A 139,075-nucleotide genomic window follows, 5' to 3' on the forward strand; every position below is an offset into this window, starting at 1 on the left:
CTGTTTCCCAGGTGTGGGTAGTGAAGACTCGTGCCACCATTTCTAGCCCCAACTCTCTTTAAAAATTAAAGAGGGGCCTGGGAAGATGGCTCATTGGTCAGGATTCCCTCTTCTTCTAAGGGCACCCCACATCTTACACAGAGACACACACAAAGTGAGACCCAGTTTCAATCAATAACACACACAAAAACCAAAACACCAAAAACCAATTCCAGCCCTTAGTGGGCTGAAGAAGTCCATTGCTTTTAATATATATATTAAAAGAGGGCTAGGCTAGCAAGATGGTTCAGTGAGTAAAAGCCCTCGTGACCAAGCCTAGCGACCCACGTTGCGGACAATTATTATCATCGCAGGTGATCTTTTGGGGACTTTGATGGTGGAGGGAACTGTAAGTTGTCCTCTGACCTCCACATGCAGGCAATGCTCTGAGAGCTCTCCCTCCCCAAAACACAGATGCACCCGAGCACAGATAATAAAATGTTTAAAAAATAGTTCAATGTTACTGCTCATTACTCTCAAAACTTCAAAAGTGGGAGACAGGGTGGTATGTAAGGGTTGTCGGGGAGTGGGGAGAATGGGGCCGATCTTAGTCAATTAGGACGGTTGCATCCAATCACCATGGACTGGGGGCGGGGCTCTAAAGGATGGACATAGATTGCTCTGGAAGCCGGAAGGCTGAGTCTGAGGGGCTGTCTCGGCCAGTTCTGATGATGGCGGGCTCCTGAGACAGACCTCTGTCTTTCACTGTTTAACCTCACATGTAGGGAGACAATAAGAGGTCTCTCTAGTGCCCTGATTTAGTCAGGGTTTTTATTGCTGCGATAAAGCACCATGACCCAAAGCAACCTGAAAATAAAAAGGATGGTTTCATCTTACAGTTTAAAGCCCATGATGCCAGGAAGTCAGGGCAGGAACCTGGAGGCAGGAGCTGATGCAGAGGCCATGGAGGGGTGCTGCTTGCTGGCTTGCTCCCCATGGCTTGCTCAGCCTGCTTTCTTAGAGAGCCCAGGACGGCCCATCTAGGGAAGGCCCCGCCCACAATGGGCGGGGCGGGACCCACCCCATCAATTTCTAAGAAAATGCCCTACAGGCTTGTCCACAGGACACTGATGGGAACAACTCAGCTGAGGTTCCATCTTCCGAGATGATTATAGTTTGTATCAAGTTAAGATAAAATTATCCAGCACAGGCACCCTTAAAAAAAAAAGAAAGAAAGAAACATGAAATCGGGTTGGAGAGATGGTTCAGCGGTTAAGAGCACTCACTGACTGCTCTTCCAGAGGTCCTGAGTTCAATTCCCAGCAACCACATGGTGGCTCACAACCATCTGTAATGGGATCTGGTGCCCTCTTCTGGTGTGTCTGAAGACAGCTACAATATACTTGTATATATAAATTTTAAAAACAGGCTAGGCATGGTAGCATCAGTGGAGACAGAGGCAGGAGAATCTCTCTGAGTTTTAGCCCAGCCTGGTCTCCAGAGTCCAGGACAGACAGGAGTACACTGAGAAACCCTGTCTCAAATAAATAAAATAAAAATCTATTACTCCTAGCAGTGTGTGTCTGTGTGTGTGTGTGTGTGTGTACATGATGGTGTATGCATGCCACGGCATGTCTGTAGAGACAGAGAACAACAGAATTGGCTCTCTCTCTCCAGCTTTACATAGGTCCTGGGGATCAAACTCAGGTTTTCTAACAAGCACCTTTGTCCTCTGAGCTACCACACCAGCCCTGAAGTCTCCCATTTTGTCAACGTTATTTTGTGTATATGGCTCTTCCTGCACACCCATCTGTGCATTGTCTGTGTGCCTGACCCCTGTGCAGGCTGGAGAGGATATCGGACTCTCTGGAATCGAAGTTATAGATGATCATGAACTGCCATGTGGGACCTGAACCTGGGCCCTCTGCAACAGAGTTCTTAAGCATTAACAGAGTCTCATGCCTCACTGACGACTCTTTGAGACAGGGTTTCTCTGTGTAGCCCTGGCTTTTCTGGAACTCACTGTGTAGACCAGGCTGGCTGGGAACTCTCGGAGATCTGCTTGCCTCTGCCTCCTGGGTGCTGGGATTAAAGGTGTGTGTCACTAACACCCGGACACTGAGGTCTTCTCCTCAGGGTACTCTTATTTTACTGTGGTAGGCTTGAGAACTAATTATTCTAAGACATGATCTCCTCACAGGATCAAACTGGGTGTTCAGATGTTAATACGCGAGTTCAGTCCACTGTGTTCGAACACTGACAGTGGATGGTGCAGACACTGTGAAAAAAGTTTGGCCTGGCTGAAAAAGTTAAACACAGAATTACTTTAAGTCAATAATTCCATCCCCTAAAAGGACTGACAACAGGGACTCAGACAAGGTTCACCAGTGTTCACAGGACTATCCCCAACAGCCAGTCCTTTCCAGATGACTGGATGAAGAAACTGTTGCAGCCGGCAGTGGTGGCTCACCCCTTTAATCCCAGCACTTGAGAGGCAAAGGCGGGTGGGTCTCTGAGTTCGAGGCCAGCCTGGTCTATAGAGTGAGTTCCAGGACAGCCAGGGCTACACAGAGAAACCCTGGGGTTGGGGGAGGGGGAGAAAGAAAGAAACTGTCACAATTAAACAATAGTGGCGGAACTCGCCTTTGATCCCAACACTCAGGAGGCAGAGGCGGGCAGAACTCTGGGAGTTTGTGGCATCTACATAGCAAGTCCCAGGACAGCCAGGGCTACATAAGAGAGCCATCACATAAGATTTATATGAAATGTCCAAAGAAGCAAATCGGAAATTGGATCCATGGTTGCCAGGGATTGACCAGAGTGGAAACACTGAGTGATTGCTTCCTGTATATGGGATGATAAAAATGTTTTGAAACTAGGAAGGTGTCTGCTTAATTCCCCAAATGCACCACATGCCATTCATTCGGTGGACATGTCACCTTCACACAGAACAGTCCTGATAAAGTTTGCTGTTGGTGCTCACTCAGGCTAAGTGACACTGAGACCAGACGAGAAGAGACAGAGTTGCCTCTGCTTTTTTTATTTTCATTTTTTTGGCGTGTGTCGAGGTACACGTTGTAATACATGTATGTGCGCATGTGCCTGTGCACACATGTAGAGGCCAGAGCAGGACGTCCGGGACCCTCCTCTATCTCTCTCTGCCTCATTGCCTTGAGCAAGGTCTCACTGAACTGAAAGCTCATTGTTTTGACTAGTCTAGTAGACCTGCCTGTTTCTACTCCAAATGCTGGGCACAGGCATACAAGCCATCATGTGGTTGCTGGGAATTGAACTCAGGACCTCCAGAGGAGCAGGTGGTACTCTTAACCGCTGAGCCATCTCTCCAGCCCCCCCCCCCCGCCCCATTCCTAGCTTTCCACGTGAGTGCTATGGTTTGAATTCAGGTCTTCACGTTTGCAGGCTAAGAACTTTCCCACCGAGACATCTACAGCCCCTGCTTTATTTTTGTTGCAAGACAGGATCTTGCTATGTAGCTCAGGCTAGCCTGTAACTCTTGATCCTCCAACTTGCTCCTCCCGGGTACCAGGATTACCAGCATGTGCCAACATGAAGGGCCCTGTTGCTTCTACTTTTTGGAGGTCAGCTGCCATTCTCTGGATGGCCTCAGCCCCATGGAGAAGTTACATGAAGGAACACGGAGGTCAAACTGTCCCAACATAGAAGCCCAGCCCTCAGGACAGCTATCCACATGAATGGAGCCATTCTGGCCAGACCAATGCCCTGCTGAGACACCGATGCAGATCTACCCTGGATGAAGGAGAAGCAGAGGTTAAGTCACAAGTTTCAGGGTGACTTATTCTGCAGGAACATGTCACCGGTGCAAGCTTTAAAACAAAGTTTCTGTGAGCAGGGCATGGTGGCATATGCCTTTGATGTCAGCAGAGACAGGTGGATCTTTATTAGTTCTGGGTCAGCCTGGGGTACCCTGTCTCAGAATACACCTACCACAATGGCTGGCTCAGAGAAGACTCCCTAGGATGGGAGCTACACTAATTTAGGCTTAGTAATTGGCACCCAGCACATAGTAGGTGCTCACCCAATGCCTTAAGATTGAAAAACCTTAGGAAAGCAACCACTAGTGGCTGGAGAGATGGCTCAGCAGTTAAGAGCTCTGGCTGCTCTTCCAGAGGTCCTGAGTTCAGTTCCCAGCAACCACATGGTGGCTCACAACCATCTGTAATGGGATCTGATGCCCTCTTCTGGCATGTGGGTGCACATGCAAATAGAGCACTCAATTATAAACAAATCTTAAAACTAAAAAATAATATCCATCAAAAGAAAACAGGCATCATAACGGCGTGGAAGGCTCAACTTGTCTGGCCATAACCAGTCTGGGAGGTGGTATTGTGTTCACTATTTTAATTATTACTTGGTATAGAGGGGCTAGGATCTTGATATAGCCCAGGTTAGCTTTAAACTCCACAATCCTCCTGCCTTAGATTCCCATGTGCTGGGATTATAGGCATCCGTTACCACATCCAGTTTATTGTGCCCATTTTATAGGCCAGGGAATTGAGGCCCAAGAACATGCAAGACGCAGGACATGGAGGCTGGCTGTAGACCAGGTAGGCCGAGTTCTCAGCCCTTTACCCACCAACCTCATTCTATGTCTCTAAAGCAGAGTCTACCTTACTTATTATCCTGGCCTCTGCCTGATCACGTGACTTCCACCATGTGACTCTCTCTTGCTCCTAGTCACTGTCTTGCTGCTTGAGAACAGCAGGAGGCTGTGGTAAAGGGCACTTCAGGTCACTCCACCCGACCAGGTCTTGGCCACTGTCTGGCTGATGCTAGTAACTGACCAACCAGTTCAGGCCGAGGAACCCCTCTGAAGCCTGGACTGTCACAGACAGATTACCACATGTAGACCACTGAACTATTCTCCACACCTCGTATGTACCACGCTAGGGGCGGGGTCTAGCCTCTGCCTATTCCCAGCCCCCAAAGGCCCCGAGGGAGGCTGAGGCAGCCACCCCCAGATGTCTATTCCTGTCTTTGGCCTAGCGCCGGCTGGGGAAGTAACAGCTATTTTGAGACCCTTCTCCCTCCGAGCGTGAGCGGTGGGAAGGTGCTGGGAACATCCCGAACTAGGAGGCTGTCCATCACAGACTTGCCCCGGATGTTGGCCACCCCAGGCTTCTGTAGCTCTGCCTCTCTCTCCAGCTGAGGTGATGGACCCCGCTATGAACACAGCCATCACACTGGGATAACCAGAGAGGACAGATCCCAGGGAACTTTTGCTGGAGGCCCTGGAGCGCAGTGTGACCGGCACTAGCTCTTTGGAGAACAAGAACGGGAGTAGCCAGCCCAGACCTGCAGGCCTCAGAGTCTGCTCTGAGCTTACACTCAGGAAAGATGCGACGACTTGAGCCAGGCGCACCCTCTCAGGACTGACAGAAGCAGCTTGGTCATCTCCAAGAAGAAACGGAGACTCGGGGAAGGGGCCAGCATCATGTGCTGGCTCACCTATAATTCCAGCATTTCTTTTGCTGAAACAGCTACTCTGCTTTATCCCCTCAGCTGAGGTGAACATTAGTAACCATATACTTTGGGAGACTGGGTCCAGGAACCTCTTTAAATTATGAAGCTAACCTATACGTGCACGTGTCCAGTCGTCTGTTCAGAGTGTCATAACAAAACTCTGCTGTGTGATTTAAACAAAGAGCATTTTTTTGTTCACAATCTGGCAAAGCTCACAGTTGGTGTCTGATTAGGGCCCGCTTCCTGGTTTATATACAGCTGTCTTCTTGGGGAGTCCCTCACAAGGCAGGAAGGGTAAGAGAGATTTCTGGGGTCCCTCCCATAGGGACACTTTCCATTCATGATCATCGCAAGCTAATTATTTCCAAGTCACCTTCAAAGTGCCCCCTCTCCTTACATCATGGTGAGTTTAGAATTTTAACATAGGAATGGGGGTGGGGGTGGGGGACACACACCCTGCAGTGCCTAACATCAAGAGAAACTGGCACAGACAGCCACACAGGAGCTGAGCATAAAGGCTCTTTTCTGTAACTCCAGGGAGAAGTGGGCGTGATCACCCCAAGTCTGAGGTATTCCAGACCAGCCGGGTTTTCGCCATGAATATTAAAACAAGAGTTGTAGGCTAGCCTGAGCTACTCCCCGTGAGACCCTGTTTCCAGCTAAGGGGGAGTTGTGGGTGGCAGAGAGGGATGTGGAGTTCCAGACTAGTGTGCAGGACGCCTGGGTTTAATCCCCAGCACCACATAAAACAAAGTTCAGCGCTGTACACTGTGATCCCTACACTCAGGTAAAGGCAGGATAGTCAGGGCTCAACACCATCCTGGCTGCACAGAAAATTCAAGGACAGCCTGGGCTACGGGAGACTGTCTTTAAAAAAAAAGTCACAGGATAAAAAGTGAATCTCTCTTCCTACTTAACACTTCTAATCTCTCTCCCCAGAGGCAGCCACCATCAACAGCTTTCTTGTGTCACCTTCTGGAAATTTCCCATGCAAATAAAGACAAGAAAGCTGTGTGGATTGTAGCCGAATATACTCTCTGTAGCTGGGTGTGTCTGTATAGGCCTTTGATCCCAGGACAGGGGAAACTGAGGCAGGCAGGTCTCAGTGAGGTTGAGACCACCCAGGACCTTGACCCAACTGCTCCCTTTAAAACAACAACAACCTCCACCAGACTGTCTGGCTGAACCCTTGCCTGTGTGCCGCTGGGCAAGCAAATATTTGTAAAACAGGGTAAATAGCATTAATTACACACCTTATAAGGCGGCTGTGATGGTTAAGTGCACATGTACACACACACACACACAAAACACATGGAGTCTTTTGAAGAGACACTGAGGTGCCTTTTGCCAGGTCAAATAAAGGTCATCTTCATTCACCTTGTCCTTGGAGAAAGGATTGTAATTAACAATCACCATATGGGGGTTGGAGAGACGGCTCAGCAGTTAAGAACCAGCTGCTTGTCTCAAGGACCCTGGTTCTGTGCCCAGCACCCACACGGAGGCTGACAACCATCGGTAATTCCAAATGCACGAGAATGCGCGCCCTCTTCTGGCTTCCACAGGTACTGCATGCATGCAGTACACCTGTATACACCAGGGTAAAACACACACACACATACACACACAACCCAACAAAAAAGCCCTCTCTCTGTGGCTTATATAAAGTCCAGGTGGAGAAGGAACAGTGTAGCAAAGACTTCTGCACTTGGGACTTCATATTTATTTGAGGAGTGAATGATCCCCCAAAGCCAGTGACCAGGAAAGATGTCCACTAGGCAGCAAGATGCAGCGTTCCATCTGCGGTTCAGAGAGAGTATGTGCTCCACCTCCATACAGTGGTCCCCCAGGTCCCTGGCCAAGCAAACAGAAACTTCAACTTGACTTAAATCGTCTCCGTACCCATATTTTTATTCTCTTTAAAACAGCGAGGGGGCTAAAAATGGCTCAGCGGTTCAGAGCACTGGCTGCTCTTCCGGGAGGACACGGGTTAAATCCCAGCGTTCACATGGCGGCTCACAACTGTCTGCAACTCCAGTCCTACGGGATCTGACAGTCACAAAGACACACATGGAGAAAGAACACCAATGTAAATAAAAATTGTTAAAAAATTAAAAACAAAACAAAAAAGAAAAAAGAAGAAAACTAGTAAATGGGCTTAAGGGCAGACTTAGAGGCACAGGACAGTGGTTGTTGAGGAAACGGCCAAGCAGGTTCGAGTGTCCTGGGCCAGCATCCTGCGTGGCTGCAGCATCTAGACTCTAAAAGAGACTCCCTGAATGCCAGCGCGCCTGAGAAAGCATCAGGGCTGGGGGTGTACCTTGGCAGCAGAGCCCTTGCCTAAGCACCCACAACACATTCCCCAGCACCTCAAAATAAAAGCACCCAGAAGCTGGGCCTAGTAGTTCATGCTTTTCAGTCCAGCCCTCAGGAGGCAGAGATGGGTGGGCCTCTGTGGGTTTAAGGATCACAGGATCTACATAACGCTGCCCAGGCCAGCCAGGGAGCTAACTCCTCCTCGGGGAAAGCACACACCTTTGTAGCTGCCTCCTGCCGCCTCGACGCAATTAAATTTATTCAGGAGGAGGCACGCGCGCACACACGTGGGGGTCAGTGGACAACTTTCCAGGACTTCCGTTATGCTAGTCCCTGAGGTCCAGCTCAGATCTTCAGGCCTGACAGCAAGCTCCCTTCCCCACCGTCTCACCTGAGCCCCCAACCCCCACCCCCACCCCATTTATCGTTTTAGCAACTATTCCAACCTCTTCCTAGGGAGCTTTCCAAACTTGTAGTCTGATAACGGTTACATGAGTTGTTTCAAAGTAAGGTTTTTTAGAAGGCGTTGCCGGAGTTACCCTTTTGGGTCTGTGGTTGATCCAAAGGGCCAGCAGCGTAGGAGTGGAGGCCCGCAAACTCAAAGAGGAGGGACCCCAAGCTCCACTCACCCTGATCCGACCCACGCGCATGTGACCATCTGACCTGGGCTGGGCCGGGTCTTTCCAGAACCGCGGTAATAATAGTAAGCGAAACCACCCCCAGCATTCGAGCGGTGGGTGACGAATGGGCGCACAGGTTTGGGCTCAGCGGGGATTAGGCTCCATCCCCGCGTGAGTCATGCCTGCGTGCGTCCGCCTCTCTAAGCCTCAGCCCCTTCCTCCGCCTGACGCCGGCCCACGACTCCCGCCCCCGCGCGGCGGGGACCCGGGTGATTGCAAACAGCCTCCGGCCTCATTAGGAGACGTGTAATTAGCGGCTGGCGGAGCCGAGGGCGGGGGCTAATTACCACCGGGAGAGGCTGCGCTGCCGCCGGCCCACCGGGAGGCGTCTGGCCCAGATCAGGGTGCTTCCTCCGGGTGACAGCCACTGGCCGCCGTTTGTTTACTAGGCACTCACCGCGCCGGCCCGTGCCAAGGCAATCCCACCTACACCTGCATCCTAATAACTCCTAATAATCGGAACTAGAAGGGGAAGCTGAGCTCTAGAGACGTGGCGTCGTCCCTGACAGCACCGGGCCAGAGTACGAAGACTGGGGATCCGAACCCACCCCTGTGGGCAGTGAGCATCAGAGTGGACCCCAGCTGGGACTCTGGAGACGAATGCTTTCAAGGTTAAATTCTGGGCCTGTCCCGAATTAGGTACGTGACTCCCTCCAGCCTGGGCCTGGACCGCATCTATAAAATGGGCGCAGGGTTAGGATCCAGAGGCTGATGCTATTTTTAGGGAGGCGGGAGCGTGGCGAGCTCCGACACACCGTGGGCCTCTGGCACCCCCTACCGGCCTAGGAGGACGCTGGTGGTGGGTAATGTTTGCAGCTTGATTGCAATAGTGAATACAGCCCGCGAAGGGAGATCTGTGGTCCCTTAATGCAGTGGGCTAGAAGAAGACTGAGAACTCATCTCCGATCTTGCAAATAGTCGGCTGTGAAATAAGCCTTGCTTTATGTTACCACACCTGACCAGGTGATGCCATGACAGCTGGACAAACAACGGAGGTTATAAAGAGGTGAGCGCATTGGCTGCCAAGTGTGACCTGGTACCGGAGTTCGATCCCCGGATCCACATAGCAGAAGGAGAGAACCAACGGCCCAAAGTTGTCCTCTGATCTCCACCTTCCAGCCGTGGCAAGTACACACCCTCACATTTCTACAACAAATAAATAAATCTAATTTTAAAAAAATGACCCTTCTCCATACAAAGCCAGGCACCAAGAAACCTAGGATAACAAGAAAATCTGTAGACATCCCAGGTAGACATGTAGATGGGCATGAGGTCCATCAAGGGAATGCTGACCGCCTTAGTGGTTGGTGCATTTAAACAACGCAATACAGAGCTCACGAGGAATGTCTGTAGCAGCACCGGCGACAGGAAAATGTCCTGAAGCAGCAGACTTGCAGGCATGTTGCATGGCGCAGGTATGCTGTAAAATATTATGTCCAGGCCAAGGCCTGGCAAAACCTATCTCTACAGAAATGGGAATGATGGCTCCTCACTGAAGACTTTGACAAGGGCCTGGGAATTTAGGGGAGCACTGAATCTTATCTAACTATCTTAATATTGCGCTGGTCACACAAATCCATCCCACTCAGTCTCACCATTAAGAATATGCACTTAATGTACAAGATAAATGAAGTGTACCAGGTAGAGTAGCACAGGCCTGTAGTCCCAATCCTTGGGAGGCTGAGGCAGGATTGCTTCGGGCTCCATGCCAGCCTGAGGTAGAGTGAGATCCTGTTTGAAAAAAAAAAAAAAATGCTGGGTAGTGGTGGCGTACGCCTTTAATCCCAAGCACTTGGGAAGCAGAGGCAGGCAGATCTCCAGGCTAGCCTGGTCTACAGAGCTAGTCCTAGGACAGCCAGGGTTACAGAAAGAAACCCTGTATCAAAAACCCAATAACAACAGTAATAATTACTTATTATTTATTAATCACACAGAGATATTCAAGCGAAGGGGTTAGAAAAATGCATTAAGAAACATAACCCTTGCCGGGCGGTGGTGGCGCACGCCTTTAATCCCAGCACTTGGGAGGCAGAGGCAGGAGAATTTCTGAGTTCCGAGGCCAGCCTGGTCTACAGAGTGAATTCCAGGACAGCCAGGGCTACACAGAGAAACCCTAGCTCGAAAAACCAAAAAAAAAAAAAAAAAAAAAAAAAAAAATTCCCGCGACACTCTCGGACTTTAAGTGCAGGGCTGGCCTCAAACGTTCCCGTGTGGACCCAGTGCACTCGGAACTTGAACACAAAATCCCCAACGCCTGCTCGAGGCGGACGCATGCGCTCTTACGCTGGCCGCGGGAGGCGGAGCGTGGAGATTGACAGGGCACTCTGCCTGCCGGAGCCTAGTCCCGCCTCCCTCCGGCATCCGGCGCGGAGGCCATGGTGCGGTTCAAGCACAGGTAAGCAGCCCCGTCCCCGCGCCGTCCCCGCGTGCCGGGCCGCGCTCACCCCGCTGTCCGCCGCAGGTACCTTCTGTGTGAGCTGGTGTCCGAGGACACGCGCTGCCGCCTGAGCCTGGACGACCGCGTGCTGGGCGGGCTCGTCCGCGACACGATCGCCCGGGTGCACGGGGCCTTCGGCGCCGCCGCCTGCTCCGTGGGCTTTGCAGGTACGAGGGCACCGCAGATGGGGTGCGGGGCGCGCTTTGCGGGGAGGCCTGGCTCGTGTGCCGCGTTTTGTACGATAGTGGAGAGGGTTCTCGAAAAGCCGGAATGCGGCGAGTCCAAAACCGAGCAAATGTGCCGATCGCGCAATGCGACAAGGCAAAATGTTCAATACCCAGCCCCGGGTGTGTGTGCCGGGGAGATTCTGCTTACTGCCGGTATTAGTGGAGGATGGGTGTTGAATTTACTAGGCTAAATGAAGGTAGCCATGTAGAAATCTTCGTAAGAGCTATGATTTGACGGGTCACGTTAGCACGTTTTAAAATGTCAAAATTATAAACCGCCTCTGACGGCAGACTACATAGTAATTCTCACTGGAAACGCGGGATGAAAGCCTTGTTTTTCTCCGAATGTCACTTTTTAGCTTAGCTCCTATTATGCAGAATCAAACATACATAAAACCACAAAGCTTTCTTGCTGTGTTGTTATGACAGGTGTTTCCCAGGCAAGGGCTCTTTTTTCCCCTGCAGCGTTAATAGTGGTGGCGCTGCTCTCTCTCCAGTCATTGACCTAAGTGGTGAGCGACTACTTGACAGTGGAAGGTTTCCCCTAACATTTCAAGCTGGGCACTGTGGCCCATGCTTTTATCTTATCATCCCCAGGGAGCAGAGGGCAGGTTCCAGGCCAGCCAGGATGCCATAACTGGACTGTCTAGAAGTAGACAAAACACCACTTTCAAGGGTGTTAAGTGGAGCTGGACAGAGGTCTGAGCGGTTAAGAGCACCTGCTGCCGATCCTTCCTTCGAGAAGAGATCGACCCAGGATTTCTATCTGAAATGGCCCACAACTCCAGTTCCAGTACACCAGGCACTCGTGTGCCGTTTGCCTATGATGGGGTTTTTCTGTGTATTTTTTTTTAACCCTGTGAATGGGGCTTTTCCCTTTCCTCCTTAGTTCGATACCTCAACGCCTACACTGGAGTAGTGCTTCTTCGATGCCGAAAGGACTTCTACCAGCTCGTGTGGTCAGCTCTTCCTTTCATCACGTATTTGGAGAACAAAGGACACCGCTATCCATGCTTCTTCAACACATTACATGTGGGAGGTACGAGTGGTGTGTTTGGTGTGTTTGTCATGGAGTAACAGGTTCAGAGCAGTTGCCAGGTGGGTGGGTCTTCCTGCTATCCACTGAGAACAAGATGTTCCTCCCACCACCCGCCTCCCAGAAGGGAGTAACTGTTTGGCAGGCAAGCTGTTGTCCACAAAAGCTCTTCCACGTGCCAGGTACCATTAGAACCTGTCAGAAGTTCCTGATCCGGTACAACAGGAGACAGCTGTTGGTCTTGTTGCAGAACTGCACTGATGAAGGTAAGCAATGCCGGGCCAGTGTAAGCCAAGACCGAGGCTCGGCCGGTGAGAGGATGCCCAAGGCCGTCTTCCTTTCCTGTAGGGGAACGGGAAGCCATCAAGAAGTCTGTCTCCAGAAGCTGTCTGCTGGACAGAGAGTCGGTCGAAGAGCTTTCCGACAGTGCCGGGGAAGAGGTTATGGAAGCCATGGAGTGACTGTTTCCAGCCGCCCACGTGTGGAACAGGCCATCCCTGGCGGTGACAGCAGCACCCACAGTTCTCCAGTGGAGTGAGGGCTGGCTACCCTGCTTTCCATCCATGGTGAAGGCTCTGTGCAGGCCTTTTGCGTGTAAGTGCTTAGCTTGTGGAATAAACAAACATTCAACAGTTGACAGAGGGCCAGGTCTCTGTCCTCTATAGCACTTGCCTTGACTGTGCCCCGTGTGGTACTGGGTGAGTTTTGACTATTCCTAGACCCTTAGCATAAGAACTCATGTAGAGCCGGGCAGTGGTGGCTCACGCCTTTAATCCCAGCACTTGGGAGGCAGAAACAGGTGGATTTCTGAGTTCCAGGCCAGCCTGGTCTACAGAGTGAGTTCCAGGACAGCCAGGGCTACACAGAGAAACCCTGTCTCAAAAAACCAAAAAAAAAAAAAAAAAAAAGATCTGGCTTGCTGGCACACCTCTTTAACCCCAACGCCAGGGAGGCAGTCTGGTCTAACAGCCAGGATTCCACAGAGAAAGTGTTGGGGGGTGAGGTGGGCTCAAGTAAATAATCACCAAGTACACTTAAATAATCTAGGATCAGTTCAGCACCGTCCAAGGACTGAGAATAGCAGGGCCCCCAGTTTACCATGGCTCTCTTATTTACATGATTCAGCTGGCTCCAGGGAGGCATGAATGCAGTCCTGGTCTTGGGAGGGAGGCGTGCTCCCACTGTCTAAATACTTTGGTCCCCAGTTGGAAGGACTGGGAGGCACAGCCTTGTTGAAGGAGACATGTTACTTTGTGTGTGTGGGGTGGAGAGGCTTTGCCCATCCCATTCCCGTTAGCACGCTCTGTCTCCTGCTTGTGGGTCAGTGCAAGCCGCCAGCTATGTCTCGAGCTCCAGGCCTGCCTGTCTGCTGTCAAGCTGCACATGATGGCTGCAGATTCACTCTAGGCCTCCTTGAAACCACTGGCACTTAAAACAAGCTGGCTCTAGGAGAGACGGCTCAGAGACTGAGCACTGGCTGAGGATGTGGGTTCAGCTTACAGCTCCCACATGGAGACTCCAGTTGTAGGATAGACAGACAGACAGACAGGCAGGCAGGCAGATAGATACCCATAGACCTTTCAGAAGCCTTTAAAAAAACCTGTTGGGGGGGGGTAGGATAGACAGGCAGGCAGACAGACAGATACCCATAGACCTTTCAGAAGCCTTTAAAAAACCTGTGTGTGTGTGGGGGGGGGGGGGTGTGCATGGCTGTCAAAAGGCCAGACCTCTCTTGGTAAGAAGAACCGACAGGCACAACCTCCCCTCACGTACCCGAGTGCCTGGCCTAGCACAGGCGCTTACCAGGAGAAACACTGCAACAGAGCACTGGTCTGGGCTGTTCCAAAGAACACAGAAGGTATCACTCAAGCTCACTTTGGGTTGAAAAAGTTAACATCTCAATCAAAAGGGCTAACCTCCAAATGAACTAAGCTTGTCAGCTTGTCATGTGAGTGTCAATACTTTATTTTGGTGTAAAGAGGGGAAGCTGGAAAATACACTGTATTTAAAATTTTCTTGGTTCCCCCTCACTTTGTGGAAAGCCCCTCCCCCCGCCCCAAGCTAATCAATCTGTTCAAACTCAAATACTTAAAAATTACAGCAGCAAAACAAAAGCACAGAGAAGAAACCCGATGGAGAAGGCGCCTGGGCAGGTAGTGTCACTTGGTGTGGACGACCGAGGTGCTGAACAGCAGCTTCTGCTTCTGCCTCTTCCTCTTCTTCCCGCCTCTGTCTTCTGAGGGGAGACAGCGAGAGTGCGCTAAGCTTACCCCGACAACCATGACCCTGACAAGAGTGGGCACTGAGGTGAACAGGCTAGAGAGATGGCCCAGTGGTTAAGAGCACTTGTTCTTACACTCGAGGAAATCCCTTCTGAGCTCTGACAGCATCAACACGCACATGGTACACACTCATACACGCAGGCAAAACACTCGTACGCAGAATAAAGTAAAGGAGTTCTCAGAATCCCACTTCTGGACCTTAAAAATTAACCTGGGGTGAAAAGTAAGTCCCATCTGACAGTTACTACCTGCCACCAACCCAGGCAGGAACAGCAGCGCAGGTGGCTAAGCCCGAGCTCTGAGCTGAGAGTTCCCTGCCCTTACCAGAGAGGGGGTCTGAAGTAGCTGGTGTGTCCAATTTCATGAAGGCTGCTTCGATAGCTTGGCTGAAGGAATTTTGGAAACTGGGCACAGGAACACGGTCAGAATTATCACTCTCCCCATCGCTGTCCACAGGGGCAGGAGGAACCAGGCTGTTGTCATCTAGAAAACGGGAGTGTTTCGATTGTAGGGAGCTCATTGACAGGGTGTCCAGACCCGCCCTCTGCTGCCCGATCTCACCTTTCTTTGGAGCACTTCTGGACCACCCGTCTGCTTTTGCTTTGCCAACCCTCAGCATCTGCCAAGTGGGACAGAAGGAAGAATGTCTACGTCTGACCAAATGTAAGTCACAGCCCTTCACAGGACAGTCAGCCTCTGTACAGTCTGTCATGTCTGCACCCTGACTGATGGCAGCAGTGCACCCAGGATGTCACACTTTGGGAAGCTGTGAGGAAGGACACTGAGGGCAGTGGGAGGTCCTCAGTCAGGAGTGAGTTAGAACACTTGCTCTGATGGCCCTCCCTGCCCTTCATGAGGCACCTAAGTACATCAACCAATAACCACAAAATTTGGGAGGCTAAGGCAGCAGGAGGATTACCTACAATTCAAAACCAGTCAGGACAATATGAGTTTTAGGATAATATGGGGCATAGAGACCTTATCTCAAAACATAAAAAATAATTAAAGACAAAATGTAGAATAAGCATATACAGTGCCTTCCAGGGTTTTGTTTTTGTTTGACTGACTGATTTTTTTTTAACCCTCTGGGGTGGGGGGACTAGAGCTCTCTGTATAGCTCTGGCTGTCCAGGAACTCACTCTGTAGAACAGACTGGCCTCAAACTCCCAGAAATCTGCCTGGTTCTACCTCCTAAGTGTTGGGATTAAAGGTGTTTGCTACCACAGGCAACATACCTTCCAGTTTAAAAAAGCTATGTGTATCCCGAGCCTCCTGCTCTGAGAAGACCTACCGTGCTTTTTGCACCCACCTCCCCCTCAGGTATTGCCTTTCAGGTGCAGCCATAAGCCATGGCCCAGTTGTTTTCTGTACATATGGTAAATCAGAATAATCCCTCTGCCCTTAGAGAACTGCCTTCATTTCACATGATCAAAGCAAGTTCTACTGTACGTTTCATCTGCTAGATATGCCACACAACTCAACTCCTATCAGGACTTGTTCTCCTGTTTTTGTGGCCTGGGTAGGTAGGCATGGGCAACCACACTAAACAAAGTACATATGACCTCCCCACCCCACTCAGCACAGAATTCAAGCAAGCCTGCCTGACCCTGATGCCTGTGTCCCAAAGTGAGACACATTGTTCAAGATCAACTGTATGTATCCTGGCTAGGCTTGAACTTCTCACCCTCCAGATGTCAGGCCTACACTTAGATCACCTTTATCATCTTTCACTCTGGTCGTCTTCCTAGAGTTTCATTATTTTAAAATCTGAGTGGTATGACATGGTGCTGGGATTCAAATTCATCACCAATATTTATTCTCCAAGAAATATTTTAGGTGTATAATCTGAAACTAGTCATGAGGAGACTTCAAGGTCCTAGAACCAGTTGAAATTAACAGATACACCGGGTGGTGGTGGTGGCACACGCCTTTAATCCCAGCACTTGGGAGGCAGAGGCAGGCGGATTTCTGAGTTCGAGGCCAGCCTGGTCTACAAAGTGAGTTCCAGGACAGCCGGGCCTACACAGAGAAACCCTGTCTCGAAAAAACGAAACAAAAAGAAATTAACAGATACAGCCCTTACCTAGAACACTGTCTATTTTATAAAAAACTTAATTTTAAATAATTAAAACTTGAATTTTCAACTACTTCCATGAGCTCTGCTCAAGACACTCTCTCAGCACCGTGCATGCATATAATGCAGCTAGCCCTGGCTGCCTGCCCTCTCCCTCTCCTGCAGGTACCCAGCTCTCACGCAGAGGCTGACTCTCTGTCCTGCACTAGGTTGAGAGGCACCAATCCCTGGAAGAGGGTCCCAGACAAGCAGCAGGGCTCATATGAGCTGCTTCTCAAGTGAAAGATTTACCTGGGCAAAAGAAAGGAAAGGAGAGTCTTCTTCCAGACTCCCAACGCAGAAGGAGGGACTGCCCTGACTGGCAGTGGGTGACAGAGGGGTCAGCAGAAAGTCTGGAAGGAAATCAGAGACCTGGTTACATGAGTCAGGTTCTAAAAAATCAAGTATCCTTTTACTGAGAAATAACCACGAGAGGCAGGCAAGCTGGCACCTGCCTGTGACCACTCTGGGACAGTGAGTTCCAGACCAGCCTGGCTTTGTGAATGAGCCTTTGCCTCTGAGAGGGAGGGAGAAGAGATGGGAAGGTGAACGGAAGGAGTCAGGTCTGGATGACTGCTATAACTTCCCCGTAAGAGAAAACGCACACCTAGGTTCAAATGTGACTCTTGCCACGCTCTTATACGAGGGCACGAGGCACCGCTGACACAGGGAACACAGAGGAGGCTTCTCAAAGCTCCTCTAACACTGGTGTGCAGCACAACCAGACAGCCCTTTCCTTAGGAAATGCTACACCTCCCACAAAGGCTGGCTCTCAAGGTAGGGTGGCTCACGACTGTAATCTTAGTACTTGGGAGGCTGAGGCAGGTACACCAGTGAGTTCGCAGTCAGTCGGACTGATATAGCAAAACTGTCTAAAAAATAAAAACAAAAAGGCTAACTAGCTCTCAAAGACAAGATGTTTGATATGGACTGGTTTTATGTGGATGGACAACTTCAAAAGAAACATCCAGAGTTATGGCCACTCTGCCCCAGAGTCAGGACGGAAGACATACACCAAGTCAGTCTTTGAGAGTCCTGGGCAGCAGTCCATCCTTTCTCACCTACAGCTGAAAGCATCAGTCTGCTGCTGTAGGCACTGCTAGGCCGTGGGTGCCGAGCAGCGGGTGGGCGCCTTGTCTCTTTCCTTTCACAGCCATCTGACCTACCTGACACTTTCACTCCGAGAACGAAACTATTCTTACCTTAGAAATTCACACTTGCCAAACAAACAAAACTAAACTTAGCCAATGAGGACTCTCTGCCCATAGTGTGCCCAGTGCCCTGCAGTGTTCTCTCATGCACAGAACACCATCATGGTTACACACAGTCTGTAAGAGCCAAGTTCTAGCCCCAGCTTCTGCCACCAAAGTACTGTATGTTATCAGTCTCAGGACCTGTGCCGGCTAGTTTTTTAATGTCAACTTTACATAAACTAAGGTCATCCAATTCCATTGAGAGAAGGCCTTCATACGATTGGCCTGCCTGTAGGCAAATCTGCAGGGCTATTTTTTACTGATGACTGATGTCAAAGGCCCAGCATACCTTAGCAGATGGTCCATGCCCAACCTGTAAATACAGTTTTAACTAAGCTATTTCCCTACTGTGTACTCGGTAAGTCTGACTTTTTCCCTTACAAATTACGATCACTATCACATAAGGACAATTATAAACATTAAACACAGAAATAAGAAAAAGAGAAAACAAAACAGATGGGTCAGAAACACGATGCAGGTTTTACGAAACTGCAAAGTCTAAGAAGCCAGAATAGCCAATGGGAAAGGGTAACCAAACATAAGAATTGAATGCGGCCTAGGACTAAAAGTTCTTCCTTTAAATACTGCAATGTGCCAGGTTGCTCAGTGTTGTGAATTCAGACACTAGACCTGCTTAAGGTCAAGGCCCGTGGCTAAGAGGGCGCACGCCTCCTGCAGACTGACTTTGGCTTGGTTCTAGCATCCACTTACTCCAATTCCAGGAGTTTGGACACCCTTTTCTGACCTCTAAGAGGACCAGGCATGTATGTGGTACACATATATACACACAGGCAAAAAACTCTTACACATAAACTTTAAAGATTAAATCAAATTAGAGCTCTAGCTAATAGCAGAATTCATCACACATCAACTACTTACCTGCATGGGAGCCTGGACTTCTGCTCAGAGGAGACAGGGATAGGGCCCCATGGCCCTCAGTGCTGGTGGAACCCAAAGCAGAATCAGAGGAACAGGTGTAGGAGTTGAAGGCAGGAAACTGCTGAAGGTTCTCGAGAGGAATGTGGACCTCAGGATCTGCAAGCAGAGGCAATGACAGGCCCGCTTACACAGCTGTGCATACTGTCTCTGAGCCTCCGGAGTCTGGAGGGCCCGGAAGACAAGTGAAGATCAGCCTGTCTCAGCTTTACTAGCCAGTCATCCAGCTAGCAGGAGGCTCAAGCAGTAAGAATAGCCTAGGCTATGATCGTCAGAATCCCCCGCTCCAAAACACTGGATGTTGTGCAAACCTATGTCACTTCACCACCAGGGAGGCAGACAGTTCAAGGTCAGCCAGGCCTAACAGTGAGCTACTGTCTTACAAACTGTTCTTGAGACATTTGTTTTCTCAAAGTTCCGGTGTGTCAGCCATCAAGTTCTAGAAGCCGAAGCACATCCTCACTGCACCTTCCCCAGTGCAAGCTGTGTCTGTCTACCATTCTAGACGGAAGCAGACAGCCAGGTCCGTCCCAGCATGCACTCACATCCTCACTGTCTTCTCACTTCCTCCACGTGGGTCTCCTCAGGCAGCCCGTGGTGTGGGTCTGAGCTCGCTGGGAGTCTGGCATGGCCTTGAACTCAAGGCCACTGATTCTAAGTTTCAGTCCCAGTCGCCAGGCCCAGCTCCAGTTCTAGTTTTCTAGTGGATGCCCAGGCTTTGAGTCACACCAATCCCCTGGATTTAGCAACTGATTCTGGAGTCAAATCAGAAACTGCTCCCAGCTCAGCAGAGCACGCTCACACACATATTCATATTCATTCAGATATTCATTCATATTCATTCTCTCTCTCTCTCTCTCTCTCTCTCTCTCTCTCTCTCTCTCTCTCTCTCTCTCTCAATTCTCTATGTGACCCACACACCCTGCATCCTGTGAGCTGGTCAGGTCTAAGACAGTCAGCATTAGAGAATTCCCCACCACAGAACTTCCATGACCACCTTTGATCCTGACTCCAGGGAAGAATGAAGGAAAACAACCGGCAGGCGTAGGCAAGGGGCCACACAGACTCACACAAGGCAAAGCAAGCACACACGAGCTCTGAACTTACACCTGCCCTGCCTCTTGTTCTCCTCCATTTCAATCCTGCGCTCTCTGCGACGCTCCTCGCGGGCCTTCTTTTGACGCTGACGCTTCCTTTTCTCAATGTCATCTGTGGGTTGGTCAAGTTGTAAGAAAGACAGACCGGCTGCCATTAACTCTTCCTAGGTGACTACAGCTAAGCCGGTGGGACAGTGGACCAGGGATGCATCAAGTGTCTCAGGACACAGCTCAAGCCCCGCCTCCCACGCTGGGTTCTGAGTAGAGAAGGAAAGTGGGCTTTCTCACCTGAGAACACCTCTAGGGTTTCCTTAGAGACCACAGGAGGTTGCAGAGCCAGTTCACAGATGCTGAACTCACAGGTGAGTGGCAAGTGAGAGAGATACCTGTGACGCTGCCGAACATCCTACAAACAGAACCAACGCTCAACCACCCCTGAGCGCAGAGGAGCCCGACGCTCAGCACACACACGCAGCACCCGGACTAAGTGGACAGCTCTGCTCTGGGGAAAGGCGGGCCCTACGCAGAGCCCACACCTAAGACATCCACCGAACTCAGCGCTCACAGACTAAGGCACAGGGAGGAGCCAGCCTGATAATGGAAGGACTTCAGCTGACCACTATCTCCACCTGTCTAGATGCACACTCGGAGAGAGAACAGGGGGGGACTACTTAACAGAGCCAACAACAGTGTTAGAGACCCGCCTACTGAAACAATCTGGCCTGCAACACTGGAAACCAAAGCCTGCTAACTTAAAAGTTTCTATTCTTTTTGTGTATTTATTTCATGCAATAAATATAATTTTGTATCAATACAGGCATATTTACTGTATGGCAAAATTTCAGATATGTAAATCATCACCCCATTAATTCAAAAGTTATTTCCAAACTAAAAGCCTATCTTATACCCGTGTACCCTAGCTTAAATTTCACATAAGTAAGTCATCACCTCATAATTCAAAGTTATTTCCAAACTAAAAGCCTATTCCATACCTGTGTAACCTAGCTTAAAGCTTAAAGGATTTGGGGGTTTGAACATTCCTTTCAGGAAGTAAAAAGGAAGACAAAGCAGGGTGTGGTGGCGCGCACCTTTAACCTGAGTCAGCCAGCCTAATCTAGTTAGTTCTAGGGGAGCCAGGGCTTTATATTGTGATCCTGTCTCAAGAAATCAAATAAATAAAAATAAATATAAAGGGTGTGTGTGTAGGGGTATGAGACACGAACAAACTTCATTTGTAATGAAAAATAAAGACATCAGTACCCCAAACTGTGGCACTGCCCATGAGACACGGGGCAGTATAAATTGTCGCACAGACCGTGAGACGCGGGGCAGTATAAAGTGCCCAGCGCACTCAGAGAGGCGTGTGGAGCTACAGGATTACACTACCTTCTAAAACGACAGAAACAAACCTAAGCAGTTCTTTCTGAGGTGGAGATAGGAAGATGAGAAGTTCAGGCATCTGGGCGCTGTAGCCCAGGCTGTATAAGAGAGGCCGCATCTCAAAGGCCAAGAAATAATCAAAAGGAGTGGTGCCATCTCTGAGTTTGAGGCTAGCCTGCTCTATAGAACAAGATCCAGGACAGCCAGGGCTACATAAGAGAGACCCCGACTCAAAAACAAATAAAGAAATGAACCCCAAGAAATGACCACGTCAAGGGCCTAAAAGCCTTGCAGCCTTCCTGCGGTGAGGCCTACCCCAAACAGTTCACATCACATGCTGTTCTCCACAGTCTCACCTCAGACATGGAATACCCAGCAATCTCTACCACGGTTGCAGAGATCTTCTCCGGGCTCTGCTCCAGGCTGCCGTACTCCCGCACCAGGCAGCGCACATTGACGGGGTGCAGGAACATGTGCTGTCCATCTTCCGCTAAAGACAAGAGAAGAGCCGTGTCACACAGCCTTGGCCAGCCTTCAGCATGGACCTCTCCCGGCTAGGCCCACCATTCCCGCTTGTTGAGAAGCTGTGAGCCAACCCCCAGGACCTAGCACAGACCCCCTGGTCTGTTCAGAGTGCCAGGCCAACATCCATCTCCCTCAAATCCCTGAGGCAGCCCCGCCCTCTCCTCAGGAGCTCACCTTGGTAGAAGTAGTAACAAGGAGAGCTGCTCAGCTGTGTGAAGCCTGGCTTTGTGGGGGGCTCCTCCTGGCTCAACTCAGTACCAACAGTGCCCTCTCCAAGACTGTCATCGGCTACTTCTGAGTCCTCACAGGCTTCTGGCTCAGACATTGCGTCCTCTTCTTCTACCAAAGGGAGCGCGAGAGGACCAGGGGGGTCCAGAGAACAAGCTTGCTCAGCTTCTTCATCAAAAGCAGACAGATACTCCAGCACGTCCTGTTGGAACAAACGCTGGTCGACACACGTCCCATGCCTGCTTCATGAAGTAAGGTGGCAGAGAGCGCCTATGTTCCCCAGGTGCTGACCTGAGCTCCCCTGTTCACTACCTCCCCTGGAAAAGGTGACAGATCTAGTCATGAGAACACAGCCAAGCCACCATCACTTCTTCACAGCAGTGTCACCATCTGAAGAACAAGTCACTTCATTGTGACAGGCACACTAACCTTCCTGTGTTGGAAAGCAGACTCCGTGGCCAGGGGAGCCATCAGCACCAGCTGTTCTAGAGCAGCCACGACACCAGTGACCTCCCCTTTGCCTGCAGCCACTCCCGACAGAGCTTCTTCCCGAATCTAAGGACACCAGAAAAAAACAGACGGACAGACTCACTCTGAAGGACAAGCAGTGATTCTCACGGCTCACACTTGAGTCCCTGATGCAGACTCACAGGACCTACTGGATTTCCTCCTGGGTTAGTTCTACTCACTCCATCATCCTCAGTGAGTGGTGCTAAGGCCTGATGGGCAAACCCAATACTCTCCCCACAAAATCTCCACAACACCTTGAAAACTAAACACAAGTATTTTCCTAGACAAGTAAAAAAAAAAACTACCTTGCTTAATTAACTAAGAATACAGCTCAACTAGAAACCCCATTGTTACAGTGAATCAAGAAAATCATTACCTCCACGACATCCTCACACAGATGGCCTTTCAGACCCTCCCTAGAGCTAAGGGAAGTCGGTCTGCAGTCCCCACGTACTCACCTTGACCTCCTGGATAGCAGCCTCAATGAAGCAGGACTCAGGAGTGTGCTTCTCCTCTGCAAGCTGCTGCTCTAGCGCTACTCTCTCCTCCAGAACCACCCGGCGCAGCACCTGCTCCTTAGAGGCCAGCAGCAGCTTGGAGTACTGGCTGTGCTGCTCATCTGAAGGAAAGCCGTGATCAGACACACACGCGCACGCACACTCACACACAAAACACACACATACGTGCACGCACGCGCGCGTACACACACCTCTCTCACATATGCCTTTCCAGCCCTAGGCAAAAAATTGGACTAACAGTACAACCTCCTTGGAACTGTACCAATTATCCTAAACCGGGCTAGTTCAAAGAGCCTAAGACGCTAGAAAAAAAATCACAGCCAAGCTTACTGATGAGAATATAATGTTAACCCATAGGTCTAGCCATACGGAAATGGCCAGAAAGATGGTTTTCTATGAATGAAGCACCAGTAACAGAACAAACCCAGTTCCATCCATCCACCCCATAGTCTAGTTTTTACAAGAACAAATAGGGGCTCCAGCATGGTGGACATTAATCCAGCACTTGGGAGGCAGAGGTAAACAGATCTCTTGTGAATTTGAGACCAGCCTGGTCACAAAGCGGGTTCCAGTACAGCCAGGTATACACAGGGAAACCTCATCTCAAACAAAACAAAACCCAACAACAGATGTCAACCAAGCACAGCCAATCCCAGTCTCAGAGGAGTAAGTGAACTGAGGAGACCTGACTACAATTCAGAGGAAGGATCGTGAATGGTTGATTTCCTTACTTCCTTCCCCAGTACTTTGTTTTTTTTTTTAAGATGAAGCTCAGACTGACTCCAACTTGCTATGCAGCCAAGGAAAACCTTGAACGTCTGATTCTCCTGCCTCAGCCTCCCAAGTGCAGGACCTCATGTGTGCACCACCATGGCTGGCTCCTCCCTTGTATTTCTGCTGTCACCAGTGCTGGGAGTTGAACCTACAAACCTTTGTGTGCTAGGCAACCACTCTGTCCTGTGCCACATCCTCTGCCCTTGTTTTAAGACAGCTTCTCATCTGTGGGTAAGCTAAAATTGGCTTAGCCAAGGGGCAAATTCTGGTATTATCAAGACGCATACAATGTTCCTTAGGGGTTATTTGCCCTCCCACTCACCTCCTAGATTAATGGGATGGTCTACATTCATCCACTTGGATTTGGGCAGGGCCACCAACACTCCTTTCTCTCTCTTCATCAGCTGCATTGTAATGGTGTCACCCACAGCATACTGTCGAGACTCTGTGGCAACAACACTGAGACAAAGACGTTTAGATGAAGCAGAGTTCAGAGGAGGCAGCAGCCCAGGGTCTAACCTACCCTACCCCACAGTCTCACCTCTTGAGATCCTTCTTATGCACAGAGCTGTAGCAGATGGGACATTTGCTCCAGGTTTTCTCACTGAGTGAAAGATAGTGCAGGATGCACGCCCAGCAGAAAATGTGTCCACAGCGGGTTATCTTGGCTGCAGTAGGTGGGTAGAGGCATATTGGGCAAGATGGCACTTCATGGCTACAGATGCGCTAGAACACAACGACACAACGTCACGGCTTTCAGAACTGACTGGGGGCGACAAAGTCAAATGCCTCTCTCTTCATCCTAGCACTTCTTCACCAAACTGTTTAACAACTCAGCAGTGAAGAGCACCTCTGCTCGAGGAGTCCGAATGAGAATGGGCCCCACTTGGTGGAACTGTTTGGGAAGAATTAGGAGGTGTAGGCACTTTGAGGCTTCAAAGGCCTCCCCGTGCCAGCCAGCTCTGTCTCTGTCAACAGTGAGCTCTCAGCTACTGCTCTGGCACCCTGCCTGCCCGCATGCTTCTCTCCATGGTAGTCATGGACCCACCCTCTGAAGTTGTAAGCAAGCTCCCCAGTTAAACGGTTTGTTCTGTAAGTCATGATATCTCATCACGGCAGTAGAAAAGGATACTGCTCGTGCAGAGGATCCAGGGTTGTTTGCTTTTGTTTTTAAGAATTATTTACTTTATGTATATGAGTGCACTGTAGCTGTCTTCAGACACATGAAGAGGGCATCAGATCCCATTACAGATGGTTATGAGCCACCATGTGGGTGCTGGGAATTGAACCTTAGACTTCTGTAAGAGCAGTCAGTGCTCTTAATAGCTGAGCCATCTCTCCAGCCCAAAAGTGTTTTTTTTTCCTTATAAGGCATTCTATAATATTCCTAGATGATTATATAAGTTTTTAAAATAAGAGGAATCTGTATTTGTTAAAATAAAATAGCATACAAGCAAGAGTGCTTGTTCTTCTGAAGGCAGCTGTCACACGTCCCATAGGACCATGAGGAGACACCTGAGCTCATGACCTCAGCAGCACCACATGCAGAGGCTTTGCAGGAAACAAATCACCTGCTAATCTGATATTAATTAGGACAAGGGGGTGCCAATGAAGAAATGTCCACGTAACTGAGCTCAGCCTGGTCAGAAGGGTACCCACGGTCCTTCTTACAGACCCGTAAAGACGACTTCCTCAAAGAGGGGTAGGTAGGTAGGTCCTTTATTGCTTACACACCCTCGGAGAAAAGCCCTCTACATCCCACTGGTAACAAAGGAAATGTGTGCACAGGCCAGTCAGAAACCGTCTCCCACATTAACAGAGCCACCGGCGGCTGTGCGAAGGCGGCCTTTATCAGCTTGCTCCCTCTAATGGCTTAGAAAACCTGGTAAAGCTGCTCACCACTTGTTCCACAAAGTCCCAGTTGACTAAGGTGTCAGGGTCAGCAAAGTGAGCTGCGTAGTCTTGGTCTTCAGACACCACGAACTGGCAGCTAGAAATAGCAGGAAAGAGCGGCAGAGAGCAGTCTGTCAAAATCACCAAGACTTCACCGCAATTCCCCACTCAGGTCAGGCGCTGGCCAGGAGCAGCTGCGGCTGCCAATATGGGGCTGCATAACCCAGACTTCAGCATCAGCTGAGCCCCGCCCGGCTCTGCAAGGAGTCCAGTCTCAGCAGGCAGATGCCCAAATCCATAAACTACTTCTTCTGCTTCCAAACCCCAATAACCTTCCTGTTGTTCCCCCTTGAACTAAAATTAACCCAGACTGAGACTTCCTCCCTCAACCCTTGGACCCTATGAACACAGCTCGTCATCTGCAAGGCAGTAGAAAGCTGTTCTTAATCCCTTAGAGCAATGCCCATCAAATAACACAGTGGTGCTTTAGTCTATACCCAAGGTCCAACCTTACATCATAGGAGTCAGAAAAAGGGGAGGGAGGGATAGACACCAATTTCCTGCCTATTTCATCTGTCTCTATTCCTAGCAGTGAGTCTTCTTAGAACTCTGGACCGTTACTCTTGGCTTCCACACACACAACAGGGGAACACACAGGAGCACACAAGTAAGTGCTGGAGTTGGCAGTTTAAGAAAAAGCACTGCTCTTGCACAGTGTGGTCCTAGCACTCATGCCAGGGGCTCCCAGCTGCTGGAACTGCAGCTCTCAGGGAACTGCAAGTCTGGCCGCCTCCAACACTCCATTCAGGTGCACATAGCCACACACGCTCATACACACAATTTAAAAGAAATTCTTTGGAAAAACAGAGTGCCTACCTTTTTTTTCCTTTTTAGTTTTTGTTAAATAAGAATAAAGGTTAACAAAAATTTGTGTGTCTGGGTGTTTTGCCTGCATGTGTCTGTGTACCAGCTGCAACCGAGGGCATCAATGCCCTGGAACTACAGGTACAGATGGCTGTGAACTGCCATGTGGGTGCTAGGAATCAAACCCAGGTCCTCTAGAAGAAGAGCAAACAGTGCTCTAAACCTCCAAGCCAGCCTCCAGCCCACTGAGTGCTGACTTTGTACAACACTGCATCAACACTGCCTGCTAACTAGAGTCCAAGCCTCAAGGGAACCAAGGCAACTCTTCCAACTGCAATGGCGGCCCCAGCTCCAACAAGCCAGAGCCTAGGACACAACTGTGCGAGATGCATAAAGGAAAGAGCCTCAGTCCTTTCCAAGTGTGCCCTTTGACCCAGGGAGGCCTGTCCAGAAGGGCTCCTGTGAAGACTGTGTTTGCACCTCAGTTATCCCTCTGCTAGGCTCAGCACATGAGCACAGGACTCAGAAACTCTCTGGTCTTTCCCCTCCCTGGACCCATGACCCCTCCTCCCAGTCCACTGCACAGCAGGGCTGAGTTCACACACCATTGCTAGTCCCTGAAGCCATGGCAAGCGTTATGCTGCCTCAGCACTGAGAATATTCACTCAGAAACTGTGACAGGAAATAAAGAACGATAACCTTCTTTGTGTTTCTCCCTCCTAACTGTTCAGATGATGTGTCCTCCCAACGGTTTCATTTCCCTTTGCCCTGGAGGCATACTCACTTGGCCTGTAAAAAGAGCTCCTTGTTGAAAGGCTTGTGTCCCCACTTGTTTCTTTTCCCCCAGCTGCCATGTCCACTGCCTTCAAAGTGACCTGCCTGGCCACGGGGTTCAAAGGTGAAATTTAACAAGTGGTTCAGGTTGATCTTCTTAGGGCCAGAGAACTGGGCAGGGCTAAACTCTGCCCGCTGAGCCTCTGCTACCTGGAGAGAACGACAGCATTTCAGAGTGAAAGAATCTACCCATTCGCAGCAGACACCAGCACACAGTCCCACCTTCCACATGGCTGTGAACACTGGAATGCTGGCCTAAATGCTCACCTAAGCTGTGCATGGCAGTGAGGGCAGAAAATGCCTTCAGCATCTGCATCCCCCAACTGTCCAGTCTGCCATGCACAGCCTTCTCGAAGCACCAAGAGGAATTTAGCCGGTTAAACTCTCTGTAGTCCTGCTGTCTTTCACTGTACTGAACCTGGAGACTCATGACTGCTAGGCAAGTATCTTCCTCCATGTCAAACCCACACCATCAGCTCCACAGCCCATCCCCCACCCCCACCCCCAAGACTAAGTTTGATGGGTATAGAATGGGATGCCTTTATTCCCACACTGGAAGGCACAGGCAGGTGGATCTAAGTTCGAGGCCAATCTTGCCTACAGTCAGGACTATACAGAAAAACCTTTTCTCAAATAATTAACAAAGAGCACAGATAGCACTGAGTGAAGGTGTCCATGCACACAGAGGGGTCAAAGTCCCTGGCGTTCTAGAGCTGGGGTCACTGAGTTACAGGTACTTGTGGGCTGCCCTCTATGGGTGCTGGAATCAAACCTGGGTCTCTGTAAGAACTATACTCTCTTCACTGCTGAACCTTCTCTGCAGACCCACATACCCCATGCTATAGCTATATAACTCTGGGGGTTCATTCTGACACAGTGAGGTGGCAGAGGGCTGCTAACTGCCAGAAGACTCCTGTCTAAGGCACTATTATTGACAGTTAATTAAAACTGATGGAATTAGAACATGGAGGGAACTAGCTGCAACAAGAAATAACCCTAATCGCTATATTCACAGTTTAAAGGTGGCAGGAAACAGATGTGCAGACGGAGTCCTCAACAACCCTACACTGAAATGGTACAGACATGTGCAGAGCAGACAGGTGCAATTCCTCACGCCAGTTCCCAGGCCTCTCTAACGTCCTGGGCTGCTCGATGCCACTATGTCCTCACTTGAAATAATGATCTGAGAAACACAGCAGTGGAAAGATTTCAGAAGACAAGGATTTCTACTCACTTGCTCTCCACCCGCCTCATCAAACTCCAGCTATTTGGGTGTGTTCTCCCAACACAGCTATACCTGAAGCACTGGGTTCTCTCTGTGTCTCCTGTCTGTCCCTCATTTTTGAGAAGGGTTTCTCTGTGTAGCCCTGGCTGTCTTTCCTGGATCTCCCTCTGCAGACCACACAGGCTTCCAACTCAGAGATCTGCTTGCCTCTGCTTCAGTGCTAGCACTCAAGGCCAGAGCCACCAGCACTGGCTCTTCCTTAACCTGTGGTTAAAGCCCCATTATTTACTTAAATTTACAAACAAAAGAAAAAAAAAGGAAAGGGGAAAAAAAAAAAAAGGAACTTCAGCAAAGGCAAATGTAACACTTAAACTGTAGAGTGGAATGTAAAGGTTCTTACCAAGCTCATTCCTGCAATGCCAGCACTTGAGAAGAAAAAACAAAACCCAAGAGAATTCAAGAAATACAAAAGAGAACCAGTGGCTGCATGGTGATGGTGCATTCCTTTAATCTGAGCACTCAGGAGGCAGAGACAGGCAAATCTCTTGAGTTCAAGGCCAGCCTGTTCTACAGAGTGAGTTCCAGGAAAGCCAAGGACACACAGAGAAACCCTGTCTCAGAAAAGGAAAAATAAGAACCAGTAGAAGGACTTTGTATTCAGAAGTACAAATGTAGCCGGGCAGTGGTGGCGCATGCCTTTAATCCCAGCACTTGGGAGGCAGAGGCAGGCAGATTTCTGAGTTCGAGGCCAGCCTGGTCTACAGAATGAGTTCCAGGACAGCCAGGGCTACACAGAGAAACCCTGTTTTGAAAAAAACAAAAACAAAACAAAACAAAAAAAGAAGTACAAATGTGAGGCCTGAGAAATTCTATGTATACACTACCATGACAACCTTTCAAAACAGATACCAAATGTGGCAGCTCACACCTGTAATCACAAAGCTGAGGGTCAGCCACGTGTTACAAGGTAAGTTCCAGGCCAGCCTGAACTATAAAGTATCTTCAGAAAACAATCCAGCTATGGCAAACAAGTCGACAACTTCCTTCCTTACAAGGCACCAATCCTAGATCAAAAATTCTGACTTCCTCCCCAACTCCCACCCTGCAGCACACATACTCTCAGTCAGGGCTGGGGAGATGGTGGCTCAGGCCGAAGGAGAACAAGTGCTTTTGCAGAAGACATGGTTTGGTTCCCAGCACCCACATGGTGGTTCACTAATTCCAGTTCCAGGGATCCAACACCCCATTCTGACCTCACTGGGCTCACATGTGGTGCACATACACATATATAGGCAAGACTCATATGCATAAAACAAGTATTTCCCCAGGGGCTGGTGAGTCAGCTTGGCCGAGAGCATCCATTGCTCTTCCAGAGGGCCCTAGCTGCCAGCACTCGCCCAGTGGCTCATAACCTCTGTTCCAGGGGATCTGACACCTTTTTCCATATACATGCATGAAGGCAAAACACCCATACACAGATAAAATGAATTTCTCAAGCTTCTGGCCTACTCAGAGACACTCCCCCTAATTCCTATCTATCTTCCCAGTACATACATAGACCTCTCGGTTCTTCTCCATGACCCCGCATCTTCCGGTTAGCATGTTTCCGCCTGTCTCAGGCACTCACCCCTCTAGATGTACCTTCTAGGCTGTGCCATTTCACACAGCAGCTACTACACACATCCAGCTACTGACCATGTGACATCAGATCCAGGGTCCACCATGCACACAGACTGGCCTGGGGTCCCCGCCTCCCGAGCACCTGGACTACAGGCACACATGGCTGCATCAGCGTCTCTCTCCACCTTCCTAATGGCACACTTAGATCTTAAAACCGTGCTGCCGAAGCTGCAGCCCATGGTGAAACACTGGCTGGCATGCACAAGGCCGGCCGGCTATGAGCCCCACAACTGCTAAAGAAAATAACAACTGCCTGGTGTGGTGGCCCAAGCCTTTAATCCCAGGACTGTGTGAGCTGAGGCAGGGCGGTTCAAGGCTAGTCTCTGGTCTACAAAGTTTCTAGGACAGCCAAGGCCACAGAATAAGACCCTGTCTCAAAAATCAGCACTTGTTGTTCCTGCAAAAGACCAGGGTTCAGTTTTGAGCAGCGACATAGCATCTTACAACAGATTACAACTCACGTTCCAGAAGATTCGACATTTTCCAGCATCTCTGTCAAGTAGTACAGACAGACAGACAGACATGGAGGCAAAACACTCAAACACATAAAATAAATAAGACAATCAATGTAAAAGAAAATAATAAATAAATATAAATAAAGCACTTTAGGGTCCTGGGGGTGCAAAGAAGCTGTGTCTGAGACACGGTCTCACTCAATAGCCAACGATGGCTTGAATTAGTGCTCTTCCCACTTCTACCTCCCAACGCTGGGATTGCAAGCTTGTGGCTTGCTTTTCCATTAGACCACAATGCTCTACAGATTAGACCATGCTGTTGACAAACACGTCTTCACTGTCATACAGTGTCTTCGTCACTGTGATGGGGAATTCACTGTGTTTACAATTCTCGTTGATGGGGTTGGTTAGTGGCCTGTGTTTGAGACAGGCTCTCACTCTGTAGCCCTGACTGTAGAGCTCCAACTCCCAGAGATCCCCGTCTCTGTCTGTGCACAGCGTGGAATGAGAGGGCGCCCTTCCACAGCTGCCTGACTGCAAAGACTCACCTCTACCTCAGGTCACCTCACCAATGCTCCATCTCCCAACCCTCTTTGCTCATCTGGCTTAGCTCCTGTGGGGCATCCTTCCCATCATCTGCTGAATTTAAGCAACAAACCCTCCCTACCCATCCCCCAGGAGCTCCAGTGCAGAACCAAAAAGAACACAGTCCCACAAGGAAGCCCCACTGACGCAGCCCTTAGACTCCAGCAGCCCTGCTGCAGTTACACACGTGCACCCAGCCCACCCCACACAACCACAGTCCCTCAGGTTCCCAAACCCACCCTCTGCAGAGCACAGAGCACCGGCCGCCTGCTGCCAGCCTCGTAGCCACGCTCAGTCAGCAGAGCTCTCACATGTGCAGACCCTGCTGTCCCTTTGATAGATTTGTCGAGGACTGCAGCATGCCCATGTTCCCGTCCACCCTCCCCCTCTCATCAGCCACCCTATTGGGGAGAGATGTTGTTGTTTCCCTATCTCTAACTATAAAAGCTTTCCTGGCTCACACTTTTTCTGATTTTTAAAAAGTTTTTAATTTATTTATTTATGTATTCTTTTAAATGTAGGGGTGTTCTGTCTGCATGCCAGAAGAGGACATCAGATTTCTTTATAGATGGTTGTGAGCCACCATGTGGGTGCTTAGAATTGAACCCAGGACGTCTGGAAGAGCAACCAGTGTTCCTAACCACTGAGCCATCTAGCCAGCCCAATTTTTAAAACGTGTTATTAAGCCAGTTGTGGTAGTACATGCCTGTAATCCCAGTACTCAGGAGATGAAAGCAGGCAGACCCCTGAAAGTTTAAGATCAGCCTGGTCTACAGTGTTTCAGGTCAGCCAGAGCTACACAGTGAGATCCTGCCTCAAACAAATGACTGAATGAATTTCAGTAGGTAGTTAGATCTATATGAATTCAAGTCAGCCTGGTCTACACAGAGTTCCAGGACTATACCGTGAGATCCTATCACAAAACAAAGCAAAACAAAAAGAGATGTCATTAGTATTTTTAAAAGTTATGTGTGTGTTTATATCTATGTGCTGGCATGCACATCAGAGTGCAGTGGCCAGGAGCCACTGCAATGCCCTGGAGCTGCTTCTCAGGAACTGAACTCCCTCTTCCCAATAGCAGCTGGGCTAAACCATTCCTCTCTAGCCCCCACCCCCAACCCCTTCCCTTGACAGCACACTGCTGCCATCCCTGCTGTTCCTCCTTCCAACCTCCCACCCTCCAACCACCTCTGACCCACCAACCGACCTTGACACTGTCTAGTCCTAGTCACCCAACCTGACAACAGCTGAGCAAAGGGACAAGCTTCTCTTGTTGCTCCCAGCTCCTCATCCCAGCCCGTGTGCACCTCCTCCACTCAGAAGTCAGTCCTTCAGTCTGACCCCTCACAGCATCTGTTGCTTTAAATCCCAACAGTGTCCCTTCCCTGCTTCATTCACATCTCTCCAATTGACCTCTGCAGCCTGGCTGATGGCACAAACCAGTAATCTCAGCCCTCAGAAGGCCAACACAGCCACCCAGCCTGCCTACACAGTGAGACCTCTCAAAAATAAGTAAACAAACAAACAAAGTAAGTGTTCAGTTCCTTAGGTTCCTCCTCCTCCCCACCTCCTCCCTTCTCTCCCCTGCCTACAGTTTAATCCGATAGATAAGCACTTACCATCAGGTAAATTACACACTGGTTACCGACATGCCAGACTAGAGAATTAGCCCCTAAAGAACAAAGACAACGAATGTTCTGTTTAAGGCTGTGCTTGGTACGTCACAGACAAGGAGAAGACGTAATCCTTTTACAGTCGGTCTATCTACTGAGTCTGTCTTGCTCTGTAAAGGCTGCCCAGTATGGACAGTCAAACAACAGGACACGGAACTAGTCTTCTTCTTCTTCTTTTTTTTTTTTTTTTTTTTTTTTTTTTTTTTTTTTTGATTTTTCGAGACAGGGTTTCTCTGTGTAGCCCTGGCTGTCCTAGAACTCACTCGGTAGACCAGGCTGGCCTCGAACTCAGAAATCTGCCTGTCTCTGCCTCCCAAGTGCTGGGATTAAAGGCGTGCGCCACCACTGCCCGGCTGAACTAGTCTTCTTAACAAGCACTCAGGCTACTTCCTGAATCCAACAACTAGAAGTGACCATAAGTGCACATCCCTCACATCAAGCTTTACTCTCAGAGCAAACCCAGAGAACTCCTAACGATGGGACGGCACTGAACAACGTCCCCTGGCTCTTATCACTCAAGTGACAGTAAGTACAGCACACCTGCTCCATGTCTCAACCATGACTACTCAGTCTCCTCCTCCAGGGGTTCACAGCCCCAGGGGAGGAAAGGAAGCAAGGATCCAGTCTGGTTCACACCCAGCTGAGACACTGAAGGGAAAGCCAGGCCCAGGCAGACAGCTCCGCCAAGGCCAGTCTCACTCCCTACCTCATCTCGTCTTCCACCATTAGAAGAAGAGCTAAAGGGTTTGCTGCTGCCACCGCCCCTTTGAGGAGGCATCTTGTTAAAAGTTTTGCTTTTCTGTGAATTGGAGCGACGGGACTGGTTGCTAAAATTTTCATTTTTGGGGTAGGAAGGTTCACGCTTGCGACTGTAACGCTTGGATCCATTTGAGTTCTTGCCATCTGAAAACAGAAGAAATAAAAGTAATAAGTTCAATGTTTTCCCAGACACACAGCCAATTTCTGTCTAGCTTCCAGCAAGGTTGTACTTATTAAATAAATAAGGGGAAATAGGCCTTTCCACAGCCTCTGAAAAAGCTAAGCTTAGTCCACAGCATTGATGATTTGAGGAAAAGAACCACAGTAAGGTAGGCTGTTTGGTTTCAAAACAGCTGTTCTGTGCTGGAGGGATGTACCTGGTCTGCAGGGCTGACAGGAAAAGGACAGGCAGCCCTCTTGAGCGTACTATAGTGCAGAGTGTAATGTAGAGTCTGCACAGAGCTCTAGGAGTGGCCTGGGCTTTAGCAGACATTCAACAGGCATAACAAGAAGCCCGGGCATAGCACCACACCCTTCATCCTAGCACTCAGAAGGCAGAGGCAGTTGGATCTTGAGGACAGCATAGTATAAATTATAGGACAGCCAAGACGATGAGACATTCTGTCACACAAAGTTCAGTATCAATACGCTCTGGAAGTTAACAGCACACACACTGAGCTCAAGGAGCATGTCAGCTCACCTCAAGCCACCTCTAAAAAGTGTCTCTTGCCTTTTTTCCCTTCAATTAAATAAAAAAAAAAATACGTATTCATTAACATCAGAAGAACATACACTTGATTATAAAACTGACAATACCTGTGAGATATTGCTTTATTTCCTCTCTACTGTCATAGCAATCAACTTCCCTCCTGCCTCAGGCCCTGAGCACTGAACCAACAGGCATGCCTACACTATGCCTGGCTTCTTCTTATATGCTTGCCCCTTGTCTGTCTGTCTGTCTGTTTGTTTGTTTGTTTTTCGAGACAGGGTTTCTCTGTGTAGTCCTGGCTGTCCTGGAACTCACTCTGTAGACCAGGCTGGCCTCGAACTCAGAAATCCGCCTGCCTCTGCCTCCCAAGTGCTGGGATTAAAGGCGTGCGCCACCACTGCCCGGCTGCTTGCCCCTTGTCTTATACAAGATATTCTTGTTATTTTCTAAGCAGTTGTATAGATCCCTAGTCTTTAGCAAGGCATAACTATAAGCGCGTAACTATAGATTCAAGATTTGGGAAACTGAGCCAAGAGAATCATCTACAAGATCAGCCTGGGCTAGACAGTGAGTTCCAGGACAGCTTTGGTTATAAAATAAAATCTGTATTAAATTTTTTATTACATGCTATTTATTTTGCATGCGTGTATGTTTTATTTGCACGGGCCACAGCACACATTTAAAGGACAAAAGACAACTCTGGATGGGTTCTCTCCTGCCGCTGTGCAGGTTCTGGAAAGAAAGAAGCTCAGTCATCCGGCTTGGCACCAGGTTTTCTGGGGTAATCAGTGTTGCCAATGAAAGCACACAATGGGGTTCAGATCCCCAGAGTCCATATAAAGCAAGGCAAGGAAGACAACTAACTTCCTGTAATTCCAGAACCCAGGAAGCAGGAAGGGGCTAGCTCAGTAGATTAACCAAAGTCAGCAAGCTCCAGTTTCAGTGAAAGGCCCTACCTCAACTCACAAGTAAATAAATAATATAGAAATGAGAGTGATCAAGGAAGACACTTGACATCACCGTCACACCTTTGCACACATACAAACAAGCATATACACTTGTACACATCACACACACGCACACAAAAGCAAAGAACACAGAGCTGAGAGCTGCCGCACACGTAGAGGAAGTAGAGGCAGGAAAGGAAATTACATGTTCAAAGACAGCCTGAGGCATATGAGTCTGCGTCTCAAGGTTGAAGTCTAAACAGCCGGGTCAGTGTGAAAGCACCCATTGCTCTCTTAGAGAGCCCAGGCTCAGTTCCCAGCACCCACATGGTTCACGGCTGTCTGCAACTCCAGTTCCAAGGGGGTCAATGTCCTCTTCTGACTCTGTGGGCACCAGGCAAGAACAGGGTGCACATAGGTAAATGCAGGCAAACACACACATAAAACAGTTTTTAAAAAAAATAGTTACCCATTCTTCAAAAGCATAACGCATGGCTACACAGCTGCCTGCCGTGAGCTAATAGGGTAATGCAACCACTACATTTAATAATGTTTTTGCTAGTTTACTACAACAGCACCGAAGATTGTTTTATAAGGTCTATATAGCCATGTCAAATATCCAAAGTGAAATGGTATTATAAAGTACAATAATAAAAGGCCGTTACAGATCCTGAAGCTGCTTTGCAGAAACTAATGATGACTGATTTATATCCTAACAGCATCATAAAAGAGAACAGGAAGTTCACTACACTCCTGTTAATACAGTAGCAACTTGAATAAACTTTGTTCAAATACAAAGACAAATGGTGTCTGATTTTATTTTGGAAGACAGGGTCTCCTGTAGCACAGGCCTCACTATACGCGTCAGGATGACCTGAACCCAGTTCTCCCGTCTCTACCTCCCAAGAGCTGGAATGACAAGTGTGCACCACTGGGCCTGGCTCTCCATCTTTCTTTTCTTATTAAGAAGATAAACTTCAGGAAGTTTGTTGCCAGTATCCACAAATTACTAATATTTTTTTTTCCTTTTTTGAGAAAAGGTTTCTTTCTTTGTGTAGCACTGGCCATCTTGAAAGTCACAAAGATCCACCTGCCTCTGCCTCCCAAGTGCTGAGATTAAAGGCCTGTGCTACCAACCCCGGCATTACTAATGAAATTCAGCAAGGAGCCTGGGTTGGTACACTGTGTAAGCCCAGCTTAGAAAGGGGGCTGGGGGGTGGGGCAAGAGGCTCAGTTGAGTATAAAGCGCTTGATCTGCAAGCACGAGGCTCTGCATGAGGACCCCAGCGCCCACATTAGGGGCTAGACATATCCAGTGCATAATAAGCCAGCTCCAGGGGAGGTAGACACAGTGGATTCCAGAGGCTTTATCAACAGCCAGTTTAGTCAAAAAGCAACTTCCCAGTTCAGTGGGAAATCCAGTCTCAAAGGCTAAAGTAGAGGCAGTGGAGAGAGGCTCCCGACACCAACGTCTGTCTCCACACGTGCACTCAACAGTAGAGCATGTACCAATACATGTGCACAGCCACAACCAAAGTGCAAGGCAAAACAAAACTACCTGAGAACCATAAACACTGAACATAAACAAGAGAAGCAGACCAGCATATTAAAGTGACTGCTACCAAGTCTGAGGACCTGAGTTCAAGTCCCAAACCCCACAGAGTGGAAGTAGAGAACGTAATCCTGCAGCTGCCTTCTGACCTCCACACACAGCCGGGCACGTTCGTGAGCCCACGTCCTCATGTCTTCTGAGCTTCACTTCCCTGAGAGAAGACAGCCAAGAACTTCTCCTGGCATTCCTCCCTGGTCTGTCCTGCTGACAGGCTGAGGCCCGGCTATCTCTGCTAGGTAGTGCTATCTCTGCTGATTCGTGTGTGCTAGCTCCACTGTACCCAACTGGACCACTGGTGTATCCATAGAGTGTTTGTGAGTGGACAGAGCTGCCACTGCTAACCTGTGAACTCAATCTTGGATCTCCAGACAACAGATGGAAGTTGCTCCAAAGAACCTTTGTAAACAGGTCCTCTTCCCCGTACCCTTTCTTTCCCACTACCTCGGGTGGATGGTGGGCTACAAGGAAGGTTATAAAGTTTAAGAACCACCATTAAGAATAAGGTTTGAGAAAAAGTTACAGGGCAATGGTGTCATACACCTTTAATCAAAGTACTGGGAGGCAGAGGCAGAAAGATCTGTGAGTTCCAGGAAATCCAGGACTATACATAGAAACCCTGTCTCACCCAAACAAGCATGTCTGCATGCACAAAACCCTGGCTTTAGGGGCTGGGGAAATGGCTCAGTAATAAAAACACTTGCTGCTCTCCCAGAGGATCCAAACTAGTTCCCTAGCACCCACGTGGTGCCTCAGGACTCTAAGCCACATTCTTAGTTCTTAGAAATCCTATACTCTCTTCTGGCCTCTGAAGGCGCCTGCTTTACATATCATATATACAAAATACTCCCGTGTGGAGCTGAAAGGATGTCCCAACAGTTAAGAGTATTCTTACCCTTCCAGGGGGCTCAGGCTTGGTTCCTAGCACTTACAAGTAGATCACACATATAAAACACACTCATACATATGAAGCATCTAACAAAAAAGGTCTGGGCTTGATAATCAGCACACCATAAAATCAGATGCATACAACTAACTGGATGTGGTAGCACACACCCGCCATCCCCGTACTAGCCTATAATACCAGCACTTGGGAAATGGAGAATCACAAGTTCCACGCCAGCCTTGTCTCAAAAATACACACTTAAAAGAAACATACCTATAAAAAATATATATATCTGGCTACTGGACTATGACCTTTTTCTTTTCTGCAAACACCTCTACTTGGCCTGCTTAGAGCTCTTTTTAAAAAATAATAAATAGCCGGGCGGTGGTGTTGCATGCCTTTAATCCCAGCACTTGGGAGGCAGAGGCAGGTGGATTTCTGAGTTTGAGGCCAGCCTGGTCTACAGAGTGAGTTCCAGGACAGCCAGGACTACACAGAGAAACCCTGTCTCGAAAAACCAAAAAAGAAAATAATAATAAAAAATAACTATGGAGTGCTTCAGGAATTTACACATGCGGGACCCATACTAACCTTTGATTCAGTGGAGTGTCAGCCCACACGGGCGACCTGGTGAGTGTTTAGGAGGCTCCTGCACTCAAGCCTCACCCTCAATGAGTCTGCTCTCAGATAAAAACAGCACTGTTTTAAAAGAGGCAGGCTTTTTTTTTTTTTTTTTTTTTTTTTTAAATTTAAAAATAGGATCTCACTCTATAGTTCAGGCTAGCCTAGAACTCACTATACTGTAACTCATACTGGCCTCAAACCCAAGGCAATCCTTTTGAGACTACAGGCATGAGCAATCACACCCAGCTGCCACTGAGCAAATAACTAAAATGAAATTAATTCTACATATGACCACAAGCTTATTGTACAGCAGGCTTAATAGATCTACAAAAACAGAAGTATGAATCTTAATTTAACTACATCTATTTAGAGAGAGAGAGAGAGAGAGAGAGAGAGAAAGAGAGAGAAAGAGAAAGAGAGAGAGAAAGAGAGAGAGAGAGAGAGAGAGTGAGTGTGTGTATGTGTGTACCATAGTGTGTTATGTGGAGGTCAAAGGACAACCTGCAGAGGTTGGTTCTCTCCTTCTACCATGTGGTCCCAGGACTGACTGAATTCAGATGGTCAGACTTGGTGGTTAATAGCCTTTACCTACTGAGGCATCTCTCTAACCCATAAATCCAAATTTTGAAAGCAACCACATCTCTAGAGAAGAGTGAAAGATACACCAACCACTCCAAACCTAGGCCCCTGCAGCCAAGGAATCAAGCTAACAAGGTACAGAAGACGACAGCAGGAAGAGTAGACCAGGTTACCACACAAAACTGCCGAGCCAAGCTCACTCCTTAATCACAGATACTACCCAGAGTTTACAGCTGAGATTGGGGTTGCAGAGCAGCTTATAGGCATGCGGCCCCTCCACCCCTTCACCTAGCAACAGCTGTTGTCAAGCACAACACCACTGGTGGCAGGAGGAAATCTGCCTGGCACACCTGTAACCCAGCACCTGGGAAACAAAGAACTGAAACAAGCCAGTCTCTAAAGCAAACATGTCTGTGTACCACATGTATGCCTAATGCCCATGGAGGCCAGAAGAGGGTGATGGATCTCCTGAGACTCAAGAGTTCCTGACAGGGGCTGGAGAGATGGCTCAGCAGCTAAGAGCACTGCACTGACTGCTCTTCCAGAGGTCCTGAGTTCAATTCCCAGCAACCACACGGTGGCTCATACCCATCTGTAATGGGATCTGATGCCCTCTTCTGGTGTGTCTGAAGACAGCTACAGTGCAATCACATATAATAAATAAATCTTAAAAAGAAAAAAATTGGCCTAAAAAAAAAGAGTTCCTGACAGATATGAGCTGCCATGTAGGCGCTAGGACTTGAACTGGGTCCTCTGGAAGAGCAGCTTGATTTTAGAACCCGCTCTCTCCAGCCTCAGCAGAATAAAAAAGAAAGGGGAAAAAGGCAAAGAAAGGGGGAGCCCCAACTTTGTTATCTGAAGCCGCCAGAACATGACTCTCGGCTGTTGCTCTCAAGAGATACGTGACATCAAGTGTAGTTTAGTGGCAGTGTCTGCCTAGCATACAAGGCCTAGGTTTGATCTCCAGCACATAAAAGAGGGGCTGGAGCTCCTACGTAAGAGAGATCCCCACAGCTTGTGTAGATGTGGGGACACTGAGTTCTGCGATGATGAAGTAGCACTCAGGGAGACTGTTGGTTTCTTCATTTTGATTACTACACTCTCAGGGAAACAGTTTCCTAACACTTAGAAACCTGCTGTGATGGACAGTGAACTGTGTATTTCTAAATCAGATTACGACAACTGACCACATAAGGATTGATGAATTCAGGCCCTAAAAATCAACTCCCTTCTCTCTTGGTCTTCCACATACCTCAAAGTCTGAAGGGAGACATCTCAAGTGAGAGACTAGCTCTTATCTCTAAACCCAGGCTACACACAACTGAGGATTGATCCTACTGTCCTGCCTGGGACCCAGAGATAAAATTTATAGTGCTATTTTTGAAATGTTTTGTAGACAACTTGCCAGGGCATACTAATTAAACAACTCAGGGAGAAACTGCCCTCCTCTCTCAGAAGGAACAAGAGGACCCACATCAGATTTTGGAAAATAAGTCAAGTTCCTACAAGAAATTTATTTTATGACTTTTTGTTTGTTTTCTCCATTTTTTTTTTTGGTTTTCATTTTTGTTATTTTGTTTCTGGTCAAGTTTTAAACCTTAGAACAGTGGTTCCCAACTCCAATTGTACATCAGAGTTCCTTCCAGGGTTTTAAGGTTATGAATGCTACCCGGTGTTGCGGTTCTCAGGTTGAGGCAGGAGAACACAGATGAGAGTCTAAACTATGCAGCAAGGCCAAGTGTAAGAAAGGAAGAAAAAAAGAGAGGTAGGAGAGGGAGGTCAAGCAAGCTGGGCCTGGTAGCACAGGCCTGGGACCTAAGTACTCAAGAGGCTACTGGCATGAGGTCACAAGTCCAAGGCCTGCCTGCTTGGCTATAAACTCAGTTTAAGCCAATCCCAGCTAAGGCTCAAATAATAATTTTTAAAAGGGGCTGGAGACACAACTCAGTGGTCAAGTCCCCGCCTAACTTACACTAGGCTCAGTACCCAGTGTCAAAAATAAATAGATGAGAGAGCTAGAGATAGCTCAGGAGTTAAGACTCCTGATGCTCCTTTGCCAGAGGACCCACACTGGGTCCTCAATCATCTGCCGCTCTAGGCAGTATGGGTGTCATCCCCTGGCTTCTGAGGGCACTGGACTCACTACCACACATGCACACAAATAAATCTTTAAAATTAAATAAACAAGGATTTCAGTATAGAGGCATGTGACTTTAATATCCTAGCTTGGGAGGCAGAGGCAGGTGGATCTCTTTGAGTTCAAGACCACTCTGATCTATACAGTGAGTTCCAGGTCATCCTAGGCCATGCAGAAAGACCCTGTCTCAAAAAGCCAAAATAATAAAAAGTAAAAAACAAGGAATGCCCAGGACCCTTCTAGAATCAGAAAAGGTCAGACAAGGTAGTTCACACATTTAATCCTGGCCTTTAGGAGGCTGCAGGATTTCTGTGTGTATTTGAGGCTAGCCAGGACTGAAGAGCAAGACTCCTGGGGGTTGCAGGTGAACCTGAGGGAACTGCAGCCCAAGGCCCCACATCCTCACTTGTGTAAAAGTTCTCAGGAACCTGACATGCAGCCAGAGCTGAGAACTGCCAGGAAGTACTATCAAGACACTGTCCCCAGTTGACAAAACTACTAACTAGATGGTACAAACCCAGAAACTAAGATTCAGAACCAACAAACAAGAGACCTAAAACTTGTTGTTTTAATCCGGTGCCTTGTTTCAATTTCCAAAATGGAAAAGACTCTCTGCCAAACAACAGCAGATCCACTCCATGTCTCTCTCCAGTGCTCCTTACCAACTTCAAGTCCCAAGTCTTTAATAGATGTGTAGAATCATCAACGTTCTAGGTCTGCTTCTAGCAGGTAGTACAGCCTAGGCCACAACAGCAGCCAGGACATCTCTGCTGCTGGCTCAAGCTGTAATTACAAGCCAGTTGCTTATCCCTCACCCACAGTAGTGGCCAGGCACCTCCAGGGAGCAGCATGTGCCTCGGTTACACATCACCTGACAAGTCAGATCCCACTAAGGTGGGAGAAAGGTGCTCCTCTCTATCACCTACCACCTACCAGAATGGCAGCATGTGCCAGTGAGTTACCTGCTGTCACAACATGTGCCAGTGAGTTACAAGTTACCTGCTGTCACATCACACTGTCAAGTCTTCATTTTTTACGTAAATTAAAGAGAGCTAATAACTGTACTCTACTTACTCAGAAAAATCGAAAGAATTGAGAAAAAGAGTTCAAGGCCATGCTGTTCAGGAGATCAAGTACCAAGACAGCCAGGGCTACACAGAGAAACCCTATCTTGAGAAAGCAAAAACAAGGGACTCGAGAGACGGCTCAGCAGTTAAAAGCACTGTCTACTCTTCCAGAGTTCCTGAGTTCAATTTCCAGCAACCACATGGTAGCTCACAACCATCTGTGATGGGATCCAATGCCCTCTTCTGGTGTGTCAGCAACAGCACACTCATATACATTAAATAGTTTTTTTTTTAAAAGCAGAAACAAAAAAGAATTGAGAAAAAACCTTGAAACCATTACCTTCTATAGTAGTGGCACATGGCTGCTATGGTTGGAAAAGTCTACTGTTAACAGTACAGCACCCACTGGAGGCTCTCAAGTTAAGAGTACTGCAATTCAGGTTCCAGCACTCACAGGACGCTGGGTGTCCAACACAACCTTTAACCCTAGCTGTGAGGGGACAGAAACATTCAAGTCTGATTACCCAGTAACCCAGCTTCTGATCCCAGATGACAGGAACATGGTCAGCACAGTGTTTCACACCGCCAACCTCAAAATAACTTCTTCATAGTATCTGACCTTCCCATAACCTCCCTGGCAGTGCCTTCCGCTTAGGGAGGAGGAACAAGAGCGGGGTTCCTGGACAGGGACTGTATCCGGCCTACAAATCCCTGACATGTCTTGTCTCTAAACATTTACTTTCTCTGCTCTTTCTATAGGGCACCCCCTGGTCCTACAGTTCTCTCCTCTGGACTGTATTGTCGGGACAGCTGCTTGGTAACTTGTTCCAACAGTCTCAGCCCTACCGGAAGGACGCTGTAGAGATACAGGCAGAAAAGGGCTGTTCTGTTAAGTACATGAAGCAATTAGCCAAGGCCAAGACTGTGGACAGAAAGATCAAGGAACTCCTGGTAGTCAGATCTATCTATGATAGCAAACCAGTGAAGAGCAAGCATGAGCGAGCCACAGGAAACAAACACATCAAACATATTCATGCAGTTAGAAAGCAAAGGACCACTTACAAGTTCACACAGCTTACAGATGCCAAGCGCTGCTTTTATATGGGACAAGGGAGAGGCTAAGCCAGTGATGGTGACACACACCTACAACTCCAGCACTTAGAAGGTGGACACAGGACATCAGGAACTTCAAGGCAGAATGGGATTTGGTTCTAGAGACAGGAAACTGTCTCCAGAAACCAAATACATTTGTGGGTTTTTCTTTGTATTGGCGAAACACATTTCATACTCCCATTCTTCCAAGTCAGGACTCTGAAATTCCAGAGGTCTTCACAACAATGTCCAACAGAACACAGGGCAGGAAGTGATAAGTGGGTCTCTGAAACACCCCTGACACTACCCACTGGTGGGTGCACATCTCAAAGTCACATCTGCTTCACCAGCAGCACTCTGAAAGGCAATGCTTTCTCGTGTTGCTTGGCAACAGGGTCTTGCTATGCCAGCAGGCTGCCCTGGAGCTTGCTAGTTACCCCAGGGCAGTGTCAAACTCATGGCCCTCTGCCTCAGCCAGTGAGTGCTGGGACTACTCGGCAGCTTCAGTTAGTTTTTCTTTCTTTTTAGTTTTTCTAGACTGGGTTTCTCTGTGTAACCCTAACTCTGTAGACCAGGCTGCCCTCAAACTGAGATCTGCCTGCCTGGCCTCCCAAGTTTTGGGATTAAAGGTGTGGACCACCACTGCCCAGCTTATTTTATTTTTTATGTGCATAGGTGCTTTGCTTGCGAGTTTGGTTGCATACCAGATATATGTTTATGACTGTGTAGGTAGAAGACAGTGTCAAATTCCACAGCACTGTGGAGTTGAGAACCAAACCCAAGCCTTCTGTAGGAGCAACACCTACCCACTGAGCTACTTCTACAGCCCCTGCTTCATTTATAGTTCTGTGGTTGTTTTATTAGGGTTTTTTGATATGTTTCTGAGGATCAAAACCAGGGCCCCGAGATGGTACCTGTCTTTAATTCCAGCTGGTCAAGGTGCTTGCCACCAAGCCTGACCACCTATCCCAAATAACGCATGTAGGAAAAAAAAGTTAAAAGTCAGTCAGGAATGTGGTAAAATGCCTTAATCACACCAGTTCTCTTGCTTAATCTTTTAAATGTATCGTGATCCCATGTGTGCAGGATGTGTACAGGTGGAAGGTCGTGAGGTCAGGCTTTTCCTCCTCTCAGAGGGTGTACAGGGTGGAGCCAGTGCTCTAACTGCTCAGGCGTCGCCCTCCCTCTCTTCTGTTGTTTGCTAAGTCACAAGTTTTAGCCTGCTGCTCACCAAACAATAAACAAAGCATTTATTGCAGCTGACTCATGCAAGAATGTATTTTAGTGACTTAAGGAGGGCCCTAAAAAAAAAAAAAAAATCACTTGAGAATTCTTGGAGAACCAAAGCTTAACATTACCTCTACAAGCAAAGTTAAGTCATCAATTACTCTGAGAAACACGCAGACCTCTCTCCAACAACAGCCAAGATTTACAATAAAACTACACATGTGCAAAACTCCAGAATTAGCTTATATAGGTCCAGACTTGGCCCTAAATTACACAAATACCTGCTTAGACAGTAAAGCACTGGTATAGCACAGTGACAACTGGTCTCTCCCCAAGTTCCACAGGCAATTTCTGCAAGTCCTCAGGTATACCTACCTGGTAATGGAGTTTGTCGTACCCTGCAGATAAACTCTCAAAGTCAGTAAGCCTTATAATTTTGGTGTTGTCTTTTTTTAATGCTCTTAGTTTAATTTGAGAGGGCTGACGGGATGCTAAGGACGCAACCCAGGACCTTGCATATTCTAGGCAAGGGCTCTCTACCACTGACCTACACTGTCCAGCTTTCTGAATCTTAGACTGTTAGCTCCAAAGTTCCCCATCTGTTACACACGCTCACTCTCAAAAAAACACACTGCTGAGTCCATATAAAGTTACTTGCACATACATCTGCACTAATTACATTCAGTGATGTTTGGCACTGGAAAACCAAGTGGTGTGCTCTTCCCTGGGGAAAGCCCCCTCTCCCACTCCCAACTTTATGAAGCTGCCTGCAGTTCTCTGTGGAGGCTGAGGTTTCCTAGGCTCCTCCCCCACGTTCACTGATATGGATATACATATCCCCATAGACATGTTTGTGGACATGTATATACACTCGCATACATACGTACATACATGTGAAGAGAAGACCTGAATTCGAAGGAGATGAGGGTAAGGTTACATAGGAAGCTTTGGAGGGAAGGAGAAACACTGTAATTAAACTACAATCTGAAACTTGGTGGTGTCTGAGATTATGGAAGCACTGAGAGGCTGAGACAAGTGATCTCTGGGTTCCAGGCCAGCCTTGTCTACAGAGTGAGTTCCTGGACAGCCAAAGATACAAAGAGAAACACTGTCTCAGATAACCAAAAGATTTAAAAAAAAAAAATTACAATCTCAAAACTACACAAAAACCCTGCACTGCTATTACTGCCAACACGGTAAAAAGTGTAAGAAGGAACAGATTTGTCCACAGCTCTGAAACAAGATGGAGAATGCTGGACTCGGGATTCTGCCATCTCCTAACCTGCAGCCTAGTTTATTCTCAGAAGGAACAACTCCTAGCTAGACAGGATGAACGGTTAGAGTAACGATACCACACATAAAAGCCCAGCCCTGTACTTTGTGTATAATCAATAAGAGGCAGCTATTATAGCAATACTAAGAAGACTGACTACACACATCTCACACACAGAGCGAAAGCCAAACCCCTATAACCGACCACACACAGACAGACATAAGATCTAGGCAAACAGTTGTCTACCACTCTAAGCTTAGCTCACTTACTTAATAGTGTACATTACCTCTTTTACACATAAGGCAAACTCAAGGACTGGGCCTAAAATAATTGAACACAGGGACTGCATGCTTTACCATCACGCCGAGCAACGCCACCCCAAGACGAGTCCTCTTAAAGAGGAGCAGACCTGGTGCCAGGTTTAAATCTCAAAATCCTCGGGCCTCGCCCTCTCTTATTTAAACTTGAATGCTACCCAATGCTAATCCAACACGAGAAGATACAACAAAGTCAATAGCTTTAGAGCTTGGACTGATGAGTCACACAAACTAGGTCTTGAGGGCTGCTGTGAGGTGCCTGTCACCTGGATGACCTTAACCCTTCCAAATCTCAGATTCCTCATCTGCAAAATGGGGCTAAGAATAGCGCCTACTTCAACCAGCTGTTTTGAATATGAATGCAAGGGCCCAAATTAACCTCGCAGCGCAGATCAGCTTAACCCTATATACTGGATGTCAGTGCGAGCGCAAGGTGGGTCGTTTGCTCCCCCTCCCCAAGTGAACCAGCAGACCCGCCGGCTCTTACCGCTCTTGGGTTTAGACTCGCCGGCCGGCCCCGCCGAGGCGGAGCGGGGCGGCTGTTGCCCTTTGCTGCTGCCCGAGGAGGCGGAGGAGCTGTTGGAGCCGCTGTTCTTGTCCATATCGGAGGCGGTGGCGGCGGTGCTGGGGGAGCTCTGCGGCATCAAAGGGGGCCTCGGCGGCGACGGCGGTCGGAGCGGAGCGGGCGCGGCGGGGACCCAGGCTCATGGCGTTCAGGGCCGGCGGGGGTCGGCGGCGGCAGCGGTTCTCGGCCTTCATGGCGACATTTTTCCTTGTTTCCTTTCTCAGCTTCTCAAAATGGAAGGAGAAGCGGCAGGTGGGGCTGTGGGGCCCAGAGGCGGCGGTGACCGAAGAGGAGGAGGAGGAGGCCGGGGCTCGGAGGTCCGGGCCGGGCCTGGCGGGGCGGAGGCTGCGGGGGAAGGGGAGGCGCGGGAGGGTCGCGAGCCCCGCCGGCCGGCCGGACACGCTCTCCCGCCGCGGGGCAGGAGAGAGGGCTGGTTGTCTCGGTGCCGGGGACCGGGGTCTCCGACACAGCGACCGACACTCGCCTCTGGGCCGAGGCCGAGCTGCTCCGGGAATGGCGACGAGTCGCCAAACAGCATCTCCAAGAACCCGGATGGACTATTTATATAGTTGGCAAGTGGGCGTGATGCATTCTGGGAAGTGTAGTTTTTAACCTACATCCGGGTCCTAGGGGAGGGACCGCTGTAAGACTTGTTCCTGCCAATGATTTTTCTCTTTTCCCTATTCCTGGTTTTTTTTTTTTTTTCCCTTTCCTTCCCGCCTCCATCCCGGGTTCCTTCTTTTCTGAGACAATGTTTCATTATCTAGTCCTAACTGGACCAGAACTCGTTGTGTGGAACAGTCTGACTTCCAATTCACAGATCTTAAGATCTCTGCCTCTTCAGTGCTGGGATTTTTTTTTTTTTTTTAAGATGTGTGGGTGTCTGGCCTCCTAGGATACCAAGCAAACACATGGTACACAGACATAGTACATATAGACAAAACATCCACACACAAAAATTTTTAGAAAACTTGGAGTATAATGGCCTGCCTAAAATTCCAGTGCACATGAGATAGAGATAAGGAAATTCCTGGAGCAAACTGGCTAGACAGACTAGCTGTAACGGTGAGTCTACCTAGAGACCCTGATTCAGGGAAGAATAAATGTGGAGAGTCGTGGAGGAAAACACCCAACGTCAGCCTCAGAACTCCACATACACGTGTACATACGCATGAAATGTATGCATGCCACATTCATATGTAAAAATAAGAATGAAGCAACATTCGAAGCAACAAAGATCGAAACAACATAATACAGTTAAGTAAGGAGATGCTAGTCAGGCAGAGGTTTCAATAGAAGAGCATGGGCCCTTGGGAGGATAAAGGAGGACTTCTTAGAAATGCTCCCATGTGACACAGAACGAATAGAATTTTTTATATGGGGTTAGGGATCAAATCCAAGGCTCCATGCTCACAATCTAGTTTTCTACCTCTGAGCTATTGCCTCAGCTGATGAATGGAATTTTAGCAATTGTGAATGTAGGCGAGCTAGCGTGACCCATGCCTGTAGTCCTAATACCCAAGAAACAGAGATAGGAGCCGGATGCTGATGGCACACATCCTTAATCCAAGATCTCTGAGTTCAAGGCCAGCCAGGGCTACACAGAAAACTCCTGACTCAAAAAAAAAAAAAAAAAAAAAAAGAAAAGAAAAAAAGAAAAAACCAGAGACATGAAATGTAGAGTGTAAGGCTAGCCTGTGCTACATGGTGAGACCTAAGAGAGAAAAAGAGTAAAAGCAGACTGTGTAGCTTAGTGGGAGGGTCCTTGCATGGGCAAAGTTCTGATTTGCTCCCCAGTATCATAGGGGGAAAACAAGGATGTGTGGGTCAGAGGTTGGAGAGATGCCTCAGTGGTTAAGAGTGGTTTAGACTGCTCTTCCAGAGGAACAGAATTCCATTCCCAAGTCAGACAGCTCACAACCACCTGGAACTCCAGCTCCAGAGGCTCCAACGCCCTCTTAGTCTGCAGAGACACCTGTACTCATATGCAGAGACCTAGACAGGTACAAACATGTACACATAATTTATAAATAGTAAAAACACATCTTGAAGCAGAGGCGGGTAGATCTAAGTTTCAGGTCAGCTGGGAATACAGAGTGGGACCCTGTCTTTAAGAAAATAGGAATCATCCCAGCCCTTGGGAGGCAGAGGCAGGCGGATTTCTGAGTTCGAGGCCAGCCTGGTCTACAGAGTGAGTTCCAGGACAGCCAGGGCTACACAGAGAAACCCTGTCTGTAAAAAAACAAAACAAAACAACAACAACAAAAAAAAATCAGGAATCAGACTCTTCTTTGGCTCCTTATCATATGGTATATGAGGAGGTATTGTTTGGTGTGGAAGGAATCGCAGTTTAAAGTGACATGGAGATCCCTACAAGTATAATTTGAGGGTCACGGGGAGGCTGGAGAGATGGTTCAGTGGTTAGGAGCACTGACTGCTCTCCCAGAGGTCTTGAGTTCAATTCCCAGCAACCACATGGTGGCTCACAACCATCTGTAATGGGATCCAATGTCCTGTGTCTGAAGAGAGCAACAATGTACTCACACACATAAAATAAATAAATCTTTCAAAAAAAAAATCAGAAGCCTCCTTTGGCTCATCTAATTAACACTCCCAGGTAAAATTACACACCTCATCCTAATATGGGGTTTCCCCCTGTACCTCTATAAACTGCTATTTTCCTATGTGTCGCCTCTGTCTCCTCTCTACCCAGAGGCAATCCTTTGTCCTCTAGCACAAATGACCCTCCCCCTCTTCCCCCCCTCTTTCTCTCTCCTCTCCCTCATTCCCTTCCCCTCCTCTGTTTTCCTCTATCTCCTGTCTTTGTCCCTTATCCCTGCCCTCTGTCCCTCTGGGGCAAATAAATCTCCTTTCTACCGAGAACTCGGTCTTGAGGGTCCTGAGTGCTACTTTTCTTTCATCACAGGCCCCCAAGGAGTTTGGTTTTGGTTTTGTTTGTTTTTGACAGGATCTCATTTTTTAGTCCTGGCTGACCTGGAACTCTCTATAGAACCAGTTTGGCCTCAGATTTACAAAGATCCACCTGCTTGTGTCTCCTGAATGCTGGAATGAATGGTGTATCTACCACCATAACCAATAAAAGGGCTTTTAAATTTGCTGCCTTCACTTGTTTTCTCTCTCTCTCTCTCTCTCTCTCTCTCTCTCTCTCTCTCTCTCTCTCTGTGTGTGTGTGTGTGTGTGTGTGTGTGTCCGCCTACCTGTGTAAGTATAGGGAGATGTGCCATGGTTCACATGTACAGTAAGAGGAGTCAATTCTCTCCTACCAGGATGAAATTCGGGTTGGCAGGAAGCACCTTTATACTCTGGGCCATCAGACGGGCCTACAAGTATCCCTTAAAAAGATTCCCCTGTAATGAGGCTCGAGCGATGCGCGGTGGTCCAGAGCACTTTCTCCTTTTGCAGTTTGTATTTGGTTACCAGCATCCACGTCACGTGGCTCACAACCATTCCTAGTTCCAGTTTCAGTATTTGGTTACCAGCATCCACGTCGCGTGGCTCACAACCATTCCTAGTTCCAGTTTCAGGTGTCTGGCGCCCCCTGCTGGCCCCCCGAGGGCACCAGAGACGCATGGAGGCACTTAGCATACGTAGAGGCCAAAAAGTCATACACATAAAATAAAAATAAATGGCCTGACTGCTGGCTGGAGCGAGCACTCCTTTAATCCCAGCACACAGGAGGCAGAGATAGGTGGATTTGAATCCCTGAGTTCAAAGCCAGCCTGCTCTACAGAGTCGGTTCCAGGACAACCAGGGATACACACAGATACCCTGCCTGGAAAAACAAAACAGGGCAACAAGGTTGTCAGCACTCCTAAGCTCGCTAGAAAGCCCTGGGTTCAACCCCAGTGGAAGGAGGGGAGGGGTGGAAAGACAGAAAGGAGTTGGTGGAGGACTCTTCAGGGGGAAAATGCTTTATTTTTTGGACTTTTTTTGTTGTTGTTGTTGTTGTTCTTGTTTTGTTTTTCAGCTTTTTAGTTTTTCAGAGACAGCGTTTCTTCTATGAAGCTCTGACTGTCCTGGAACTCACTCTGTAGCCCAGGCTGACTTCACATTCCACCTGTCTATCTCCTGAGTGCTGGGTTCAAAGGTATGCGCTGAAAGATAGAAAAATCATAAGTTGATCCCCTGAACCCTACTCTTAAAAGCAAAGACATAAAAACCTGTAAGTCAAACACTGTGTTGCCTCAGTCCCAGGAAATTAGCTGACCATTTGAACAGATGGCCCTAACTAAACAAACCTTAAGATTCATGGTGTCAGGATGCTATGGACCCGAGATTAGCTTGGCCGGGCTTTGAACTAACAGCCCTGAGACAGTTGGTGCCAGGATGCTAAAAGTTTGAGATAAGCCTGACCCCCTTGAACTGGAGCTCATGATATATAGTGTGAAACTAGTTCGAAATAGCCAATTATAAAGTGACACACCATCCATCTTAGGAATTTGAGATCAAATGTATCGATGACCTAGTGACCTGTTCCCCCTCCTTCCCCCTTCCCTAACTCCACTCTCAGCCTTCCCTCTTCCCTAACTCCACCCCCACCTGGTTTGTAGATTCCCCCTTAAAAGCTGTAAACTTCTTTTGTTCTTTTGCTGAATTCTGCTGCCCCTGCGTGGGCTTGAAGGAAAGACAGCCCTGGCTAGCCAGTAAACCTCTTGCAATTTGCATCAAGTTGTGTTTCTCGTGAGTGATTTGGGGTGCGTCTGCAGTTCTCCACGGATCGGTGAGGTCCTTTTCATTTGGGTTTTACAGCGCCACCGCCAAAGCAGGCTGCCCTTTTTGTGTTTGTTTTTATGACAAAGTCTTGCTGTGTAGCCAAGGCTGCCCTCATACCTTTAATATCCCTGCAGTGGCCTCCCAAATACTGACATTTAGCAGTTCTTGTTTGATTTTATGCTTTTGTTTGTATATCAGGTATTGAATTTAGGGCCTTGGACATGCTAGGCAAAGATTAAACCTCAGTCTGTTTCCTGCTTTTTATTTTGAGACAGGTTCTCACTGTGTTGTCAATGCTAACCTAGAATTTGGAATTATCCTGCCTCAGCAGCCCAAGTCAAGTAGCTGGGATGACAGAGCTTCACCATCATGTCCAGGTTTCTTTATTCTTCACAGTTACACATGCACGCACGCACGAACGCGCGCACACACTGTACTGGCTGGTTTTGTGTGTCAACTTGACACAAGCTGGAGTTTTCACAGAGAAAAGAGCCTCCCTTGAGGAAATGCCTCCATGAGATCCAGTTGTAAGGCATTTTCTCAATTAGTGATCAAGGGTGGGAGGGCTCATTGTGGGTGGAGCCATCCCTGGGCTGGTGGTTCTGGGTTCTATTAGAAAGCAGGCTGAGCAAGCCAGAGGAAGCAATCCAGTAAGTAACATCCCTCCATGGCCTCTGCATCAGCTCCTGCCTCCTGACCTGCTTGAGTTCTAGTCCTGACTTCCTTTGGTGATGAACAGCAATGTGGAAGTGTAAGCTGAATAAAGTTCTTCTTGCTTCTTGGTTATGATGTTTGTGCAAGAATAGAAACCCTGACTAAGACACACACACACACACACACACACACAGAGAGAGAGAGAGAGAAAGAGAGAGAGAGAGAGAGAGAGAGCATGCCTCAGTTAAAAAATGGAATGTGATATCCAGAAGGAACAGTTAAATCCTAAGGTCTATTCTTATATATAAATAGAAGTGCAGGGAGTTCTAAAATCCTGTGGTGACACTTTATTTCACGTAACGAAGACACAAGAATACTAAGCATGTGGATGAATAATTTCATCCTTCTGTCGTTGATAAAAATAGAAGCAAGGGAAAGAGAATCCCAATGCAGAAGGTGTCCATCTGTCAGGCTATATCGAATGGAGAAGACGCTCTTTATTTCAAATTTCTTTCTTAGGATCCTTGGCACCTTCTCCTTGTGAAATATTTACAGAAAATATACATTTAAAAGGGGATTTAAAACAGAAACAGAAATTCAAGCGAAATTCAGCAACCTCTGTACTTGCTCTTGCACAAGATGGTCTGTAATATGTTATCCTTTCCATAAAAAAATTTAAATTAAATTAAAACAAAAAGAGGCCATACCGAGTGATACAGGCCTTTAATGTCACCTACCAGGAAGATCAAAAGTTCAAAGCCTGTCCAGGTGACAATGTGAGTCAGTAGGTCAAAGAGAACCTTTGAGAACATACACATACACACACATCAAAAAGCACAAATAATAAAATTTTGAAAATTAAATACCTACCAGTCGTTGGTGGTGCATGCCTTTGATCTCAGCACTCAGGAAGCAGAGACAGGCAAATCTCTGAGTGCTAGGCCAGACTGGTCTATAGAGCAAATTCCAGGACAGCCAGGGCTACACAAGGAAACCCTGTCTCAAAAAACAAACAAACAAAAAGTAAATACATTTAAAAAAAAACCACTAGTGTAGAGCTTAAAACTACAGTTTTAAGATATCTGACACCTCTGGGTTCCGAGGCACTTGCACTCACATACACATACAACCCCCCCCATGGGCACTTGCACTCACATACAAATACCCCCCCCAAGTTGTGTGTATACTTTAGATATATATATATATAATCACGTAATCTTGGTCTTTTAACTACAACATGCCTTGCACCAGAAAACAAAAGTTGCAGTGCTTTGGGGAGCACTCCAGCAACACCTGGGTAGATCTCTGCGAGTTATGGGCCAGTCTGGTCTGAAATGTACTCTGAGCTCTGATTATTGTTGGTAAACTTCAGTCGGGGAACAAAGGTTTTCAAATCCCAAACCAGGCGGGACTCCTTAGAAACAGGCGTTTTAGGGTGCGTTCCACTAATGTGTCTCCTGCCGGCAGCCGTCACCCGGCTGGTGACGCAACCCGACGTTCTTCCCCGCCCGCGGTCGCCGGGATATCAAGATGGCGGCGCCCAGGAGCTGTGTTCTATGGCGCTACTGCGGCCGCGGGTGGTCGCGAGCAGCCGGAGACGGCAGGCTCCTCGGGTTTCGTAGATGCTGGCCATGGGCCACGCTGAGTGCGCGGCCCTTGTCCCAAGAGAAGCGAGCCGCGGAAACGCACTTCGGGTTTGAAACTGTGTCGGAAGAGGAGAAAGGCGGCAAAGGTGACGGGGCGAGAGGGTGGATGGAGCTTCTGCCGGGCTTCTGTTGGGTTGATTTGGTGCCCTGTTGGCCCTAGAGCTGTGTGCCTTAGAATCCTGACTTCCCAGGAGTATCCACCTCCCAGACCCACTCCCTCTTCTTGACAGTGTCTCTCTGTGTAACCTTGACTGCCCTGGAGCTTGATACGGAGGATACGGAGGACAGGCTGGCCTCGAACTCACAGAGTGTCTGCCTCTGCCTCTGGAGTGCTGTGGTTAAACAAGCAAACCCGGCTTGCTCCTCTTTTAAGCACAGCATGACCCTTAACTAACTCACACTCTCTCTCTCTCTCTCTCTCTCTCTCTCTCTCTCTCTCTCTCTCTCTGGGTTTTGTTTGTTTTTTTTTGGGGGGGGGGGGGTTAGACAGGGTTTCTCTGTGTAGCCCTGGCTGTCCTGGAACTCACTCTGTAGACCAGGCTGGCCTCGAACTCAGAAATCCGCCTGCCTCTGCCTCCCAAGTGCTGGGACTAAAGGCGTGTGCCACCACTGCCCGGCGACCCTTAACTCTCATCAACTGTGAGATTGTATGTGCCTGGTGCCGTGTAGACATTTCCCACCCATTTCTCACTTCAGTTTTCCAGTAGTGGTTGTTGTTAATACTTTACTGAGGAAATACAGAGTTAAGGTTAAGCAAGAAGTTGCACAATTTAACATGCTAAGCCGGGAGCTGGGACTGTGGCTCAATTGGTAGAGTGCTTGCCTGTCACTCCCTGCAGCTCAGTTCCATTCCCAGCACTAAATACGTTGTGTGTGGTGGTGTAAACTTGTGTTCCCAGCACTTAGAAGGTGTAGGCAGTAGGATTTGAAGTTCAAGGTAACTCTACTATACCGTGAATTTGAAGCCAGCCGCAGACAGATCCTGTTTCTACAGAGATGAATACAAATTTGCTGGTAAGTGGGAGAACTACTATTTTTTGGTTTTGTTATTGTTTTTTAATGTTTATTTGTATATATGAGTACACTGTCGCTGTCTTCAGACACACCAGAAAAGGGCACCAGATCCCATTACAGATGGTTGTGAGCCACCATGTGGGTGCTGGGAATTGAACTCAGGACCTCTGGAAGAGCAACCAGTGCTCGTAACCACTGAGCTATCTTTCCAGCCCAAGAACAAGAACTACTATTCTTTTCTTTCTTTCTTTCTTTCTTTCTTTCTTTTTTTTTTTCTTTTTTTTTCTTTTTTTTTTTTTTTGGTTTTTCGAGACAGGGTTTCTCTGTGTAGCCCTGGCTGTCCTGGAACTCACTCTGTAGACCAGGCTGACCTCCAACTCAGAAAAAATCCACCTGCCTCTGCCTCCGAGAACTGCTATTCTAACACAGAATTTACATTCTTATTTTCTTACTAAAAGAAACACTATCTCTTCCCCGTGTGTGTGTGTGTGTGTGTGTGTGTGTGTGTGTGTGTGTATGGCAGAGAAAGGCAGATCTCTGTGAGTTCAAAGCCAGCCTTGTCTATGTAGTGGTTTGAGTTGCCAGCCTTGTCTATGTAGTGGTTTGAGTTCCAGGACAGCCAGAGTTACACAGTGAGACCCTATGTCAAAAAAAAAAAAAAAAAAAAAAAAAAACACCACATCAAAACTGTCTGCCAGATGTAGCGCCACGCTTATAATCAACCCCAGCATTCAGGAGGCCTGGGGTAGGAGCACAAGTTCAAAACCTTTCCTAAAACAACAACAAACAAACAACAAAAACAAGCTTAGCAGTTACAAGCACTTGTATTCCTAGCATTCATGTGATTGTTCACAGCTGTCTATAATAGCACAATGTTTGACCCTTTTGGGTCGAGCCATCCTTTCCCAGGGGTCGCCTTAGACCATCAGAAAATACAGATATTTACATTACAACTTACAACACTAGCAAAACTACTGTTATGTACTTAAGAAGTAGCATTGAAAATCATTTTATGGTTAGGGGTCACCACAACGTGAGGAGCTGTACTAAAGGGTCCCAGCATTTTAGGAGGTTGAGAACCATGGACTATAACCAGTTCCAAGGGATCTGAAGGCCTCTTCTGGCCTCCATGGGCATCAGGCACACATGTGGCACACAGACATACATGCAGGCAAATACTCGTACACATGAAATAAGAATTAATGTATTTTGAAAAGCCCAACAGATAGGATTTTGCTAACATTTTAACGGTTCTTAATTTTGGTTTAAAAGTTTAAATCCTAAGAAAAATTACAGTTTTGAGGGGTGTGATACTGTTTTATTTTTGTTTAAAAATGTAGCAGGAGTGATCTGAACACATTTCCCCTTGTCGTGGAGCTTATGACAGTAATTAAGCATGCTTCCTGTGACTTGGCAGATTAACCCCTTTCTAAGCTTTCACTGGGAAGCTGGAGAGGTAGCTTGGTCAGCTTCTAGCCTTTCCACATCACCAAACACCTCCAAGAACCTCTTGAATGGAAATTCTAAAAATTCTATTATATTTGTGTGTGTGTGTGTGTGTGTGTGTGTGTGTGTGTGTGTGTGTGTGAGAGAGAGAGAGAGAGAGAGAGAGAGAGAGAGACAGAGAGCGAGCGAGCGCGAGCGCTTTGTGAGGTCAGATGACAACTTGCAGGTGTCAGTTTCTCCTTTGCTGTGTGAGTCCTGGGCCTCAAACTCACATCTTCAGGCTTGGAGTGCTCCACCCACTGAGCCATCCATCTCCCTGGCCCTGTGACTTTTATTTCCTGCCACTTCTTCCTCCGGAACACCTTGAACCCGATTGGCAGAGCCCTGCGCCTCCCCTAGGGCAGAGAGTTCACCCTCACTCACTGGGTTCCTCCGCTATGGACAGTCACCTCTTCCTCCATTACTGCACCGACAAGGGTCCTCCCACCAGTGCTCTTTGTTGCTGTTCTGGTTTGCTTGGTTCTTGTTGGCCGCAGGGCTGGGGATGAAGTTCCGGGCTTCCCTCATTCAGTCAGGATCTAAATCCGCATTCCTTTGCTCTCTCTCCCTTTTTGTTGCTCAGTTTCCTCTTTCATTTCTCTAAGTATGCATCATGGGTTTGTTACCAAGAGACCAGGAAACAGCAGAAGTGTTATGCTCTGGCCTGGCTGTAAACGGTCTATAAAACAGGTGACATAACTGGCCACTGAGAGGACACAAGGACACACACCTATGCTTTCCTTCCTTTCTGTCTTTTTTTTTTTTTTTTTTTTTTTGGTTTTTCAAGACAGGGTTTCTCTGTGTAGTCCTGGCTGTCCTGGAACTCACTCTGTAGACCAGGCTGGCCTCGAACTCAGAAATCCACCTGCCTCTGCCTCCCCCAGTACTGGGATTGAAGGTGTGCACCACTACCTGGTCCTCCTATTTTCATAGTGAGTCATGGAATGAAAACTTCCTGAAGCTTGTATTTCATGCTCATACTCATGGTTAAGCCAACATCAGGTTGGGGTGGTGATGTTGGGCGTTAGGAAAGAGGTTGATTTCTTTTGTAGACTTTTAATCCTTTTGATACAAGGTGGTGTTGAGGGCTGAGGAAGTCACTCTCTGATAGGATTCTTGCCTGCTATGTGCAAGGCCCTAGATTCAGTCTCCAGCACCACAAGAGGTGGAAACGTAATGTTAAGATCATGGAACATTTTGGCTTAGTGTCACCATACTAAGACAAGCACTTTCAATAGGGAAGACTCCCCTTTGTTGTCTTCATTTACATTTCCCCAAGTCACTCCTGTTGATCACAGTATCTGTCCTGCACCCCAAGCCACTCCTGTTGATCACAGTGTGTCTGTCCTGCACCCCAAGCCACTCCTGTTGATCACAGTGTCTGTCCTGCACCCCAAGTCACTCCTGTTGATCACAGTATCTGTCCTGCACCCCAAGCCACTCCTGTTGATCACAGTATCTGTCCTGCACCCCAAGCCACTCCTGTCCTGCACCCCAAGTCACTCCGTTGATCACAGTATCTGTCCTGCACCCCAAGTCACTCCTGTTGATCACAGTATCTGTCCTGCACCCCAAGCCACTCCTGTTGATCACAGTGTCTGTCCTGCACCCTAAGTCACTCCTGTTGATCACAGTGTGTCTGTCCTGCACCCCAAGCCACTCCTGTTGATCACAGTGTGTCTGTCCTGCACCCCAAGTCACTCCGTTGATCACAGTATCTGTCCTGCACCCCAAGTCACTCCTGTTGATCACAGTATCTGTCCTGCACTCCAAGTCACTCCTGTTGATCACAGTATCTGTCCTGCACCCCAAGTCACTCCTGTTGATCACAGTGTGTCTGTCCTGCACCCCAAGTCACTCCTGTTGATCACAGTGTGTCCGTCCTGCACCAGTCTATCAGGTGTTTGAGAGCGTGGCCAAGAAGTACGATCTGATGAATGATATGATGAGTCTCGGCATCCATCGTGCTTGGAAGGATTTGCTCATCAGGAAGATGCGTCCGCTGCCTGGGACCCAGCTGCTCGATGTGGCTGGAGGCACAGGTAATGCTAATTCGGCTCTTGGTGTACGTCTGCTGTTGAAGTGGCTGCCTCACCCACCATTAGGTTGAAGGTGGCGGCTAGGTCAGTGTGCATCAGCTTCTGAGAGGGCAAGCGATGGTCCACAGAAGCTTTGCACTGCAGCTTTTCTGTTTGGTTGTTTTCAAGACAGGGTTTCTCTGTGTAGCCCTGGTTGTCCTGGAACTCACTTTGTAGACCAGGCTGGCCTCGAACACACAAAGATTCACTTGCCTCTGCCTCCAAAGTGTTGGGATCAAACATGTGTGCCACCAACCCTGATATCCCTGGCGCTTTTCTTTCTTCTTCTTTTTTTTTTTTTTAAAGATTTATTTATTTTATGTATATGAGTGCTGTATCTCCATGTACATCTGCATGGGACAAGAGGACATCGGATCCTATTTTAGATGTTGTGAGCCACCGTGTGGTTGCTGGGAATTGAACTCAGGACCTTTGGAAGAGCAGCCAGTGTTCTTAACCGCTGAGCCATCCCCACTTGGCACTTTTCTAACAGCACTTTACAAGGTAAAAGGCCCGTGTTTTGTGGCATTTCATCATCTGAATGACTGCTATACCTGTTTTCGTTGTTGTTTTGTGTTGTTCAAGACTATGTGGTCTTAGCTGGCTTTAACTCACTGTGTAATAATCCAGGCTGCAACTCCCTGCCACCTGCTGTCCTGCCTCTGTCTCTCAGGTGCTGGGATTACAGACCTAGGACACCATGCCCAGCTTGGGTTTTTTTCCCTCCTCAATGCTGGGGAGTAAACCCAGGGCTTCACAAATACCGTAGCTAAGTGCTGTGTCATGGTGCTCTGCACCAGCCTGTTCTATCTTCCATTTGGCCTTTAATCTACTTTCCTTCTGTTTGTAGAGAAGCCTTTTCTCATGTGACATCAGCTACGTAGGACATAAGCCACTTAGGCTACCTTCTCATCAATCAATCCACTCCATGTCAGGTTTCAGAATATATTGTAGGTCTTTGTTTCCTGTTGCACACCAAGTATCTGGGAGAAAAGTGTTAAGAAAGTATGTGTCAGAAAGCCTTTAATCCCAGCATTTAGGAGGCTGAGGCAGGAGGATTCAAGTGAATTCAAAGCCAGGCTGGATTCTAGGCTGTGGAAGCTGTGAAGCCAGACTGGGCTATAGATGAAGACTCTGTCTCAATCACCAGAGGCTGAGGAGGTAGCTCAGTGCTCAAGAGTACATACTGAGGCAGGGTCTCACTGTGTAGCCTCAAATCCAGAGATCCAACTGCCTCTGCCACCAAGCACTGGGGTCAAAGGTGTGCGCCACCACTGCCTAAAGTACACACTTAGAATCCTAATCTCCCGAAGGTGTAGGCCAAGGAAACAAACTGCCATTGCTACATAGCAAGCTTAAAGACAGCCTAGGCTACTCCAGCCCCGTCTCAAACACCACACAGCAGCAACATCAACCAATTAATAAAACACACGCTGGGGGCTGCGGTGCTCGGCAGAGGAGCGTTTGCCTAGGCTCATTTTGCAAACCCTCGGTTGACGGCAAGCGCCAGGCAACAACAGACTAAGTCGCTACACACACCAAGCGAGCTGTTGTTACATTGCGTTGTTGTTTAGGAGTGATGACACAGGGCAAGGGTTTGATCTCATTGCACAGCAATCCATAGTTGAATCTGTAGCTGTGTAACCTGCAGAGACAGCGCCATCTTACTGCTTATGTTACTTTTATAAAAGCTTGTTTCTTGTTTTTTAGAGCTAGAGTCTTACTGTGTTGCTATGGCTGGCCTAGAGCTCTGTACATAGATCAGGCAGGGCTTAAAGACCCACCTGCTTCCCAAGTAGTGGGATTTCAGCCACATGATCTTCTGTTTTTGTTTTTGGAGACAGGGTTTCTCTGTGTAATAAGCCCTGGCTGCCCTAGACTTGCTTTGTAGACCAAGCTAGCATGGTTTTTTGTTTCGTTTTGTTTTCTGAGATGGGTCTCATGCTGACTTCAAAGTCATATATTTGAGATGTGCCTGATCCACTTCCCTCCACCTCCCAAGAGCTAGGATTACAGGCCTGCAACTACAGGCTTGGTGTAGGCATGCTGGGGACAGAGCTCCAAACTTCGTGTGCCCTAGTGAAGCACTCCCCAACTGAGCTCCAACTGAGCTGCACCCACCTGTAGTCCTTAATATGAAAATTATTGTAAGCACTAGTTGTGTGGGGTACACATGTAACTCAGTACTCAGTACTCAGGGAGTGGACACACATGGACCTGGAGGTCAAAATCATCCTTAGCTACAGAGTGAACTCATGGCCAAACTGGGCTACATGAAGCATATCAAAAAAAAAGAAAAAAAGAAAAAAAAAAAAAGAAAGAAAGGAAGGAAGGAAGAAGGAAAGGAAGGAAGAAATGAAGGGAAGAAGGAAGGGAGGGAGGGAAGGTTGGTCAGTTTAGCTTAATCAGGAATGGCAGCACGCATCTAGAATCAGCTCAGGAGACCATAGCAGGAGGATCAGGAGTTGAAGGCCAGCCTCGATGGCAACATAGACATATCCGTTGTCAGGGTGGTAGTGAAGAACTGGTCTCTGCCGAAAGGAGTGGAAACGTCCATCCTCCAGTGTATCCCCTCTTGGCCTCTTTTTGCTCTTATGGGCTTGGGAAACTGTTTGCTTGGTTTCGTTTGCATCTTTCCCTCTTTGACTTCCTGCAGGCGACATTGCATTCCGGTTCCTTAGTTACGTTCAGGCACAGCATCAGAGGAAACAGAAGAGACAGCTGAGGACGCAGCAGAATTTATCCTGGGATGAAATTGCCAAAAAGTACCAGAATAAAGAGGATCCCTTGGGAGGCTCGCTTGTCGTGGTCTGTGACATCAACAGGGAGATGCTGAAGGTTGGGAAGCAGAAAGCCTTGGACCAAGGGCACACAGCTGGTGAGTCCCTCGGCAAACACGGGCAGTGTCTGCGTTTGTAGAGAGTAAGGGGTGCCCATCAGGTGCTAAACTATTGAGTGTTCCAGCTTCTGGAAGTGTGAGCAGTCAGCGGCCGCTAAAGATGGTGTGTGTACTTAGCACAGCTCATAGGTATGCTCCTGAATTTGGTCAACACGCCAAGCTTGACCAACGGCGTTGAGTGGCCCACAGAGCTTAAGGCTCTCCTTTTTTGTTATAATTTTTTAAATGTGTATAAGTGTTTAACTTACATATATGTCTCTGCAGCATGAGGATGAGGGTGCCTGGCACCTACAGAGGCCAGAAGACCTGGAGTTATAGATGATTGTAAGCCAACTGGATGTTGGAACTCAAACTCAGGTCCTCTGGAAGAGCAGCCAGTGCTCCTATCTGCTGAGCCATCTCTCCAGCTACTGTTAATTCTTAGTTATAGTTTTTATTTAATGGAGATAGGGGAGAATTATGCAGGTGCCGTAGCATTTCTGTGGAGGCCAGAGGACAACTTGTGGGAGTTGGTTCTGGGGATCGAACTCATGCCATCAGGGTTGATAGCAGTCACCTTTACCCACCGAACCATCTCACTAGCCCAAAGAATCTTGTCAAGTTGTTTGTTTGGTTTTTTTTTTTTTTTTTTTTTTTTCTTGTTTGTTTTGTTTTAATACAGGATCTTAACTGTATTTGTAGCCTTGGCTAGCCCAGACCTTACACTGTAGACCAGGCTGGCCTTGAACTCATAGCAGGGTCTTCTGAAGACATACATTTTTCTTTTTCTTTCTTTTAAAATGTTTTTCCAGTTCTAGGGACTGAACTCAGGGTCTTGTACGTACGGACAGTGCTACCACTGATTTTACATCTGGCCATTGAATATTTCAGAATACTTTCCCTAGCCTGGTGTGGTGGTGCGTACTTTTAATCTCAGAACTTGGGAGGCAAAACCAGGTAGATCTTTGTGCGTTTGAGGCCAGCCCAGTCTACATCGTATGTTTTAAGCTAGTCCAGGCCATGTAGTGAGACCATCTCAAACAAGCTACAACAAAAGCTTGCCCTTAATATTTGCAAGATCACCAATGATGCTGGATGAAGCGCCCTCTCAACACAACTTTGCATCCATTGGACGAACTCTTCCACACCGGCACGGCAGTGCAGGCAGCCAGAGAGACGGGGCGTCACAAAAAAGTCCACTGGGCAGTGTCAGCATTTCTCCCCTCCCCCCAAGGAATGTCTGGTTATTTTAGGCCAATTATTGTCTTCCTCCTCCTCACACATCAAGAAGGAGCTGCCCAGACAACTACAGCCCACTTGGCCTTCATGATGAAGGACTCTTTGTCAGCCATCCACACTAGTGTAGCAGTCTCCAGACAAAGGCACTGTGTGTCTTACTCCTGCTGACAAATGTATTTCCCTTTGCTGGTGTCAGCTGTAAGGAGTGAGAACAGTCAATGACAGGTAATGTTCCCTTCATGAACCATCTCTTCCACGGTGTAGCTGTGAACCTGCTTAGGAAGCAGTTGTTTGAGACTGGATGTCACATCTCCCAGGCTAGCAGGTCAGGCTGGCTTGGAGCACCTGGTAATCAGTCCGACCTCTGCCGGCCTCCCTATGGAATGAGAAATAAAGCTGCTGAGTGGCCTTTAAAGAGCGTACTACTCTTGCAGTGCGGCACCCAAAAGGGCAGCTTATAGCTGCCTAAAACTCCAATTCCAGGGGCTCTAGGTCTCCCTCCTGACCTGTGTGGGCTCCTCTGCATGTGGGATGCACTAACGCACACTCACACATGTGCACATAAAAAACAAACTCAGCCAAACCTCTCAGCTAAGCGGTTGGAGTCTGTCCTTTGTTAACATTACTCAACTTAGACACAGACTCGACATGGCTTCCAGTCCAAGCATGGTGCTGCATTAGTGTCATCAGAGCCCTTGGGAGCAGGGGCAGGTGCGTCTCTGTGAGTTCAAGACCAGCGTAGACTTCAACGACCAAACAAAGAAGGTTTTATTTATTTTTTTATTTTATGTGCACTGGTGTTTTGCCTGTATCAGTGCCTGTGAAGATGCTATAGCTCCTGGAATTAGAGCTACAGACAAGTTGTGAGCTGCCATGTGGGTGCCGGGAGTTGAACACGGTCCTCTGGAAGATCAGCCAGTGCTCTTAACCACCAGGCTGTCTTACCAGCCCCTGGAGGTTGAATTTATAAAAAAGTAAAGACTAGAGAAAACAGAAGGGGAAGCATCAAGAATTGGTTGGCTGTTGCAGAATTGCTGTCTGCAGATGAATCTGGAAGGGCAGAGACTAGTCAGCTGCAGGCCTTTCCGGTTGTGACTTTCCTTTTGTAAGGATTCAAGTCAGAGGATTTTAGTCCTCGGCTCTCTGTCTGGTTTCACAGGTTACTTTCTGCGTGCATGCAGGAACTTGAGTGTGAGAATTCCACGGTGATTTTCAGTGTGATCTCCTGGGACCCAGTGCAGGAGCTTAGACCAAATAGTAACCTCCTATAACGTTTATGTGACAGTGGTGGGGTATTTCACATTAATTTGCCTGTTTTGTGTGTCTATCTGTGCCTGTGCCTGTGTGTGTGTGTGTGTGTGTGCGCGTGTGCACAAGCATGTTTTTGTAGAGGTCAAAGAACAGTTACATGAGACGTGGTTCTCTCCCTCCGCTGTGTTGTGTCCTAGGGTCAGACGATGCTAACACCTTTCTGCTGAGCACCTCGCTGGCCTTAGTTAATCAGCTCCAAACCCACATCCGTCAGGAGCAGTTAGGTTGATAAGAATCTATAGTTTCTGAACTCAGAACCAGGCCAGTGATGTAGGCCCATAATCCCAGATATTTTGGAGGCTGAGGCAGAAGAATCAAAAACTCCAGGGCAGCCTAGGCTTGAGTGAGTGAGTTCCTGGTCAGCCTTGAACAATTTCATTAAATTCATCCCAAAGTTAAAAGTTGAAAGACAGCTGGAGATGTGAATAGTGGCATCCATGTATAATCCCAGCACTCAGAGAGTGGAGGCAGGAGGATCCCTGCAAGCTGGTAGAGGCACATGCCCATAACCTATCACCCAGGAAGACCAGACGTTCAAAGTCATTCTCAGCTGCATTTAAATCTGCTTCCAGCAATGGTTTGTCTCACTGGCATCTCAGAGAGAAGGGGGAGGAGTTGATGCCACGGGCTGAACCCATACGCACGCAGACTATCTGTTCTACCTCTGAGCCTTTAACACTTTAATCTAGTTACATGTTTTCTTTTTTAATGACTTAGTTTGTTTTATGTGTATGTTTTGCTTGTGTGTATGTTTGTGCACTGAGCACATGCCTGGTGCCCGAAGACATCCAAAAGGGTGTTGGATTTCCTAGAACTGGAGTTACAGGTGTTTGTGGCCGCCGTGTTGGTGCTGGGAGTTGAACCCAGGTCCTCTGCAAGAGCAACAACTACTTTTAACAACTGAGTCATCCCTCGGCCTCGCCCCTCCTCAAATATTTTCAACATAAAATCTGTGGGTGGGGACTTGTAGATGTGCAGCAGCTATAGAAAGAGGCACATGCTGAACTCTGTACTAGTCACTCATTGAGAACTTCAGTTTATTTCCATTTTACAGATAGATTGAACAGGGACTGGAGTAATGGTGCAGTGACTAGGAGCACTTCCTGCTCCTCCAGAGGACCTGAGCTCAACGCCCAGCACCCATGTTGGGCAGTTTGTAACTCCAGCTCCAGAGGAACCAGGACGCCCTCCGGCCTGTCTAGGCTTAGGCCTCTACTACACTTGTGGTAGACACACAGATAAATAAGAAACCAAAACCAAGAGTATTTTTGAATCTATCACAAGGGCTGGGACTGTGGCCCAGTGGCAGAATGCTTTCGTAATGTATGTGAGTCTCTGGGTTTGATGCCCCGCCCCCAACTAAAGTAAAGGACCTAAGTAACAGTAGGTGAAAGTAGTCTCTAACCCACAGGCCCTGGCTCAGCATAGAGCTAACCATGAAGCGCCTGGTTGGGGAGACTGCTTAGGGTGGGGCAGATGTGCAGCTCAAGGGTGTGTAGCTCGGGTGTGCAGCTCAGGGGCAGCATTTGCCCAGGACAGCATGCCAGAGTTTGTCCCCAGCACTGAGAGAGACAATGCCAGTAAGTAACTGTCCCCAAATAAGTTAGGCTCTCAAAATTGGAGGACAACAGTGAAGGCTGCATGAGTACAGTAGAGAAGGCAAGTGTGTCACGCCTTCTGACATAGTCCATGGTCCCCACAACACCACCCGTGGTCCCCACAACACCACCTGTGGTCCCCACAACACCACCCATGGTCCCCACAACATCCTCAAATTCTCCTTCACTTCACTTCTGACATTACCCAGACCCTGCCTCAGGGGCTCCATGTCACTGGACCGTCCCCACCACACTGGTGCCTAGGGCACTCCCCTTTTATTTTCTCTGGGCCACGGGAAGTAGCTGCCCAGCGTACCTCTGTACCCAGCGCGGCTTCTGTCTTCCAGGACTTGCGTGGGTGCTGGGGGACGCCGAGGAGCTGCCCTTTGACGATGACACATTTGATGTTTACACCATTGCGTTCGGGATCCGGAATGTCACCCACATTGACCGGGTATGAAGAGTTGCGTGCTCGCTTCTGTGACTTTGAGGATAATGGTGTCTCTGGAGTGGACCGTCCTCAACTGAGGACAGGGAAGAGTCTTTTCTGAGCCCAGTACTTAAGGGGAATGACTATTTTAAACTTGGAGGTCTCTTTCTCTTCCTCCAACCTCAGTGTATTTATTTATGGTGTGTTTGTGTGTGTGTGTGTGTGTGTGTGTGTGTGTGTGTGTGTGTGTACGCGTGTGGGTATGGTGGGGTGGGGTGCATGCTGGTGTGCTGGCCCTGTGAAGCATGCTTCTACATAGGTGCTGGGGATTTGAACTTAGCTCCTCTTACCTCACCCACAGCAAGTGCTCTTACACACTGAGCTATCTTCATAGCCCTCCTCTCTTAAACATAGGGGTTAGTTTTCTCTCTTTCTCTTTCCTTCCCTTCTTCCTTCTTTCTCCTCTTCCTCCTCCTCCCTTCCTCCTTCCTCATTTTTCCCCTCAAGACAGGATTTCTCTGTGTAGCTCTGGCTGTCCTGGAACTCACTCTGTAGACCAGGCTGGCCTCAAACTCAGAAATCCACCTGCCTCTGCCTCCCAAGTGCTGGGATTAGAGGCGTGCGCCACCACTGCCCGGCAGAATATTCTTTTCTTAAAAGGATTCAGCTTTTTATTTCTACTTGAACCTTCTGTTCAAAACATTTAAAGTCCATTTGCAACTGGCTTTGTGACGTGGACTCCCACTGTCTGACTTTCGGGTGGAACATCGTTTGTAGCCATTGCTCTGGTTTGAATACAGGTAGTACTTAACAGAAAACCCAGGGTGACACTGTTGAAAGGGTCTGTGAAACTTTAGCTGGAGCCTTACAGGAACCCCATAGGTCAGTTGAGTGTGTGTGTGCGCCTCCCCTCTCCTCTCCCTCCCTCCCTCCCTGTTTCTTTATTTTGGTTTTCTCTCTCTCCCTTACTTCTCCCTCCCTCTTTCCCCTTCTCTATAGAACTTGGAAACTGAGATCAAAAGATCAGGGTAGCCTTTAATCCCAGCACTTCGGAGGCAGGGGCAGGCAGATTTCTGTGAGCTCCAGGACAGCCAAGGCTATACAGAGAAGCCCTATCTTGAAAAGTAAATGAACCAGAGGGAGCAAGCAAGTGATCGAGCAAGCGAACAGGGTAAATGCACTTGCTACCAAACCCAACAACCTGAGCTCAGTCCCCAGGACATACAAGGCAGAAGGAAAGAACCATCTCCTACCTGTAGTGAGAAGTTCGTTTCTTTGAAAAACACAGAAATAATACAAGAATATGTTTTTCTTTTAATCCCTGGTGTGGGACACAGGGCGCTTCACACTGTTAACAGCAGCTGACTGTGATTTGCCTCATGCCCTAGGAGGGGAGTGATTTTGCCAGCTGCACATAGTTTCTGCAATTGGGTGATGTTTGGAATTCTGGTGACTTTTCAGAGGATATATAAATGCTAGTTCCCCAAAAGGTGGGTTGGGTCATTGGTTGTGAGTTAAGTACTTATATGCAAAAAATAATAATAAAAATAAAAAATAAGGAATCAGATATCCTGACTGCGAAGATCAAACTTGTCCCAAGGAACTTGATGCCCCTAATCAGCAATAGGGTATGGAAACTGACTTACTGTTTAGACCAGACTGGCCTTGAGTTCAGAGATTCACCTGCCTCTGCCTCCCCTGGGCTGGGATCAAAGGTGCTCAGCTATCTATCTGTCTGTTTGTCTGTCTGTCCATCTATCTATCTATCTATCTAGTTTTTTTTTATTATTATTAAAAATAGTACGTTGTAGGCAGGTGTGGTGACTCACGGCTATAATCTCAACACTGGGAAGGCAGGAGGATGCAGTTTGAGGCCTGCTCTACACAGTGGCTTCTAGGCCAGCAAGATCTATGTGACAATATCCTGTCTACAAAAAACAACCCCCCCAAAAAAAAAAATCCTTTTTATTCTTTTGAAGCTGGGTCTCTAACCTGGAACTCACTGTGTAGCCCAGGCTGTCTTTGAACTTGCAGCAATTCTGTTTAGTTTCACAAATGCTAGAGTTGTAGACACAGGGCTACCACATCCAGCTTAAAAAATTAAAACTAAGACTTAAAAAAAAAACCTCTTTTCTAGATAGAATATGCTATACAAATTAATCCTGTAAATAATTACTTCTTTTTTATATAGTGGGAAAATTTAGTATCTTTCCACATTGTGTGCTGTGTCTGACACCAGTCTTGTGGGGTTTTCCCACACCACAGAGTTCTCTGCACACAGTCGAGCCACTGAGTGCCCTCCAGTTGACATTAACTATCTGGATTGACAAGCATTCCTCCAGGTTAAGGGCTCTGTCCACTAAACCTCCCTCCAGTTCAGATATAAATTTCTCACTGGCTACAGATCGGAGGGCTTTGGAACCCCATCTGTGGGTTTGATCATTTGCTAGGATGTAGTTTTTCTAAGCCAGGCATGACAGGATATTCCTGCAACTGCAGGATCTGGGAGGCTGAGTGAGTCCCAGGCTGAGTCCAGATTATATAGCTAGAGCCCAGCTTTGCTGCTGTTTGTTTTTGAGAAAAGGTCTGTAACCCTGTGTGTCCTCAAACTCACCATACAGATCACCTGCTTCTGGTTCCAGACTGCTGGGATTAAATGCATGTAGTGCTTGTATGAGACCTTGTCTCAAAGAGACAAAGCAAAAGCAGTCTTTGTTGCTTCTTGGCTCCGAGGCCAGCAGTTTGCTCTGCTTGGTAGACCCATCCTGTGTGTCTTCACCAGAGTGTGAAAGCAAAAGTCCACCCATCAGCCTGGAGCCTACAGGACTGTAAGCCCAAAGAAACTTTTGTCTTTGAGTTACTGTGCGGCAGTTTGTTGCAGCGCAGGGCAGCCAGCACTGCATTCTGCAGCTTGGTTTTATGGCCTTCCTGCATCTATAGACAGTTTATTCATCATTCTGACTGAAACATGTCTTTGCCAGTTGTGGTGGCTCACAGCTGTGCTACATCACTCAGGAGACAGAAGCAGAATCATTGCAAGTTCAAGGCCACAGGGGTCTCTGTGATGACTTCTCAGCCCACAGCCAGGGACAGTGACAAGACTCTCAAAAACAAGAAAGGAAGATTAAGCCGGGCAGTGATGGCGCACGCCTTTAATCCCAGCACTTGGGAGGCAGAGGCTGGCGGATTTCTGAGTTTGGTGCTAAGTTGATCTACACAGTGAGCTCTAGGCCAGCTAGGACTGCACAGTGAGACCTTGTCTCAAATAAATAACTGTATACTGAGGGAAAGGCCAGAGGTGCACCAGGGCTTCAGCCAAGTGGTAGAATATTTGTCTAGCATGTGCAAGGCCCTGATATCAGCCTCCGGCATCCTAAAGGAACACACACACATACACACCAGTGATTGTGTATGTCTGTGTACATAAGATTAAACTCAGGGCTTTTATACATGTCATTAACAGTCTCATTAAGTTAACCTGGCCTTAAACTTGCCCTATAACGGGGACTAGCCTTAAACTTAGTCTCTGCACTCAGTCTCCCAAGCGGCTGAGTTACAGGCCTGGGCCATTGGTCAGACTCACATGGTGATTTTCCTCCATGTTATCACATAAAACTCTTGGCAGTGGTAATGCACACCTTTAATCCCAGAATTTAGGAGGCAGAGGCAGGCGGATCTCTGCGAGTTCAAATACAGCCTGGTCTATTGTATGAGTTTCCAGACAGCCAGAGCTAAACAAAGAGACCCTGTCTCAGAAACAAAAACAAAAGAATAAAATAAATTACCAACAGACATGTCATTTTCTGTCAAATAGATTCTTTTCATTAAAACTGTTACATTGCTGGGCAGAGGTGGCTCACGCCTTTAATCCTAGCACTTGGGAGGCAGAGTCAGGCGGATTTCTAAGTTCGAGGCCAGCCTGGTCTACAGAGTGAGTTCCAGGACAGCCAGGGCTACGCAGAGAAACCCTGTCAATAAATAAATAAATAAATAAATAAATAAGAAACTGTTACGTCGGGGTCTGGAGAGATGGCTCAGTAGCTGCTGTTCCAGAGGACCCAGGTTCCATTCCCAGCACCTATAGCAGGTCACATCTGTCTCTAACTGAGGCCCCAGGGAATATGATGCTCTGTTCTGGCCTCTGCAAGTACCACCAACACCCACACGTAAAGAGGTTTTGGAAGAGGTGTAACCCGCACTTCTAAGCTCTATCCTCATGGAGCTGTGCCCTGTCTGAATCAGCAACTGTCTCTACTCATGGGCCGCAGTGGCCTGTGATGTGGGGTAACGTCCGCACTGTATCTCCTGAGGATGTAAGGGAGTTTATGAGAAATGTCTGTGATGCACATAGAAACTAAAGCAGCCTCTGCCTCTCGGAATCGAGGAGAGGTCTGCTGAGGCTTTTCTTCTCACTCTTTCTCCCAGGCTCTCCAGGAAGCCCGACGGGTCCTAAAGCCAGGAGGACGGTTTCTCTGTCTGGAGTTTAGCCAAGTGAATGACCCCCTCATCTCCAGGTTAGCACCGGTGACAGGGGTTTATAAACGTATCTACAAAAGACTCCCCACCCCAAACCCAAAGTGGAGAGGAGTTAGTCAGTGAGCCACAGCCACTGACTGTGAGTTCAGAGACCCCAGAGGAAGGGGTACCTTCAGAGCTCACAAGTCCCAAGTGGAAATGCGTAGGCCGGAAGAGCCTCAACTTGTACCCACAGGCCTACTCAGGAGGCTGAGGCAGGAGGATCATTTCCAGTTCAACACTTGCCTGGTCTATATAATGAGTTCCAGGCCTTGCTAGTCTATAGAATAAGACTATCTCAGCCGGGCGGTGGTGGCGCACGCCTTTAATCCCAGCACTTGGGAGGCAGAGGCAGGCGGATTTCTGAGTTCGAGGCCAGCCTGGTCTACAGAGTGAGTTCCAGGACAGCCAGGGCGACTTAGAGAAACCCTGTCTCGAAAAAAAAGACTATCTCAAACCCACTGGCCAACCAAAACCTTAAAATCAGGAAATTGATTTCCAGCTTCCTTGGAAAAATCAGACGTCAGAAGCAGATCCGCCATGCAGGTATCAGGGGCAGGGTTAGCTGCTTCTCCTAGAGTTTTCTGGAGATTTGTCTCACGCTATGGGCCTCTTGGCCTCACTCTTGGCCTACTTACCTTGTTTCAGTCACTTGCTTGACTAGACATCTGAGTCAGTGACCCCTGCCTTACCAAGGTGACCTGATTATCATAAAGGGATGGACTCGACCACATTAGTCGTCCTCCGCCCAGCCACCCTTTGAGACAGGGTTTCTCTGTAGCTTTGCCTGTCTTGAAACTTTTGAAACTCCATCTGTAGACCAGGCTATTCCACCCACAAGCACACTTCTTTTTTTTTGTTGTTTTTTTTTTTTTTTTTTTTTTTTTTTTTTTTCGAGACAGGGTTTCTCTGTGTAGCCCTGGCTGTCCTAGAACTCTGTAGACCAGGCTGGCCTCAAACTCAGAAATTCACCTGCCTCTGCCTCCCAAGTGTTGGGATTAAAGACGTGCGCCACCACCACCCGGCACAAGCACACTTCTTGTTACTGGTAGGATAAGCCCAGAACCTGCTCTGAATCTTTTTTTTTTATTTTTTTAGGCTTTATGATCTGTACAGCTTCCAGGTCATCCCTGTCATTGGTGAGGTCATTGCAGGAGACTGGAAGTCCTACCAGTACCTTGTGGAAAGTATTCGCAAGTTCCCAAATCAGGTACTAAGAAAGATTTGTGACTTACAACAGAGTCCCCGAAGGTGAACCCCAGGCATCCCATGTGTCTTTTCTTGTGTTTCAGGAAGAGTTCAAGGACATGATTGAAGATGCAGGCTTTCAGAAGGTGACTTACGAGAACCTGAGTACAGGGATTGTGGCCATTCACTCTGGCTTCAAACTCTAGCTCCTTCTCTATGGTGGGGCACAGGCCAGTCATTTCTACTGAAGCCCGGGGCTGGAAGATCATCTCCCTGATGAGACAGAAGCTGAGCATCCGTCTCCTCTTAAGGCTATAAACCTTGGAGTTATATTCTGCATTGACCAGTCTCAAAAAGGAAGAAACAGATAACTACCTTTTTTGCAGCTCTCATTAGTAGCTGCCCAGGCTGCTGAGGCCTTCTCCCAGAAGTGTCTGGCCTGGTTTTTGCCAGACTCCTGCTAAGGCTCAGCTGTGCAGTGTGGGAGTCAGGTAGCACCAGCACGAATGCTGGTTTGGAGCTTATCCGTAGCTTCTCTATGACAGATGTGTTCTAGAGGGTAATGGATCTCTGGACTCCAGGGAGAATCTGAACCAGCCCTTCAGATTAGAATTGAATCTAGGGCCAAAAGCCACGGTCCAGGTCAGAATGCTGACAGTGTCAGCATCCCAGCCGGTGAGGTGCTCAGTGGTAAGCACCTGAGATCTGGGGCTGTGGGTAGAGCTCAGTGGAGCACGTGCTTGGCCAGTCGAGGCCCTGGGTTTGGTGCTCACCAGAAGCAAGCAAAGAGAAATAGGAATCTGTGAAGCAGTAAAGTTTACAATTTGGGTGTGGTTGTTACTCTTTCTTGGAAGAGGTGACACAAGTGTATGTCTGCGTCGTATCATCAGTGCTTGGCAGAGACGCCATCCTCCGCCATCCTTGCTTCCCGGCATTTACATGGTGGTTTACAGCTGTCTGTAACTGGGGAATCCAATGCCCCGTTTTGACCTGGTGGTCACTGTGCACACACACACATGCAGTGATATACATAAAAAGTTAAATAAAAATCTAAAAAAACTATGAGCCCTGGATGGCACAAAACTGCGACCTTAGCACTTAGGACTGCCACAAGCTGAGCCAAGCCTGCAGAGCAAGTTCCAGGCCAGCTAGGACTGCAAGTTGAGCTCATACTTCTCTCAAGAAGCTTAAAAGAAAAAAAAAAAAAAATTCCTGTGCTATAGCCTATCCCTCCAGGTCCAGGAATGGCCTAGGCAGAGCTTCCTCTCATTGCCCTCCATTGTGATGTTAGGGGACTTGATTGTTTTGACACCAAGAAACTGCAAACCAATCAGGTAAAGCAGCACACACTTCTCATCCCAGCACTCAGGCAGCTGAGGCCAGTAGGTTTTATACAAACATTTGTTTAAAAAAAAAAAAAAAGAGCCGGACAGTGGTGTGCCACGCCTTTAATCCCAGCACTTGGGAGGCAGAGACAGGCGGATTTCTGAGTTCGAGGCCAGCCTGGTCTACAGAGTGAGTTCCAGGATAGCCAGAACTACACAGAGAAACCCTGTCTCGAAAAAATAAAAAAAAAAAAAAAAAAAAAAAAAAAATAGGGTTCTCTGAAGAGCCTCAGATATTGCTTTTTGGCCCAGCACACCAGGGGTCAGTTATAGATCTCACAAGACCTCACCAAAAGCTAGCTACTGATGTCTCAGAACAACAGTGAAGAGCATGAGAAAATGCCAAACCTTACACAACTTTGTATTCTGTTTTTCAGCCAGCTGGAGAGAGCCTGCTGGCTTTTAAATTAACAGGAAAGAGCAGCCACTGGGATAAACTCCATACACCATCCAACCAATCTTACTTCTGTAGCAATGCTTTCTCACACCTGAACCCGAAAATAAGTCACCAGTTCCTGACAGTAAACATGGGTCTAATCAAATTACATTAGACCCGTCAGTGTCCAGCAATGTGGCCTTGCACCCGCTCTAGGGACTGTTGCTGGAGGCTATCAATTATAGTTTGATGGCCACAATCCTGTTGGGTTTCAAATAGGTCATAAGGAGGGAGAGGGACTCCATTCATGGGAACATTTTTACCTGTTCAAATAAACTGCATTGCCTTATCTGTGTTCACCTGGGTCCAAGCACCCCACTTTTTCTGCCAGTAGTAAGTCACACATGTCGCTGTCACAAAATGGTGGAACTATCAGGAGGGTGCCTATCTGTAACCCTGGCACTTGGCAGGTGGACAAAGGAACACTAGTTTAAGGCTACCCTTAACCTTTTGAGACCAGACTGAACTTCCTAAGACTGTCACAAAAAACAGGCTTTCGAGATGGCTGTGAATAGACTTGCTGCTTAGAATCCACACATTAGAGAACCTGACTGCCACATGAACAGCAAAGTCTCACATCTGGCCCTGACAGAACACCATGTCTAACCAAGTTCAAGTGGGTAGAAAAACTTGCAAAGTGTAACTGGCTTGATGCTCTGTAAGAAGCATCTGCCACTCTAAAGACAGGGCTATGCAGAGAAACTCAAATCTAAAGTAAAAACACTTTACCTGTGAAAATGGAAACAAGCAGCCCTGCAGGAAGGGATTCCCTAAGTGCAGCTTTGCTGCCTCAGCCTCTACCTGCTGGAGCCTTTCTCTTTAGGCCACAGTGGCTCTAAACTGACAATGGGGACACTTGGTGAACTACAGCCCCACAGCTGTAATTAGGTCCTTACATGAAGCTGTGACTCACCTGATTTCTGAGCACAGCCAGTGAAAGCTACAGCCTAGCAAGTGAACTCTTTGAGGTCCTCACTCCAATGCAGCCCGGCCTAGAACCTACACTACTTCCTTAGCCTAAGTGCTAGGCTGACAGGGATGGGGCCTCAGACCTGTGGCTAATTACCCAAATAACGCTGGAAAAACAGGTGTGGCCTGCCAAGCATTTCAAGAACTGTCTAATCCTACAAAAACATGGAAACCTCAGACAAGTCTCTGTCACTTAGCAACTGGTAACCTTCATCAACCTGTCTTTCTTGAACAAACTAGCAGAGAGGTACACATCTCCAACAGATTTATTTTTAAAGGAATGACCTAAGGGAGAAAAAAATGGGGTACAGAAGTATGGACTAGAAAATAAATACAAATGTAAGCTGTTTTACTAATTTTATAACCACAAACTTGTACAGAGAATGATGCCCTGTACAAAACAACAGATTCAAACGAGGTGTTCCCTTAGCAAGGCTGAAGATTCAGTCTCTGGTATTTGGAATTTAGGGTGCAGTCCTTGTTTTTGGATGGATCACTGGGTGTTTGGCACAGTCCATGCTTTTAACCAGATTTGAACAGAAGAATGGCCACCTGACCCAGGTAGAAGTAGATGAAGTGTTTGGTTTCATGTGTCACATAGCTACCGAAGTTCCGGCCCACAATGCAGTGCCAGGTGGGATTGTACTTCTTGTCGAACTCCTGGGAAGAAGAAAACAGAATTTTAGTGGTATGCCTGGAGTGCTACACTTTAGAAAAGCCAGAGCTCCTAGGACCAGAAAGGACAATACTGGCATCTGTAATTGTCTCCACACTAGGCTAGAAAAGTGCTCTACCACAACCCCAGCAAGTTCGTAGAAGAATGTTCCCTGGCTCTAAACCACCTACCTAGAACAGTAATGCAACATGCTTGCACTGAGGTAAAAATGGAATGGGAGCTGAGACCAGAAGTAGAAGGGTCATTTCCAAGGACAGTTGTTTCAGTGACTGCACCTCTTGATTATTTTTTGTTTTTCTGGTTTAGATAGTCTTTCTATATAGCCCTGACTGCCCTGGTTTGGTCTCAAATCAAAAACATCTGCCTGCCTCTGCCTTCCTAGCGCTGGGGTTAAAGGGGACCATCAGCTGCAGCTCACCTCCGACTACAACTAGATGGAGGTAGAGGACATCAGCGCTTGTAGTTTATTAGGTTGTTCCTGAGAACTCTACCACTCTATTTGCCATGCACCCCAAATCCAGGAAGACAGCCTCCCCCCTCCAAGGACAAAGTCTCATTACCACCTAATCAAGCTGGGCTGAAAAATAAATGCTACCAACACAATCTGACAGTAAGCGCCCATACTGTAGCCTTTAAAACCTCCTCCAGAGAGCACCTGCTACCTGATTCTGCCGTTCCAATAGACATTAGAACTAAAATGTGTTCATTTCCTCACTAGTCGGACAGAGTCGAGGCCAGAGATGTAAACTTCTTTAGGGCTCCTAGCATCTCATCCGGCAATCGGTATGCAAACCTCACTAAGCACAATGTCTCTTACAATCCAGATGCACACACTGCTGTGTTTGTCAAAAAAGGTATTCATTTCTGTTCCATGCCAGGCTTTCATCTTCCCCTTCTCCACTGGAACCCTCCCACGGCTTCGGCTTCCAGTTTCCTTCCAGCAAACATAGCTTGAGAAGTTGGCAGTCCTGCCAGCTTTCTTTCTACAAACTGCCATTTACCAAGCCTCCACCCAAGCCCCCAACCACCACTGCCACCCACTTTCCCTGAACTGTCGACTAACTCCCGGCTGGTAAGGCTGGCAAGATCTCCTCCTAGCCCGGCTGGAAACACCCACGCAGGCGCGCCCCCCCACCCCCACCCCTCCGGAACACCCAGATGGATCCTCGGCGCAGGAATCCTACAGTAGGGGGAACTGCTCGCTGCTCCCTGATCTTGGAAACCGTTGCTAGGTGGCGCTTTCCCCCAAGGAGCTGGGGGTTTAAAAAAAAAAAAAAAAAAAAAAAAAACTTCTAGCGTTGAGGGTCTGGTCTTCCCCAGAGGAACGCGAAATCCATCTGCGTCCTTTCTAGAACTCTCCATACCGAGCCGCCCTGAGTACCACAGGAAAACTCTGCCAGGCGCCCGGGGAACGCAGACTCGGGGAGAAGGAACTACGAGGTGCCGGGTCCTCACCTTCTTGATGTGGGCCGCAATATCCTTCTCTATGTTGTATTTCTCCAACGCCTGAGTAGCGCACTCCACAGAGTCCTGTTGCATCTCTTCCGACATGTCTGCATTTTTGATCACCGCCTTCCGGTCGCACATGGTTACCTGTGGGACGAGGCGCGGGAGAGGGAAGGGTCGGGGTGCGGGCCGCGCTCGCTCGCCCTCCCGACCGGCCCCTGAAGACGACGAGCCCCCCACCACCCGCTTCCGAGACGCAGCTCCCGCGGCCCGCACCGCAGGCCCGTGGGGTGAGGAGGACCCGAGCCGGGTCTCACCGTGGAGCAGGGGCCGGCCGGCTGCTGCGAGCTCCTAGAGAAGGTGCTGGCGCCGCTCAAGCAGCAGAGGACAGCCGGTCGCTACCGAAGCCGTGGCGCATCTAAGCAGCCCCACGCCAGCCGCCGCCGCCTAATCCCTAGGCCCCGCCCTGCGCCCGCGGCCCCGCCCCCGTCCCTCGTCGCTATTGGCTGATCACAGCCACCAGCCTCCTCCTATTGGTCCGCGGATTCAATGGTTCCCTCAGGATCTTTCTCCTGCATTTTGTTGCAGACCACAATGCACCGCGCACAGCGTCGGTTGCCCAGGCGATGCGCGGCACGCGTGCAGGCCCACACACCCTGAAGGCGGAGCCCGGGTCGAGTGGCTGGCTCCCGGACCACCCAGCAGTCTGGATGGCTGTGAGGGCGGGCGTCTTCGGCTCGGGCCCACTGAGGTTAGCCCAGGGTGTGTTCTGGAATCGCAGGTTCTAGAAGACCGGGAGCCGCCGCCCCAGGTGCCGCCCATTTCCACCCCCACCCGGGGTCCGCACGATTTACGGCCTTTGACAGGTGGCCTCGAGCCCAGAAAGGCTCTCCCAAGCAAGGGCGAGCCCCGACTCAGTTGCACTCGGAGTCGTGGGGCTTGGTTTAGAGCTCTGCTGTCTCATTCCTGAAGTTTGTAAGTGCGTGCGTGTGTGTCTCAGGAGGCCCTGGGCTTGAGAAGCAAGTTCTACCTTCTACCACCGAACCCCGTTTTCTTTCTTTTTCGTTTTTTTTTTTCCTGCCGTGTCCTCCCCACCTTACCCTAGCACGGTCTCCCTAGGTAGCCCAGGTTGATCTGAAGTTCGCAGTTCTTCTTTCTTGGCCTCCCCGCCATGCGCCATCACACCAGGTTAAATTCCTAATTTTACAACGTGACGCTATATAACGTTTATTTTATACTGTAACCCCTATGTAGCTGGTACTGCCCCAGAAAACGGCATACATCCTGACACCCTATAAGGATTGAGGGAGAGATTCAGGAAGGGATCAACTCCAGGAGGTAGAAGCCTATCTGCCAGGCAGTGAGGACCTCAGGATCTGGAATGTGGGTGGATGGCGACTGTGTGTACAGGTGAGGTTCCTGGTTCAGATATACCGTCCATTTTGGCAAGGTTTCTTGGTTGAGGATTTATTTATAGAAAGGAAGAAGTATCTTTACCTCAGAGGTGTCTCCTCTGGCATGACTAACCATACCTACATGATAGATAGATAGATAGATAGATAGATAGATAGATAGATAGATAGATAGATAGATAGAAATAACAAAGCCCAGTCGGTATTGCATTTGCTTGGTGTGAGTGCGGCCAGAGGCCGCGTATTTGATCCCCAGCAGACTAAGGGAGTCAGAGCACTTGGGAGATGGAAACAGAGGGACCTGAAATTCAAGTCCAACGTTGGGTAGATGGCTCCAAGGCTAGCCTGGGCTACATGAGATCCTGTGTAAAACGCCCCCTCCCCAATAAATAAAAAGAGTCAGCAGCAGCGATTGCGTGCTGACCGCTGCATGATACTCCTCACATCAGCTGTGTGTGAGACTCTCTTCTCTCTCTCTCTCTCTCTCTCTCTTTCTCTCTCTCTCTCTCTCTCTTTCTTCTTTCTTTTTTTTCTTTTCTTTTCTTTTTCTTTTTCTTTCTTTTTTTTTTTTTCTCGAGACAGGGTTTCTCTGTGTAGCCCTGGCTGTCCTGGAACTCACTCTGTAGACCAGGCTGGCCTCAAACTCAGAAATCTGCCTGCCTCTGCCTCCCAAGTGCTGGGATTAAATGCATGCGCCATCACTGTCCGGCAATTTTTCTTTCTTTTTAAAAATGTGTTTTGGTTGTATGTCTGTGTGCCACATTTGTGCCTGGTGCTCACAGAGGACAGGAGAGGGCATTGGATCCCCTGGGTCATGGATTTCAGAGTTGTCAACTGTCACATGGGTGAGGGGAATTGAACCTGGGTCCTCAGAAGAACATCCAAAATTGCTGAGCTATCCTTCCAGCCCCGAGGGGACCCTCTTTATCTACTTCTTAGCAGAGCTGTGCAAATGAGGATTGCCTTGAATTCCTGATCTTCCTGCTCTCACATTTCAAGTACTGGAATTTTAGGCAGGGGCCACCAAACCTAGCTGTAAGGGGTAGAGGAATTGAGCCAGGTCCTTGTGAGTGCCAGGCACAAACTCTACCAACTGAGCACTATCTAATCAGATATCACCTGAGTGGCTCCTTCCCCTGAATTCCTGTTCGCCTAGCTCCACCTGTTAAATCCAAGAACACTTAGATTTCCTGCATGAAGTTTGCCTAGTGCCTTTTCTCATGTGTTGTCCTTCCTGGTGAACTGCCGCCCCTGTTCCCCATTCCAGCGTCAGCACCCAACTCACTGTGGCTCAGTGGTGCAGCCGTCGCCTGGCATAGGAAAGGCCTAGGTTTTCCTCTATGTCAGGAAAAAGTACACTCAGGAAATATGACTGAAAATGTAAAACGTCTAGGTCCTATGACATCCCCCCCCCCCCATATTGGACGTCAGGAGATTTAAAGGGGCAGTAAGATGTGCAAGCTGGAGAACCTGAGTGTGATCTCCAGGAAATCCACACAGACACCAGGAGAAAACCAACCCCTCAGGGTCGTCCTCTGACTTCCACAAGTGAGACATGGTTCACGAGCACTGCCCCCACACCAAAAATAATGTTAGAAAACGCAAGAGGGGAGGGTAAGAAATGCGCTGCCTTTTCTGTTGTAGTTTTGAGACAAAGGTCTAACTGTGGTGCTTCATATGTAGAGCAGGCTGGCCCTGGCTTACAGAGATCCTCCTTAAAGATATGTACCATCCTACCCCTCTTTTCTTTTTCCTTTAAGAAGGCCCTCTGTAGTTAAGGTAGGGCTGGCCTTGAACCTTCAGTCCTCTTACCTGTGCCTCCTGAATGCTGGATTATTGGCTAGGCCAAGGTTATCATGAATGATTTAGAAATGGCTATTTTCTTGTGCGTGCTTGTGTGCCTTTGTGTGTGCATCCAAAAAAAGAGTGTGTAGGAAGTCATCTTTCCTTGTCTGTCTTACTCCTTTGAAACAGGGTTTCTCCCAGAACCTGCAACTCGTGGTTTCAAGCCTCTTGCCCTTCCTGTCTCTCTTGTACTCGTTTTTAGCATTACAGGCTTGTAGGGTTACAGGCATGTAGGGTTACAGGCATGTAGGGTTACAGGCATGTAGGGTTACAGGCATGTAGAGTTACAGGCATGTAGGGCCACACTTGGCTGATGTGTGGGTGTTGTGTGATTCACATTCCAGTCCCTGTCTGTGCAGCAAGCTCTCTTAACCAATGAGCCATATTCCCAAGCCAGCTCCTCTGAGATTGGGTCTCAATCCAGGCTAACCTTAAACTTGCTGTGTATCAAAGATTATCTTGAATTTCTGATCCTCCTGCCTCTACCTCCCAAGTGCTGAAATTACAAGTGTATTGCTATGTTCACTTTATCCAGTGATGCTGGGGCAGATACACACACATACACACACACACACACACACACACACACACACACACACACACACACACAGGTACTGAGGAGGGATGTCCTTTAGTAGGCAGACTGCTGGCCTCCCCTTCCTATTGTAGCTAGGATGGAGTAAGCGACTGCTTCTCCTGCTTCTACCTTCCAGGTGTTAAGTACAGGCTTCTGCCACCACAGTGGTTTTGGTACAATTTGGACTGGCATTAAGAGGAACTCCATTTACTGTGGACAACAGGGGCATTCCAGGGGGGAAAGGGGAGAGGGGCTCAAATGTCTTCTGAATTAATTAGAGCCTTGTGTCAGACAGACAAACCAAGCATAGGTCATTCCTGGATCCTTTGTAACTGCAGCTGGTGCCACAGTAAAACCCCAGTGAGTCCACCAGGCAGAACCATGCAGATTTCCTAAGTCACCCCATGATGTTTTTATCTCTATGCTACCTCTATCATCATTGATTCTTTTTACATGTATGTGTGTTTGTTTGTGCACCACACGTATGTGGGTGCCCAGAGAATCCAGAAAAGGGAATCAGAACCCCTGGCAACTGAGCTGCCTGATGTGGGTGATGGGAGCTGAGCCCACATTCTCTGCAGAAGCGGTAGGTGCTCTGGTTCTTAACCTTGTATCATCTGATTGGACAGAGAAAGGCACGGGGCATTAGTAAAGGACAGCTCCATGTGTCTGTGAAGGGGTTTCCAGAGAAGATGACCCAAAGAACCTGCTCTGGATACAGATGGCACCATCGCACAGACGTCGGGCCTCGGTGGAATTTAAGAGGGGAAGTTGGGGATGGTGGGGTGTACCTTCATTTAGGTGGAATTTTTTTTTTTTTTTTTTTTTTTTTTTTTTTTTGGTTTTTCGAGACAGGGTTTCTCTGTGTAGTCCTGGCTGTCCTGGAACTCACTCTGTAGACCAGGCTGTCCTCGAACTCAGAAATCTGCCTGTCTCTGCCTCCCAAGTGCTGGGATTAAAGGCGTGCACCACCACCGCCCGGCACTTAGGTGGAATTCTTGCCTGTCATACAAATGGCCTTGGGTTGGAACACAGTTAGCAGGAAAACAAAAAACAAGAAGGCAGAGATGAGGCAGACAGCATGGCGTCTGTGCTCCCTCTGAGGCGCTGTGGTGTGGAAGGCTCTGCTCTGCCAACCTTTCCTAGCTAGGAACTGACCTGAACTTAGAGCTTCCCCCCTAGGCAAGGTGGTGCACGGTTGTAACCCCAGCACTGGGGAGGCCAAGGCAGGAGTCCCTAACTTTTGTATTCAGCCAGGGCCACATAGTCGACCCAGGGGTGGAATTCAGATCCTCAGGGATCAGCAGGTAAAAGGCGTTTGCCACCAAGCCTGGACCTGAGTTCGATCCCTGGGTCCTCAATGGAAGGAGCTGAGCCCCAGGTGTTCTCTGACAACCCTAGACGATCTCCCCATAAAAATAATGTTCTTTATCTAGCTCTCTTTAAGGAGGGTCTCTCTGTGTAGCCTGGGATCGTAATTTAATAATTAATAATTTTTTTTTTTTTTTTTTTTTTTTTTTTTTTCGAGACAGGGTTTCTCTGTGTAGCCCTGGCTGTCCTGGAACTCACTCTGTAGACCAGGCTGGCCTCGAACTCAGAAATCCGCCTGCCTCTGCCTCCCAAGTGCTGGGATTAAAGGTATGCACCACCACTGCCCTGCTACTATTTTCTTTTAAGCTCTCTTTATATTTTAAGTTTATTTACATTTTTGGGGGGGGGGTCAGGGTCTTATGTAGTCCAGGCTGGCCACAAATGTGTGTAGCTGAGGATGACCTAGAAGTCCTTGTCCTCTTGCTTTCTGTTCCTCCCCAGTGCTAGGATTATAGGCAGCTGTCACTATGCTCAGGTTTGTGGTGTTGGGACGGGGCCTCATGCACGATGGACAAGTGCTCTACCAACTCAGCTACATCCCCAACCCGAAATTAGTTTAGTTTATTCTATTCAGTAATTCCATTTTTGTTTGTTTGTGTGTATGTGTGATTGCTATAACCTCCATGGAGATCAGAGGACAGCCTTCAAGAGTCCTCTGCTCCTAGGGAATAGGGCCCAGAGGTGGAATTCAGGTCCTCAGGCAGCAGGTACCTTTACCCATTGAGCCATCTCAGTAAGAATGTTCATATCAGGGTGTGTCCTTCCCCCAGCCTGGAACAGGCCTGAGAGACCTTGCTTACCATAACAGACCAAGTGATAGGATCTAGATGGAGTTACCCACCTTAGCTGCACAGAACACAGAAGCAGAACTGCCCCTGGGCTTGCCTTGAGATATCTCCCCAGAGGGGTTTTGGGTTGGGCCTTCCCCTTTAAATTGAGAGCTGAATGTTAAAGCTTTGAGCCTTGATCAGAGAACTTTGTCTTGGCTTCCTCTTTTGTTGCCATCTGCCTGCCCCCTTTCATTCCCAGCCTCCCTTTCAGGTGAATCCAGTTGACTTGTGGCCGCAGGCAGCTATATCAGGGTATTGGCATGCTAAGAGACTATTCTGTCAGTAATCTAAATTCCCAACTCAATACATATATTTTTAGCCCAGTGTGATGGCACACACACTTTATCCTAGCACCCAGGAAGCAGAGGCAGGTGGAGCTCTAAGTTCAAGGCCAGATTGGTCTACATAGTGAGTCCTAGGAGATGCGGGGTTATGGAGAGAGACTATGTGTAGTAAGAGTTTTGTTTTAAAAACCCAGTTATGCAAATAGGTTTTTGTTTTAATCTCAGGTGTGGGATATGGGACTGCTTCAGACTGTCTACAGCTGCCAACTATGGTTATCTTGTGCTTCAGGAGGGGTGTGATTTTGCTAGCTACACATAGTTTACTTCTGGGGACTCTAGAGAGGGCCTGAGAAGGCAGCTGCTGTTCCTGGTTGTTGTTATGGCTTCTCAAGTGTAATTATAGTAATATGGTAATAGTGAGCAAAGAGAGAAGAAGTTGGAGATACCCTGATGATGAAGAGTGGGCTTGCCCCTAACCAGCAGGAAGTGGTCTAAAGAGGTCTACGCCCCCTTTCCCTTAACCTTTCTCTCTTACCTAGTGTTGTAGGGTTGGAAGAGATTAAGGTGGAGAGATTAGAGTGAAATAAAGGTTGGAAGGGAGGTATAGGTATAAGAACCCAACAACATAGTTTTAAAAAAAAAAGTATGCCAACAACCCTGTCTCAAAAAGAAATATTTCTCGAAGGATCTCATTAGGCAGTTCAAGTCTTGAGCTCAAAATTCTCCTTACCCCCTAAGTGCTGGGATTACAGGTGTGTTCAACCACACCTGACATCTGGGCTTTATTTATTTTTTTAGACACAGTGATTATGGTACCAACGGGTTTCAAGCTTCAGGGCAAAAGCCATCCCATGTTGCAGATGTAGGACAGCACCCAGTTAAGTGCACTTATTGTATGTGCTTTCCAGTGTCAGGCTCAGTTTTCATATAGTGTAGTCTACTTGAGACAGAGTCTCATGTAGCCTAGGCCAGTCTTAAACTTGTGCCTCTCCTGCCAGCACCCTAAAAATGCTGGGGTTGCAGATGCATCATGTTCAATAAGAGGAAGGTTCGTAGATGAAGTGCACAGAAGGGTTTCAAAGGTTTTGCAAGGGCTTTGAAATCGGGAATGAAAATGTATGTGGTACTCAGCCATTTCTCCAGGGAGAGGGGCCATGGCTCCTACAAGATTCACAACAGGCTGAACCCAAGGATGAAAAATACCTGCTTCAGGCGCCTGATTGTTGACATGAGTGTGTGTCATTCAGCCGAGTGCCGTGAAATGGGCCCATCACATAGCAGGTAACTCACTGACTCCTAAATGCTAAGTTTACCTGAAAACCTTTATTTTCTTGTCTTAACTTGCACATTTGTAATGAGAAGTCAGCAAGATTGCCTAGAGGACAGGCTTTGGAATCAGGTCTGAGAAAACCTAAGCTATGACCATTTTCAAGTTAGTCAACTTTGTTTGAGTTGCAAGTTATAAGATTATTTTTTAAATCACATTTAGTGTGTTTGTGCACATGTATGTGCAATGCCACTACACATGGAGGTCAGAGGATAGCTTTCAGGAGCTGGTTCTCTCCTTCCCATGTGGTACCCAGGCATCAAACTCAGGTGGTCAGGCTTGTGGGCAAGTCCCCTCCCACACTGAGCCACCTTGCCAGCTCAGCTTCTAATTCTTCAGTGAAGAAATCAGCTCCCTCATATTTTGTGGCAAGGATTATATTAAAGTCTCTAAAGAGCTGCTCCAGGTACAAGGAATAGTAGTTGCTGCTGTTGCACACTGAGACCTCACCCCGTGCCAAGCATCCTAGACATGTGAGCCTGCTCACCTCACACCTGCTCTGAGGTAAGAGTTGTTTCCTCATACACAGAGGAGGAAGATAAAGGTCGGAGAAGTGAAGTCCCTCACCTAAAGTCCCACACTAGGAAGTGACAGATCTCAGCCTTGAATCTGGTCTGTGCGACCCTCATGTTAGATGGAATCTGGAAGCTACCCAAATTTCTACACATTAGGACCCAGGCTTCACAAGACAATAGTGTCCTTGAAGGTTCAAAGCATCTTCAGCCCTGGTGACTGCTCCCTAAGTATGTTAGCTAAATAAATGAATGAGGGACCAGAAGATGGATCTATCTTCTCTTTTGTTGGGGAAGTGGCAGTTACCGGAATTGGTACATGCTAAGCTAGGGCTGGGACACTGAGCTGCACTCTAAGGAATTCAGGATCATCTCCTTAGCTACGAGTACCCGACACTTGGGCCCTTGGCTCCCCTGATCTTGCCTGGACAGAAATGCCTTTCAACATTGGCCAGCAGGCTTTCCTAGGGCCTGGGAAAGAATTTCAGGTAAAGCAGTGACTCTCACCCTCTCTAACGCTGCAGCCCTTTAATACAGTTCCTCCTCATGTTGTCGTGATCCCAACTGTAAAATTGTCTCATTGCTACTTCATAACTAATTTTGATAGTCTCATGAACTGTAATGTAAATATCTGATACACAGGCTATTTGATACGTGACCTCTGAGAAAGGGTCTTTTGACCCCTAAAGGGGTAGAGACAGTTAAAAGCACTGATTTAAACAGATTTCTCACGTAACTGGCAGCTATTGCTGTCCTCAAACACACCAGAGGATAGCAGCCTTCCCCGACCTTCCCCAACTGCTGGCCCACAGGCACTGTTCCCAGCCGTCTGTAGCCAGTGCCCTTCAAGCTTTGTGAGACCTGGAGCCCTTTGTTGGATCATGACTTCCTTGACCAACCTAACAGCTCACCCCTCCCTAACCTGAAGAAAGTATGTAGTGACTTTGTGGTCCCAGAGTTGACTCAGAGAGACACTTCCCAGAAAGGACAGGCCTCATGGGAGAGATTGCAAGGTCTGGGTGTGAAGAAGGTATGTCGGTCGGCATGTAGAGGCTAGCACTGGGCTGCATGGGAGCTGAGCTTTGGAGCCGGGGACTAATGCTACGGTGCAGGAGGACTGAGGCTAAGACAACTCAAGAACAGCCTTCCAGCCACATTCATCTAAGTGGACGGATTGCTGTCCAGGGGCAAGTCGGGCATATGTAGAGATACCTAATAATCACTCGGTTCCTGTCAGTGGGCAGAGCAGCCCACAATAGATATGAAAAGGACAGCCTGAAAACAGCCTTGTGTGAACATCCCAACTTGGCTTCCTCTACTAAGGTCTACGGCAAGCTAGTCTGCTCTCTCTGCTCCTCACTCTCATTGTTCTTTAAAGGAACTGTGATGGAGGACGGCCATTGCCCATTTGGCAGTCATGAGGACCTGCATTCAGATCCCCCAGCCCCTTCATAAAATGAGAAGTAAGTCCAGCACTGGGGAGACAGGGCTGTACAGCTCCCTGGAGCCTGTTGACCTGCTAGCCTAGTTCAGTGAGAGACCTTGTCTCTCACAAGGGCTTGAGCACAGCGGTAGAGTACTTACTTGCCTGGCAATGCAAGGCCCTGGGTTTGAGCCTCAGCTCAAAAACCATGTGCATACAGATAGGGTTTTATTTCTCAGGGTCTCACTGTATGTCTGGCTGTCCTGGAACTCACGGTGTAGACCAGGCTGGCCTTGAACTCAAAAGATCCACCTGTCTCTACTGCCCTGGTGCTGGGAGTAAGGGTGTGTGCCACTGTGCCTGGCAAGGAAAAAGGTCTTAAAGCCAGGTATGGTGGCAGCATGAAGAAACCCTAGCACTGAAGAGGTGGAGAGAGGAGGATCAGGAGTTCGAGGCCAGCCTGAGCTGTGTCAAACCCTGTCTCAAAAATCACTTTGCAGGATGTCGACTGAGTCTGAATGTCACCAGCTGTTAGAGATCTCACACTCTGTGCCCCATGCACAGGCCACAGAGCAGGCAGGCTACTCCAGTTTAATTTCCATTGCTAAGATGAAGTTACAAGTTATTGGAAACAGTGTCTTCATCTTTCAATTCTAGGGAATCAAGGCAGGACTTGAAGTGGTCACATCAAATCTACAGTCAAGAGCAGAGAGAAGTGTGTACACACTTGCTTGGATAACTCTCAGCCTGATCCCCTGGGGCTTAGCTCAAGACCCCTGCATAGGGAATGGTGCTGCCCAGAGTAGGCTGTGTCTTCACACTTAAGACAAAGCCCAGATCATATTAACTCCAGTACTGACTATGAAAAGAACCTGTAGTCTATCCTAAGAGCCTGGGGCCCTAGATGACCAAATAGGTGACCTCAGTATTACTCTATAATTATATACAAAGTGGTCCTTAGTCAACCTAATTATTCTAGGACTCTAAACAAAGGAATAGGTTCTTAGAGTTTGATTCCAGCATCTTTATTCTGACTCACTGAGATAATCTGACTCTAGAATTTAATAGTTCCTAAGACCTTCAGTTGGGATGACACGGATGTGTCTAGAGAAAGCATGTTACCTGGCACTGTTCTCTGTGCTGCAGAAATGCGAAAGAGCTGCTGGAAGCTGAGGCAGGAAGAGTATCCATAAATTTGAAGTACACCTGGGCTACAAAGTAGACCCTAAAAACAACAAAGAAGAAATAAATCGAGTGATAGGGTGTGTTACCCTTGTCGGATGTTTGAGGCCCTGAGAAGCAAAAACTCTTCCAATGTTTACTCTAGTAGAAGAATATAGACAATAAAAACATGCAGACTCAGAGCTAGAGAGACAGTTCAGCTGCTCTTTCAGAGGTCCTGAGTTCAATTCCCAGCACCCACATGTTAGTTTACAACCATCTACAATGGGGTCTGATGGCCTCTTCTGGCATTCAAGCACCATGCAGATAGAGCACTCATACATAAAATATATTTAAAAAGCAAACAAAACAGACTCAGGGCTGAAGGGAGCTCAGTGGTTAAACTTACATCTTCTCCTTGCAGAAGACCTGAGTTCAGTTCCCAGCACTTATATCAGGTGGTTTACAACTGCCTGTATCTCCAGCTCCAGGGAATCTGATGCCCTCTTGTAGCCTCTGCAGGAACCTGTACATGCATGTACCCCACAACCCAAACAGGTATATAACTTTAGAAACCAATAAACAGACTCGGGTAATATTTAATAAAGTAGAAAGTGAGGGTGTCTTTGTAATTCTGCTACTCAAGAGGTAGAGGCAGGAGATCGAGGTCAGCTGTCCAGCCTTTGGTGCCAGCCTGAGCTGACAAAACAAGATGTGGTGAAGGCTTGGACCAGGACAGCAGTGGCTACTGTGATAAGAGGGGGTTATAATCTGCCTGTTCTCTGAAGGTGGAGCTGAGGGTGTGTGCAGACATCACAAGGGAAACAGATAGCAAAGATAACAGCTGGGCGTGCAGGTCCACACCTGGAGTCCTAGCTGCTAAGGAGAGGGCAAGAGCCTCACTCATGCCCATGATGAGGTTGGGACTAGCCTAGGTACTCTAGTAAACACCTATCTCAAGATGGCTTCAGTCACGTGGCCTCAGCAGTAAGAAAGAACCAAGATGGGGAAGGCCAGCAGAGGAAACTGTTTTGCTGTGCTAAGTCTGAGATGCTGCTTAGACCTCCCAAAGCGAGTGTCAAGTGTGCAGTTGGATGTGTGAGTCTGGGAAGGCCAGAGCTGCAGTCTGGGGAGTCACCAGCTTACGGGTGACATTTACAGCCACGAACTTGGATGAGGTCACCACCAAGGGAGGGGTCCACGTACGGAGGACAGGCTGCTGACTCAGTATCCCCTGATAGCTCAAACAAGGCCCCAAGCGAGCGAACGAGTGAGAGCACTACAGGCTGAACTTCATTTGGCACCTGTCCAAGAGAAACCACACCCCATTCTGGTTCCTCCCTGCCTGCCTAAGTGCCTTCGCATCTGGATGGCGGACCTTCAGAGTGTGCCCACCACTTAGCCACTTAGTTCTTCTGCTCCTTTAATACCCACCAGAGCTTCATGCAGGAAGGCAAATGTTGGACGGACGGCTGGGCTCTCTCTACCCCTCAGCCCTTCATGGGTCTCAAGTAACTCAAACTGGCCTGAAGTCTGTGCACCCTCTAGTGACACCAATCTGTTAACTCTTTCATTTTTATTATTGGTTTTTTTTTTTTTTTTTTTTTTTTTTAGACAGTTTCACCAGGTAACTTGTTGGTCTCAACTCACTATGTAGACTAGGCTGGCCTCGAACTCACATACATCCTGCTGTCTCTGCACGTATGTGTTACAGCACATGTGAAGAGGTCAGATAACTTGGGTGGTTTGGTTGTCTTTCTGCCCTGTGGAAGCTGGGGATGAAACTGCAGACATCAAGCGGTGGCAGGCACCTCTACAGCCAAGGTGACCTTTAACTCTTTATCTCCTTGCCTCCACCTCCTATCTGCTGCAATTACTGCCTGTGACACCACACCCAGCTCTATTAATTCTTTCCAACAACTCCTAAGCACTTACTTGGTGTAAGCTTCCCACCTGGGCATCCAGAGCGTGAAAGGACAAGACAGGACAGTTCCTTCAGTAGGGAGGGAACAGCAACTGAAGTAGGTGTGACCGGATGTGGTTGGCTCTGAGGGAGGCAGTGAAGGAGAAAGAACTGGCTGGATGAAAGCTCCACCCTGGGAGGTAAGGAAGGTTGCTGTGGGAAGTCTCTCCTCCAGAGAAGCGATCAAAGGCAGGCAAATCTGCACTGAGGGGGATTCCAGAGAGCCTTCAATACTGAAAATAAGCTGAATAGCCTGAGTAAGAGATGCGGCCTCCATCCTGAACTACCAACAGCCTGAGAGGAGACTGTGAGAAGAGACTGGTCCAGGCGGGCAGCCACTATGCCGCGGAGGGACTCATTCTCTCAGTTCATATTTATTTTAAATTAAAAACAAAACAAAGCCAGGCAGTGGTGGCGCACGCCTTTAATCCCAGCACTTGGGAGGCAGAGGCAGGTGGATTTCTGAGTTCGAGGCCAGCCTGGTCTACAGAGTGAGTTCCAGGACAGCCAGGACTACACAGAGAAACCCTGTCTCTAAAAAAACCAAACCAACTAACCAAACAAACAAACAAAAAAACCAGTCTTGCGCTCTGGCATAAGCTACCCTAATACTGGGTAGCAATTAGCTCGACGGGATGTTCTAGAGAGAGGTGAGCCATTCCATCCTGCGGGAACTACTTCAACTCAGCAAGTAACTACTCAAAGCTTTGGGTGTGCTGTGGGTTAAAGCTAGGGTTCCACGCGTGCTAAGCAAGCTTTCTGCTAACTGAGCCACATTCCCCAAACCCTTAGACCTTTAACAGGGAAAGCAATTTGACATAAACCAATTAAGACTGTTAAATAAGGGCTGGAGAGATGGCTCAGGGGTTAAGAGGTCGTTCTTCTAGAGGTCCTGAGTTCAATTCCCAGCAACCACATGGTGGCTCATAACCATTCATCACTTCAGTTCCAGGGAATCTGATGCCCTCTGCAGAACTAGAGACAAACTCAGTACATAGACATAAATACTGGGTAGCAATTAGGCAAAACACTCAGACACATGATCTAAAACAAAAAAAAATTTTTTTAAAGATTAAAAATTGTGATTTTTTTTTCTTCTGAGAATACAGTGATATATAGTACCAAGTTTCTGCATGAGAAGGCCAAATGTTGCAAAGAAAATTTTCAGTCTAAAGTTACAGGTTTTATACCTGTGCAAGAACATACATGTATATCTTTGTTCATGTACATGGGTACCTGTATGTACCTAGTGTGTGAAGGTCAGAGGATGACCTTGAATGTTGTTCTTAGGGATTTCCCACAGGCCTGGATCTTCCACAAGCAGGCTGAGCTAGCCGGTGAGCACCAGGGACCCACCTGTCTTCTCTCCTCAGACAGGGCTAGCACCTATGTTTTAAAAGTTGGCTTGTAATTATGTGTTCTGTGGGTGTGAGTGCAGGCTACCCATAGAGCCCAGAAGCACTATATCCACTGGCCTTCGAGGCAGTTGTGAGCTGTCTGATGTGGGTGCTAGGAATTGAATCAGGTCCTCTATAAAAACAGTAAGGGTTCTGAAGCACTGAGCCAGCCTTCTCATTTGCCTTGTCATGGCTTCAGGACATCATGGGAGGTTCCGACTGAGCCATCACAGCACCCTATAATTCAGAATGTTTGTCAGTTTGTTTTTGCAGTGTTAGGCATTGAACCCATGGCTTTGGGAGTGCTGAGCAAGCCCTCTAAACCAAGCTATGTCTGCACCTCTAATTTAAGATAGGGTCTTACCTAGCCCGGGTTATATAATCTAGGCTGGTCCTCTGGCCTCCAAAGTGCTGGGATTACAAGTTTATGCCACGACCCCCAGCTTTCTTGCTTTGTTTTTGTTTTTTAGAGACAAGGCTTTGCCGTGAAGTCACCGTGGTCCTGCCATAGCCTCCAAAGTGGCAGGAATACTTCCCCCGCACCACTGTGCCCAACTCCCAGTTTGTATGTTTAACACAATTTAATATCAACAAAATGCCACAGAGAACTGTGTTAGGATAGAGAGTTTTAGAGAGACCAGTGGGCGCAAAACTCAGGGCAGTAAAGGAACCAAGCTTCCAGAAGTACGAGCTTAAAGGGAAACTACAGAGTGGGCCACACAGGTCTGCTCTCCTCTATCCTCACAAAGAGAGCTGGCTCGCACAGATAGGGAGACTGGGGGGGGGGGGTAGGGAGAAAGAGAGAGAGCAGCTGGTGCAGAGGCCTAGGAGGAAGGCACAGGCATCCAGCACATTTGCCTGGGGGAGCTGGGAGGGAGGGGCAGGCAAGGGGGAAAAGTTGCTTGAGGCCTCTCCTGAATACCAAGGCAAGGGTCTGGAGATAGATGGGGCCCTCAATAGGCAGCAGGCCTTCCCTCTCCTCTGCTGGGCCTATAGCATGTGCACACATGTGACTTGGCCTTTTTTGGGGGGGGGGGCAGGGGGCAGTTTCCAGACAGGGTTTCTCTGTGTAGCCCTGGCTGTCCTGGAACTCACTCTGTAGACCAGGCTGGCCTCGAACTCAGAAATCCGCCTGCCTCTGCCTCCCAAGTGCTGGGATTAAAGGCGTGTGCCACCACTGCCCAGCTGGCCTTGGCCTTTTTGAGGAGAATACTAAGCCCTTTCTTGATGGATCCTAAGGTTCCTTTCAGTTTGGAGTGGATCACAGTTATAAATACGGCTGCCACTGCCAGCACTGAGCTCCTGCTGCCTAGACTTTTGGTCAGTCTGATCTTGCTCTCCTTCTGGCCTCTAACAATGCTCTTTTGCTATTCACAACTCCCTTTGCAGACTCTGAGACCAGACTCCCGACGGGCTCCTCCCACCTCCACACCTCCAGCCCAGCAGCCAGGCCTCTTTACAGTCATCCTATTCAGAGACACACAATAAACATTTGTATGGTAAAGGCTACTCATGCTGACTTCTACTGAGTCGCTGAAACACTCAAGACATTACATTACACACATTCTAACCCAGCCGGGTTCTCACTTACTGTAGGTATTGCATTCTAAATTACGTAGTCTCTAACTAAGGACCTTACCCTACCTCCACCCTCCAACTGTGTAGCGCCTGGGGCATCGGCTGGCCTATCTCCTGAGTCTTTCTTTGTGTCTGTTTTCTTTCTCTCTGGAAAGCTTTTCCTCTCCCCTCATTTCCTGCCTGACACCATCTGGTTGTTCTGGTCTCCATTTAGAAGCCACGCCCTCCAAGAAGTCTTTCCTGACAGCTGCGCCCGCAGCCAGGCTGAAGACCTGCATACCCTGTGTTTCTTGTAATGATTGTTTGCTCTAGTTGACTTTCTAGTTGTCTGTGAAGGGGTGAGGCCAGACATCAGGCCTCAGTCACTGTTGCATGCCCAGCACACAGCACCCAGCTCCAGGCCAGGCAGGGTATACTGTGGCTCAGTAAATTCTGAGTGAATGAATGTGTGGTTGAATAGGCAAAAGAGATGGGAAGCCACTCATGTCCCAGATGCCATGATCATACATTCTACAGAGGAAAACCTGCATTTGCCACACCTTCACAGAATGTTGCCATAGCAAGAGAAACCCCAAACCACAACCACGGAGGACAGAATTAACAAACAACAACAACAACAATAATAATGATAAGCCAACTAGGTCCATAGCTGCCTAACTCCAGGGAATGTTTGTCAGTGTGATGTTCACAGGAGCTCTCTGCACTCAGGTCATGTGATTCTGGGAGAGGAGAGCCAGCCAGTCAGTCTCAGCCACCCACATACAAAGCAATTCAGCCACTGTTCGTATGTCTATGACTCCCTGCTACTTTGTGTGTGTGTGTCTGTATCTGTATCTGTGTGAGCTCATGTTGCATGTATGTCTCCTAAAAGCCTGGCTTTGGGTTAGCATTTTTTTTTTATTATTTAAAAATTCTGAAAGGGGGCCAGCAAGATGTCCCCAGCTGGTAAAACCAACTGCCACCAAGCCTAACCATTTGAGTTTGATCCCTGGCACCCATACAGTAGTGGGAAAGAACCCACTCCCACAAGTTGCCCTTTGATTTCCACATTCAAGCCATTTCATACCCACAGGTGAACACACACAATGCATTAAATTAAAAAAAAAAAAACAACTCTCAGAGTAAGCGGGGACACAGCTCACTTGAGAGCATTCATTCAAGAAGCCCCAGGTTTGATCCCCAGCACAGGCTAAAACAGGTATGGTAGTACACACCTGTAACTCTGGCACTGCAGAGTTGAAGGCCGGAGGATCAGAAGCTTGAGGTCACTCTCAGCTCTAAGGTGACTTCAGAGCCAGCCTAATGATCTTCAGGTCAGCCTGGGCTACTGAGCTAGTGAGCAAGCCCTGTCTCAAAAAACAAAATAAAAAACCACCCAAAACAAAACAGGGCTGGAGAGATGATTCTGCAGTTGAGAGCACTGGCTGCTTTTCCAGAGGCCCCAGGTTCCACGCCCAGCCCCGATGTGGCAGCTTACAAGCAAGCATCTGTGACTCCAGTTCCAGAGGACCTGACACCCTCTGACCTCCTCGCTACACACATACATGCGGACAAAACACCTATGCACATAAAATCAGTTACGTACAGTTTAGTATAATAACTCGGTTTCTCGATACCACTAGGCACACTTTGTGTGTGTGTGTGTGTGTATGTATGTATGTATGTATGTATGTATGTATGTGCACGCGCGCGCATGCGCACATGAGCGTGCGTGAGGCTTTTGTGCATCTCGAGGTCAGCAGTTGAGTTTAGATGCCTTCTGCATTCATTCCTCACTTTGTTTCTTTGAAGCTGGAGCTCGCACTTTGTACTGGACTGGCTGGCAGGCAAGCCCCAGGGCTTTTCCTATCTGTACCTGCCCGGAATGCCGCCTGTGAGTTCTGAGCGGTCAGCTGTTTAGCAGCTGAGCCATTTCTCAGCGTTAGCGCCCTTTTAAATTCGGATGGCTGATAACTGCAATCCAGAGCTTAGACATGTCAATCATGTGAAGCTCTAGTCTGGGGATGCTGTTCACTCCGTAGGGCACTTGCCGAGCAGCAGTTCAATCCCCAGCACCTCATAACCCAGGCGTGGTGACACGGAGCTGTAATCCCAGCACTTGGGAGGTGGAGACTCTAGATCAGGGGTTCAAATTCAACCTCAAGTATCTATGGAGTTGGAGGCCAGCCTGAGTTACAGGAGGACCTGTACAGACATCACTGAGTCAACAAGGGCTGTCAAGGCCCCTGCTGTGTAGACATGGAACCCGCATAAAGGTGGAGGGAGACAAGCAACTGCATAAAGCTGTCCTCTGACTGCCACGTGTGTTTATTTAAATAATTAAAATAATTTAAAATAAATAAAAAGGCTGGGCGTGGCGGCACACGATTTTAACCTCAGTACTTGGGAGGCAGATGTATCCTGTAAGTGAAGCCACAGCTATTTATTGTCTATATCTGATCTGTGTAATGAGTTCCAGGCCAGCCAGAGTTACATAGTGAGTCTCTTTGTAAAAAGTAAATAAAAGTGGTGGGTGTGTGTGAGAGACTGAGGTGGGAGAAGGGGGGACACCTTTGATCACAGCATTTGGGAAGCAGAGGCAGATGGATTTTTGTGAGTTCAAGGCCAGCCTGATCTACAGAGTGAGGTCCAGGACAGCCAGGACTACACAGAGAAACCCTGTCTCGAAAAACAAAACAAAATGAAAAGCCAAAAATAATAATAATAATAATAAATAAATAAATAAACAGGCATGATGACCCGTACTTTTAATCTCAGCACTCCAGAGGCAGAAGCTGGTAGGTCTCTGTGAGCTACAAGTCAGTCTTATCAACAAACTGAATTCCAGTGAAGGCTACACAGTGAAGCCCTGTCTCAAATAAACGTCAGGTATAGTGAGGACCCTGTCTACTCATAACAAATTAGCAAAAGCAAGGCTCACAGCTGCTACAAATTCAGGATGCCTCTTGCTTTAAATAACTCTCTCCCCACCTGTTTGGCCACATGCAAAGAAACTGCTGTTCCTTCATTATCCCGTAATAATTGAAAACCATGTTTTTTTTTTTTCTTTCTGCTGTCTCTTTAGAAAACACCAGAGGAGAATTATGTTCACAACAGACCGCAAACCTTCTTGAATTTTCTCTCCCTTCTGTCTTCTCGGCTTCCCACGCTTGGCACTTGCATTCCTCAAACTGCCTGCTTGCTCCCCGTTCCTAACTCTCTCTAAATCTCCTAATTTAGCTGCGCTGCTTGGTCTTCCCAGCCTCCCCTGCGTGGCTCGTGGCTCATAAGTATGCAGCTCTCCAGAAATCAACACTTCCATCCCCGCCCCCCTTTAATCAAACACCGGAGTTCAGGCATGCTTGGCGAGTGCTCTAGAACCGAGCGACAGTCACAGACACATCTCACAAATGTCCCGGAACGCGAGGCGACGGACAGCAAGCTCCCCGGCTGTCCGGACCAACCACACGTTCCAGCGAGCCCACAACTCTCGGTGCTAGCCTAGTCTGAGTCTCCAGGATGACTCATTTTCCCACCAACTGTCTCCTTATCGCTCGCTCCCCCTCCTGCCTGCTGCGAGAAGTTCATGACTGAGCTTCACACAGAAGGAAACATTTTACTGAGATGCCAGAGGGGACTGATGTCACAGGAAAGGAGAGGGAAAAAAAAAAAAGATGAACAGGTTTGAAGGTATGCTTTTGTTTGTATTTAACTGAACACTGCCCTACTCTCTGACAGAAAAATGGCTTGCTGTGGGAAGGGCATTTCCTCATTCACTGAGGTAGAGTCTCCATCTGTACTCGAGGTTGGCTTCAAACACAAGCTCCTCTTGCCTCAGCTTCCTAAATACTGGGATTACAGGCATTCGACATTATGCCCAGTTCAGAACATAACTCCTAGCGGTCTCAGGAGGTCAACAGTTTCAATCTGAGGCCACTGGTATCTAATGTAGTGTGTGTGTGTGTGTGTCTGCACACATGCACCAACGTATCTCTCTCCAGCCTGGCCTGGATCAAGAATGACCTTAAACTTGTGAACATCCATCCCCGTCTCCAGAGCCACCACACCTGGTTTCAGTGGTGCTGGGGCTTGAACTCAGGACCTTGTTTCTGCTGGATGCACACAGCACTGTTTCATCTCAGCTATCTCCCTAGCCCCTCTACCTTAGGTTTTTTGGATTTGGGTTTTTTTGGGGGGGAGGGGGAAAGAGCTCACTAACTGGCTAAGACTGTCAAGTCAGCAAGCTTGGCTCCTGGGATTCCCTTATTTCCATTCCCGCCAGCACTGGGGCCAGAGATCTATCGCATACCTGACTTGTACACAAGTGCTGGGATCTAACCTGTGGGTCATCCTGCTTCTGTGGCAGGCACTTTACTGACTTGAGTCATCTCCCCGGCCCTGTTTGTTTGGAGACAGAATCTCAGGTATCCCAAGCTGAGCTCCAAAATCCTGCCATGTACTGAGATTGCAGGAGAGTGCTACTGCAGCTAGTTACTGCAGTGCAGAGTGCTGGGATTATAGGCTTGTGTCTCATGGCATCTTTCTTTCTTTCTTTCTCTCTCTCTTTCAGATTTATTTACTTATTTTATGCATATGAATACACCACCATTGCTCTCTTCAGAGGCACCAGAAGAGGGCACCAGACACCATCACAGATGATTGTGAGCCACCATGTGGTTGCTGGAAATTGAACTCAGGACCTCTGTCTGGAAGACAGTTGGTACTCTTAACTGCGGAGCCATCTCTCTAGCCCTGCATCTTTCTTATTATCATTATTGTCTTAGGGTTTTACTGCTATGAACAGACACCATGACCAAGGTAACTCTTATAAGAGACAACATTTAATTGGGGCTGGCTTATAGGTTCAGTTGTTCAGTCCATTATCATCAAGGCAGGAACATGGTGGCATCCAGGCAGGCATGGTGCAGGAGGAGCTGAGAGTTCTACATCGTTATCTGAAGGCTGCTAGCAGAATGCTGGCTTCCAGGTAGCTAGGATGAGGGTCTTAAAGCCCACACCCACAGTGACACAGCTCCTCCAACAAGGCCACACCTCCAAATAGCGCCACTCTCTGGGCCAAGCGTATTGAAACCATGACAATTATAATACCGGAATGAGTATTTATCAAACTTCTCTTTTGTTTTTTTAGAGTGTGTGATGTGTGACGTGTGCTTGCCACGATGCACATGTGTGGTGGGGCTTTTAGGTCCTACCCGAGGTTTAATACTAAAGGCATGGAGACATCTACATAGTTTGGAGCTGTTGGCCTGTTTGCTGGGGCAGTCTCTCAGCTAGACCACGTAACTTAACCCGACTCCTCTGCCCCTGACTCTCTCCACTGCCACACAGCCTTCCTGCCAGCTCCTCTCTTTCCCTCGGTCTGCCTGGTCTTCCTGCCACAGCCTCAGCGACCAGCTCCTTATTCTATAAAAAGCCACATTTATTCAGTCATATTCATCCAGTCCAAACCGGCCAGCGACAGGACAACACATGGTTTATCTCTCTGGGTTGCCTTTTGGCATAGAGGGCTACTCGACTTTCACCACCATGGCTGCTTGCTTTTTAATAACATGATTAATCAGGGGGCATCATCATCTGAGCAGGTGAGGAAAGACAAGCTTTTTTCCTTATAGAAAGCAGGTGATGGGTCATAGAAATGATACCAAATATCCTGCCAGCATAGCAATTAACAACCCGAAAACACAGGGGCACGCCTACATGATCATTTGATAAAATGTGTAGGGCGGGGAGGTAGGTTACCCCAACATTCATGTGTAGGTCTGGCCAGAAACTGGTGGGAGCTGGTTCTTTCCTTCCACCATGTGGGTCCGAGGAAATAAATTCAAGTTGTCAGACCTGGCAGCAAGTGCCTCCACCCACTGAGCCATCTTGGTGGCCTAAGATCTGTTTTTTTTTTTTTAAGTTTATGTCCATGTACTGTACATGTGTGTATATGCTTCTATGCATGTGCACATGCATGTGGGCACATGTATGGACATGGGTGTGGAGGCCAGAGATTGACTCTTTACCTTGTTTTTATCTGACAGGGTTTCCGGCTGAACTCTGAGCTCGATGACTATAGCAAGGCTGGCTGCCGGGGAACCCTCGGCCCACCTGTCCCTGCCTCCCCAGCAGCAGCTGCCACTGTAGCTCTTCACTCAAGGCTCTAGAGATTGAACCTGGGTCTTTATGCTTGCCTGGCAAGCATTTTACCACTTCAGCCAACTCTCCAGCCCCTCTCCTCAGGGTCTCTTAAACATGGTAGGCAGCACCTCAGTTTGGTTATAAGCATCTTACCCTTCACTAAACTGTACTTGACCTGACTGCTTACGAGCAACTGGCCATGAAAACAGGCCTAAATTATTGTTTCAATTCAAAGACGTTGAATAGATAAGATAAATGTTTCCCCGCCTATAGTCTGTGCCTTAGCAGAGTGTGAACACAGAGCCGGGATTTAGTCTAACTTGTGTTGGAATCTACAAAAGTCAGCATCTGGCTCTACAGGAACAAAATCCACCTTTAGGCTCCACACTGGGTTCTAACTGTCTCCTAACAATTTAGCCAATCCTATGAAGTTTTTCCATCTGGAGTCCTATTAGCTGACTTGTCTCTCTGCCTAGGATACTGGCCAGTTTTCTTCAATGGCAAAAACCAAACAAAAATCTCTGCAAGTAATAACTACATAGAAATGATAAAAATCAAAATAAAAAACCATATTAATATAGGCTTTTGAATGTCTCTGTCTCTCTCTTTGGAGACTATCTCACTGTATAGCCTTGGCTGGTCTGGAGCTCAGTATGCAGACCATCCTGCCTCTACTTCCCAAGTGCTGAAATGAAGGGTGTGTGTCAAAAGCCTGAAAACATACACTCAGATTCAAGGATCTGACCAGGGATCTTTCTGCTTGCCTTCTGGGGCCTGATAAGAGCAGTCAGAAGCATTATATATTCCAGACGCAGCACGCAGTTATATCTGAGAGACCATTTATTTCATTTTATTCTACTTATAAAATGAGTACAGGCTAATTACAATTTGGTAAACACAGAAAAGTACAAAAATAGAGGAGCGTTGCCACCAGCAGATGTCTTTTCCAAACATAGAAGAGAGGTAGTTCCACAGACATTTGGAAGGTTTTCCTTTTACTCTTACATTTTAGTATTTAGTTAGGGTTCTGTTTTGCTTCTCTGGCGTAGGCCGGGTTGCCCTCAGACTCCATGTACTGCTGAAGGTGACCTTCTCTGCCCACATCCCCACTGTTAGGAACACAGGTAGGCAAAGATCATCATATTCTTTTGAAAAGTTTCTATGCTTTTTTTTTTTTTTTTTGGAGGGTGGGGTTATAAGCAATACCTAGTTACATAGGTATTTTTATATATCGCATATGAGTGCATATGCACAGACCTGGAAAGTTATATACATTTTTTATTCAGTATATGACATAACATATGGTTATAATGATCCCCCATTCTACAGAAATGATTTTAACAAGTATATTTTGTATTTAGTCTTCATTTGTTCTGGCTACACTGGAGATGGAACTGGGGCCTCAGGCACGCTATGCAAGCACGCTAAGCTACAGCCCCAGTTCTAACTCTATAGAAATGAAGGGTATTCAGAATGCAGTTTCCAAGGTAACTGGTTAACAGATTCCTTTAACAGGTTAGGATCTAGATCTACTAAATACCATTTACATTTATTTCAATTAGTTGGGAGGTGGTGGCACACACCTTTAGTCCCGGAAATCGGGAGGCCGAGGCAGATGATTTTCTAGGAGTCCAAGGCCAGCCTGGTCTACAGAGTGAGTTCCAGGACAGCCAGGGCTACATGGAGAAACTCTTGAAAAAGCACAAAACAAACGAACGAACTTCAATTATAACTAAATTATTATGACATGAATACCATCAAAAACGTGAATTAATAACCGTATGACACTCAATGATATCGTGCTAAGTCACTGGTTCCAAGTGTCACCAGGAGTTTAATGGAAAAGATTGGCTTGGACTTATTTTATTTTACGGGTGTGAGTGTGTTGGGGAATGTGCGTACATGTGCCATGCTCATGCCTGCTGTCCAGGGTGGTCAGGAGAGGTTCCTGGGTTCCCTGAACCCGAGTTGGGATGGTCGTTGGCCACTGTGTGTGGGCTGGGAGCAGAACCCAGGCCTTCTGCAAAAGGAATGAATGCTCTTAATGTTCAGCCAAGCCTCCAGCCCCAGACTCTTATTATTTTCTAAGTAATTATTTGTTTTTGTTTTTCTGAGACAGCTTTTCTCTGTGTATCCTTGGCTGTCCTGAAATTAGCTCTGTAGACTGGGCTGGCCTTAAATTCACAGAGATCCACTTGCCTCTGCCTCTTTTTTTTTTTTTTTTAACTGCACAGAATACAAGGATAAACAAACATACATAATTTGAGGGTTTTTTTTTTTTTTTTCCTCGAGACAGGGTTTCTCTGTGTAGTCCTGGCTGTTCTGGAACTCACTCTGTAGACCAATTTGAGGCTTTTTGTTTTTAAAGATTTATTTATTATATGTGCATCGGTGGTTTTGCCTATATGTATGTCTGTTCGAGGGTGTGGATCCCCTGGAACTGGAGTTACAGACAGCTGTGAGCTGCCATGTGGGTGCTGGGAATTGAACTCGGAACCTGTGGAAGAGCAGCCGGGGCTCTTAATCACTGGAGCCATCTTTCCAGCCTCTGGACATACTGTTTTATGGCGTAGCCTCAGGCTGGCATCCAAAATGTTACAGAGAACAGTTGAAACATCTGGGCGAACACACACCAACCAAAGCTACCGCTATCACCGTGTTATCTGTGCCTTCTATCCCTCCAGGCATCTACGTTTGAATAGTTTTTCGAGGCAGGATCTCAGTGCGTAGCCCGGGCTAGCCTAGAATTTTCAAGTCTCTCACCTTACCCTCCATAGAGTGAGATTACCCAAATGCATCGCCACGCATAGCTTTTTTTTTTTTTTTTTTTTTTTTTTTTTTTTTTTTTTTTTGAGGTTGGTCTCAAACTCGCTATGAAGTCCAGAATGGACTAATTGGCAAACTCTACAGTGATGGTTGTGGTAATATGAACTATTACATGCCTATCTGCCACAGAGTCTCTTTTCTCTCTCTTTCTTTGAGGCAAGGTAGTAGCTGTTAAATGTAGCAGACCTGGTCTCCAGGTTCTCCCGGGCATCCTCCAGTCCTTACCTGCTACAGGGCTTGGCTCACATACCCCGCCCTCCAGGGGCTCGGCTGCCCTTCCCCTAGAGGATCTTCCCTATATAAGCCAGATACTTTGGTTACCCTCCTGTCTTTGGCCTCCCGCCTGCTGCTTCCCCTCTCCCTCCCGTCTCTCCTCACAGAGCGCAGTTGAGCCTGGTCATGTTCACTCTGGACTCTCCTACATACCTACAATAAATCTTCTCCACCATACCCAGGAGCAGTCGTATTTTCTTTTTATTTCTCTATGTAAACCAGGCTGGCCTTGAACTCACGGAGATGTTCTTGCCTCTGTCTGGATTGCGAATGCTGGAACGAAAGGTTTGCACCACCACGCTCCGCGCTCCATAAATTCGACAACCAAGTACTTGGAGACCATCTCAGGCTTCCATCTCGGGTCTAAGCAAAAGACTACGGACCTGAGACTGAGAGCCAGGACAGCCCAGCGCTGGGCAGCCTGAGGACTTCCGTGGAGTCGGCGTCCTTTTCCTCAGGCGTCCCCTCGCAGAAGGACAGCCCCACGCCCCGCCAGGCTCAGTGACCCGCCAGCCTAGGCGGCGCTGGGGTCCCACCGCCCGGATCTCCGGCTCGCACCTCTTGGGAGACTTGCCCCCACCCACCCCCCGCGCACGCGCAACTCGCGGCCGCTACCCCCTTTAAGATGGCTTTTAAAATCCTCCGACCCCTACGGCTTCCGCGCCGCGTTTCCCACAATGCAGTGCGGCTGAGCGCCTCGGGAGCCCGCGGGGGCAGCTGTGGCGGGGACCCGGGGCTGAGGAGGTGGCTGCTGGAAGCGGGCTGCGGCGGGCCCGCGGCGTCGGGCGGTGCGGATGTCGGGCTGGGCGGACGAGCGCGGCGGCGAGGGCGACGGGCGCATCTACGTGGGCAACCTTCCGACCGACGTGCGTGAGAAGGACCTCGAGGATCTGTTTTACAAGTACGGCCGCATCCGCGAGATCGAGCTCAAGAACCGGCACGGCCTCGTGCCCTTCGCCTTCGTGCGCTTCGAGGACCCGCGGTGAGGACCCCGCGGCTCGCCCTCCTGCAGGCCGGCGCCGGGCCCGGCCTCCCCGCCCCCCACTCCCCCTCCCCGCCGCGCGGACCCCTCGCGGCGCCCCCGGCGGGAGGCGGCGGCTTCTTTTCCTCAGGCTTTGCCCGGGGTCCCTTCCTTCACTGGAGGGCCCCGACCGCCAGACTTGCCTCGGGGAGGGGAAAAACCAGCGCTCTCCCCCCTCGGCTTTGGGAAGGCACCCCTTAACGGGAAGCACCCCGAAAGGGGAGCGGCCCAGGACTTGGAAGCCTCGGGTCCCCGAACCCGCCCTGCAGAGGACTCGGCCGAAGGCGACAGTCGCCCCCCCCCCGCCCCCCCGGTCCGGGGCCCCTCGCCGTTACGGGGGAAACAGACGGCGGGGGGCAGGTTGTCTTTGGGCGGCTGTAAAGGGGTGTCTGGAGCCGGGTCCCCGCTTGGGCGCCCCGCCGAGCCAAGTTCTAGTAAAGGGGAATCGGATTAAACCAGCGGGAGAGGGGGGCGGCGTCTGGGATTTCATTCCCCTCTAAGGAGGGCGGGCCCCGCCACAAGTTTAATTGTACCCGGGGTGTGGAAGAACTAGGGTCCCCGAGCCGAAGGATCTTTGTGGTTTTGCAAATGTTGCGAGCCCTCGGGCCGGAGAAGGCCGGAAAGTATGCTGTAGCTAGAAGTCTCTGAGCTGTGGTGGTCATTCCCCGGGGAGGGTCAGTAAGGACCTGTTCCCTGTCTTCTCAGCATCGTTGGGAGGAGAGCTTCATCTCTGCCTGCCGACCCGGTGTCTCGCCGGCCGGGGTTGGAGATACGGACTCACAGTACAAGTACCCCGGACTTCGATGGTTGAAGACTAACAGGACTTATCCCTAAGTGAATTGCAGTTTTGCCTCAAAAATAGACTGAAGCATTTTTTTTTTTTTTTACATATGAACGTGAGAAAATTATGGCTCGAATTAACAGTGCCATTGTGTATTTTGAACAGTCAAGTGCCGTGCCGTGTAGTTAGCATTCTCAGTATCCCACGAAGCAGAGATTGTTGACCGTATTTCACAGAAATTGCGGATTGTTTAATGCAAGAGGTTAGTAAAGGGATAACACTTGGTAGGTGTTTGGTAGAGGATCTAGGTAGGATTTGAACCCCGTTACTACTGTGTGTGTTATGTCACATGATCCTGTTTTTCCTTTACTCTTAACAGAAGAACTGTATTTTGCTCTATCCTCTATTTGGGAAGTTTCAAAGAAAGCACTTAAAAATTATTAGCATCGTACTTAGTGTTTGATAACTTGGTTGGGTAGACTTATTTCTCAATTAGAGTTCTAAAAGCTTAAACAGGTAACCCAAATCCTTTACCTACAAATTCTGCTTTAAATCCTTAATATGCCTGACCCTTCCAGCAGTCAACACAGCCACGGTCGGTCGTGTTCCTTGATGCCTTTTTTGTTTGTTTTAGACAGGGTCTTATACTATAGCTCTGACTGGCCGGAACTCACAGAGATCCGCTTGCCTCTGGCTCCCGTTGCTGGTATTAAAGACGTGAGTCACGGAACCCAGCCCTCGTTTATCTTTTTATTTTATTTATTTTTTTAAGATTATTTGTGTGTGCTACCTGTATGTATTTGCTCCACATGCATGCCTGTTGCTCAAGGAAGTCAGAAGCTGTTGTTGGCTCTCCTGGGACAGGAGTGGTTGGGACCCGCCATATCAGTGCTGGGACCAACAAGTGCTCTTAGCTCATGGGCCATCCTCAGACCCCCATTTCATTTGTCTTTAATTTAAATTTGTAGTGATTTTTTTTGAGGCACTCTTTCTTTGTAGATCAGGGTGGTCTCAGAACTCTCTGCCTTAGCTTCCTCAGTGTACGGCCACGCCTGACTTTTTGAAACTTTTTAATGTGCCTTCTCTGCTCCCCTAAGCTTTGTCTTGTGGAAGATTATTAAGGGGCCTAATGTCGGGTGTTTTTTGACCTCCAACCATAAAATGATTTCCCTAGGTCCTTCAGAACTGATTTTGCTACTGCTATGGATAGTGATGAAGATTTAGAAGATAAAGGAGTAATGGCAGGTTGAGAACCACTGCTCGCCATGTTTTGATAAATTTGGTTTATTGGCAAAATCAGTTATCTGTCAACAATTATTTTAATCCTATGAATCAGCCTCCCCCGAAAAACTAATTTGTATGTATGTAGACGCACCTGGTATGTGTGTCATATACATAGTGGAGGTCATAGGTCAAAAGAAGCATAGGATCAGCCGGGCGGTGGTGGCGCACGCCTTTAATCCCAGCACTTGGGAGGCAGAGGCAGGTGGATTTCTGAGTTCGAGGCCAGCCTGGTCCTGACCTACAGTGTGAGGTCCAGGACAGCCAGGGCTACACTGAGAAACCCTGTCTCAAAAAACCAAAATAAAAAAAAAAAAAAAACCAAACGAAACCCTGTCTCAAAAAACCAAAAGAAAAAAAAAAAAAAAACCAAACCAAACCAAAACAAAACAAAACCAAACAAACAACAGAAAAAAGCATAGGATCCCCTTGAACTAGAGTTGTGGGTGCTGAGAACCAAAGCCTGGTCCCATAATAGAACAGGAAGCTCTGTTGGCAGCGGAGCCACCTCCAGGTCCTGAGTCAGCCTCCGTATTCTGTTTATCTGCACTTCTCATCCCCGGAGAACATGTGCTTGACGACTGTAGCTGTGCGTTCAGAGTAATGAACTTGGTATGCTGCTTCACTCACGCGGACACATCACTTTTTAGCTCATATTCAGACACCTCCATTAACTGCCAAGTTGGCTTTTTGTTTGTATTTTTCAGTTTTTGAGTATATTTTGCACTTGAGAGTACGTGCATGCTGAGGCTGACCCATCTTGCTGTCCCAGCTGTAAAGCCTCGAGTACTGTGCAGGCCCCTCCTCCTGAGCGGAAGTGTGTTAAGCTTGTGTCTGGTGTCCATCCTCGTCTTCCCTCATGAGGGCTGATTTCCGTCCTCCATTGGGAAGTCATCCAACCGACCAGGCAGAACTAATTTCAGTCTTTCCCTTGCAGAGATGCTGAGGATGCAATCTATGGAAGAAATGGCTATGATTATGGCCAGTGTCGCCTCCGTGTGGAATTCCCCAGGACTTACGGAGGTCGGGGTGGGTGGCCTCGTGCTGCGAGAAACGGGCCTCCTACAAGACGGTCAGATTTCCGAGTTCTTGTTTCAGGTATGTTCTCCCTACGCTCAACAAGATGGTGTGTGCACACTGCAGAGTCTAGCCTCTAAGGAGTGTTGGCTTCTCAGTAGCCAGTGCACAGGACCAAGCGAAAGCTCTGCCCTGGTCAGTCAGGGAGGCAGGTATTGTACCAATGAGATCATACAAGTAATAGAGCCTTTGTGGGAGGGAAACCTATTTCTTTTTTTTTTTTTTTTTGGTTTTGAAACGGTCTTTATGTAGTCTTAGAACTCACCATGTAGACCAGGCTGGCCTCGAATTCACAGAGATCCTCCTGCGTCTGCCTCCTGAGCACTGGGATTTAAGGCGTAGGCTACCATGGCCTGAGAAACATTTTTCTTAGAGTGCTTTCTTACCAGTGAGAGGGCAAGGTGATGGGAAAACGCTTGCTCTAGAATTCTACGAATGTTTTCTCTGGGAGTGTTCCTTGATATATGGCTTCATAGACATCACAGAAGCCAGATGCAAACGATGTAGACTCATGGGGATTGTACTGGAGGGCACAGAGCTTTTATTTATAACTGGTGTCAACAGATGATGTGTACTAAGCTCAGATGTGTCTTTAAAGTATCAATTAATGCAGTGTTAGGACTTGGGGCCCTCTGCACGTTACAGGGCAGTGGAGGGACCCTAGTGGAGTGAGGTGTATTGAGCCTGGCAGCCTTTAAAGTGTGACTGTCCCACAACCACAGTAGTGCGTGAGTGATGGAATCTGTCTCCTTTTATCTCTCTGTAATTGTTAACCCTAGGACTCCACTCCCTCCTTCCAGATGTCATACATTATCTTTTTTTCTCTCCATGCTGCTCTGAGCTCCTGCTTAGAAAACTATTAGGAAGTGGCTGCAGTCCTGAGCTGCGCGGTAAGCACAGCCTTTGAGAGCAGGGGCACATTCCCTTTCCTGACAGCAGGTAGGGTGTCTGACTCCTAACAGCTCTAGTGTCTGAGTGTTCCCTTCCCCACTGCAGTAAGGGATGGTGATCTCTTAAGGAGGTACTCTGTGCTCTGTCGACCATTCACGATGCAAAGAAAGAAACATGTGCCATCCCCTCAGCTACACTCAGCTTCTTTCAAAACTCTCATGTCTTGGGAAAATAAGTTCAGCAGGAAATACTTGGTGTTAATAAATTTCATAACAGATAAAACCTGGAACTCGGTTTCGGGAGTGTCACATTGGTTGTGAAGCACAGAGTGGTAAATTCTCAGTTTGTAAGCCAGAAGGATTTGTGTGCTCTGTTGGGAAGCTTTGGTCTCTGGACAGTTAACCTAGACCAGCTTCTCAAGGTGGCTTACCATACATTGCAGTGTATGTCTCTGGTTCTCTGCCCCTTAGGATTTGTGACTTGGGAACCCTTAAAAACTAAGTGATCACAGAGCGTAGACCACCATAGGTACTGCCAGCTCCTGCAGGGCAGTTGCCGCGGCTGAAGTTGTGGTCTTCTCTTTCATCTCTGCCAGGACTTCCTCCATCAGGAAGCTGGCAGGACCTGAAAGATCACATGCGTGAGGCTGGGGATGTCTGTTACGCGGATGTACAGAAGGATGGAATGGGGATGGTTGAGTATCTGAGAAAAGAAGACATGGAGTACGCTCTGCGTAAACTGGACGACACCAAATTCCGCTCTCACGAGGTGGGTCCACACCTCCATCAAGTCTAATTAGCAGCAGGGAGTTGTGCCTTCCCTGTGACTTCAGGGTACCTCAGGGCCTACCTCCAGTGAACAGAGCCGACAGCTGCTCTGCTTACAACCTCTGTCTGAAACAGCATGGGGACCCAGCTCCATGTAACTCAAAGTCTAGTGAGGTTTACAGTGCCAGGCACAGTGAGTGCAGGGCGGGGCCTTGTTCACTACTCTGATTCTCACTTTCCCTTTTCTGTTTGTTTGAATTCCAGGGTGAGACTTCCTACATCCGAGTGTATCCTGAGAGGAGCACAAGCTATGGCTACTCACGGTCACGGTCTGGGTCCAGGGGCCGAGACTCTCCATACCAAAGCCGGGGCTCGCCACACTACTTCTCTCCTTTCAGGCCCTACTGAGGAGGTGGTGGGAAGGGGCTCTTCAGATGAGCTGAGCTGCTTTGTGCTCAGAAGCTACATTCCAGATTGATAATTTAGTGTCTTAGGAAATTTTTTAAAAATTTCTTTCCTTTCCTTTTTTTATATTTTATTTTTTAAGGAACTACATAATTTTGATTAGAGCCACCATACTAGCAGTGACATGTTTGAGACTGCAGAGATAGAAGTTGTGGCTTTGGTTCAGGAACAAGTTGTATATTTTTTCACCCCTGATTATGGGACAGAAATCAGTGCTGCATCTTTGTGGGTTGCTCTGCTCTGGAGATCGGCAGTCACTATGACCGAGTTCCCCATTTTGTTTAGAAATATATTTTAAATGTTTAGTAATTGTGTGCAGTTGTCTTTGATTGAGTATGTAGGTTTCATCTGACAGGGACTGACCAAAGAGAAGTGAGTTGTCATCGCAGTTTGTAAGGAGCAGAAACACCATCACTGTGCTGGAGTAATGGTGGCGATTTTAAAAATCCAACACCAAAGCCAGACTCTTTTTTATTTTTTTTTAAGATTGGTTTTTATTTACATGCTTATGCCACATGTGCCCACAGAGGCCAGAAAGACAGCATCAACCCCTGCAGAGCTGGAATCCCAGGAGGTCATGGGTTGACGTGGGTGCTAGAGCCGGACTCAGCTCAGGCTGGAGAATATGAAGAGCTGGGGTTTTGTTTCTTTGGTTTTTTTTTTTTTTTTTTTTAAATTTTTGTTCTTTTTCAGAGAGGGTTTCTCAGAATAATTCTGTCTCTGTAGATCAGGCTGGCCTTGAACTCAGGGATCTGTTTGCCTCTGCCTCCCAAGTGCTGGAATTAAAGACACTCACCACCACACCTGGGATAGGACGTTCTCTTAATCACTGAGGGATCTCTAACCCAGTTCAGAGTTGTTACAATTCAGAACTGACATTGTAGATGAAACAGCCTGTAACAGGAGGTCACTAAGGTGGTTCATGCCTCTAATCCTTGTGCTTGGGAGGCTGTAGCATGAAGCTAGCCGTGCACTCAAGACCAGCCTGACTTACAGAGAGGCCCTATCTGAACAAACAAAAAAAAGTGTGGGGGATGTACGGAGAGGCCCTATCTGAACGAACAAAAGAAGCTGTGTGGGGGACACAGGCATTGCAGATAAAGGAAGAGAAATAATGAAAAAAAAAAAAAAGCCAGGGCTATTTTTAACAAGTTCTCTTTTCAGAAAGGAACCATTTGGCTGGAGTTCAGAAGCATGGTGTGTATGTATGTATGTGTGTGTGTGGGGGGGGGCGGGTTGTCGGGTGTTTATGTATACATAAGGGGTGTGTGTGTGTGTGTGTGTGTGTGTGTGTGTGTGTAGAGAGGGTCTGTGTTAATGGACACCGAGTATGAGGTGGGGGTTGGTTAGCTTTCTGAATTAGGAGTCCCCAGGCGGTGGTTTACTTTGATTCTACTCAGACCTGTCCATAAGCTGAGCCCTCTGGTAGGAATAAGGTAGGTACCCAGAAACAGATGATTGGCTGGCTCTCAAGCCAGAGAAAAAGAAACACAGGTCATCTGTCTCTTACATATAAACAGAAAAGTCCACATAGGCACATTTTTGACAAGATAGTGTTTTTTAGGGACAGATGAGGGAGGGAGACGTTTTCCATACAGAACAGGCCTGAGTATTTGCTTGATTTCCTTGGAAGCAGGCTTGTGGTTTTCTGTTAGCTGGGTGTTTTCCAGTTCTGTCTTCGGATCAATTACCAAGAAATCATAAATACCAGTCTATACTAGAATTCACAGTAGCAAATGACCACCCTTGTAAGTCCACCATGTTGACAGAGTGCCCCTTTCCCAGAATAGCTACTCTGCTGTGGAAGAAGGAATCTTGTTTACCATGTCTGGCAAAGAAATATTACCTGTTTGAAAAATAAGAAGAATATTATAGTTGAGCCTGATGTCCAGCTGCCTCTCCTAAACTAACTGGACATGTGGATTTCGTGGAAACCTGAAGTAAGTATTGATGGCATCCTTTTTCCTAACTCAAGCATCAGTAATGGTTCAGAGTGAAGTCACAGCCATACTTTTCAGCGCACACAGGCAAAGTACATATGCAGGTAGGAGTGAAAGACAGACTGAACCTCTGCCAGGAACCCGAGTCAGAAGCAAGGTCCTGTCGGCAGTGTGATCCCTAGGTACATGTCATGAAGTAGTAGCAACTACTGGGCCTGAGATGGCAGGGTTGTAAGGATTTTTAGCCAGCCGAGACAAACATAGCATAGTTAAAAGTTTAGCCCGTAAGCTTGTTAGCTTAGGTCTCCATCCTCCCGCCAACAGGCTTTATTGCTGACTGCCTGGTCTTGGTGTCTGATGTGGAGGCTGAGTGCTCTGGCAGCTCTGAGGACTCATGCACAGGAAATAGAAAGTTTTAAATTGTACAGTGCGGTTGAAAGGTGCAGGGTGCTACATCAGGGATTATTAACCATGGGTGCAACACAGGTATGTTCCAGCTGGCCTGTGTGGCACTGTTCACTTTTCTTATTTGAATTGATTGCCAATAAAGTTGAAATATCAGACAGATGTCACATACTTAATTTCTCCAAGTAAATAGGCCCAGGTTACTCTGGCACCAGAAGAGCACCAGGGAACGCCAGCCGGGCCTGTGGACAGGCTTCCAGGCGCAGAGACATGCTGTCTGCTGCACACATACCTTTACTCCTATCATTCTCTTTCAGTGTGACTGGACACTTGTCATTTATAATGCCACCACTTGCGTGCAGTGTCGTTTTGCATTCGGATAGTATTTGTCTCCAGCAAGAGTGTCCGAGCCATTCTGGGTAGCACATACCTGGGGGGGCCACGAAGTATTCCTCCACAGCAAGACTGGAATTCTGTAGTAGTTCTTCAGCACAGCCGCCTTCTGCTACCTTGTCAGATCTCAAGTAGAGACATCTGCAAAACGCAAAGGCCAGAGTTAGGGTTTGAGAGACTTGAGGGACATGACAGACACATAATTTTAAAAACAAGCTTTTCTCCTTTTTTTTTTTTTTAAAGGTTTACTTATTTTATGTATATGAGCCTCAAGTCTCTCAAACCCTAACTCTGGCCTTTGCGTTTTGCAGATGTCTCTACTTGAGATCTGACAATGTTTTAAGTAGAATACTTCCTTACAAAAGGCTTGTTGGGCTGGGCACTTGGGAGGCAGAGGCAGGCGGATTTCTGAGTTTTGAGGCCAGCCTGGTCCACAGAGTGAGTTCCGGGACAGCCAGGACTACACAGAGAAACCCTGTCACCCTGTCTGGGGGGGGGGGGGGGGGGGGGGGGAGATGTTGGGGTTGGAGAGATGGCTCAGCAGTTAAGAGCCGTGGCTGCTCTTCAGGAGGTCTTGAGTTCAATTCCCAGCAACCACATGGTGGCTCACAACCATCTGTAATTGGATCCAATGCCCTCTTCTGGTGTGTCAGTAACAGTGTGCTTATATACATAAAATGAGTAAACCTTTAAAAAAAAGAAAAAGAGAAAAGCTTGTTTTTAAAATTATGTGAGTCTGTGTATGTGGCTACAGTGCACAGTTGGGAGTTCAGGACAACATGGAGGGGTCAGTGCTCTCCTTCCACCATGTGATATGGGATGCAGGGTTTGAACTTGGGTCATCAGGCTTCGTAGCAGGTGCCTTTATCCACAGAGCCATCTAGTTTTTGTTTTACTAAAGTATTGAAGTATTTGGCTGCAGTGAGATGGTGAAGCTGCTCTCTGGATTTGAGAAGACATCACAAGGGGTATTTAGGTGTTACTGCGTGGCTTACACAGCACTACTTGAGAGTTACAGGTTTATGGGTCCCCAGTCCTAGCTTTTCCTGTGAAACCCTGAGCCTGCTTCTTGTATGGAAGCTGCACTTTTTGCCTCCCAGAATCATCTGGTAACTAAGCTATTGCATACAAAGTCCTAGCCCACAGCACAGCACATGAAAGCTATTTAGATCAACCCAAGTAATATTAACGTGTAGACAGACTTCTACTAGCCAGTCGTGGTTTTACTGCAATTATGGCTGTTCCAAAACTGCTGATAACTTATTATTAGGATGCTTCGAGACAAGCATTTAAAACACTCAAGTCAGGGACTCAAGAGATGGCTCATGAGCTAAGTTCCTTGTACCAACATGGAGGTTCACACTGCCTGAAACTCCAGCTCCAGGGGATCTCTCAGTCATCTCAACCTCTGCAGATTCCTGCACACATATGCATAGACTCTCAGACACATATACTTAAGATCAAAAGCACATTCAAGTCTGGCCTGAGATGCTGGGATTCATGAGGCCTATTTTCTGAAGTCTTACAAATGTCATATTAAAATGATTAATGGGATTCATTAACCTAAAACAACAATTTACAGAAAGAAATGCAGGCCACTGTATGACAGGCTCAAATTCCAGCCACTGCATGACAAATATTGCTTATCTTTTTGTAGTTGTTGTTGATTCTTCCCTTTCTAGGAGAAACTGCATTTCTTTAGTTTCTCCTAGAAGACAGGAAATCCTGACTCCTGAATTTCAACTGCGGCAGAAGTCTGTACTATGGGCGTGGAAGTTTGAGGACAACTCATTAGGGTCAGTTCTCTTCTTCCACCATGTGCGTCTTAAGGATCAACCTAAGATCATCAGGATTGGTAGCAATTGCCCTCACCCGCTGAACCCACCACTACTGCCGACTCCTTTCTATTTTCTCCCCAAATAAATTAATGAAATGTTTATTTGAGCATTTACCAAGTATCTATTGAGTGCTAGACATAAAAAAAAAAAATCAAACATGAGTCAAAATATTTGGATAAACAGAAGGGGAGGGGCAGAGAACTAACATTTAAGTAGATACGTTGTGATTAACAGCTCTTTTGAGTATCAGTAGAACCATAAAAAAATGGAACTGTATAAAGGAATAAAGACTTAATGGCAGTTCACAGCTTAAGGAGAAAGGAGAATTAGGAGAAAAGTAGGTGGGATGAAGAGCTGGTGAAAGCAAGGACTGAAAATTGTGGGGGAAAAGTAACAGGGCAGGGGAAGTCAAGAAGTTGAAGGAGTGTGGCGAGATGGGCAGGGGCTGTGACAGCTGAGGACCTGCAGGCCACAAGCAAACTTTGTTTGGCTTTAGGAACAGTGGCGTACGTCCTGAAGGTCTTGGATGGTAAAATGACATCAGGTATCTGATGTGAAGTACTGGGTAATAAGATGCCGGGTAATGTTAGGCAAATAGTGTTGACCTCTCTGGGTCTGAGCATCAGATCAAAGACCGGAAGGTGAGAAGGACAGGAGACTAACAAGATTTAAGTTTGTAAAGCATTTCACATAAAAGTTATGGTCATAGACTTGGCTCTCTGTCAGCACTAATGGGATTAGAAAGACTGTCCATTAGTTAGTCCTGGTCACTCTTCCAGGGGACCCAGGTTTGATTCCCAACACACACATGGTGGTTTACAATCCAGTTTCAGTGGATCCCACCCCCTCTTCTGCACCAGAGATGTGATACACAGACATACAAGTAGCCAAAACACCCCCCCCACACACACACAAATTAATTTTAAAAAATCATCTTCAAAACAAGATTGATACCTTACACCTATAATCCCAGCTGGGCATTGTACTGGCTAAAATGTGAGGCCAGCCTGGGCTACATAAGCACCATGGTTGCTCAACAACCTATTATCCCAGGACTTGGGAGGTGGAGGTATAAGGATCACGAAATCAAGGTCATCCTTAGCTTGCCTGGTCTACATGAGACCCTATCTAAAAAGAAATGAAATGTCTCAAAATGAAACTACAGACCTATAAATAGCAATAAGGAAGCAGCAAGATAACCTTGGGTTCAAAGCTATTCCACGATATTTAGCCAGATTCTGTCTCAAAAAATTAGACGAAGCATAACTTACTTGCTATTTGGATAGCCCATATTAGCATATGAACAGATTTGAGGATATATATATATATATATATATATATATATATATATATACATACATACATATCCTCACACACACATATGTATACACACACACTTCTTCATATATTTAATTTGATGCTCTCAGGCAGACAAGGGAAAACACCTTAGGGGAAAAGGGGAAATGAACGAACGTGGCTTGTAAGCCAGTAGAGGCTGGAGGGTACTGAGGAACAGTACACCCGAGAGGGTGGGTAGGGGCTCTATGAAGTAGGGGGTTCTCGTATTTTGTTCCTATTTATATTGAGACGGGAGGCTAGAGGGTTCTAGACGGGAGTGACAGGATCTGTAATGAAGTAGGTGAAGAATGAAGCCATCCTCGCGGTGACTGGGCAAATTTCCAATTATGCAAAGGACGCTGAAAGGACCTGAAACGGCCTCGAAGGTGCCCGGGTCAAGACGCCGAGGCCGCAGCCGGGAGTTTACCTGTCCTCCAGTACCGACTCCAGGGGCTCCACCCCGTCGGTGTCCACGGCGTGCAGCTGATCCGCAAAGGCGACGGCTTTCTCCAGCCGGTCCACTGCCTCGCGGCTGCCGAAGTTCACCAGCGCCAGCCGCTCCAGATGCTCGATTACCGCGGCGGACACGCGACCGGTGCCCTGCGGGACGAGGCGTGGAGCCTGGGTCTCCGGCCCCGCCGCCTGGATCTTTCCCCGTGGACCCGCTTCGGAAGCAAAGCCTCGGCTCCCGTCCAGCAGAGCCCGAAATCGCAACCTCGCCGCCCGCGACCACATTTCTTTGCGTCTCGGCCTCCGTAGCGACAACGGTGTGGCGACGCGCGCGCAAGTGACGACATTAGAGTGCGTCGACGTCACGGCAGCTGCCATCGCCATGAACAGCGTCGGGGAGGCTTGCACTGACATGAAGCGAGAGTACGACCAATGCTTCAACCGCTGGTTTGCTGAGAAGTTCCTCAAAGGGGACGGCTCCGGGGACCCGTGCACCGACCTCTTCAAACGCTACCAACAGTGCGTCCAGGTGAGCCTCGCCGGGACCCGCCGCAGGGCTGCAGCAGCCAGCCCTCTTCGCCATCCCGCCGGAATTGCTGGGATGTCCCCACTTGACACACTGGGATGCTTTTGCGGTGCTTTGCTTTTTACAGAGTACATTAGTATTTTCGTTGCTCGTTTATTTGGTACTCATTCCAAACTTGCAAGTAGCCATACTTATCCGTACCTTTAAAAGTTGGCGTGGCCGGGTGGTGGTGGCGCACACCTTTAATATCCAAGCGCAAGGGAGGCAGAGGCAGGCGGATCTCTGAGTTCGAGGCCAGCATGGTCTTCAGAGTGTGTTTCAGGACAGCCAGGCGACACCGGGTCTGGGGGTGGGGCGGGGGAAGGAATGTGTGTTCGCGTCCGCGATAAGGACGGAGACAACTTCCGCGAGTCAATTTTCTCCTTTCACATTTATATGGGTTCTGGGGATAAAGTTCAGATCACCAGGCTTGGTGACAAGACGTTCTATCATCTATATTTACACATGGGAAAACTCGTACTCAGAAATAGGAAGTGACTGGTTCAAAGGCACCAGCCTGGTGACCTTGATTATTTTGGTGGTGCGTCATTTCATTGTTAGGCGTGGATGGTGTTTACTGTTTTCTAGACTGCTAAGGCATTGCGGAGGTCGTCTGTTTTGTTGCCATCTCTTCGGTGTTATCATTTCCTCCACCACTTACCTGTTGTAGCTAGTAAGGTTTGATTTCAAACTTAACCTAAAACATCCTCTCGATTCCAGAAGCTACCTTTAGCTAGTTCTCAGACGGTGAAGGTGACTCAAGGTCACATAGCTGCTTGAACTGGGATTCAGATTGAACACTGTCACTAAGATACAGATAGGTCCCTGAACTGACCGTCCTGCCTCACCTCCCAAAAGCAGGTACCACACAAGACTTACATTACAGTGTATACCACATACTGCTTTGTTAAAACAGTGCTGGGCGCTACTCACTTTAAATCCCAGGACTCAGGCAGGCAGATAGATGTGTGTGTGTGAGTGCCAGACTAGCCAGGGCTACACAATGAGACCTTGTCTCAAAAAAGGGTGTCCCTCGAGTTGTGGATTTCAAGCCTTTCCAGTTCAGTCTGGTTTACCTCTGTTCCAGAACCCGGACTGCAGGCTTCCATGGACTCACAGTACATTTTCTTCCTCCTTCAGAAAGCAATCAAGGAGAAGGAGATTCCAATTGAAGGCCTGGAGTTCATGGGCCATGGCAAAGAAAAGCCTGAAAACTCCTCTTGACCTGCCTGTCACTTGGAAGAAGTCAGTAAAGTGAGAGCCTCTGGATTTGGTCAGGACGGCTGTGAAGCTCATGGGATTGGGAGAGTGGAGGAGAGTTCTCCGTCCTGGAGGTCTCCTCCACTCTGAAGGAGCAGCTGTCACTCCTGCTTTGGGAAACTTCACTTTTGCTGACGTCTTGCAGGACCTCCTCCTGCTACAAGGGAACAGCTTCTTGGGGTTATGGTTGCAAAACATGATCTGGAATCAGCTTTAACGGGTCCTCGGATGTGAATGCGGTGAACTGGTCACGATCAAGGCTGCGTTTGCTGCAGAGGACATTGGGTGTGCCATGTGGGAGGTCAGGACCTCTTTTTTCCTCTCAGGGAGCTAATGCTCTGAAAAGGGATTTGGACACAACCGTTTCAATCACTGCTTGGAAACATGATTGTATTTTTACAGTAACAGTTTCAGCTGCTGGTGGCCTGGGTGATGGAAGAAGACAGCTTTACTGAGCTCCTGCCTTAACCAGGTGTCAGCTTACCATTCAAAAGCTTCGGAAACGACGTGAACACCACTTTGGAGCTCACAGCACCGCTGCTCATAACTCCAACACCTTGGATGGCTGTGCAAAAGTCACCTGTGTTACAGGTTTGCTGTTGCTAACTTTCATCTCCACGAATTAAAGTCAATGTGCATATCACATAAAAGGCAAAATGCATCCGGCTAAGTGGGGAAAAGGTGCTTACTGATTTTTGTTTGCCTACCATGCCCTAAGTCTGTAATCATGAAATTGAATAAATCTTAAAATTCAATCTTTACTCTTCGCTCCTGGAACTCTGCACTTTACTGAACGTTTATTTCCCGCTGCCCATCTCTCTCATTTTGTTGCAGAGCCAGCTTTGCTTGTAACTCGATTTGTTTCAGCTAGAAATCTGACTCAGGCCTCCTGCCTCCGCCATCGTGCTAGATTACACACGCTCACTAGCATGCTCACCTATATAAACGGCTTCTTTAAATATTATATATTGTGGTTCCAAAACAGTGTTATGTGGGTCTCACACCTGCCTACCTTGAACAGGATTTGTCATATCCCTAAGGACTGAGGAAAGCTGCTGTACAAAAGTTTACATTATTTCCTGTGTCACTAATTACTACGTTTTAGTTTGGCCAACCCTAGTGCTATTTCAAAACATTTTTAATTTTTAGAAAGATGTGGATATAAAAAATATCCATGTTTTTCAACTAGTTAACAGTCATTGTCCAAAAAGATCACAAGAGATTTTGAGCCTTATATGAGAGTCCTTGGAATGTGCCTCAGGCCATCTGTCTCACCTGATCTCTGTACTACTGAGGTCAAACCCAACATTTCCTACATTCTAGCAGTTGTCAACTGAGTACATCCCCAGATCATTTTTGTTTAAGGCAAGGTTTCATGGAGGTCAGGCTGGCCTCAGAGTTGTCCTGCTGATGAAGAACTCTTGATGCTCTGCCTCCACCTCTCAACTACTGGGATTACAGGTGTGTGCCACCACACTGGGGTCTGTTACTTTTTTTTTTTTTTGGTTTTTTGAGACAGGGTTTCTCTGTGTAGTCCTGGCTATCCTGGAACTCACTCTGTAGACCAGGCTGGCCTCGAACTCAGAAATCTGCCTGCCTCTGCCTCCCAAGTGCTGGGATTAAAGGCGTGCGCCGCCACCACCGCCCGGCTACTTTTCTATGGCTATGAAGACACCATTACCAAGGCAGCTTAGACAAGTTTGAGACCCACAGTTCCATGATCATGTCAGGGAACATGGCAGTAGACAGGCAGGCAGAGTTGGAGCAATAGCTGAGAACTTAGACCCTGATCCATAGACACAGAGAGCTGACTGAGAATGGGGTGGGGTTTTGAAACCTCAGAGCCTCCTTGCCTTCAACAGCCCATGCCCCCTAATGCTTCCCAAATAGTTTTACCAACTGGGGACCAAGAATTTAAACCTATGTATTGATGAGGCTATTATCATTCAGATCACACTGAATTATAATTAATTATAATTAATTCACATGTGCACACGACATGGTTTGCATGTGGAAGTCCGTTCCCTCCTTCCAGTGTGCAGGTTCTGGGTATGGAACTGCGGTCATCAGGCCTAGGCATCGAGCACCAGCACCTGCTGAGCCATCTCCTAGTGTATGTTTTGTTCTGTCTTCTTACGACAGTTTTAGACATTGGCTGGGGTGGCTTTGACCTGTGGCAGTCCTCTGGTCTCAGACTACTCTTTGAAGTCCCAGAGGTGGTATGTACCACCATGGCCTTCTTGAGTCTTCTCTTGTTGGATGGTGTGGGCGTGGCAACCATTTTCAGCTCAGTTGAGAAACTTACCTTTCAAAATAGACTTGAGTCATTGAAATACTGTCATGGAGCACGCGTTAGGCCAGCTACTCCCCATGGAGGTCAGACCACCTAAGAAGAGCATCTCCTCACACTCCTTGCCTTACCCCACATCTGACCATCGAACTGCTCAGCGCATAATCGCTCATCCTACCTGACTTCCTCCTCTCCAACACTGACTCCAGCTAGTTCTCAAGTCTTCCACTTTGACAAGCAATTGATGGCAATGCAGTTGTTTGGTAACTACCACTGCTGTGTTGCTTCTATTTGTTTCTCTTCCTAGAAAGGGTTTCCGTGTAGCCCTGTCTGGCCTAGAATTCTCTCTGTAGACCAAGTTGGCCTTGAACCTGGAGCTTTGCCTGCCTCTGCCTCCTGAGTGCTGGGATTAAATGCGTGCACCATCACTGTCAGTCTGACTGAGAAATGATTCTTTTCCTAAAGGTAAGACCTTTTGTAGATTGCAACAGGAGCCTGCTGTGACCAGAGGAGAGCTGACTAAAGCTCAGGCACTTTGTTCATGGTCTGTGCAGCCTGGATCGACCTGGAACTTGCTCTGTAGCCAAGTCTCTGAAGTTGTCATGCACTTGTTACAGATGGTAATCAACAGCAATTCCACGGATCATTCACTGACTGTCAGGGAGCCCATCCAACGGTAACTCTACCTCTGTGCTCTTGGTCACTTGGCTTCGCTCACCCTAAGCACAAGAACCCAGCAGGGAGCCTGCTATAACCAGTATTAGGTGGGCTAAATCAGATCTGAAACAGTGCAGAACAGCAAAGTAATGTCGGCGTCTGAGAATAAAACCGAACCATCCAGCTCGTGGACAATCCAAGTTTAAATTATTTATTTAAGCCATCTCCTCTTACAAGCAAAGGGATGGAAGATCAGAGTAATGGTCACCATCTGAGAAAAGGAAACATGAACTTAGCATCCAATGGGCTGCCGTGGTCCACACACAGATAAGGGTCCAAACCAGTGCTGTGGTCCCGTGTTGCCTGGGGGAAGGTCCAGGTTCTCTTTACTCATCTTCATAGCCAGTCGGAAGTGGGTTCACATGAGGGTTGTGGAAGAGGGTATGGTTACCATCTCCCCAGGGGAAGGGCTGTGGAGTGAAGATGTCAATTAGATATTTCCAGAAACTGCTCAGAATTGAAAGAGACAATACATAAAATAAAAATGGAAATTTGTCCTTTACTGGCATAATTTCAACTTTCCCATAGCTCTATTTTTAAAAATGTTTATGTAATTTTATTTATGTAATTATGTATAAGCACTTCATCTTCAGAGAAGAGGGCATCAGATCCCATTACAGATGGCTATGAGCTGCCATGTGGTTGCTGGGAATTGAACTCAGGACCCTTGGAAAAGCAGCCAGTGCTCTAACCACTGAGCCATCTCTCCTTTGAAGTAGATGGTAAGAAAAGCAAGCTCAAGGTAGCTACATGGGGAAGGAGATGGCTAGCAGTTAAGAGCAAGTTTGGTTCCCAGCATCCACAGCAGGCAGCTCATGACTGCTACTGCTGCAGTCCAGGAGACCTGAAGCCCTCTTTGGCTTCCTTAGACATCCACACGCACACACACACAATTTAAAAGAAGGTAGAGCTTAAACATAAGATGCTGGAAAGATGGCTCAGTGGATAAGATCTGTTCCTCCAAAATCCTCCCAGACTTCATTCAGATCAGGTGGCTTACAACTGTGGCTCACAAGTGCTCCAGGGACCTCGCACCTCTGATCCCGCAGACACCTGTACTCATGTGTACATAAGCAAGCCATATGTATCTAGCCATAATTAACAATATTTTTAATCATAAGAAAGGGAGTTCTGGGGCTGGAGAGATGGCTCAGCGGTTAAGAGCACCATCTGCTCTTCCAGAGGTCTTGAGTTCAATTCCCAGCAACCACATGGTGGCTCCCAACCATCTGTAATGGGATCCGATGCTCTCTTTTGGTGTGTCTGAAGACAGCTACACTGTATTCACATACATACATACATACATACATACATACATACATACAAACAATAAATCTTAAAGAAAGAAAGAAAGAAAGAAAGAAAGAAAGAAAGAAAGGAGGAAAGAAAGGAGGAAGGGAGGGAGGGAGGGAGGGAGGGTTGGTTCCTGGCTTTCCCCTGGTAACTGGCACAGCTAGCACTGTGCTGAGCGGGGTGTAGCTCTTCCTGTATCAGAAGGATAGTAGCAGACATGGACAGAGATGCTTATTTAATGCAGAAGACTAGAAAACTGCAGCCCGAATTCAAGCCTTTTGCTCACTACCTTTCTAAGAAAAGACTTCATTTGTTTTGAGTGTGCATGCATATGGTCACTGTCAGAAGACACCTTGTGTGTGGGTTAGATAGGCTCTCTCCTATAGAGTGGGTCACAGACACTGACTCATATTCGCAGGCTTGGTGGCAAGTTCCTTTACCCGCTGAGCGTCTTTGTAGCCCTGATTTGGTTTTGTTGAAACAGGGTTTCCTTATATAGCTAACCTGGAACACTAAATAGAACAGCCTGACCAAAAAAATGACAATGATCCTCCTGCCTCTGCCTCCCGAGTGCTGGGATGACAGCATGTGTGACTCTGCCAATCACAATTAATTTTGTTTTGTTTTAAGACAGGGTCTCTTTATGTGGTCCTGGCTGTCTTAGAATGTGCTATGTATCTCTGTGGGTATGTGCACAAGAGTGTGGTTTACACAGAGGAGCAGAGTTGTGGGAATTGAATTAGGTTCTTCCATATTCACAGCAGCACTCTACAGCACTGAGCCACTCTCCAGCCCCTTCCTACCATGTCTGAAAAGCACTGCTCTTGGCCAATAGCTCACAACCGTTTTTGGCTTTCTGTGATAACCCGATTTAGCCCAAGCTAACTTCCATTTTATAACGCAGCAGAGAATGACCATGAGCTACCCATTCTCTTGTTTTCACCTCACACGTGCCAGGGGCGGGATATGGAACATTATCTGGAGACACTGAGGAGGGGGCACTACTGCCATCTAGCGGGCAGAGGCCAAGGCCAGGATGCTGTCAAACACCTCTTTCTGAGAGTCACCCCTGGCTGTTCTGGAGCTCACTATATAGACCAGACTGGCGTTGAACTCAAAAGAGATCTGCCTGCTTTGGCTTCCCAAGTGCTGAGGCTGTACACAGGTGGGATCGAGCCTCGTGGGTTGTAAAATTGAAGCCTAGCATAAGTTTCTGCAAGGCCAGTCCTATGTGAACTAGGTGATACAGTTTTTAACGAGCAGGAAGACAGCCGCGTTAAGGATTTGCCGCTATAAAGGGACACCCCAAACCTCCAAGCTAAATCCACGGGCATTTATTGTGTGACCTTTGAAGAAAACTGAGCCGCGACCACAAACTGGCTTTCCTTATGTAAAACGAGGATTAAAGCAAGAATAAAGAAAATGTTCTGCTGCGCGGACGGACAGGCAGCCAAGATCCGAGCGCACCAAGGGCTGGGGCTGGGGAGGGAGTGGACAAGCCCGGAATAACGGACGCTTGAAGGACAGCAGAGGCGCAGCGCGTACCTTGGTCCTGATGCGGAGATGGGGGTAGGCGACGAACGGGGGTCTCTCGTGCTCTTCGTGTCGTGACTTCAGGAAAACGTTGAGCATGCTCACTCCCACCCCGGGCAGCGCCACGAAGTAGGTGAGGGCCTTCCACATACGAGCTGCGGCGGGGCCAGAACGTCAGCCTCGGCCGCTCCCTCCCGCAAGGCCTCCCGCCAAGGTCACAGCCCGGCCACGCCGCGCGCGACCCGCCGAGGCCCCACGCCCACCCGAGCCCCGGTACCTGAACCCTCCTCGCCGTGGGCGCCACTCGACATGGGCCGCTCCACCCGTGGGAGGGCCCGGCCTAGCAGCCGAGAGACTCGAGACGCACACAACACCGCCGACGCCATCTTGGAACTACACCGGCGCGCCGGAAGCGGAAATGGGGACAGGGCGAAGGGGGCGGAACAAAGGCGCCAAACGAAGTTTCCATTGGGCAATGCCTTCTCACCGTCTCACCTTCTCTAGGAACTGTAGCGCCTGCGCACATTATTCGTCGTAGTCCGAACCCTCGAGGAGCGAGAGTGCGCATGCGCTTCGTACCTGTGCCCCACCTCCCTCCTGTCTGCTCCTAGGTGGGGATGTTCTCTGAACTGAGCTTCTGCAAGATTTTTTTTTTTTTTTTTTTTTTTTTGTAATTGCTACATTCTTTGGAATCCATGGACAGGATCTGAAGTGCCGAGAACAAATCACGTTATCGGAAGCGCCACTCTCTCCTCGCGCTTTCTAATTCCGCGATTTCTAAGGCACCCGACACCCTTGTCACTGTCCTTATCACTCTTAAAGACTTGTTATTCTGTGACGCCCTATATAGACTGTAAAGTCCGTGGTGCTTAGATTTTTGCCAGCGCTGCATTCCCAGAGTTACCCGAAACCATGCCTGGCAAGTAGCAGGTGCTTTATGCAATTTAATGAATGAATTATGAATCCATGAATTAATGAGTCAATGGACAGCTCCTGGAACCAGAAAGAACCCTGGAATTGGTGCCAGAAAATCTGGACTTTGTTTCAGCTTCATATCCTCAGCGTTTTGCCTATGGTCATGCTCTCTCCCTCAAATCCTACAAACATCTGTTAAATTTTGTCCATAGAACTTTTAAAAAAACACCTCCTTTCTTCTTTTTTCCTTCTTTTTGTCTAAAAGCTTTTTTAAAGATAAAAGTTGAAAAGCTGGGATGCCAGGTGTGGCGCCACACGTCTTTCATGCTAACTTCCGGGAGGAAGATTCAGATGGAACTGAACTGGTCCCAGGCCAGCCTCGTCTACAGAGTTTAGGCTATCCAGAGGCTGCATAGTGAGACATTGTCTCCATAAAACAAAAACAACAAAATAGCCCAAGCATGGTGGCAGATGGCTCATAATCCCAGCAAGGGTGAGATGGGGCAGGAGGATTGCTGTGAGTTAGAGACTAGCCTAGGCTGTAAAGTGAGACCCTATCTCCACCCACCCCAAGCTTAAAATGTATGTGTATGTAGATAGTACAGTCCTGAGAAACTGAGGCAGGGAGTCTCTAATTAGAGGCCAGCCTGACCACATTTAGAGTCTGAGATTAGCCTTATCTATATTGTGAGACCCTATCTCAGAATAACAAAAAGAGGTAGAGGCAGCAGACCCCTGCATTCAAAACATTCAAACCATCTTCAACTGCTTGATGAGATCAAAACTAGACTGAACTATATGAATAATCTTTTTAAAAGACATATTGTTGTTGGATGGTGGTGGCCCATGCCTTTAATCCCAGCACTCTGGAGGCAGAGGCAGGAGGATCTCTGTATTGGAGGCCAGCCTGATCTACAGAGTGAGTTCCAGGGCAGCCAGGACTACAAGGTTTAGAAAAACCTTGTCTCAAAAAAACCACGCATACACACAGCAAAAAGATGTATTGTTTAATTATGAATTCTATCGTGTGTGTGTGTGTGTGTGTGTGTGTGTGTCCTCAGAGGCAGAAGGTTCCAGGTCCTCTAGAGCTGGTGTTACAAAGAGAGGTAAAGTGCCACATGTGGGTGCTGGGAACCCAACTGGTCCTCAGCAAGAGCAGCAAGGGTTCTTCACCACTGGCCATCTCTCCAGTTGCAAGTATTTAATAGTTTAAAATAGTTTAAATTACAGTACGTTTTAGGAATATAGTGATATCATTGAAATAGTTTTTTTAAGGGGTTATTTAAATGTTCATGTGTATTACTGTTGTGTACATGTGTGCATGAATGTGTATCATGTGTGTGCAGTATCCTTAGATGCCACAAGAGGGCGATGGAAATTCTGGAACCGATACAAACAGTTGTGAGTTGTCACATGGGTGCTGGGAACCAAACTGTAACCCATTACAAGAACAGTAAGTGCTGTTAACCACTTAGCCATCTTCAGCCTCTGAACTGTCTCTTTTTATTTATATATGTATATATATGATATATATATATATATATATATCATATATATACATATATGGGAATACACACAAACACACACACACACACACACACACACACACACACACACACACACAAGCAAAAAACCCTTACCTAAACAAATGCATTCATAGAAGGGCTGGAGAGATGGCTCAGTGATTAAGAGCACTGTGTGCTCTTCCAGAGAACCTGCATTCCAGTCCCTTCCAGCAACTATGTGGTGGTTTATAACCATCTGTAACTCCAGCTCCAGAGGAATCAGACACTCTCTGGCTTCTGATGGCACCGTACATACATGGTGCAAAGGCATACACTCACGTGCACAAAATAAAATACCTGCAGAGTGTAGTGGCACATTCCTTAAATCCCAGCACTCAGGAAGCACAGGTAGGCAGATCTCAATGATCTCAAGGTCAGCCTGGTCTACAAAGGAAATGCTGGTTCAGCCTGGTCTGTAAAGCAAGTTCCTGGCTAGCCAAGGGGAGCTACACAATAAGACCTTGTCTCAAATAAATAAATAAAACAACTTAAAAATACATTCATACTTTACCAGAAATCTGAAGGCTAAGCAGGAGCTCTTGAGCTCAGGGACTATCAGAAATTCTCTTGATTTACATAGCCCTGGATGACTGAATTTAGACTATCCCCCCCCCCCCAAAAAAAGACAGCCAGTACAAAGAATGTGGAATAGTTTTTGTTTTGTTTTGTTTTTGAGACAGGGTTTCTCTATGTAGCCCTGGCTGACCTGGAATTCACTCTGTAGACCAGGCTGGCCTCGGACTCAGAGATCCAGCTGCCTCTGCCTCCAACGGAGATCAAAGGCATGCACCACCACCGCCCGACTGTTGTTGTTATTGTTATTGCTGTTGTTGTTGTTTTAAGAGAGTGTCTGGAGCTGGAGAGATGGCTCAGTGGTTAAGAGCACTGACTGCTCTTCCAGAGGTCCTGAGATCAATTCCCAGCAACCACATGGTGGCTCACAACCATCTATAACGGGATCTGATGCCCACTGGTGTGTCTGAAGACAGTGACGCAAATAAGTCTTTAAAAAAAATAAATATCTGCCAGGCGGTGGTGGTGCATACCTTTAATCCCAGCACTTGGGAGGCAGAGGCAGGTGGATTTCTGAGTTCGAGGCCAGCCTGGTCTACAGAGTGAGTTCCAGGACAGCCAGGGCTACACAAAGAAACCCTGTCTTGAAAAACCAATAATAATAATAATAATAATAATAATAATAATAATAATAATAATTAAAATAAATTTTGAGAGAGAGAGAGAGAGAGAGAGAGAGAGAGAGAGAGAGAGAGAAACTATATAAACTATATAGCCCTGTCTGGACTGGAACTCACTACATAGACCGCTGCCTCTGCCTCCCAAGCGTTGGGAATAAAGGAGTGATTCATCACACTTATTGAATGTATATATTTTGAGCACTCATATTGTGCTTTAATCTATAGTAATCATTTAAAATTTGTATTTTGTTTCAGTCAGGGCTTCAAGTATTGCATGCCAGCGTCAAATTCACTATGTGTCCGCCCTTGGAATTGGATGTTCTTGCTCCACCTGCTCTGCTCTGACAACCCTATTCCTGTCACATGCTTCATGTAGTCCTTCGTTCTTGTCACTAATACTCCATCACTCACTACATATATATTTGTAGTGAGTGATGGAGTATTAGCAAGAAAAACAGTATTTGTGTGCATGTGTGTGTGTGTGTGCCTATTAAACTCTGATCTGCCACATTGTGGAATTTATGGATTGAATTCAGCACGTCACAGCCCTGCACATAAATGCCTCTACTGTGCAGGCCACCAAAGAATCCAGCCAGCTGTGCCTTCAGCTGTGCACCGAGTCAGATCTCTTCTCTGTAGCTACATCAGATCCTTTATGTCTCCATAGATATTCCAGGATGCTCTTACCTAAGGACCTTTGCACATGCTTATTTCTCCACCTGCGAGAGTTCTGCCCCAGATAGTCTTATTAATTGGTCTCTATTAAACTCAGGCGTTGGGGGACGGTACATGAATGGAGATCAGAGGTCAAGGTTTCCTCTATGGCTCTCCACCTTTTTTATTGTTGAGAGAGGGTCTCACTGATGCTGTTCCAGCTAGCTGACCATCGGGCCACTGGATCTGGGGTTATCACGGCTTGAACTGGAAACTCAGTTGTGTCATGTGATGTTGTTCTGGAAGCTGACTTGTGAGATGATGTTTTGCTGAAACAGATGCTTGAGAGAACACGTGATGTTTGGAAAGAGTATAAACAGAACCCTATAAACAGTGAGAGGTCACTTTTTAAAAAAGATTTATTTATTTTAAATAAATCTTAGTAAATTAAGCACACAGATGCTTGTGTGGTTGCTGAGAATTGAACTCAGGACCTCTAGAAGAGCAGTCAGTGCTCTTCACCGCTGAGCCATCTCTCCAGCCCGAGAGGGCACTCTTGCAATGTGACACCATGCAACAACTAGTTGGTCTCCGATGGTCTTCACTTCATAGAGAGAAATGCACCAAAGAACTTCTTGTGGTATTCCGGCTGAATCTTGCTGCTTCTGTTGACCCTTGCCAGCTCAGCAGAGCCTGAAGGTTCCTGCTAGATTGGGCTGCTGCCAATGATTTGGTGTTTGCTATTAGACTGGACTGCTGGTACCCTGACAACAAAGAGTTGAGTTGCCCAAAAACTGCTACTAAAAGGTTCACTGTTAGCATTCTGTCTAAACTCCTCCCCACAGTTACCTGGCAACAGCCAGGTAGTCCTGACCCACTATAAAAGGGGCTGCTTGCCCCTCCTCTCTCTCTTGATCCCTTGTTCCTTCCTTGCCCTCTTGGGCTCTTCCCTTACCCTCTCCCTTCCCCCATTCCCTTTCCCCCTTTCTCTCCATGTGCTCATGGCCAGCCTACTTCTCTTCTCTCTCTCTCCCCCTCTCTCTCTGTCTGTCTCTCTCTGTCTCTCTTCCTTTCTCTGCCCCTACTACCCTTTTAACTCCCCTCCCCATGCCCTCAATACACTCTGTCCTATACTATACCGTCCTGTGGCTGGTCCCTCAGGGGGAAGAGATGCTTCGGCATGGGCACACTGAGACATCCCCTTCCCCCATACCTGACCACCCATCCATAGAACATATTCTCTCTCTCTTTTTATAAATACATCATCCACAACCCCTTTTCCTATCAACCATCTTTCTCCTCAGCCTCTGATTAGTGGGTTAGAAGGGAGATTGAAGCGTTCAAGAACCCTAAGTAAAGTAGGATTAGAAAGCGTAAGCCTACAGTAGCTCAGCACGGAGCCCACGGTTACACTGATGCTGTGGGTCCAGACTCAGGGCCTTATGTGTACACACCCAATGACAACACGCTGAGTCGCCTTCCGAGCCCACACTTATTTTATTCTTTTTTAAATTACTTATTTATGCTGGGCTTGGTGGCGCACACCTTTAGGCCCAAAACTTGGGAGACAGAGAGGCAGGTGGATTTCTGTGAGTTCAAAGGCCAGCCTGGTTTACAAAAGGAGTTCCAAGACAGCTAGGGCTACAGAGAGAAACCCTGTCTCAAAAAATTATACATATATATATATATATATATATATATGCACATATACATACGTGTGTGTGTGTGTGTGTGTGTGTGTGTGTGTGTGTTCCTGTGTGCGCGCACCTGCTTATCTATATGTGCACCGTGTACATGTAGTGCTCACAGAAGCCAGAAGAGGGCATCAGATACTCTGGATCTGGAGTTACAAGCCACTGTGACCCACATGAGTTTGGGGTGCATAGAACAGAACCTGGGTCCTCTGCAAGAGCAGCAAGTGCTCCTAACTGCTCACCATTCCCCAGCCCTTTACTTTATTTTAGACAGGTCATTTTTGGTTCAGCTTTTGAGTTTTTTAGACAGGGTCTCACTCTGTAACCCAGGCTGACTTAGAGTTCCTCCCCTCCCCCACGCAGCCAGAATGGCCTGAAACTTTGTAGCTCAAGTTGATCTTAAACTCTTGGCAGTCTCCCTGCCTCAGCCTCTCAAGTGCTAGGACGACAGGTGAGAGGCCCCGCCACAGCCAGCTGTGTGGGTCTGTGGGTGTTGTCTTTTTGTTTGAGACAGGGTTGCACTGCGCAGCCTCTAACTCGTCATGCTCAGTCTCCCAAGTGCTGGGATTACATGTGTGTGCTACCTGCTTTCCCTGTTCCTGCGAGCATCTTAGCAGAGAGGCCTTCCTTGCCCATCCTTAAGCAAGACAATCCTTCCCTACGCTGACACTCTCTCTGCCTCCCGGCGCCTCACCTACTCAGTCACACTTACCGCTGTCTGTTTTATTAAATATTTATGAAATTAGTGTCTGCCTTCCTTCATTAAACTCCGTGGGATCAGGGACTTGGAGGTTCCTGGTGTGAAGACATCACTTGTCACATGACTTGTCACATGACAGGCCCTCGCTGATTATATTAAATCCCCGCCTGGTGGATGCTGTTCTCATAGGCTCGCGTAATGAAACGGAGACCTGAGACATTCAGAGAATCACCCCAGACCTCAGTCTTAGCCGAGCGATGGACCCGGGGAGGCTGGGTCCCACCTCTTAGCCTCAGAACCACACAGGGTTTGCTGTTGGGAGCACAGTATCAACTCCCAGGAGGTCACTTGACCAAGATTTTGCTGACTTGATGTGCACATCTGAACAGGGAGGGATTAGCAAAATCAGCACAGGGAGGCTGAGGCAGGAGGATGAGCTTAAGGGAAACAGCGGTTACTAGAGACTGAGAAGGGTGTTGGTTTTCAGGGGTCCTGGAGGGATAAAGAGAGATGGAGAAGTGCCTACTATGTACTCAAGTGGAAATATCACACTTGAGCCTTCCTAATAGGTGCCATCAACATAAGCTAATCAAAATGACTGTTTAAAAACACCCTGACTTGGGCTGGAGAGATGGCTTAGAGGTTAAGAGCACTGTCTGCTCTTCCAGAGGTCCTGTGTTCAATTCCCAGCAACCACATGGCGGCTTATATAACCACCTATAATGAGATCTGGTGCCCTCTTCTGGCATGCATGTGTACATGCAGGCAGACTGCTGTGTACATAATAAAAATAAATAAATTAAAAAGAAAAAAAAAAAAAAAAACGTTCTGACTTCCGAGGAAATCTTTCAGGTCATCCTTGAGAACAGACGGGGTCACCAAATGTCTTCTCAAGGCACTGAGGCGGCAGTTCTGCACACGGTGCCTCTCATTACCTCCCCAGAGACTGCCTGGCCTCTCTGTGTGTGGAGCCTCCCAAGGCCGTCTCCAGGCAGCCTCGGGTCTGACGTCATCCTCTCTAGTGGCTGGGGATGTTCACCCCTGTGCGGGGGCCATAGTTTCTGCTGTACTGTTGTCTGGAACAAGGCGCTGGTAGCTGAGTAGCTCTGTAGTGGAGCAGCTCACGAAGGTGGAAGGATGTTGGGGGACCCTGACATAGAACAGCCCTTGCTCAGGAGGGAACCCTATCTGGGGCATCCTGCCTGTTGCTTTTACTACAATCACTCCGAGCCAAAAGCACCTTTAATTCCTGAGGTACTGAGGACTCTTTGCAGCAGGTCCCCAGAGAAACACGCATGTTGTGACCAGCGTCTTCATCCTTGTATAACTGAACTGGACCCCATGACTCCTCACGGTCTCAATATGACCCTTCAAATGGGACCCAGCAGTGGCCAGTCTAGAAGGAGGTACAAGTCAACAAGTCATGACAACTCCTGTGTTGGGTTCTGCAGCAAGGAGACGAGACAACATGGACCATTGACATCAAGTTCAAGTCTCCGGTCTGCTGCTTAGTTAGCTCTGTAATCAGCTCTAAGGCACCTGGGAAAGCCCACTTGGGAGTTGAGGATTTCCTGTGTAACAGGCTCGTCCCCTGCACTGATTTCACTGTTACGACATGTTGACATCGCTGTTATGCTGATCCCCGTTCTGCAGATGAGGCAACTGAGGTCCAGCGTGGTTAAGTCATTTGCCTAAACTTCACCCTTCATACAATAAAGATAAAGCCAGTATTCAAATCGGGAAGTCTGGCTCCAACGTTTTACACATTGAAGCGCCACGAAATGCTACATCGGGGGCTGGAGAGACGTTGGCTCAGCCAGTGAGAGCACCTGCTCGATCCTCAGGCCTGGACTTCTTAACCAACGAGCCTGGTGTCCACAAGCACCTGCAACTGCACAGCCAGCTGACACCCTCTTCTGCCTGCCCACCAGCACACATGCACACACTGAGGCAGACACATACACAAATAGATAGATACTGTTTCCAAAGATTCAGACTGACATGGTTCAGGGGGTGAGGTGTTTTCTGCCAAGCCTGATGATCAGAGTTTGATTACCGGGACTCACGTGGCAGAAGGGAGAGTCAATTGTCCTGAAAACTGTCCCCTGAAAACTGTCCTCTCATGTGTGCCCGTGTATGACCACACGTAGAAATATATGTGATTTTAAAAGCGCCTTAAAGAAACACCAGTAACTCAAGGGATCTCAGGAACATGTCTCTCAGAGTTAAGAGCTCAAACTTGGGTGAGTTTGAGGCCAACCTACACCTTATAGCAAGACCCCTTCTCTCAAAAGAATAAATAAATAAATAAATAAATAAATAAATAAATAAATAAATAAATAAATAAATAAAATTAAATGGCAAGCAGGGTGTGGTAATGAGTGCCTTTAATCCAGCACTCGGGAAACAGAGGTTTGTGGATCTTTCTGAGTTTGAGGCTAGCCTGGTCTAAGTAGCGAGTTCCGGGACAGCCAGGGCTACACAGTAAGACCCCGTCTTGCTCCGTTATTTTTCCTTCCTTGTTGCCGTTCAGGTTCTCACACTTGTCCACTCCCGCCTTCCTTCAGGCTGCTCTGATATTCCACACCTCACCTCTGCTCTTACCAGCCGGTCTGCAGCTCCCCACCTCCTACAGGCAGCCTTTCCGGATTACTTCCTGCCCTCCCTCGGGCTTCTGGTGCTCCAGTGATGCTGAAGTCCTCCGTCTCTAGGAGGAGGGAACTTCTGTGTCCTCATCTCCACCTGAGCTCCTGAGCTCCCCAGGGCGGCCTGGCACGGGGAAGGCACAACACACAGGGCAGAAAGTTCTGAGGTTGGATTTAGATCATAGTTCTGCCGCTTTTGTCGAATAAATCGCTTACCGGGGCCTTGGTTTCCTTTGTGGAACGAAAGAAAGAATAACAGCTTCTATGAGCGATCGCGGGGCTCAGTGGGGCTTATGTGGAGCACTTAGTATCTTGCTCAGTGAATGACAGCAGTTATTTTTCATTTTCTTTGTTGTTGTTTTTTGTTTTTCGTTGTTTTTTAGATTTATTTATTTTTAAATACGTGAGCACACTGTAGCTGTCCGACACACCAGAAGAGGGCATCAGATCCCATTACAGATGGTTGTGAGCCACCATGTGGTTGCTGGGAATTGAACTCAGGACCTCTGGAAGAGCAGTCAGTGCTCTTAACCTCTGAGCCATCTCTCCAGCCCCTTTGTTTGTTTTTTGAGACAGAATCTCTGTGTAGCTCTGGTTGTCCTGGAACTCAATATGTAGACCAGGCTGGCCCGAGACCAGAGATGTGCTGCCTCTGCCTCACTAGTGCTAGGATTAGATGTTGGCCCACTACTGCCCAACAGATACAGGATTTCATTCTGTAGCCCAGGCTGACCTAGAGTAACTGTGCGGTTCAGGCTGGCTTCTGCTTCCCCCCTGACTGAGCCTCCACAGGATACACACAGTTAGTGTTAACCATGCACGGTTGCCTTCAGTGAAAAACGACGCAAGCCCCGGATGTAGCTCAGCCTGAAGAGTGCTCGTCTGCAATGCAGGAAGCATTGGCTTTGACCCCCAGCACCTACCATTTAACTGGGCATCAAGGTTCACGGCAGCAATTCCAGGAGTCAGGATGATCAGAAGTTCAAGGTCATCCTGGGCTACATGGCTAGCCTAACGTACATGAGATCTTCTCTCAAGAAGAAAACAAAATCAAACCTACAGCATGTGAGGGTGTGTTTTGCTGCACTGTGGTATGGCTCAATGGTGGAGACCTCTTCCTGCCCTGACAGAGGATCATGACGGGCCCAGAATCCACATAATGGGTCAGAACTGTCCATAATTCCGGTTCCGGGGAATCCAACCTACTCTTCTGGTCCCGTGGCACCGGGAATGCACACGGTACACACAGGCAAACACTCATATAGATAGAATTAATAATGATGTAAAAAAAAATATGGTCTATGAAAACACGTTAAATGAGCCCCTACCATATTGTATTTAATCAATTTTTAAACAGAAAGGCTACCCACAAAATATCGCAGATGGCTGCCTCCGGTTTCATAAGACATACAGAGAAATAATGTAGTAGCTATATCTGGGCTTTTTCTCTTTAAATATTCTGCTATGAATGTATACTATTTGTGTTGTTAAAAAACCCTTCCCCCCAAAAAAGGGGGGGGGCTGTTAAGCTGCTACTGGGATTTCTGTGGCCGTTGTCAGTTCCATTAGACTGTAAGTCACATGAAGACAAGAACCCCTTTGGGCAGAGTAAAAACAGGCAAAGATCTGGGTAGGGGTGGGGCTCCAGCACCTGCGCCTGCAGTACCGCTCGCTCCCAGTGGGTGGCAGGCTCCTCATATGCGGGCGCCGCCCAAAAGCTTGGGCCTGGGAAGTCCTGCCTTCGACCTTCAACGTGGCTGGTCTCCTCTCAGGTTCCTGGAAGGAGGGATGGAGGGAGGTGAAACCTGAGAAAGGAATACTGGGAAAGGCCAGCTCAACCTCGGGGACTCTTTCTTTCGGCCTTCTTCTGAGGCTTCTCATCTTCCTCACGTTGGAGCAAGAGATCTTCAAGGTAGGCATGGTGGTGTCTCCCCACACCCCCACCCCGTTATCCCAATACCTGGAACGCTAAGGCAGGAGAATCAAGAATTCCAGGCCAAGAAGGTTGTGGTGGCACGCATACCTTTAATCTCAGAACTGGGGAGGCAGAGACAGGAGAATCTCTGTGAGTTTGAGGCCAGCCTGCTCTGTCACTATGTTTAGTGAATCCTTGTGTGTGCGAGGGATGGGAATCTTCAGTTGTTCTAGTCAGGTCTGTAACTCCTACTACTCTGTCTTCTGGAGCAAGGAGATCAGAAGTTCAAGGCCAGCCTAGGCTATAGATTGAGTGCCAGGCCGGGGCGGGCAACTTGGTATAAGATCTGTCTCAAAATAAGAAGTAAAGGAGTAAAGGCTAGGTACGCTGTGTGGCACGTGCTTTTAAACCCAGCAATAGAAGACAGAGGCAGAAAGAACATTGCAAATTCAGGGCCAGCGGGGGGTGGGGGTGGGGTGGGGTGGGGTGGGCTTCATGGTAAGGACCTGTATCAAAAACAAGAAACAAACAAACCACAATAAAAAGAAGACTGGGGGGGGGGGGGGTTGTAGCTTATCGGTAATGACAGTTGATAGCACGCGTGAGGCCCAGGGTTCAATCCCCAGCACCGCCAAAAATTAAGCAAACAAACAAATTAAATAAATTAGAAAAGAAAAGGAATCGGCCGAAGGTCAGTTGGCAGAGACCTTGCCTAACCGCACAGGCCTGTGCTCTGTTCCTAGAACCGTGTAAAGGCAGCCGTGGTAATGGATGCCTGTCATCCCAACTTTCAGGAGGTAAGGGAGGGAGAATCCGGGGCTCAAGGTCACTTACTGTTACATAGCAAATCCAAGGCCAGCCTGGGCTACAGGAGAGCCTGTCAGAGAGATCTGGGAGTCCTCACTTCCCGTAGGAGTGGGAGCAGATAAAATACCTTGGAACTGGGACACAGAGCAGAAGGAAGGAACCTTTCTTTCTTGAAAATCTGCACAACTCAGAACTCACTTGACAGTTGATTTACCGCCCTACTTAGTATTCCCTTTGATGCTTCAGGTGGTGGTAAGTTGGCTGAAGTGGGGGCTGGGATTTAAAAAAACAAACAAATGGGTTCTCTGAAAGAGCATCAGACTCTGAGCCATCTCTTCAGCTTCTGTTTTTTTTTTTTTTTTTTCGTTTGTTGTTTGTTTGTTTAAATGACTTATTTGTTTTTATTTCATGTGAATTGGTATTCTGCCCAAGTGTGTGTCTGTATGACGGAGTTGGATCCTTTGGAGTTACAGACAGTTGTGAGCTGCCGTGTAGGTGCCGGGGATTGAACTCTGGTCCTTTGGAAGAGCAGCCAGTGCTCTTAACCACCGAGCAGTCTCTCCAGTCCTGTTTGTTTTTAAGTTAGGGTCTCACTATATAGCTCAGGCTAGCCTGAGAGTCTCTCCCTCCTCCTCTTCCTCCCCCTAGGTTTTCTTATTTTCTTTTCTAACTTTTATTTACTGTCTCTGTGGTATAAGAGAGAGAGAGAGAGAGAGAGAGAGAGAGAGAGATATTGATTCATACTCATAGTACACATGCACAACTTTCAGGAGTTAGTGGTCTCTTCCACCACATAGGTCTTGAGGAATCCAGTTAAGTTTTGTTTTTGTTTTTTTTTTTTTTTTTTAAAAGCTCGATGCTCAGCACCTTTAACCATTGAGCCACCCCACCACCTCCCTCTTCTTTAATAACCGTAGGTCAGGGATCTGGGCAATAGCTTAGTTCATAAAGTACTTGCCTTAGAAGCATTCAGACCCAAGTTCAATTTCTAGAACCCATGTGGGAAAAAATAAAAATAAATGAAATAAAACAATATAAAAAAGAAAAGAAAAGGAAGAAACATATCAAAAAGTGAAAACATATCATTCCAGCCCTTGGGAAATGAGACCAGAAGACTCCTAGGGCTTGACAGCCAGTCTTGCCTAGTCGGCGAGACTCGTGAGATTCAAGCCTGTGAAAGAAAAAGCCCCGGTCTTCAAAGAACACCACCCAAGGTCATCCTCAGGCTTCTATCCACATGCACACATATGTGTGCACCCACGCGCACACACATGCACAGACACATACCTGTGCACCCACATACACACTTGTGCATCTGTGCACACACACCTGTACATCCCTCCACACACACCTGTGCACCCCCCACCTGTGCATCTACCTGCACACACACACTTGTGGCACCCCACCTGTGTACCTTCACGTGTACGCACACACACCTGTGCACCTGCACACACACAACTGTGTGCCCCCACACACACTTGTGCATCTACCTGCACACACACCTGTGCACACACACACACCTGTACATCCCCCTCACACCTGTGCACCTCCCATACCTGTGCTCTACCTGCATACATACCTGTGTACACACAACCTGCACATGCATGCACACACACCTGTGCACACACACCTGTACACCCCCCCACACACCTGTATACCTACACTCACACCTGTGCACCTGCACACACACACCTGTGCACCTGCACACACACACACACCTGTGTACCTGCACACACACCTGTGCACCTGCACACACACCTGTGCACCTGCACACACACACCTGTGCACCTGCACACACAACCTGTGTACCTGCACACACACACCTGTGCACCTGCACACACACACACACCTGTGTACCTGCACACACACCTGTGCACCTGCACACACACACACACCTGTGTACCTGCACACACCGGAACATGCACAATAATTGTAGATAAGACAGTATATGGTTAAAACTAAAAAAAGTCAGACAGAAGAATGGAAGCCTATCCCCATCAGTGACCTGTATCCTGGGTGCACCTTCTTGCCCCCAACTCCACAGTGCTGGGGTTACAGGCCTGTGTCATCGCTGCTGAGGTGCAAACCCGGGTCTTCATACAATGCCAGGCAAGCACTCTACCCACCCTGGAGATCTCAGAGGTGTTCCTTAAGAGAAGCTGTGAGCTGGATAATGTGGCACACCCCTGCAACCCTGGGGTTCAGAAGGTAGATCTATGAGGAGTTCTAGTCCATCCTTGGCGATATGAAGAGTTTGAGGCCATCCTCAGCTACACGAGACCCTGTCTCAACACACAAAAACACAAAAACAAAATCCAAACCAATCCAAGCAATCAAAACCTTAGAAACAGGAGGAGGGCTGGAGAGATGGCTCAGTGGTTATTCCCAGCATGGCTGCTCATGACCTGGAACTGCTTGCAGTTCTGCAGGCGGTATACTTACATGCTTGCAGGCATAAGACCAAAGAGCAGCAGAGAGAGAGAGAGAGAGAGAGAGAGAGAGAGAGAGAGAGAGAGAGAACTGGGAGAGGGAAATGGGAAGGAGAAAGGGGGAGGGGAAGTATGGGGAGGGGGAGGGGAAGGAGAAGAGGGAGGGAGTGGGAGAGAGAAAGGAAAGAGAGAGGGGGGAACACCCACTTTACTGCTCCTTTCCAAACTCACTGCTCACCCTATGGATGAAAGAGGCTGCATTTACTTCTACTAGAGCCAAGTGTCACTTCCCTCTCTTGAATCTTTGGGTTGTCATTCAGGGACTCCCAGGGCTGCTGTCACACACTGTCTCACCCACATTGTACCGAGTCATCTTCCCAGCCCCTTAGTCTCTGGCGTCTCTGCTATGGCCTCATCTACTGAAATCCCCTTACCCCATCCCACCCTCCCACCCCCCCGACTGAGCCAGAGCCTCCTAGGGCCCCTGCAGACATCGTTCTCACATTTCCTGATGCCCTGTGAAACAGGGCTGTGTTCTGCACTTGCTTTCCCCTGGATTATTAGCCCTGGGCATCTCTTGAGTTGGTCTGATGGTTTTATTTCAGCGCCAGTGTCATCCAGTCCTCCTTCCAGCAACCCGGGACCAGTGTTTCCCTTCCTCTCTCTCGCCCAGATCTCATCAACCAAGTCCTAAGCAGTTTTTTACCCCCAGTCTCTCAGATCTTTCCCGCCCACCTCTGCTTAATCACAGCTAGCCGCTGTTCATGCCTGGATCCTGTCAGTGGTTTCCAGATCGGTCTCCCTCCCTAGAGCCTCACCTATTCCCACCTGTTCTCTCTACGGCAGCCACAGGACTCCTTCTAACGTGCAGAGCTGATGGTGGTACCTGCAGCCCTCTCTGAAACCCAGACTCTGACCTCCAAGTCCTGCCGTGCACAAGCTCACTGCCGAGGACACACGTTTGTCCTCTGTGGTAGCTTTCCTCCTGTTTCTGAAATCTTCCCACGCTCTTTCCAACCTCAGGGCCATTGTTTGTGACGACGTTCTCTCTGTCAAGAGTGGTCTTACCTTCTCTTCCCCCTCCTTCTTTCTCCCCTTCTCCTTCTCCCCCCTTTCCCTCTTCCCTTCCTCCTTCTCCCCTTCAGTCTGCTCCTTCTCTTCTCCCCAGCAACCTACCACTGAGCTGAATTCCATCCATCACTGACTTACAAGACGTCTGGAAGTTCTCCAAGAGCAGGACCAGTTGTCTGCTTATACCAAACACAGCCTCCGACACAAACCAATAGTGTTGAGTATTTTAATTGCATTTTGCTGCTGCCTTTCTTCTCCTGACAAAAGGAAAAAAAGAAAATAAAAAAGGAAAAAGAAAAAACGCCTGCCCAGAGTGGTAGCACTCACCTGTAGTCTCTAAAATTAGGAGACAGAAAAAGGACTGAGGTTTTTGTTTGTTTATTTTTGAGAAAAGGTTTCACCATGTATATAGCCTTGGCTAGCCCTAAACTTTCTATGTAGACTAGGCTGGCCTTGAACTCACCAGACATCCACCATCCATTTGCCTCTGCCTCAGGAGTGCTGGGATTGAAGAGATTTATCACCAGTGTGGGGATTGGGATTTTTGAGTCCAGCCTGAGCTACATAATGAGACGCTGTCTACAAAAACAAAAAACAAGCCAAGCAGTGGTGGCGCACGCCTTTAATCCCAGCACTTGGGAGGCAGGGGCAGGTGGATTTCTGAGTTCGAGGCCAGCCTGATCTACCGAGGGAGTTCCGGGACAGCCAGGGCTACACAGAGAAACCCTGTCTTGAAAAAACAAAAACAAACAAACAAACAAACACCCACCCCCCACCCCAGAAAATTAGAAAATGGCTGTGTCAGGGTTTGAATCCAGGTTGTCTGGGGCCTAGGAGTCTTCTGTGGTGGCCAGGGGGGGAAATTCCCAGTGGGAGGCTCTCCTGAGCACCACTCTCTGTAAGAAGTAGGTGCTCTCGGTGTCCCACGACCAGTGATTTCCCCAGCTACTCTGATGTCACTATTTCCTGCTGGGCACTAAAAGTTCGACACAGCGAGACTCAGTTCAAACAAATAAAAGCTCAGCCTGGACAACGGAGATAGTACCTAGACTAGCAGGAAGCCCCCTTTAGTCAGCTGATGCCTTTGCTGGACAGTTTTAAGTCAACCTGACTCAAGCTAGAGTTGTGAGAGAGAGGGGGGAGCCTCAATTAAGACAATGTCTCCATAAAGGCAGTCTGTAGGCAAGCAGGTAAGAAGTTTTTCTTGATTAGTGATTGATGGGGGAGGGCCCCGCCCATTGTGGGCGGAGCCATCCCTGGCTGGTAGTCCTGGGGTTTTTTTTTTGTTTTTTTGTTTTTTTGTTTTTTTGGGTTTTTTTGCACACATGACAGACATTTTATTAAGTTTCTTCTACACAATACAATAAGTTCAATCGAGAGGCCAAACGGATCCAAGGAAGATGAAAATTAAATACTTAAATTAATCAAAAGGCACTACAACACCACCTAAAACCTACCACGTCAGCAGTACCAGGCTGGGTTTTATAAGAAAGCAGGCTGAGCAAGCCACAGGGAGCAAGCCAGTCAGCAGCACCCCTCCATGGCCTCTGCATCAGCTCCTGCCTCCAGGTTCCTGCCCTGCTTGAGTTCCTGTCCTGACTTCCTTCAGGGCTGGGCCATGGGGTGGAAGTGGAAGCGGCATTAACCCTTTCCTCCCCGGCTTGTTTTTAATTGTGTTGTTATATCGCAGGGATAGAAACCCTGATTCTCTGCGGGAAGTGTTTCTTTCTGTTTTCTAGATGGGGATTCACTATTGTAGACTTAGCTAGCTTGGAACCTACTGTGTGAACCAGGCTTGGCCTCAGACC

At 47.9% G+C, this 139,075-nt stretch overlaps 8 protein-coding genes and 2 long non-coding RNA genes across 15 annotated transcripts; 4 read left to right on the forward strand and 6 right to left on the reverse strand.

Moving 5' to 3' along the window:
* Positions 1-7,358: 7,358 nt before the first annotated feature.
* Positions 7,359-8,713, reverse strand: LOC143437622 (uncharacterized). The gene is made up of 2 exons (XR_013106989.1): positions 8,424-8,713; positions 7,359-7,527 (listed from the first exon to the last, which is right to left on the reverse strand). It is a non-coding gene; the product is annotated as an uncharacterized LOC143437622 (long non-coding RNA).
* A 2,032-nt stretch (positions 8,714-10,745) lies between these two features.
* Pop5 (POP5 ribonuclease P/MRP subunit) lies at positions 10,746-12,809 on the forward strand. 2 transcript variants are annotated; one of them, XM_076922518.1, is made up of 5 exons: positions 10,780-10,869; positions 10,936-11,078; positions 12,028-12,177; positions 12,357-12,440; positions 12,523-12,809. In XM_076922518.1, the coding sequence occupies exons 1-5, from the start codon at positions 10,850-10,852 to the stop codon at positions 12,633-12,635; spliced, it is 510 nt and encodes a 169-aa protein (XP_076778633.1). In that variant the 5' UTR covers positions 10,780-10,849; the 3' UTR covers positions 12,636-12,809. The 2 variants fall into 2 exon arrangements, with proteins under 2 accessions (XP_076778634.1, XP_076778633.1); XM_076922519.1 differs by lacking the exon at positions 10,936-11,078 and having other exon boundaries at positions 10,746-10,869.
* Positions 12,810-14,123: 1,314 nt separating this feature from the next.
* On the reverse strand, positions 14,124-46,869 carry Rnf10 (ring finger protein 10). 3 transcript variants are annotated; one of them, XM_076922515.1, is made up of 17 exons: positions 46,713-46,869; positions 33,706-33,902; positions 27,332-27,531; positions 25,690-25,780; positions 24,332-24,516; positions 24,113-24,249; positions 22,957-23,117; positions 22,418-22,543; positions 21,935-22,190; positions 21,592-21,725; positions 20,144-20,261; positions 19,866-19,967; positions 18,702-18,857; positions 16,822-16,922; positions 15,018-15,075; positions 14,781-14,939; positions 14,124-14,410 (listed from the first exon to the last, which is right to left on the reverse strand). In XM_076922515.1, the coding sequence occupies exons 1-17, from the start codon at positions 46,867-46,869 to the stop codon at positions 14,334-14,336; spliced, it is 2,415 nt and encodes an 804-aa protein (XP_076778630.1). In that variant the 3' UTR covers positions 14,124-14,333. The 3 variants fall into 3 exon arrangements, with proteins under 3 accessions (XP_076778630.1, XP_076778631.1, XP_076778632.1); XM_076922516.1 differs by having other exon boundaries at positions 14,124-14,460; XM_076922517.1 differs by lacking the exon at positions 46,713-46,869 and adding an exon at positions 32,946-32,998 and having other exon boundaries at positions 33,706-33,845.
* A 3,804-nt stretch (positions 46,870-50,673) lies between these two features.
* Positions 50,674-56,911, reverse strand: LOC143437625 (uncharacterized). Of its 2 annotated transcripts, none has more exons than XR_013106990.1 (3): positions 56,708-56,911; positions 53,049-53,174; positions 50,674-50,905 (listed from the first exon to the last, which is right to left on the reverse strand). It is a non-coding gene; the product is annotated as an uncharacterized LOC143437625 (long non-coding RNA). The 2 variants fall into 2 exon arrangements; XR_013106991.1 differs by having other exon boundaries at positions 53,049-53,178.
* Positions 53,682-72,622, forward strand: Coq5 (coenzyme Q5, methyltransferase). Its single transcript, XM_076922520.1, has 7 exons — positions 53,682-53,910; positions 58,216-58,365; positions 61,058-61,279; positions 65,775-65,881; positions 70,283-70,371; positions 71,471-71,582; positions 71,665-72,622. The coding sequence occupies exons 1-7, from the start codon at positions 53,709-53,711 to the stop codon at positions 71,764-71,766; spliced, it is 984 nt and encodes a 327-aa protein (XP_076778635.1). The 5' UTR covers positions 53,682-53,708; the 3' UTR covers positions 71,767-72,622.
* A 1,976-nt stretch (positions 72,623-74,598) lies between these two features.
* Dynll1 (dynein light chain LC8-type 1) lies at positions 74,599-76,936 on the reverse strand. Its single transcript, XM_076922521.1, has 3 exons — positions 76,790-76,936; positions 76,482-76,619; positions 74,599-75,010 (listed from the first exon to the last, which is right to left on the reverse strand). The coding sequence occupies exons 2-3, from the start codon at positions 76,611-76,613 to the stop codon at positions 74,873-74,875; spliced, it is 270 nt and encodes an 89-aa protein (XP_076778636.1). The 5' UTR covers positions 76,614-76,619; positions 76,790-76,936; the 3' UTR covers positions 74,599-74,872.
* A 25,131-nt stretch (positions 76,937-102,067) lies between these two features.
* Srsf9 (serine and arginine rich splicing factor 9) lies at positions 102,068-107,966 on the forward strand. Of its 2 annotated transcripts, XM_076922524.1 has the most exons (6): positions 102,212-102,356; positions 103,101-103,438; positions 103,811-103,893; positions 105,395-105,555; positions 107,021-107,193; positions 107,457-107,966. In XM_076922524.1, the coding sequence occupies exons 2-6, from the start codon at positions 103,430-103,432 to the stop codon at positions 107,598-107,600; spliced, it is 570 nt and encodes a 189-aa protein (XP_076778639.1). In that variant the 5' UTR covers positions 102,212-102,356; positions 103,101-103,429; the 3' UTR covers positions 107,601-107,966. The 2 variants fall into 2 exon arrangements, with proteins under 2 accessions (XP_076778638.1, XP_076778639.1); XM_076922523.1 differs by lacking the exons at positions 103,101-103,438; positions 103,811-103,893 and having other exon boundaries at positions 102,068-102,356.
* A 311-nt stretch (positions 107,967-108,277) lies between these two features.
* Positions 108,278-114,435, reverse strand: Gatc (glutamyl-tRNA amidotransferase subunit C). Its single transcript, XM_076922525.1, has 3 exons — positions 113,999-114,435; positions 110,433-110,536; positions 108,278-109,503 (listed from the first exon to the last, which is right to left on the reverse strand). Exons 1-3 carry the CDS (start codon positions 114,433-114,435, stop codon positions 109,448-109,450), a joined length of 597 nt encoding a protein of 198 aa, XP_076778640.1. The 3' UTR covers positions 108,278-109,447.
* Positions 114,401-116,607, forward strand: Triap1 (TP53 regulated inhibitor of apoptosis 1). Its single transcript, XM_076922527.1, has 2 exons — positions 114,401-114,550; positions 115,727-116,607. The coding sequence occupies exons 1-2, from the start codon at positions 114,404-114,406 to the stop codon at positions 115,808-115,810; spliced, it is 231 nt and encodes a 76-aa protein (XP_076778642.1). The 5' UTR covers positions 114,401-114,403; the 3' UTR covers positions 115,811-116,607.
* A 2,383-nt stretch (positions 116,608-118,990) lies between these two features.
* Cox6a1 (cytochrome c oxidase subunit 6A1) lies at positions 118,991-122,121 on the reverse strand. The gene is made up of 3 exons (XM_076922526.1): positions 121,957-122,121; positions 121,692-121,834; positions 118,991-119,263 (listed from the first exon to the last, which is right to left on the reverse strand). The coding sequence occupies exons 1-3, from the start codon at positions 122,063-122,065 to the stop codon at positions 119,180-119,182; spliced, it is 336 nt and encodes a 111-aa protein (XP_076778641.1). The 5' UTR covers positions 122,066-122,121; the 3' UTR covers positions 118,991-119,179.
* Positions 122,122-139,075: the final 16,954 nt, after the last annotated feature.

The sequence above is a fragment of the Arvicanthis niloticus genome, chromosome 24 (genome assembly GCF_011762505.2).
Source record: "Arvicanthis niloticus isolate mArvNil1 chromosome 24, mArvNil1.pat.X, whole genome shotgun sequence".
Classification (NCBI taxonomy): Eukaryota; Metazoa; Chordata; class Mammalia; order Rodentia; family Muridae; genus Arvicanthis; species Arvicanthis niloticus.

Excerpts from the sequence above, each read along its gene's own strand:
- Pop5 (XM_076922518.1), top strand. The coding sequence starts at position 10,850 with ATGGTGCGGTTCAAGCACAG. Across the intron at positions 11,079-12,027 it reads CTGCTCCGTGGGCTTTGCAG|TTCGATACCTCAACGCCTAC; the intron begins GTACGAGGGCAC and ends TTTCCTCCTTAG. Across the intron at positions 12,441-12,522 it reads GCAGAACTGCACTGATGAAG|GGGAACGGGAAGCCATCAAG; the intron begins GTAAGCAATGCC and ends CCTTTCCTGTAG.
- Rnf10 (XM_076922515.1), bottom strand. The coding sequence starts at position 46,869 with ATGCCGCAGAGCTCCCCCAGCACCGCCGCCACCGCCTCCGATATGGAC. Across the intron at positions 20,262-21,591 it reads CTGGGTATTCCATGTCTGAG|GATGTTCGGCAGCGTCACAG; the intron begins GTGAGACTGTGG and ends TTCTGTTTGTAG. Across the intron at positions 15,076-16,821 it reads CTTTCCTTTCTTTTGCCCAG|ATGCTGAGGGTTGGCAAAGC; the intron begins GTAAATCTTTCA and ends CCCACTTGGCAG.
- Coq5 (XM_076922520.1), top strand. The coding sequence starts at position 53,709 with ATGGCGGCGCCCAGGAGCTGTGTTCTATGGCGCTACTGCGGCCGCGGG. Across the intron at positions 61,280-65,774 it reads GGACCAAGGGCACACAGCTG|GACTTGCGTGGGTGCTGGGG; the intron begins GTGAGTCCCTCG and ends TCTGTCTTCCAG. Across the intron at positions 71,583-71,664 it reads TTCGCAAGTTCCCAAATCAG|GAAGAGTTCAAGGACATGAT; the intron begins GTACTAAGAAAG and ends CTTGTGTTTCAG.
- Dynll1 (XM_076922521.1), bottom strand. The coding sequence starts at position 76,613 with ATGTGCGACCGGAAGGCGGTGATCAAAAATGCAGACATGTCGGAAGAG. Across the intron at positions 75,011-76,481 it reads TTGCGGCCCACATCAAGAAG|GAGTTCGACAAGAAGTACAA; the intron begins GTGAGGACCCGG and ends TCTTCTTCCCAG.
- Srsf9 (XM_076922523.1), top strand. The coding sequence starts at position 102,169 with ATGTCGGGCTGGGCGGACGAGCGCGGCGGCGAGGGCGACGGGCGCATC. Across the intron at positions 102,357-105,394 it reads GTGCGCTTCGAGGACCCGCG|AGATGCTGAGGATGCAATCT; the intron begins GTGAGGACCCCG and ends TTTCCCTTGCAG. Across the intron at positions 107,194-107,456 it reads CCAAATTCCGCTCTCACGAG|GGTGAGACTTCCTACATCCG; the intron begins GTGGGTCCACAC and ends TTTGAATTCCAG.
- Triap1 (XM_076922527.1), top strand. The coding sequence starts at position 114,404 with ATGAACAGCGTCGGGGAGGCTTGCACTGACATGAAGCGAGAGTACGAC. Across the intron at positions 114,551-115,726 it reads GCTACCAACAGTGCGTCCAG|AAAGCAATCAAGGAGAAGGA; the intron begins GTGAGCCTCGCC and ends TTCCTCCTTCAG.
- Gatc (XM_076922525.1), bottom strand. The coding sequence starts at position 114,435 with ATGTCAGTGCAAGCCTCCCCGACGCTGTTCATGGCGATGGCAGCTGCC. Across the intron at positions 110,537-113,998 it reads GAGTCGGTACTGGAGGACAG|ATGTCTCTACTTGAGATCTG; the intron begins GTAAACTCCCGG and ends TGCGTTTTGCAG. Across the intron at positions 109,504-110,432 it reads ATACTTCGTGGCCCCCCCAG|GTAATATTTCTTTGCCAGAC; the intron begins GTATGTGCTACC and ends TTTTTCAAACAG.
- Cox6a1 (XM_076922526.1), bottom strand. The coding sequence starts at position 122,065 with ATGGCGTCGGCGGTGTTGTGTGCGTCTCGAGTCTCTCGGCTGCTAGGC. Across the intron at positions 121,835-121,956 it reads CCACGGCGAGGAGGGTTCAG|CTCGTATGTGGAAGGCCCTC; the intron begins GTACCGGGGCTC and ends GCCCCGCCGCAG. Across the intron at positions 119,264-121,691 it reads ATCTCCGCATCAGGACCAAG|CCCTTCCCCTGGGGAGATGG; the intron begins GTACGCGCTGCG and ends TTCACTCCACAG.